A 144179-nucleotide genomic window follows, 5' to 3' on the forward strand; every position below is an offset into this window, starting at 1 on the left:
TACACACATCGTACAAAAAAATTTACGATAATAAAAGATGTACTAAATTTTAATGCATAATTTTTGTTCGACTAATATTACCTAAATATTTACTAAATATAAAGATATATGTATATATATATTTATCTGATACAAGAACCATCAATTTGATTTAATTATAATTTTTTTATGAAATAAAAATTCCTAGATGGAGCAACATGTCTGCCTTGTTGATGACATATTGCTCGCAAACAAATATGTGTTGCTATTCGAATTAGTAATAAGTCCGCAAGTTGATGCCTTTATGATACAAGAACTTTAGGTAACTTACCATTGCAGCAACTTACCGACAACTTAAAAATCTTGGTCATTAAAATTCATGCTGTGCAGTCATGTTGCCATATAATACAGGGTTGCCACAAAACTGGAAAGTCATGGAAGTATCGGGGAAATTGATAATGGTCAGAGAGAGAAATTAGAGAAAGGTCAGGAAATTTTTTGCAAAATTTTCTGGAAAATGAAAATTCTTTGCTTTTAAAAAAGTAAATATGCGTACATCGCACATACGTAGTTTTGGAATACTATCAACTTAACAATTAAATGCAAGTAGTGTCAGCAATTTACATTGTTAAACTGCTCTCTCAACAAAATATTTCACGATTTCCAAATCAGGACGAAACTACAAAAAATTTTTTAATATTATTGAAGCATCAGGGAAAATCACGAAATTTTATCTGAAAATCAACCAAAAATTATAGAATTGTAGGATGAGGAATTTATAGCAACCTTGTAATAATCTGTAGGATTACACAATTTTATCATATTGCTGACAAAGCGAGGTAACTTTGATGCTGCGTTATCTTGACATTAAACTGCTGGCAATACATATTTACATTATTGCCTGCACGTTGCTGATATATGTTGATATATTCGAAATCGTTCAAAACAAAGACAAATATACGGCAAGGTGCTAGCATAATAAGCAATTACAGATTTGTACGATTTTGCTGAAACACGCTTGATTATCTGAGTTTATTAACTGTGAGTAAATGTGTAGAGGGTACTATTTAAATAAATATCGAAATTTAGTACATTTTTCTCAGCGTACACTGAAGAAAAGTTTGATAAACCTTAATACATATTTCTTTGAATAGTACTAAGTAAACATTTACTCAGACGAAACAAATATCTATTGAGTAAAAAAAATTGGGAATGAAATGAAAGTACACATTTTTGCGATACTTTTTTCGCGCTTGCCGCAAATAAATCAGATGATACAATATATGTGTCACGATGCACACGCAAGATTGGATGACTAAAGGAAAGGGATGTAATCATTCCGCGCGCCTGTGCACGCACATCCGCGTTATCGTCGATTTCCACGAAATAAAAAGGGAAGAAAAAAGGGGGAAACAAAGTCGTCGTGAAGTCGCTCGACGACTCGCTGGAGGCGTTTTCATAAAAGACAGCTGTCGGCTGAATACACGAATATCGAACAGGAAGCCGATATCGCGGCTTCAAGGCAAGGGGAAGCAATAATGCGACGGGCGTATTACAATCGGACGCACGTATTCGCACAACTATCACTTTCCTTCTACACAGCCGCCTTTCGCATAGCGGCCAAGGGGTCAGTGCACTTGGAATCTTACCGTCGGCGTCGTCGGCGTCGTCGGCGTCGCGCGATTCGCGAACAGCTAGCGCATGTGCGCAATGTGCGCAACATGCGCATGCGTGCATCCGGCGCAATATTTTTCGCGACCCGCTTCGCGTAGCCGTCTTACGCGAAAATAGACGTAATCGTTCTCTTCTCGAGCTGGCACTCTGTGACTCTCTCGTAACGTATCCCCAGGTCTGGCGGTTAGTCATAGGGAATTCTACTCTTTTCCCTTTTGCGCTCTTTCAAAAAGACACGCACTCGCTATGCTTTTACCGAGAACACTGTCAGGATTCTGCTAACTCTCTATAATTCATAAATTGATTCGTAATTTTCTTCTTCTCCTCTTCTTTTGTCGCGTGACTGCTGCCTGTAGGTACTTTCCGATATACGTGCGCGTAACAACTGTTTAAAAGAGATCCCAGCCTAAAGCATATTTGATTAAGTATCTGTCTATAATTATATATTTTACGTACGTTTTGATAAAGGCGCAGAAATGAGGACTTTTAGATTTAATTAGTTTTTTCTCTTCTCTCTCTTTCTTCTTGCGCTTGTGCCCCTAACATGTATTATTATTATTTTATATTTTTTATACGAGTATATTATTTCAGTTTTCCATTACTTGTAAATGTGTCTTATTATTTTTTTTGTTATGCTGTCCTTTGCAGTTACTACTATCATTATTATTTTCTTTTCTTTCTGTGAATTTCCGTTCTTATATTTTTTGTAATTATTGTTATTTTATCAACTGTTTTTTTTTTGTTTAGCGCTTTTTTTCAACCATCTTTTTTTTTCAATTCTTAGAACTAGAAAATTCTTTGAGTACGAGCGCTAGAGATCCCGGGTTCGATCCCGGACAGAACCAAAAAATATTTTCGAACGCTCGTAGCTCCTCTCGGAAGGCAAACCACCGAGAGTACCCTTGCCAAGAACACTTCTCTAATAAATCGTCGTTCGGAATCGACGTTAAACCGTAGGTCCCATAATGACTGTGTACAACCAGAGTGCGCACCACAGACATATGAGAGAAGTCACCACGCTCGGCCACGAGCAATAGGAGAGAAACACGGAGAAAATGTTCTAGAGCGTTCGATAAATGACGATATCTGTCTATTGTCTTTTTGATTTATTTGGAGATGATTAATCGAATGATTTCCTTGAAGAGAGGCAAAAGGTCGAAACTCTGCTCGACTGATTCACTTGGAGTTGCCGCGGTCCCTTATTTCGCGGTCGTGACGATAACCCCCGGGAAATCGCGAAGGAAGGGCAACTCTAACGAGTCTAACTGCAAAAGTGGAGCTTAAGACTCGGAGACTCGGTTATGAAGCCGTGACTCATCCGTGCCTGCTCGCGATAATGGGGCCGCTTATTCCGCGTTTCGCAAATCCGCGCATCTCGAACGCGCGCGCCTTCACCAAGTCTTTGTTCACCGCGTGCATCGTTCCCCTGCTCATAAAACCGTCTCCCTTCTCCTCTCTCGCCCCGCACTACATCTCGGATTTACGAGAGTAGCTGCGGCATTCGGACCGGAAAAATTCGACTCCCCCCCCGGCGAGATTTTCCTTCAATCACCCCCGCTCTTCAATACAGACCCTGTCTGTATTTTCATTTCTCTCCTCTCGTCGGAGCAGTCTCCTCGAAAGCTGCTGAGCCCTACAACCACCTGTCTCGTTCACAAAGGGAAGGAGGAAGGTGAGCCAACAGGTTTTAGCAGACACACCTGATCGGAACCGAGGAGTATGCGTATATACCTGGCTTGGCTCCATCGGATGGATCGACGGAGTTTCTTCTTATACTTCTTTTCCACGTAATATCTCCTGTTACTTCCAGACTCGTAATCGGTCCAGATCCATTGCGATGCTCGGAATTGGTGAATGTTACATCGATGCGGATGCGATAATATTTTGCCAGTTGTGCTATAAAAAAAACCTATAATATACTTTAGTCAAGATTCTTAAATTTAAATAAAATCGATTTACTTATAATATATATACATATATAAAGTCGTTTCTTCGATCAGTTTTATAATATTCTTCAAAATAAAATTAATTAATTTAGGTACATAGTAATGAGGTTTTCTGAAACTTTTAATAAATACATATTAAGATTATTATCAAGAAAATTATCTTAAAGATAACTGTTACTTAAAAGAAAGAAAGTAAATTGAGTAATCATTTTTCTCTTAACAATAGATTGGTATTTTTCTGTGTGTAGGTATAGTAATACTTGGGAATCAACCCACAGTCTGTATAATATATAATTAATAATATAGACGAGAACAGGAGCTATGAAAATTTGATAAAGGCAATTTAGATCTAGAGTGTATAGATAAGGGAAAACTAGCAAAAAAACCCCGTAAACTACCCCATAAACTCTATTCTAAATAGTTGCAATTGTAAGAGAGAGAGAATTGATCAATCTTGGTTAAATATTCTCTTTAAATTTGACGGTGATGGGTCAATTCTTACAACTATATATAACCACTTACAACTACGCTTACGCAATTACAGAATAGGCTTAAAATACTCAAAGAGAGAGAGAAAGAGATTCAGTCTCTTCGATAAACATATAGATGCACCATTGGATTCGAAATCTCGTGTGAAATCGAGCATAATTTGTTTGATTGAGAACTCTGTTTTCTAGAAACAAGAGAAAAGCGGAGAAAGTGTAGTTATTATGCGTGGTGTCTGCGTAGATTACGCATTGTCTACGTAGATTACGCATCGACGGTAGTTGGATATAGTCTACACGCGAACGTGGATTTCTATTCGTAGATTCGACGCAATTCGCGAGCTATCGATCGTGAGCACCACTGCTGCATCGCTGGCTGGCTGGCTGGCTGGCTGGCTGGCTGGCGCTTTAAAGGGATATGTCCATATCGCGCTCGTGTCGCCTTAAAGCCCACAAGAGAGAAGAGAGAGGTCTGGAGGGCTCTGGAGGAGCGTTATTTGGATGGTTTACAGCTTGGTGAGAGACCTGGCAACTACGCGTTCTCTCTCCCTCTCTCGTTCTCACAAATGCGAGAGACCACACTATCATAAAATTGCCGATTGGCTTCGAGGTCATCGGCGGGAGGAATCAGCCTCCATCATGTTGCTTTTTTCACTCATCACGGATTTGTCGAAAACTACTCGTCCAAGAGTTGCGTTATTATCGAGATTCCTACGTCTTTTTCACGTCAGAAGGGAATACTTTCGACGTGCGTGGTCCATATCAAAAAAAATTGAAAGGATCACAGACTCGATCAGATTTGACGATTCGTAATAATCAGTCTGGATTTATCTGTAATATCCGTCCGCTCTAATCTTCTTTTTATTCAGCTATCCTTTTACGAATTATAATAATATTTAATTGAAAGACTTTACTTTGAACATAAAATTTTGCGATATCGTATATTTTAAGAATGTATAAACAAATCTGCACGAGAGAAATCCTTGACGAAAATTCAAGATGTGAAACGTAAATCCAGCTCGCGTAACTGTAATTGTAATTGTGAGCTGTGTTAGCGGTTTTGCAGCCTATCTCTGCTTGCTAGACGATAGCGTTCCAGTTTCGTGCGTTCATTTTGTTAAACGTCTTGTATCGCTAGTCTTGCGGCATGCAATTTTGTACAAGATGATCTAATCTCCAAAGGAAATTTCAGACCACGGCGCGTGAGAGATAGGACGACACGACGGTATGAGATTCACCGTGTTCGCGCCTTCTTTCTTTTTTCTTTCTTACAATTGCCAGAAATTTGATTATTCTTTGCGACGAGCGCGTATAACAGAAATATATGGAAACTGTTGTTTTTGCGTCGCAACAATCATTAATCTTTATATTCACTATTGCTCTTTTCTACTAATGTTATAGTTTAATTTTCATCTTATTGTTAGTTCGACTAACTCTTAATTTTTTTCTAGTTCTAAGAATTGAAAAAATCGAGATTAAAATTAATCTACATTGGTAGAAACGGGTAATAATGGCGCTGTGAAAGGGTGTTATTTTGAAATAAGGAATATAATGAAATAATGAATTATAATAAATCTTACTCAATAGGTTTACGACTTTAAAAATAGATCCTCACACGTTTTAAAGATTAATGCTTTCGTATGCGTTATTCCGCACACATAATCCTTTTAAATTATTAAAAAAAAAGATTTTAAGGCATTACTTAAGACTGTTTTAAATTAAGAATAGACTACCGATCTAAATAATTATATAGTAATCCGAAGCATGAGCAATGCTGCAGCAAGTTTTAACATTCTAGCAACCAGTTTTAGCGTCTTGCGTAATTATTTTGATGGTCCAACAAAATTATTTTCAGATCTGTAACAGGCTAAATTTTTAGACATTTCAGCAAAACCGTCCTTTTCTTACACAATTCCATTTTTCCATGTGATATTTCCATGTTGATATTGATCGATATATCACATTATTCCACATCTTTCAGTCATTCAGAAAGCCGTTGTTTCGATGATACAAAAGACGTATCGATCGATGATCTAACTCAATAAAATTACACCGACGCTAATTATCCATGCGACGCGCATCTGCCGGAAAAAGTCGAGTCTCCATTGTCTCCGGGAACGTCATTTTTGCGAAACTTCCTGCCATATTGTCCGCAAGGGAGAAACAGAGAGAACGTTTGTTTACGTGTTTAACTCACGCAATCGAATCGTAACGGGAGGGTGGAAGGAACTTTCTGATTGGTTAGTCTACGACGCAGTCACAAATTTATGTGGATGAAAGCAACCGACTGAGAAACACACCTGGATATGTGTCGGTATGTTTCCGTGTTACTATTCGTGGGTTGGGCACTATATCTATCCAATACTGAACGCCTACGACTTTGCGAAGCTCGCAGTTTTATTGTCGGAATTTATGAAAACGCGTGGTGCTAATTTCGCTAATTTTTTCATAAACCTCGACATAAAATGACGAGAAGCGACGCTATTATACGCTATTAACTGTCGCGTGTCGCTTCGCGGATAAATCAGAAAGAATGGCTGGGTGTAATTTCGGTTTCTATTCCACCGGCATGGCACCGGTGAGTTTTGCGCAATTTCGTATTGTTTTCCGCGCGCTCGTCGTTGTTTTATGTTATTTCACTGCGTTGCGCATCATATCCCGATTCCCGCTGCGCGCGTTGTTCCTCTGTTATTTCACTCCGTGTCCGGCCCGGCCCGGCCAATGCCTACCTCGGTGCTTTCCGAAACTTTTTCCACCGAGACTCTCTTTTTCTGGCGAAATCCTCATGTCAAATTACGTGTCTCGTAATACGCAAAAAGAAGTAAAATTACGATTATATAAAATAAACGGAGCATGAGAGGTCGCGAGGGAAATCGCTGGGAAACGCGAGAGATTCGCGAAAGATAAATTTGAGAATCCATTTCTGTTGTGTGTCAATGTATCCTATATATCGTTCTTGACTGTTCTACTTTATTCTGTATTATTATTAATATAGCGAGACCGATGCTGTTGCACGTGTATAACAAGTACGTGTAACGGTTACATGACATCGCAAACATTTATTAAAATTGCGTCTTGTGCTTTTTCTCTTTCAACTTTTATCTTCATATTATGTTGTATATTTATTATTGTAGCGGGATTTGAACGTTTTTATACATTTTTCTTACAATTAGAATAGCAGTTGTTTTGTATTTAAATTTAATCACACATCTGCTTTGTACAACTTTTCTATAGTTTGCCACTCTTTTCGACGCAGCTACCGGAAAAATACACGCGGTTTTGATATATTTTTCGCAACGTATTCAATATCGGAGAAATAATTCATTATGAATCCGCACGGTACCTATAGCGTGTCCTTTGTAATATATGACCTCGTTCGCCCGTGTAGAAAACGGGTGTACGAGGAAGTCTGGTAATGGTTTTACGCAGCTGAAATTCTAATCACTTCCTACAAAATTCTACGTGTTTCGCGTGCGTTAGTTCCAACGTAGGCAACACGGAAATGTGCAAGCGGGATTGTTCACTGAAACAATCGTTAAACCTAATTCGATCGCACGTAATATTCGTCCTTCTTTATTATACGAGTATATTGGGCGCTTTCGAACTCTCTGAAAACGCCCTGAGAGACAAAAGTTGTTGCAATTTCCATAATTTAACTTTAGAATTTATAGTCATATATTTATAGTTGCTTCAATCAATTTTCTATTTGTTACAAATATAATCAATTATAATATTAGTAATAGTCCCTGTTCTTGAAAATCATTGGTTTTTATTACATTTACTGAATAAACTTTTTTCTCATTACGATATACGTATATTGCAATAGGTCCAATGAGTCGTTTTTTTTTAATGCAGTCCATTCAACCGATTCGTTTCTATATATCTATGATCGGTTAAATGTATACATTTATTATTCAGCTGTTGACGAAACGGTCGGTTTAATTTTAGCGCGCGACATAATTGTTTTAACTAATTCGAATGCCATATGCGCTCGTGCATTTGCCACGTGATCGAAATTTCCTTTGTTACGCAGTAATATGAACTGCAGTTTACAATTTTCTATTTAATACGAGAGATGAGATGTAAGCGTTTAAAAGAGCTCTGACGTAGGTACTTGGAATGAAGCAAATACTTGGAAATAGCAGTTGAAAATGAAAAGTGACTTGTTATAATATTAAATTGTAGTGACGGGTGTAATTGGGAATTTTGTAAATCTGTTTGTGACACATTGAGATTAAAAAGGTTGCGTTCATTGTATATATGTACAGGATTAAGAGTATAGGATTAACAAGTGGATAGAGGCAATGTATAATTATCATTATTATCGCTTATCGTTTGTCCTGATAACGAAATTACGCATATAAATATAAGCGTACTTTTTTCATCTGTTATTTATCTGTAAGATATTAATTCACCGGGCTATTAATTCAGGCGTCGCGTAAACGGACGATTGATACATTGCCGAAGGCGTGCGCCGATAACGTTTTCGAGAAATAATGAAAACAACGAAAAAGCTTCTCTCGCAAATTCTGTATTTTGTTTGAGATTATGCAGTCTTATTTGCGTGTCTGGCTCGTTGCTCTTCGCAGCAGCGGGGCGGTCTTATTGCGCCTCGGCCGATAGTCCGTTGCAGGTCCGTCTCATTATTCATATCTTCTGGCCGATTGTATTTCGATCCTTGGTTGGCGTTGGCACCCCGAGCTGCACGAGCTGCACGAGCTGCACGAGGTAACACGGTAGGCGAGCGGAACGCGTTGTCTGTCCATGTCTTCGTGGAAGAAGAAAATGCCGTCGGTTTGTGGTTTCCGCTTGGCAACAGCGCAGCCGACTCACGACTGTCCGTCCTGCCTCGCTGGGTCGACTCATTGGCGTAATCGCAAGGGGAGGCTCTCGAGACTCGAGATCCGTCGAGATCGCCCGGTGCCTTTGCCTTTTGTGAATGTATTCGCAAAAAGCGAGAACGACGCGATGTGACGCCCGGGGTTCTTCACCACTTGAGACCCGCCGCGATATTATCGCGCATCTGCCGGCGAAAGTCGCTTACGTCGAATTTTAATGACAGATCGCTCGTTCGGGTTGGAGTAACACGTGCACGGTGCACGATAATACATTGATACCGAAATCTTGCTTTATTACTTACACGATACTCTATATCTGTGAGATACGATCGATTTTTCATTACAGCTTCATTCGTTTTGCTCGATAGATACAATTTCCCTTGATATCGACGTGAGTTGCCGACATTCTTCGGATATAAATGTTTCCACAAAGCTGTGGTAAAGGTTCGTACACTGAACAAAATTTACTAAATTTTTATACATATTTCTCTCAATAAAAAAAGTAATAGTTAAATGAAATTGATGGTTTGCGTCAAATAGATATATGTTTACATTTACTGGGAGCTTATATTTAAACAAATATTTATTAAAATTTTTTCAGTATAGTTAGATACTTTCTCTGAATGTTGAATCGAAGGTATCTCGCCGCGTTAAGTTCGTGAAACTTGTCTGATTATGATATCCGAGTCTTACGCTATTGGCGATCTCCCCTGTCTCTCCCGTCCCTACCCTGTTCCAGTGGCTTTCATGCGCGGTCCCACTCTTCCTCTCCCCATGTCCCCCTCGTTCTCTCATTCTATCTCTCCCCTTCTCTGTAACAGCATACACACTTTCATGCGGACCACACGTACACACACGTATGTGCGCGAGAAGCAGCCATTTTTTTCTTGTCAGGACAGAAAATTCGGCAACACCGGCGCCGGGGCCGCCGGGGCCGCCGGGAGGAGAGTCACGAAACCGCGCGAGCGAATTCTCCGATTCTGCAGCTCGCGCGGAGCCGCGCATCGCATCTCTCTTCTTTATCTCTGCTTGAGGAGAGATCGAGAGGCGAGAGCGGAAGATATCTCTCTCTCGGGGTTTCGATCCCCGGTCGACGAAAGTTGGTCACCGCCGCCGCCGCCGCCGCCGCTGCACCGTCGTCGCTGCTGCCACCGAGAGAATTTCTCCGGTTAATGGAACGGGGCAGGACGATCTAGTAACGCCAGTAAGAGCCACCCGCGTATTCAAATGTGCTCCGCTTTGACTCGTGCGAGTCAATTCCGTAATTTCCTTCCAGCCGTTGCTCATGGCGTGTATGAGAGAAACGGGAGGTCCTGAATTTCATTGAAAATCCCTCATTCCCTTCCGAGGGAAGATAGGAGGTAGGAGGTCTTTCATGAAAGAAAGATCTCTGAATAATCGATTGTTGCATTACTTTTTTCCGTGCTGAAAAGCACGGAAAAAAGACTCGTTAAAGCAACTTAAAACTTTACTGATTCAGCAAATTTACAGCCATAGTAACGAACAGCCAGTTTTCTATGTTAAAGCAACAAAGTTGTATAGCTGAATAAAAATTAGCGATTATAGGTAATTATATTTGTTGTAATAGCACAGAAAAGATAACTTTCTATGAAACATCAGTTCCATAACTAGATGAAAATTTTTAACGAGACATGTTGACTAAAATGACGTCTACTTTTACTATGATAATGAAGAAAACTTGTTACGTTAGCAATTTTCATCGTAGCAAAGAATTAGCCAAATTAGCATACTGATAATTGCTCACAGACATAATTTCTTTGTCGAACCATATTTTCTTAGTTGTAAATATTGAACTCGTCCAGCGAGCTATGTTATAGCTTTGCTGAATCAGTAAACTATCAAATTTATTTTTTTCTGTGTAATAAAAAAACAGGGTATATCGTTAATTTTACTAAAACAATGGAGTTGAACAATTAAACTAAAAAGTGTTAAATTTGACTCAAAAATTTTTAGTTTATTATTTACTGATTGTAAATGCATACGTCAATAAAAATTCAATTTACTTTGAAACTAACCACAGAAATGGATTAATATTTTGACACACTTTGGAAGTTACAAATAACATAACGCTATTTAATTCAAAGAATTGGGGTACAAAAATTGCTCTCTTTTGATATTTAACAACGCAAATAAATAATAGGAAAAAAATGATTCCCTGTGTCATCGTATCTCTTGCTAAAAAACACCCTACGTGTTGTATTAAGGGTCGCTGATACCTACGTCGATACCTACGCAAATCGGCCGTTTTAAACCGTGACGTCAAAAAAGTATTTATGTTAAACATAAAGGTCCCGGCTTACGTATACGATCCTTATCGAGATGAAACGCTTACGCGATTGAAAACTGAAATGATCCTCCGAGCTATACATATCCCGTATTTTATTTAATATTTTCTGTAATTATATCCGCGGAGCGTTGATGCGAAGCATACGTATAATACATAATCCGACGTGCGGGCAAGCGTGCTGAATGCGCACGTTCGCGGGCGCGTGAATTGCACAGTAAATTTAAGTCGCACGTAGATAAAAGCCCGCCTTCTCACCGCGCGCTCCCGATGCCTTCACCGTAGAACGCGATTTGGTTGACTCCGTTCTCTTTTCCCGCGTCCGTCGATTGTTTTACACGCGCGACGCTTGTCGTTGTCGGAGCAACGCTCTGAAGGAGGTCGACGTCGCGTCGCGTCGCGGCGAGAAGAGCATTTGTAGACGAGTAATGTTTCGCGCTGCTTTTACCGGAGAAACCTGCATGCATTTCCGTCGTGACACAAGTTGCGCAAAAATTCGTTCTCTCTCTCTCTCTCTCTCTCTCTCTGTGTTATCTTTCCGTTTTTATATAATTTATTTTCGTATTTTATTTTACAGAACTACTTGTTTTAACCTAAAATTATAAAACTGTTGAAAATACACTCAAAATTCCTAATAATTAATGTTTTCACGAAATGATAGGTACACCAGCTTTACACGTACTATTTTATTCGTATTAGCTTCATTTATTTTTGTTGTATTACTTTTCCGAGTAGAAAAATTTCAGGGAAAGGTCATATCACTAGCCAGGAACTGAATAATAAAACTATATAAAATATAAGAACAGAAATATGCAATTAAAGAATTCTTTAATTGCATAGTTCTTATATATTTTTCTCTTATTTTTATGTTCTTAGAGAGCTTGCATTAGAACAACAAAAAACGCCTTTATTTCTCCCTCTCTCTCTCTCTCTTTCTCTGCAGTGCTACAATTCGTGTTTGCTTATCCCGGAATATATCTCATTTACTTCACATTCCCTGACTCGCGCAATTTTTTAACCGTCCCGACCTCACAAATGTTTTTCCGAAATGAGATTTCGCGAGGCTATTACATCGCGTAACGGGCCTCAACTCAACTCAACCCCTCGGGCACTCCTCCCCCGCTCCCTTTGCCGGTCATAACGACCGCGGTGCGTTCTCTCTCATCGTGAAAGATCCTCGATTCCAGACTTGGCTTCCAGTGTAGGCGGGCAGGCGGGCTCTCTCTACTCCGCGCTTCAACGGAGCGTCCAACAACTAGTCGCGTTCCCTTCTGTTTCTAGCTGCCTCCCTTTCCCTTTCCCCATGCCTGCCTAGCTTCCCTTCCTCTATCGCAGCACGCAATTTTCCCGGGCCTTCCCACGCCACGCACAGGGCCATCTTAATCCGTGAATAGGAAATTCTCCAATTTCACCATCTCGACGCTGCGTGCTTATTCAGTGTACAAGTATCAAGTATTGAGGAACGTTTCTTCCGTTTGTCACGTAATTATATACTAAAAGACCACAGTACGTTTAGGACAATGATGAAGGCAACCCTGAATGATTAAAGCGTACTGTGCGTGTGTTGATGCGGCTCGTTCGACGGGATCGAGCTTATAATCCGAAGGGCCCCTAACAATGTTCTCTTTCGGAAGGGGGATTACAGCGACCATGAGAGGCAATCACCATGGACACGAACTCCCCGAATGTTATAAGCGCAATGCTGCTATGGGGTGGACGACTAGCTATGGATCTGCACCATGTGTTTGCTCGTCCGTTCTTTTTATATATAGCGTTAAATCTTTTGCGCTTCGACGAATCGACGAATATTATACGAGTGTTAATCGATAATCGTTGATGGAGAGCCGATAGAAGGATAGGAAGCGGATATAGAGGAGGGATAGGAGGAGAACCGGTTTGCTCGCGATCGCGTAGGCGTGCGATCTGTCGGCTACGCGAAGCACCGAGTCTCCTTACCTGCGCTTCTGCTCCGCTTTTCCTCGCTAAAAAGCCAGCCTTCGCGGAAATAACACTACGCCGCGATGCCGTAAAGATGCGTGAAGATCGTCGAAAGAAATTATTCTTCTTTATCAATTATTCCCTTCATACGCATTGGAGATCCTCGAGAGATTGGACACCATTTAAACAACTTCCGATTGGTCCGCCATATTTTTCAGGACCTGCTTAAGAGATGCATGGATATCATTTTATCTTATGAATAATAAAAATATTAAAAATATAGCAAACCAAGTATAGGTGTCCAATCTCTTGAGAATCTCTATGTAGTACACACGTCTTTCGTATTTCTTTTTCTTTTAAAAAAACTAGGAGCATCAAGTAATCAGTTAATACATTTATACAATTAAAAAAAATGCTCTTAACCTTATAATGTTTTCTAAAGATGTTGAAGTATATATATATATATATATGTATATATAAGAATCGCTTAATAATTTTTCTCTATTAAATAATGAAAATTAACCCGGGACATGAATGACTCATCGTGTGTAGCGAAGGATCGGAAAATTATCGTGTGTAATATTACTAAGAATTAACTTCAATCACTTTACAATCTTGCTTCGCGACTATTTGCGCAGATTTATTTCGCGATTTTGTACGTCGCTTAAGATTAACCGAGAATCAATTTATCCAACAGCTGCGAACGAACGGAAACTCATTTCCGTTGTTAAGTACTACAAGTACTTGTCATCACTTTCCTTTGCGATTTTTCTTTTAGTAATCTGATCATTAGTCTATAATGAGCGCGAAAGGAGTGAACAGAACAAATCGACGTACGTATTTTGCTTCGAATAACTATTTATATATCGCTGAAAAAGACCTTCGTGTAACATTTCACGATTGCTACGTCGAATATCCGTGTCGTCCATAAAAATCGACAAAGGTGTAGCTCATTGTTAATGATTATCTATTCTGGCATCATGTTTAGACACCATTTATGGCATTTATGTTACATACAACGTTGCTCGCTCGCGTGTATCTGCGTTACGTAAGAGCGAGTTACTTATCGATCACAGAATGCCCCATTTGGGCCTAATAACACCGCGTTTCTATTTAATCATGAGCTACCGTTGATATCGGTACGATTTCGTGCTTACAACAGTTTAATGGTGCATACAGCCGTATCCTTAAAAATGTGTTCGATTAGCGATACCCTGTATCTGCTCTAATAAAGGAATAGATTACCTTTGCATACGACGACGAATAACTTTTGTCTGTACATGGAGATTATTGATCGATTGTCCGTATAAAAGGGTATCACGAGCCATATGGCTGATCGATGTTGATGCAATTTATTGACGGCGTGCTGTTTGTAAAGCTGGTACATTCTGCGATGCGTTTGAAAGTGATTGCGAATTTATAATTATGTAGCCTGCTTGTATATCTCCTATTATGTGAAAATAGCAGGTTCTTTCAATCCGCGATAATTCGCGATACAAACTGATTATGCAATGTCAAAGTTCATCGACGAATAAATTGAACTAACAAAATTGCAGAATTAACGCGGATAAAGCTTTTCTATCGTCGGCAGTAAATACGTTATGATCGTACGCGAATCAGTGCGTATAATTCTTTTATTATATATTTCATTCATCCTCTATCACTGCCCATTCACTATAATGACGCAACACTTGCGAAAATTTGCACGTTCGGCTCTTTATTCAATCCACGTAATTCGCGTCGATTTTCTATTCATGCGTTTCGTTTCTTCGCGAGCAAGGAACGTTGACGCTAAATTCGATTGCATATCGCGATGACGACTGCATTCAGATGCTATTACTACCCGAAGTTTAATGGCGTCGCGCTATTCATGCCCGCCGATTCAGAGCTTAGAGGTGCAGTTAGACAAAGTTACGACCGATATTATAGGCTTTCGCGATGTAATCCGAAAGATAAGTCACAACTATGGTCGTCAATGAAAATGTCAGTGTATTTACGTTGCAAAAATAATCGCTGCTAACTTTCTTCGATACAATCATTCGAAATTTCACCGAGCATAATATTTCTTAGATATGCAGTTGATGAAATGGTCAGCGATGAAACTTTGCGATAATGATCGCGTGATGATTTAATTCCAATTGTTAATTTAGAAGTTGAAAGATTCATGGCAATCAACAATTAAATAAATGTCACATTACTGTTCGTGTTACTTGAATTTCTCTCGATTTGCGCGATGATGAATTTCCAGATAGCACAGAAAAGAATTCTTTTTTTATTTCCGACTTATAAAATGAATTCTTAATTGTTTCATCCCATTTTTCTGTTCTAACAGTATTTCTGAGAGTCTAAAAATTTTTATGTTACTATTTTTTTAGATTCAATGGTATTTTTTTCTAGTTTTTATTTCTTAATTTTGTATAAGAATAAATTATTCTTTAATAAACAATTATAATAAAAAAGGAGCACCCTGAAAAAAAAATTTACTAAATCTTAATACATATTTCTTTGAATAGTAGAATAAAAATGATGGTTAAATCAAATTAGCAGTTTTTGTATCAAATAAATAAATATATATATATATATATATATATAATATTAAATATAGAGTTCATCTCGAAATTACATTAATTCATAAAGAACTTGAGAGGGTAAATACTTTTCAAGTTTAAATTGGATTAGTTGTGCTATATATATATCAGTTTGAATGAACTCAAGTGATATATTAGAGCTCGATCTATAACGTCGTTCACGATGTAAACTGTAACACCGTATCGTAAGATACTTTACGTATCGAGATGTATTGACGAATGTGCTAAACGGGGATCGACCGAGCGTGACGAAAAAGCGTGAGAAAGCGTCGCGATGCCTGATAAGTGACTGCGGAGAGGAAAAAAAGTTGGGATCGGAGGAAGGAAGGGAAGGGAAGGGTCGGGGTCGGGCGGATGATAGACATACACGCACGCACTCACAACTTGCGTTCCTTATACATACCTACGAGAGCCGCAGGGTTACGAAACCCCGTACCGCGCTCGCGACGTGATTTGAATTTGAAATAAATATACGTTTGACTCGGTGGTAAGAAAGGAAGCATTAGATTATTTATGCGATGCTGTCTACCTCTAAAGAGTTCATTCGGCCACGAGTTCGCACTTTGCAGGTCCGCGCTGTGAATCGATCACGTCAGAAATTGGAAGTTGTATCGGTACGAGGGAAAGCCGGGTAGCGGCTGTAGAGAATTCTCTATACGTCGAAATTGCGCTTCCCGAAACAAATTGCCACGTATTCGTTCGACGGTCGCGATCGTTTCTGCCCTTGGCAGACGCTTCAGTTGAGCATCTGTTGAATTACCGAGCGCAATAACGTGGCAACGCTGCGACTGATATGAAGCTGTACGTACCAGACGCTATTAATCGAGACCGTGATGATGCCGATCAAGTCGTGGCATGGAAGTCCCGCGAGAATGCATTCTCGCGTTGCAGTTTAGACCGCATTGCGATATTTGACCTTACAGATAGACTACCAAAACCAAAATTAACAATCTCGCCTGCAATATACCATATACGTCGCGCGCCAATCAAATTCCTTTTTTTAAATAACTGCGACTTTCGCGATGGACTTTGAGTCGTTGACTCAATCGTTAATGACGAGCACTTGTCGCATGTGTGTTCTTTTGTATGTAAACTTACTCGATTTGTCATCGAGTGGATATTGTTTCGAGCACCAATGTTTATAATATTTTATGTTTGATAAGCGGTGTAGTATCACCTCAATTATCTGTAATTAATGTCGCTAAAGATATCGTGAAACCGCTGATCAAATCTTAAAAGAAAAATTTTCTTTATCTTTTGTCTTGTATCAAGTGATTGTTGAAATTTTAGTTGATTTTTGTCTGTCTCTTAGCATCTGTTTCATCAATATAAGTTTAATTCTAATCTTGGTTTGATTCATTCTTTATCTTTTTCTAATTCTTAGAACCAAAATAAAGATGAAGAGCTAGCAATCTAAAATTAAACTACGTTGGTAAAAACGGACATTAGGCCCAATTCAATTCATTTTTTATCTTCTTCCAATTCTAAGAATTAGAAAAAGATAAACAATCGTTAAACCGAGATTAAAGTTAATCCTATACATTCGTGAAACCGAGCCTTTTTAAGGACTTTTTCCATACTAAGTTACATTTACAATACTTCATTTTGAGAATTTCAATGTAATTATAATAATAGAGTAGTAGCTGTTCTAGAAAAAATTCTAGACTTCCCGATACGTTTAAAAAGAATTCTTGCGAGTTAAGACTGTCAGGACAATCCTTGTCAATAAGAGTTTATGACGAATTGACCATGATGTTCCATGCGGGCGGAACTCTGGTACCCATCTTTAATTCAATGCATCATTTTATGTTATCATTTGCTATAAACCTGCCGGAAATATGTAATATAAAATAATGACACACTCTGCTGTCAAAATGAATTAAGAATTAAAAAGAAAACGGAACCTCTCCATGAGAAAACATGAAGCAAAAGATTTGTCATTGTTATTCTAGCGAAGATATGGAATTGGTAGTTTTATCTTTTTTATCTGCCCGGTAGAGTCGAATAACTTCCACGGGATTTTGGCGCAGGGTTGACGCGCAATTTAATAAAACAGACAAAGTGTTTTAACGACACAGCGCGCTGTGTTTTTAAAGGAAGAGCGATAAAGAAGTTCCTTCGGCCTCGTTGGTCTGGCCTCGTTCCACTAATAAGCATGCTTCATCCTGCGCCAACCGGCCTCGTTTTCGCGTGTTTTTCTCGCCTTGCAAACTAAAGCGACAAAAAGAAGAAGAAAATACAAAATGCCGTCAGACCATTTTCCCCTTTCAAAACGTTGATTTTAAGCTCTTAAAGCGAAATAGAAATCATCAAATGACTAGATTGGCATATTTGCTAACTATTTGCCGTGAAATTAAGCGCTTAACTCTAAAATTCTAACAGACGCAATTAAACGAGGAAAAGTGTATCTGTTATTCGGTTATCGCTATATTATCGCGGTAAGCCGTTCAAGGCATTAAAAGAGATAAATTATGTGCGTCTTACTGAGTGGTTTAAATAACGGATTTGATACGAATTAATTTTATACAATTAAAAATAGATGAACTTGTGTCGCGTGATTTTTTCATGAAACATACTCGTTCTCTCATTAAAGTTTTTTCTTGACTTTTTTACAAATTATGCCTCTTTTTCAGTATTATTTATTTTGCTTCTTGTTAACAAAGCATCTTGTTAATTGGATAATTATTTTGGGAATTTTTGAGTTTCATGAAAAAAAAACTAAATTAAATATCAGTTTGAATAGTTCTAAGTAATATTTAAATAAATGTAAACATATATATGTATATTTATTTGATACAAAAATTAATAACTATTAATTTGATTTATCTTGTTGTTTTTCATTGATGAAATATTTATTTACAATTAGTATAACTATTCAAAGAGGTATGTATTAAGATTTAGTAAAATCTTTTCAGTGTGTTGATGCACATTTTCTTCGTAATTGATTTTTTAATGTTCAACGACATTGCCGATCCTGTTGATAGCTCATTGACACTAACGGTTTTATACATTACCAACTCGTTTGTATCCTACGAATGACAAATTAACTTCGAAACGGGTTCTCTGGAGTGTATATACATCGCATGTGCTTTAATATTTTTTTATTTTCGGCGCTTCCACATCATATAATATACATGCATATTAAAAACACATTTGATAGGAGATAACATGGCGACCGATAAGAACAGCTTGAGTGGGAACGTAGGGCAAATCCATCTCCGTTCGCCAGCCCTTTTATTTCTTCATGTCCAACTCGTTACTAAATAATATATTTTGAAACGTAAACGGAAATATAATTTGATCAATGATTTTAAAGTAAGATGCACAACGTGGCAATTTGTCCTCCCATTTGTATCAATCAATTTGATGGCGCGCGTCCGTTTCATGTGCACCATGCGTGTACATTTTCGTTCAACAGACTGACGCTTGTCCGATACTCGTCCTCGTCCGAATGCCTCGCGAGACTTGTGGCGACGTTAATATATCTGTTATCGATACCTTTCGACCTGCACGGTCTGCACCGTGGCATCGTGTTCCGCGCGCTCGGAAAATCGCGCGAGCCGGTATCCGGCCATCAGTATGCGTGCCTACTGCCAGCAGTATATGCGTGAAACGTGCGTTCCCGCGCGTGTGTGCGCATTTGCGTCATGTGGGTTCGTTGTTTGTCCCGAGGGCAGAACGACCAGCTGTCTCCGCGGGTCTCGTTTTATTTGTGTCCCTTCACCCCGACCCCTCGCCTACCCGGCGTGACCTCACCACCACCACCATCGTCACCCCTCTCCCCTCCCCTCTCCCCTCTCCCCTCTCCCCGGGCTCCACGCATCGATCGCCAGCGTGCGTGTAAGCATCGATGCACTTCGCGCACGTAGGGAGTAAATAGTGTAGTCGTGGGTACCAACCCAGTTGTAGGCACGGCACGAGGATATCGGAGCAGGAACCGCCCGCCTTCGGTCGACAAGCCTTCTTTCGCGATTAAGTCCAAAATTACGATCGATTTTTTTCGGCGCGGCTAGGTATATATATATTGCCTCTTATCTCAAAGTTACATAAGTTATATACATCCGCCGTTGCCTATCCGTAATTCCATATGTTCGAGGGTAACTACATGTATGACCGACTGCAACGAATTCTCACATAAATTAAAAATAAAACGTCGTTAGAGGAGGAATTCCTATCAAGTTACTTGCGAAACTGCTGCTAGTTCGTTGCTGTATTCTTGGCGAACGATCCTATACTATTTGCTAGAATTTTCGCAGGTGCCTCGTATATCTTTTCGTTATAAAAATTGCATCTACCTTGATGAAACTTGTCCTCTTTTCGCTTTGATCGCTTCGGAAAATTACGCTCGATTTGTCCTAAATTAACTAACGAGTTATAAACCACTAAGCTGGAAAATGGTGAACGCCCGTTGCTAAGCTGCTCGAAACTTGCAACAGCTCATGATCGTGTTACACGGTGCACCTCGCTCTTTTATTCCTAGAATGTATTATACATAATGATAATCTTCATTGAACACCTGGGGCACGAATCGCGCCCGTGAAATCTTTCATCGTGTCGATATCAGCTGCGCATTTCCCGGATCGCACTCGCTAAAAATGTAGGTATCTACCGGGGGTTTTCTAATCTTTTTGAGTAATGAAATTGCAGCGATAAAAATGTTACGGTTTTTGGATAAATATAGGAAAGTTTATTTAGCGAATGAGAATCATTACCGGTAGAATTTTATAAATTTCGTTTTTACCTTTCGATTACACCATAACGTGAAGGGATCAGATATTGGATAAAATATCGGATAAATTACGCGGTTGGTTCTTTCCGTAGGTAGATAAATATTTTGTGATTGATAATTAAGATTGGAATGAGCAAACTGTACGGAGATAACAGCGAATTGTGAATTACTGCGTCATGTATATGTCAAGTTAAAACAGTCATTCTTTATTCACATTCAGGCGCGTAACCGCTGGAAAGAAGAGCTTTACAACTATGTCTCTTGTACGAGAGGGCATTCACAAAAGAATGTCGTGGAAAGAGAGAGGCTGAGAAGAGATAATCGCTTTGTTTGTACCCACAAAGGGAATCGCCAATGTAAATATCTCGTTAAAAATCGGGAAACGCTCTACTGTACTCGTATGTATCGACGCTCCGTTAAATTTTTCCTCCTTTCCTCCAACAATGATTTTATCCGGAAGTTAACTAACATTTTGGCCAATGTAACCAACTCGCAAAACTATCGTCAACGATCATCTCGATGAGATAATTCGAAGACTGAGCGATTGTTGAATCACGAGTGTGAAGTCACTGCGCGTTTTTTCTTCCATCCGAACAATTTCTCGTTCTCTTATTTCCGGCGAGATCCGTCGGTCTTTTGTCTCGTAGACGAACTTTAGGCAGCCGAGAGGGGGATCGTGTCTGGTGCCACTTTGAGACCCGCACAGTCCATTAACGACCAACATCTGGCCCTTGCCAGCTGCCATCCGGTAAAAGGCAATCCACGACCATCGCGTAGCGCGATGTATTTCGTTCGAATATTTAGATTCCTTTCTCGTCGCATTTGTCATTCCTTCGATAACACTCGTGTCGACTCATTCAGCGTAAAACTCATTTATCAACAGTTATGAAATTCTATGTTTCTCGATATACGTTAACGTTACATTTTAAACGTGAGAAACCCTTGTGTGAACGATAAAATTCCCACACAATCCCGCAATCTCCGATTTCATCGTGTTTCGCTAAACGCTTCACACTTTAAGATCCACTCTCGTGTCATAACGCGAAAAGATTACCTTTGACTATCGTCAAGTTTATAGATCTTAAGTTTTATGATATTTTTTGATGGCCGCAAATTGCGCAGCGACTGCAAAATATTGCTCCAATAAAAATTTATTGCTTCGCGTGTAGCTGCGTGACGCAGATTTCACGTTGCGTTCGAAGAAGCAACAGAGTCGCGTCCGTCGCCTATAAGAAACGAGAGAGCAAAACAATATAGCGGGCATACGTTCTCTGTGAACGTATTTTCTGAAATAGAGAAATGTCTCCACTGTCTTCAGCACTCGCGCTCGTTAGAGACACAGATCGTGTGTGATGCGCAATCTCCTCTCGGAACCGGTTGCTGATGGGAAGAGAAGAATAGCGCTAGACGCGAGAAACACAATAATCTGCAGATAACCCCTGTGAAAAATTGTCGCGGATATTAAATGTTTCGCGAGACAATTTAAAGCCGATGCGAAATGACTGATAAAGCGGTAGGGCTGATACGTGTCAATTTCAGTGTCAATTTTATTGTTAAGGTATTTCGCAACTACATTTACAGCAAAACACTCTGATGGGAGATAAGTATTTGGTATTTGTAATTATAATTGCATGGTGAAATAATTATAAATTATAGTTCGTATTAGACTGATGATCGAAGCGGATCTTGATGCTCAAGTATATATTACAGGGTGAATTTATATATACATAACAAATAATAAAAGAACCGTGGATCGAAAGAAAACAAATATTTGGTTTGAAAGGCTTATTCCACGAACGCTAGATAACAGCAGCGAAATTTAAATTTAGATATATTTCTACTCTTTAACAATTATCTAATTGGATGCAGAATATATTAGATAATTGTTAAAGAGTAGAAATGGAACAGTCTCGAAATCTAGCCGTAGAATATGTGTGTAATGAATGAGTCGCTTAATTATGGTAAATTTATTAATTTGAATACTGAAGATGATCTGATGACAGATCGAAACGTTTATATATCTCGATGTATTAAATACAAATAAATTTAAATTTCGCTGCTGTTACCTAGCGTTCGTGAAATAAGCCTTTCAAACCAAATATTTTTGTTTTATATATACATATCCAATTCTGCAAACCGCGCGTCGAAATTTTTTCAGTCCTGAATCATGACTAGAACTAGAGTAGTAATACCATATATTAAATTAACAAACAATTTAATAATTTTTGATTTTCATAAACATCTTGGAAAAATATTAATAATATTATATACTATTATAAGCATCTAAAAAAAATTGCAAATAATTTATTGCGGAAAATATTTTTCGCCTTAGTCGGGATCAAACCCGATAAAATAATTATAGTTATGGGTGTTTTATTTTTATGGTTATTATGTTAGAATGATAATCATATATATATTTAGTTCTCTCAAACATGAAAAAAATTATACTATAAATTATGAAAAATTCGAACAAATATCAAATACAAATAGTAAATAAAATAAATATAATTACAATTAATAAATTATGGTAATTGCAATCATTTTTTCTCTCAATGTATCATGTTGAAAAATGTAGGACCAACTGCAGTTTTTCAATCACTATAGGAAATCAAATGTTCACGCATTTCGTACACGTTATGTCCATTTGATTTTCTATAGTGATTCAATATCAATTATGCATCGCAACGTAACGAATAATTAGTTTGCCCTCCATGATTAATCGCGTTGGCTTTAATATTGTAACCTGGAATATATTAGTAATTACACTGCAACGCGTTAATAATCATGCTTGGCCTCACGCAAATTGGAATAATGAGACGATGTAGGAATAATGAGACGTAATTTAGTCTCCCGAGGCAATTAATACCAACCATTTTGGTTTTTGGTATGTTTAACGTTATTAATTATATCGTTAAATTGTTGGGGAATTTGCAGCATCTCGGTTGTAAACCGCTTCTTTCTTCAAGAATCACGACGCTCGGCGAGAGAGAAACGCGAGAGAAACGCGTAAACCGGAGAGACAATAGAAATTGTGTTTGAATATCCAATGGCTCCGGTTTCCTCATTGTTCAACGGGATAATCGCGTTTTATTCGTATTATCTTGTCGCGCGCAGGCCCTTTGGGGGTGGCTAGCCGCCTGGCTAGCTGTCGACTCAGGGTCTTCATACAACGGGACGGATTAACTTCCCTCGTACGCCACAAAAACAGGTTCTCCCCTCAAAGTTCTCTTTCATGACCGAAGCAAACTCGTCAGCGGCAGCGGCGGACATTTTATCGTCGCGTTCGTACAACTCCCGTTGAAAATCTTCTTCTCCCGTTGCGCTTTTACGTATATACTCGTATTACGTCATATTACCTACACGGCTAGAAAGTGCGTTACACGATATATCCGCTACATGGATTAGGCACGTAATGGGAAATTTGGTGTGGCGCTGACGCTCCATCTCTGGTAACAATCGCCCTGTCCGTCGGCTAACCGAAACTACTTCTCTCCAGTACATTAAGCTAGATTACTGCAATTAGCTGTGCCGCGCGTACAAACTTGCTGGTGCGAAGCGTTTGGCATCTGGCAGCGGATACCGCGGTAACAGATTACGTTCATATTCGCAAGCTACGCACGCGGCCCTATCGCTCCGATAGCCGCGGAAAAACTCGCTTCCTACCGAGATTACTACTATTTCCACACGCACTCTGCGGTCTCACCATCAAATCGCGCCGGACTCTAAACTATATATTCAATTAATCGTTATTGTTTCCTTTGTTAAAAATATCCAATATTATCGCGTTACGTCTATCTTATATTTATCTGAGAGGGAATACCGGTGAATCGCGCGGCTGTATTTGCAAAACCGGAATTTCATCAGAAAAAAACATTTACGTCAAAATATATTTTTATATTTTTAGAAGTGGCTAAATTCTCAAAAGAATAACAAGATTCACACTTGTTTTCGACATGAAAAAAAAAATGAATAATCTTAAGTACGTAAATATATTCTAGCTATTTTTTTGAACTTATGACAAAATATTTACTTGTCTGAAAATAAAAAATAACGGAGGTATAAGGTAAAAAGTTACAATTATTAATACTTTATATATGCTTGTATTTTTTACCGCGCATTGAAGTAAATTTTGTTTAAATTTCAGCGCGAAAAATACTCGGCAAAATAAATTCTATCGAGATGTTAACTTACATAGATTAAGAAATAATAATAAATTACAATAGTGTATAAAATTTACTTTACAGAATGGCTATACGACGATTGCTCATTTACTAAAAAAGTAAAAGTAAATTTCTATATGGACCTGTCAATTCCATAACATTTATTAGAATTCTAGCGCATATTACTTAAAATTTGTTTCATGTGTAATTATGATTTAGATGATTGTTATGATGTGAAATTTGACCGAGAAGGTAGCGTCTTCACAAATTCATTTTGATGTAAGCAACGATTTGTATTCAATAGCTCCATTTGAGCATGGTGCTGCACTTTTATGCCATTCGATTCAAATCGACTTCGTTAAAGGCGTCCTTAAGCAAAGCTTGTGTGTTAACGGATCATCATTATCATCATCATCGTCTTCCGCTTTTTGTTTGCGTGAGAACTTAGCTGACTATTTATTTAAATGACTAAGAATATAGAATAACTGGGCTGCTGATTACTGTTCGAAAAACACAACTATTTCTTGTACACTCATTATAATGACGTTTTTATCGCGCATACGGTAGTTGCACACGTGTAAGCATAATTGTAATTTCTGCTAACGGGTTCGATCTCGACGGTAAATTCGGACCGTGGTACGTGTGGTTTGGCTGGTACGAAGCGAAGCACGATTTTCACTTCGGGATTGCCACCTTGAGACGTCACTGTCTTTAAGCGGTGAAGGCAGAAGTCCGTCCACGTACATATTATACGGCACTTTAATATTCAGCATGAATTCGGTGGATTTTCTCGGAGACACCTAACGCCGAGGTACGTACGCCTTCGACATTTTGCTGGCTGTTGAATATAAATCGGTATTATCTATATACGATTAGTTGGTATCGATCGTTAACATTTGTCAAACGATCGATGCGATCGGTGCGCATTGTGCAGAAAAATTACTACATGAAGCGAAGAAACGAGACAACTGCAGTGTGCTGGGTGAAAGCAGAAACGGGCAAGAGGTCCGCTCCAGTTCCTCTGCCCACGCTCTCCGGACTCCCGCAAAATCGAATCGCATTTAGGCGCGATATCCAGTCGCGTCACGTTTAATCGGAGAGAATATTCCTATCTCCGCGACTTCATAAGCCACATCAAGTTTATGGAAACTTTCCTTAGTAGCGCTATCTCTAGAAACCACTTTCTTTTCGCGAATTTTTCTTTCTATCGCGATCAAAAATAATCGTGACGTTCGCTTTATTTTTCGTCTGTTCCAATCTGTATCGCTGATTCTTTTCGATAAACTATTTATTGATAAACGTAGGCGCGTTATCCATTTTTACGTTGGCCACGTTCCGACGTGATCGCGTTTACCGGCTAACAAAGCTGTTTTTAGCGCTAACGTAAGCGTAAAAATTATCGCCTGAGCGCACAGTTACTGACCTAGCTCAATATTTCTGGCACAGAGAGAGAGAGAAAGAGAGAGAGAGAGAGAAGAATTTATTAAGTATTTACGTCGTCGCCCGCACATTATTTTCTTCTGTAATTTCTCCCGGGTCATGTTTTCTTCCACCTCTTCTTTGTCCAAATTATATCCGACGCGACGTCTCGATGACGAAGCGAAGCAAAATACGTATTTGCGATGCTAATCTAAACGTAAAATTTCACGCGCAGGTATGCAATCGACGGCCTAATTTAGTTTCTTCACTCTGTCGAAATAATTTATCATACGATTGGCTTCGCTCTTTGCTCTTGTAATCATTTTTACTCAATTATCTGCAGGAGGTTGTGTTTAACAAAGGACTAATGATTTATTGTCCGATTCCGTGTAAAACTTATCCGAAAAAATATTAAGACATTTTAACATTTGTCGCAACAATTGGAGAATAGTGTTTTGATTTATTTGTAGTCTTACTCAAGTTTTTTCCAAATACAGTGAAAGCAAGAAAATATTCGCACAGACGAGATTTTTATAAGGCCTTATTTTTTTGTATAGAAAATAAACATTAATTAACAATTTATTAATGATTTCTGTTCTAATTGTAAGCAACAAGACGCTCTTGGTGCGGGTGCGATTTGAACCGAGAATTTCTCGGGTTTTACTAGTAAGTCATACTGTTGTGCTTAATGTATATATTTCTTACATAATATAAACAAGTTTTTCGCGATAATAACTATGTTTATGATTTTAGAAACTAAGCTTCTCGATTACACGAATACTTTTCGTTTGTCCAAATAATATAATTTTTCATTTTCGCTTACGCTTATTATTAAGATAATTTATTTTTTATTATTATCTTTTCAGGTAAAATAGTTTTGAAAAATATATTATTTTATTCTTTTTTTGTTGGTAAATTAAACACCAATATGATGTGGATTTATTAACATTATGGGTTTTAAATCCATATCGTGATGATGTTGATATAAACACCAAAGGTTTAAAATCCACATCATGTTAATATTAATACTAATACAGTGAAAATTATATAGCATGTTAGATTTACACCAGAAATATTAAATTCACACCGATATTTTTTATAGAGTGTGGTTTGCCTTACTAGAAACGTTGTATTCTAGACATTAAAATTGCAATACAATTTCTTGATTATTAGATCATTGCGGAAAAATCAAACGTGATTAAGGTGTAAACTTATTTATTCCTGTTTATTTATTTTCTAATTCGTCGAGAACGTGAGTGAGTTAAAAATAACAGTGATCGATTGAGAGCGATATTTTAAAACTCAGGTATTTTGTGACTTTCGGCAACAAATAAGATTCGAGACTCGCTCCAAAAATGAAGGGAAAGGTGACGTAATCGGGGAGCTATTCATTCGTCCAACTTTTAATGAACTCAACGTATAAAGAGATAGTTTTAAAAAACACGTGTATAATTCAGTATATATTGAAAGATGAAGATAATTATAAATTATATTCGCCATTATAAAAAAAACTTACATGATGAAACGAAACGGGGGAAAAAAAAAATACGCACTGTAATGAAAAGACGTAATTTTTTGGAGCTAACACGGTATTCTTCACATGCATATCTTCTTTATTCTTCGTCTTTTGTTCCATCTCCCCTGCCGTTGTAAAATTCATGTTGCTCGAAGAAAAAAATGTCTATCTCCGGCCTTTGCGAATGCGTCAGCTGAATTCAGCCGAAACACGTTGGAACCAGCTCAGCTTCCTCTATACTTTATACCGTTTACTCAAGTATACGTGAGTTCTCGGGTCACGGTCTTGCACGCAGATCCGCACCGTCTGTACCAGTCTCTTTCCCACTGTGAAGCACGTTTCGTCGTAATCTTTCGTCGTGAAAGGTTATCACACGATCGCATTGTGTTCGCATTTTGCGCCCGGAACAATCGAGCGCTTCGCTTCGTGAGAGGAAAGCGTGCGGCGAAATGGCTAGGTATTGCGAATACGTTCATCTATTCTCTCGCTTTTTAATTAAGTTAAACGTTGCCACGAAATTGAGGCTTTGTTCACCGTGCATATCCGAGAAGCATTGCTAAAACGTGAAAGAAAGATCGCGAAAAATAATTGAAAATGAAGCAACAATTACGCTTGAAATTCCTAACACTGTACTGATTTCTCGGAAGTCATCTCAGCTGCCTACACATCTCTCATACAAAGCACAATAGGATTCCTTTATTCTGCAATCGCGGAAGTCGAGATATATTCTATTTTAAATTCTCCCTTCAATCCATGCCCTCATTTTAGTACACAATAAAAATATTATGTGAGAAAAATCAATGAAAGGGACAAGACATTATATGTGTTTGTCTCATATGGAGAGAAGCAGTACAAGAAGAAAATCTTAATTTACAAAGGTATACATTGAGAGAAAAATTTACTAAATCTTGACTTTCCGTCTGCAACCTGGGTCCTCGAATTTCACTGTAGATTTCTATATTGTTCCATATAAAAATCTGAACAAAATTCTTATATCTTTGTGAAAGTAAATATCAATAACGAGTTTTTACTGTCGTACAAGTTGAATTGTATTTTACTTATTTTTTACAAATTTAAATTTATCTATCAGAATGGACAATCAAGAATCAATTGTGCCTTAAAGTTCAACATTGCCGGCGGAGGATTAACATATATTATTTTCATTAACTAGTAACTAAACATTTACTTACAGTAAACGAATATTTATTCAGTAAAAAATGATAGTTGAATCAAATTAATCGTTGTATCAAATAAATATAAGTTTACATTTAGTAAATATTTAGTTGGTACTGTTTAAACAAATGTTTATTAAAATGTACATTTTTTCTGTACAACTATTACTAGCATTAACTATTATTAGTGAATAGATTAGATTCAGAATAGAAAAATTTGATAGCAATTTTCTTGGTTTAACACCGAGTGCACGATATGGACGTTGGATCAGCAAAGAAAGCACTGTCTATCACGCAAGTTCGCCACCCCCGACAGATGTTTCTCAAGGGTGCAACAAGGGAGTATCACGTGATCTTATATAGAAGTTTCCTGCTGTTCGGCCTTCACACGTCCTTCTCTTTGTTCGCCTTCGGAATGTATATCATCTACGCAGATTGTACGATTTCCAGTGACAGAGAATCGAAAAATTTTCAATTCCTCAATGATAAACTTTTTATACTTTTTCCTTCTCCTCTTTGCGCGTTTGATCGAAAATGTTAAACAAAATTTGTGATTCTTTTCTCGTAATGGTAATTTAGTATTTACTAAATTGCCTCATCTAATTATGTTTTCTCGCGTTGTATGCGTGGTTCTATTTGTCCCGATCGAGCGCCATTCCCTAATTCAATAAATCTTCCTTGTTCTCTCTCTCTTTCCGCTCGCTCGCTCGCTCTTGTACCTGTGACCAGAACGACGTGCAAAGGCCGGAAATTGGAAATGCAAACGTTGCAAGGAGCCGACGACACGAGCCGGGAAATTGATGTTTCTCGAATCCTCCTCGTGCCATCGCCGTCCTAACTTTACCTGCCAGGATACGAAACGCCATCGATCCATCGCGTCGGCTAGTCGGAAGTGAAATCCTCTCTAAGTACTCTTCCTCTCTCTCCTCCCGATTCCTACCGCATCCCAGAATGACTTCGTTATTGGAACGGTGAATTTGATTAAGGACGTCAACACTCCATCGCAGCCAGAGGATCCATCCTATCTTTTTCGCGGATCAATCCTCTCGTGCATCGAAATCATACATTCCTTCATTCCTGTTACCTTCTATCGCCCACCTCTCCTATCAGTCAGACGTTTTCACATCTGATAATAATGGGAGTTATCATCGTAAATATTCAATTTAATTGAAATATGTTTTTAATCATTTAAAATTAATTTATTTATAGGTTTTAAGACGCTTATTAGCACATTATGAAGACCTTTTCAAGATACCTATATATGAACATTAGTATTATTAAATTGTTTGTCAATTTAATATGTGATATTATTACCTAATCTAATTTTTTAGGATTGCATTTTAAGACTGAGAATTAAATTAGGCGCGCAGTTTGCAGGATTAGATATGTAGATATATAAATTCACATCGAATTACTTAAGTACTAAAAATTCATCTTTATACCGTTTAAGATCTTTATTTTCTATTTATTCTGTATTTACATTACGATCTTAAAAGATACTTTGTTTTATTAATATTGATTTAAAATGTTATAAAATGCATGTCTTTACACGGTAATTTTAAACGCATTATGGTAGCTTGTAGTGAGCAAAATCCCTACTTAGCGTTTCTATTAAATTTCCCTTGAATTAATTTTTTCATTTTTTATTTACATAAGACCACGCGTTATAGCAAAGTGCATGTACATATGTGACTTTAAAATGAGATAATAATTAGCACAGAAAGGTGGTTTAATTCACGTTACGTCTATTAATATGGGACTTTAATTCACGTTGCGTTGAATTAAGTGGAATTTTCACGGTACGAAGGGGTTAATTGCCGGCTTTCCGTTATGAATTTCCCGTCGAGTCGAAAGCGATCGTTCTTTTTCACATTTCTCTCGAGAGAGAGAGAGAGAGAGAGAGAGATGTATATACCGTCGCTTTAACTGCGAGTTACAGCGAGCTTTGATGCTAATGACCGTCTAAGTAGATTTAAACGTATCCCGCCGTTATACGTTCCACCGCGCCGCACATCGCAAACGTATTTTTTGCAAGCATCGCGCTGCGCTGCGGTAAATGCCTCTCTTCCACATATAGCACGTATCAAAAGACAAATGGTCGGCGGCGACCAGAGATTGCAACAAATTCCGTGGCTGAACGATCGTTTCTCGCGGATATATGCCACGTTACTTTCGCAACTCGCTTTTTACCAGAGGTTCGCTCGCCGATATACGGAGTAAAACGACATTGTCGTGAGCATCGGTGCACCAGAAGGTGCGGCGGCGGCGGCGGCGGCGTCCAAGACACTTATCTCGCAAAGTGAAACGTTACAAAGGCCATGCGAGATATCGATGCAAGCTTGCTCGATTTAAACCTATTCATTTCTTGAAGAAAGATTTTATTTTCTCTCTAAATCCGAATCACTGAAATTTAACCCAAAAAATTAAAAAATTTCAGTATTATATAATTAAAATGCCGATATTTACACGTCACTTCCAACAGCATATACCATACGAATTTAAATACTAAAACAAGATTAACTAGGTTAGGGATTTCTCTCTCTCACGTTTCATTGATTAAATTCACTATAATAATTACCGGTTTCATACTTGGGACTGATGTGATTATCCACAGATTTAGATTTAGAGAGTTCTGAAAAATACCTATATTTTTCCAGCCGTAGTTTTTTATTCGTTTCACAGCGTTTCGGTTGTTTGATTCGCTGCACCGTACCTTTAATTTGACGATCAAATATTATTACTATCAACATGGTTGCCAAAACATGCGCTTGTGTCAAACAAACACAGTAACAAAGTCTCGGCATTTACGTGTGTTTTCTGTGATAATAAATTTGTGTCCGCGCGCGCGTGCGCTTTATATCCAAAAACGCTGAGAGATTCGTTTTTTTTTTCTTTCACAGCGCCTATAGTATCTCGAAAAGAAAGATTTTTTTATACGCTCTCGTATATAAAAAATGAAGATAACGCACGATAAGAGCTTCCGTTTACGATGAACGCAATTCGATGGAGTTTGAGACGAGACGCGAGGTGAAGAGGAGGAGAGTCTCGGCGAAAGCTGCTGAGATCGTCGTTAACGGTAGCCTCGCTAAAGAGCAAGGATACACGCATCTGGACAAAGTTTGTAAATTATGAAATGGTGGACCGTCAACCTCTCTCCAGTATGTATACGCAAAAGGATATGAAACGACACGTCGCGTCGCGTCGCAGCACGTGTCACATAAATTAATTTGCGACGCGCCACGACGCGATAACCGCTTCCATCGATACTCGTTATCTTCATTATCGTCGCGTGTTTGCAGATTTCCGAATCGATTATTAGCCATTGCCGTTTCTTCCTGCCGTGTGCAAACGCGTTTTTGCAATCACGCAATACAGGCGCACGCTATCGCATGCGTTTGCACTTGCATCGCAAACACGTATATATATATTGTACGTACACGTATATACGCACATTAATGGAACGTAGTATATAGTGGCTATAGGCTCCTATACGCGTTCTTCGTATCTCGTCTCGTCTCGTCTTGCCATGTTGTTTTCGTCGAGGGGGCAGACCTCGTGGATCTCGACTACGTCATAAGCGTCTATTTATACTCCGACGCAGCATGTAAAGGTATACAGGGTGTTCCGTGCGATTCGCATTTACAGCTTGCAAGTTATACGATGTACGTGTTAATGTGGGAAGCGGAAGATTACTAAAAAGCCGATGATTGAAGCGAGAAGACTGCAGGAAACGTGTATTATCCTGAAATCTTTTCTGTATTTTTAACACCGTGAGACGAGGAGAAGGGAAACAAAGTTTGTACTGCGGATGAATTTAATGGTTAATGATAACGAGCAGATAAAGTAAAGAAATCCATGAAGAAAGCGAAATGACGATGACAACATTTTATTTGGAAATCAATTCTGGCAACTCCACGGAGGGGGCCATCTCGTCGCCTCTTGAAGTCTTCTCTTTTAAAAATATTTATAGCAAGATGTTATATATATTTTTAATACTTCTGAAATATTTAATCAGTTTTGACATTCGAAAAATATAAATTTTTTTATTTAGAAAATATTCCTAGATATAAAAGCATATAGATATTGTTCTTTTTTTTTAGTTGATATAATTGTAAATAAAATTTTTTTATTAATCATATATTTAAATGATACTTTTCCAATGTAATAATTAAAATATAATAATTTCATATTTTTTCCATCTTTTCGTAGAAAAATTAAAAAAAAATGTTTGCTTGTGACGAGACATTCCTTGAAATTTCTGGATACCCCAATAAATGAATTAATGGGAAAGATTCGCGTGCGAGAGACGTACGACGACACTCCGTATACACGGTTCTTCGTGAATGAACTCGACACGGAGTATCCGGATCTTGCCGTACCGCTTCGCGCGAAGTGTACTCGTATATATCTACTCACACACTGTCATCGATTCGACTGCTACGCAGACAGAATTTCTGTTGCCACGTTCGTGCCTCAGAGATCCACTACGAATCTCTGATGCGTTTATCACGAAATGGTCTGAAATACTCAGTGGGAAAATTCGCGACATCCGTTAGGAAATGCGACGACGCGCCAATATTGATTCGGGCGGTCTGCGTTTAAGGCAGTTCGGGACAAAGGATTTGCCGCAAGTAACAACCGAGTATACGCGTGCACCAAGTGTATGGTAGATTATTGCCTGACCATTTCCCGGTCAGGACAATTTCTGACGAGGAATGGAAATAAGTACGATCCGGTAAGTGCATTAACGCGAACCATATTCGGTTCTCAACATCGTCAAGCTCTGTCATCACTCCAGGTCTGCAATCTGCGTGAATTACGTGCCACGCAGATTATATACAGGCGTGCGGAGAGACGGACGGCATATATGGCAGTCAGGATCGAGCGAAAGCTTATTTCACCGATCATTTGTAATAATTTAGAAAGCTGCGCTTAATTCTATTCTTGCGTCGCGACTCCAGTGTTTTCTGCTTTTCTTTTTTTTTTGGTTTTTTTGTTTTTATTGTGGAACGCGTTCTACCTTGCCTAGCGCTTCCTTACTCGGAAATGGTGCAAAACCTCTACCGATGCACGGCACGATCTGACATTCTCCAACATCTTTCACGTTAACAACCGCGAAAGAAAGAAGTCTCTGCTGCAATATGTCTATCCATTAATGGATAAAGCCAGTGCCGTTTATCGCCTCCTCTCCGCGGAAAGATCTTTTGTTCTACTTACGCCATTAACTGTAAAGAACGGTCGCAAGTCATAATTAAACAAAACTAACGGTGCATCATCATATAAAAGTACAGAGTAAATGTACAATGTATATTGCGAAGGCGTGTGTGATACAGCTTGAATTTACTGCTAATTATGGGAGTTCTTAATTATGAGAAAAATAAAATGGTCGTCACAAAAAAGGGTCGTTGATGTGAGAATTCCTTTTTCATCGTTTAAAGTCGTTTAAGTTGATGCCATTAGTGAATATATATATGTATATACGATTATTTAAACACGTAGATATCGAAAGAGCTAAAAAGAAATAGCGATATTTTCAGATGCTTTTCAGTTAGGACAGCTATCCACTGAAAGAAAAGTGTTTGATATTTGTGACTGGAATTGTATGATGAAATAATTATGGCTAGGAGCTCCATTTTTATCTTTATTATTGCTATAATGTTAGTAATAATTTCAAATATTAAAATACCAAATGTAAATGATAAATAAAATCAACATTTTTATTCGATAAATGCAATCACAATTATAGTGAATGTAACTTTTTTCATCAACTATTTTGTTACTATTTTTAAATTCTCTTACTATTCATGTGGTAACAATAATTAAAAGATATATATCAAGAAATGACTATTATTAATAACACAATTGATATATTTGAATGGTTAAAACAAATATAAATACATATTTGTTCCAAAAAATGATTATAAATTATAGTTAAATGATGGTAATTGTAACCATTTTTTCTCTCAGTGTTAAAAGAAATTTACCCATCGCATTAATTGCACAACTTTGTTGTAGGGCGATTATTGCATGCCGGCTCGCTGGGACGACAATCCGCGATACATTGTACCGACAATAAAATCGCTAATCCGCCGATAAATGCATTTGAATCGGGGCCAACTATTTATAATTCCGTCGGGATGCTTCTAGCTGAGTTATAGCCGCGTACGACATTGTATACTCGTACGATCGATCAACATACACATATATGTATACACGTATGTATATGTAACGCCACACAAAACTTGAAATATAATCTTTTTTTTTTTCGATTCGCTTAAATGACCAATTTCGTACATTTGCGATACATCGTAATATTTTATTCAAGTACTCGAGTAATTAAATTTGTTTTGCACGGTAATTGGTAATTACAGCACGTGTTGTGACGTAATATTTACGCAACGCAAATATCGAGGGTCTCGCAAATGAGCTTGTAACGACAATAACAACAATAATAAGGATAATAACAGGATATTTAATTGTTGCTCGTTAATTATGCAATTTCCATCGAATCGAAATCGTTCATTATCTCTCTGTTGGTTTTTCTCACCATTTGCTTCATTTCTGTCCTCGATTCTTTTGCGAATTCAAATTGCATAAAAGTATTACACGCACTGCTTCTAACAGAATTATACCGAGACACATACTGATTTATTATGCAGCAAGATTGCAACTACGATATCGAAAAGTATCTACTTTTATAGTCAATACTTGAAACAAACGAAAAAAAGCCAATAGATGAAAGGAGCGAAACAGTTGGTATAAAAGGCATCTACCTTTAGAAATTTTATTTTCGAGCTTCTCCTTTGCACTCATATAATGACGATCGGTCGTGAAAACAGCACGACCGACACAGTTTCCTCGCGTGCGTCTCGGGAGAAAAAGCGCGCATACACGCGCGCGAACCAATGAAATTATGCGAACCAGTGAAATCGATCGATTTTTCAGACAATCGAACGGATGTGAATTACAATTTCAAAATCGTCGTTAAAATGTATGAGCTTTCGCGATAACGACAGTATGAGAGCACTGATCTAAGAATAGAGCAAAGGATGAAATATTTGCATTCAAAAATTCACAAAATCTATAAAATGTTTTTGACAAAATGTCGTGGAAAGAAATAATTAAAAACAGAATAAAAATAATGTTTGTTACATTGCATAGCGATGTTATACAGAAATTAAAACAATTCATATTTGAGCAAATAAGGTGTTGGAAAATTGTATATTTATTTCGCATATCTTAATAAGATATAAATATCATTTTAATGTCATAAATGTTATTTGGTTGTTTTAAATTTTGTAAAAAATTATTATGTTTATGGTACATATCGCATATATATTCTCATGGAGATGCGATTGTTTATGTTTTTAGAGTTAACGTAATATATATATCTCACTTGTTTGTGTTGTTACACGAAGCATCGATAATATCGTGACCATATAGTTTAATAAAATTGCGACGCAATTGTTTTCAATTAGTTTTCATTATTCGAAACGGACACAGACAATCAAAGTCGAAAGATCGTACCAAAGATTTACGCGCAGGTCGAAATTTAAATAGTAGCCGTCCTTCGTTCGCTCCTTAGCACTTTGTAGCCATAAACGGCGCGAATTCTTGCCGATCGATCTTTTCTATGTCACCTACAGAGTTGCGACTACGGGTTTTTTCCATCACTAAAAATATAATGCGCGTCAATACATTCTTTTATGAGATTGGACGATAGGCTACCAATCGTAAGATTGTATTTACATATTCGTCCATTCCTGATAACAAATAAATACCTGAAATTACAGATTTACGTCATAGTTTCGATGCATTGATATGCAAATCAACCTGTTGTAGATTTGCGTCAAAGTTTTGATGCATTGATGTGCAAATTATCGCTATGGTTCAATTCGCCTTTATTAAATTACTTGTTACGAAATTAGCGAAATAGTCAAGGTTGATTTATTGTTTGCAGGAGAGCCCGACTACACAGAGTATCACTCGTTCTTGGCTAAGACGCAGTATTGCTATGGGTGAGTTTTTTTTTTTGTGTGTTGATTCTTCACATTGGCGATTCGTCTGTTTTGTGACGTAACAGAGATCGTATTTCTGTACATACGTAGTCACACTCAGTGTTTTTACTTTCTTTGTGCTTTTAAAATTTACTTGAAAGCCGGTTCGAAATTTAGAGACCTGTTTGTTCAGAAATGTTGCATAAAGTCACTGTAAATTACGATGAAATTTTTCATCCAGTTTCTCAGTGAGAATTTTTGAAAAATACATAATGTTTATCGATGCTCTCTGATTAAACAACGCATGAATTTCGTTTTGTTATTTAAAGATTAATATTTTATATTTAAATGCGTAAATGCGTATAATGAAAGAAAGAAGGATTTCATTAATGTTACATAAATACATTGTCAAATTAAATAGGAAGCTATATAAATAACATGTACAGAAACTCTTGCGCAATACTTGTTACGTTACAATTCGTGCGATATAGGTTTATACAAGAATTTCGATATAAATAATACTACGGCGCGGAATGATCACGAGAGCTCGCCACGTGCGAGTGATACGCGCGTTTGCCACGTGCGGCCGTTACACGAGGTACGTGATCACGTTGCGTCGCAGCATCCTGCATCCAATATCCTTCTCGACCGATGCGAGCGATGCGATGGGGTAAACGCGGAGGAGAAATTTTCCGATGGAATCGAATCGACGTGAGACTAGCTCAACGGCGGCGGCGGCGGCCGACTGCCAGCTTCCGTAAAATCATTAAATTTATCAAGTACCGCAATCGACATATCCATTTTTTCTTAATTCCGAGCAAAATTGCCGATACCTAGTGCACATAACGCAATATTTCATTTACATACATTAGATAAAACTATCTTAACCTCTGCTAAATTTTCTATCCGGGAAAATGAAAACGATCAGGAAACTCGAGGAAGGGTCAGAAAATTTTGCAAAATTTTGCAAAATTTTCTGGAAAATAACAATTTTTAGCTTTATGAAATTTTGTCTAGAAATCAAGGAAAAGTTATGGAACTTTAGGATGAGGAATAATTAGCAACCGCTCTTATAAAATTTATTTTCCTTTTCGGTGATTACATATGCATTTTTATACATTGAAACTTTTAACAAAAAATAAATCCGTGTTGGACTAAAGAATATACAAATTAAACATCCGTACCTATTTTTTGTTTATACATAAATTAATTGTGATTACATAGATTAAAAAAATGATTTACATAATTTATGGCTTTATTTTCATAAATACGTTTATACAAATACATAAATTTGAAATGGCCATGTTTTCGAGCGAAAATGATAAAGAATTTACTTAACAAGTCTAGTGATTTTGAGCGATATTTATAGTTTATTCTTATTTTAAGATCGTCTTAATACCTTAAGATGCTAATGCTCTGTGATTGATTTACGACATCTTAAGATTGTATAAGAATCAACTGAATTTCGGGACTTTTTAGAGTGGCGTTTCGACCTTAAATAATCTCGTAGGCTAACGCCTGGATAAGCGTGATAACATCACGCAAGTAAACGGGGCGAGATAGCGTTGAGATATCTCCCGATCCCCATTCGAAGACTGCGAGCGATTTGCTTTTTTGATCGCGAATAAATCTTGATGTGTAATCGCACAAGGAAATGCGAAGTGCGCCCGTTTCTCGCTCTAGGGGAGATTTTGGTTATCGATACTACAATCTTTCGTGCGTTGAACGACAAAGTATATATCGTCGAGCGTATCATAGGCATCCCTATTTACGCTCCGGGCTTGCGCATTGAAATTTTTCCCCGGGTAAAATTGCGTGAAAGAAGGATACGTGTGTGTGCCTGCCAGCTAGGCCCTAAGGCTTCACCGCGCCGTGTGACGACTGACGACTGACGACGAAATCCAACGAAATTGCGGGGAACCTGACGAATCGGACGAATCCTGATCCTGCCTGATCCTGCCTGATCCCGATGCGAAGCGGAACGGGGAACGAGAATGCTCGTTTCGAGCGAGAGGAGCGCTCGGAGTACTCGGAGCACTCGGGCCGACCGGGGTCTGCGTCTGATTCCCACCCTCTCTCTCTCTCTCTCTCTCTCTCTCTCTCTCTCTCTCTCATCTTTCCCCATCCCGCCTCCCGTCCGCTCGCCATCGCTCGCTGCGGGCTGCCTCGAGGAATCGGCCGGAGAAAAACGTTTCTACGAACGAATCTTTGGCCCTCGAGGCGCAACGCATTTTTCGAGATTGATGTTCCACCCATTTCGTCTTTCTCATTTAGTTCGCGATCAACAAAAGCAATCTAGAGGAAAGTTGTCGAATACCACTTTTTATTATATTTTCCATTTGATACTGATTTGTATGTAAATGAACATTGAAAATTGTAATTCGATATTTCGGACATTTATATCTTTTCATGTATTATATGTTTAACTTTTTATCAATAACAAATTAATTTGTTACGTCTTTTCGTAATACGCCGTAAAAGGTATGATTTACATATCTAAGTGGTCGCATAAATCATACCTACAGGTCTTGTAAATATTTCTCCTTTCTAAGTATTGAAGTTATGAATGAAACCAATTAAAAATATAAAATTAATAAAAGAAATTATGAATACGTAATATAATTAAAATTACCTAACAATTTTTAACAATTTATTAATCGAAAAAAGATCAAGTATTTAATAATTATTTAATAACAGTAATGTGTACAAAACAGAAATTTGTATTTATACATAAATTATTAGTTTTATTATTGTCAATTATCAGACTCGTTTTGTGGTGGTAAATTTAGGAAACTTGATAGATTTTATAGAAATATTAATTTATAATTGCGCATATATTTGTGTACACGCACACATACAATGAATATAAGATATTTTACAATAACGTAACCTATTGAATTTTAATCTGTATTATCAATTTCTATTTATTTTATATTTTTATTACTAAATATTGCTTATATGAAGTAATCAAGTAATAATCCTCCTCTAGATTTTTCTTTTATTCAAAAGTTTCCTAAAAGAAATTTCAAATTATCCGCCATCGTACAAGATGGATTAAAAGCAGTTGGTGAAAATCTAATACCGTCGTCTTAATAAATCATTAATCCTAATTATATTCCTGTCCATCGGCAAGCGATCGATGCCGCGCTGAATAATTCTGCGCTCGACCCGCTTAGTCGTTCCTGTCTACCAACGATCGACCGTATACCGTCGTCGTCCTCGCGAGTTTTTCTTTCGCGAAACGACTTCGGCCTCCTTCCGCCATCACGATGCGATTGAAACGACAAGCGGCGAAGGAATAGGGGCCGTGGGAAAAGCGGTAAAACGCGTCGCGTCTCCTCTCGTCGGCGGTCGGTAGCGAACTCGCGGATCGCGGAACCTTTTGCTCCATCCAAGTTCGTCGACCGCTGCGATGCACTCAGCGATCGCGCTCTTTTTCTCGCTTCTTCGTTCCCTCATTATTGCTTCAGTTACTTCAGGCAAATCGCTGAGAAGGTTTCCGCACGCACCACGCGATATACATATAAAGCCCACGAAAGACGCGTTGAAATGCAAACAACTTCTAACGCTTTATTTCTTACATTCTAAATGCTACAGCTGCGTCATCGAGATCATTATACAATGTAACAATTTAATTTAACCATGAAGAACACTTTGCTGATAATTAAACTGTCACAACGTAGAGCACTCCAAGCCGTAATCCGTATCGCATCGCGGCCTTCTTATTGACCATGCAACATCGCGCCGATCGCCGACACTTTGTTTACCATAGTAAGCTGCGAATAACAAATTGACGATAGTCTTTTTTTCTCGCGCGTCAGTAGGCAGTCTGTCGCGTTGTTGTTGTTGTTGTTGTTTTTTTTTTGAGCATTTTGTATAAAAATAAATTCTCTCGGCGGGATATTGAATCCGCTAGCAGCGACAGGCCTGTCCGCCATAAAATAAACACGTGACGCAAATGAGGCGCGGGAAGGGTTCGCAATAGGTCACGGGCTCACGTGGGGTGTGAATGGCGAATTATTAATAATAAAAATTGATTGCTCCGAACAAGAGCTTATTCCAGCCAATCTCCGCGGATGACATAATCGAATCCTCGAAACGCTAATCGAACGATCTCGCAATGCGGGATTTCATCCATCGATGCCGCATAGTTAAACGGAAATGTTCTCTTCTCGTCAGAGAGCAATGCGACACCTGCAAATTTTATCTTTTTTATTATTCAACGATATCAAATTAGATTTTTGAAAAGCATTTCAAATGCGGTATGCACACACAAAAAAATATCATTCTATTGCTAAGAAAAGTGATTGCTTTCAATTTACTTTCTTCCTTTTAAGTAACGGTTATTTTTAACAAAGATTATTTTCTCGATAATAATCTTGTAATATATGTCTATTACAAATTTTAGAAAAACTCATTATTATGTATTCAGAAAAAGAATTGATTTTCTTTTGAAGAATATTAGAAAATTAATCAAAGGACCGACTTTATAAGGAAATATATTTTGAATAAATTTCATGCTTGTGTTTGAACTTGTGATAAATCTGCGGATATATGAACTTTTGAAATATTTGAAGCAAGTAATTATTATTACTTGCATACAGTATATATTTTTCTGGGTGTACGCATGAAAATGAATTTCGAGTTTTTAAGCGTTATACGCGATGTGCGCGTCGTTCAATTTTTAGCTTATCTCTAAACTTTCTACCATTTAAAATAAACATTTATATTCCGTACGTGTGTTATAATGAAAGTGTTTTTTTATTATAAAAGTTCCATTCTTTCCCAAACATTCCTGCGCCACACGTTGTGCCACAAAGTTCTGTTTACATAAATCATTGTGCGACCGACAGCAACTCGCAACTGATCAATAAAAAAATGTTTTCTTATACAAAGTTCTTGACATGTCCTGACGAGTAAGAAGTAGGTTAATTATTTTTTATCTTAAGCATTATAGTTTCTTATTGATCGCGTGCGAGCAGTGGGAATTTTTATACGATATCGTTCAAGCGACAGCAATGGAACTCTTCATTCATCGTTTCTATATTCGAGATATAGAAGGAATTAATTCTTACATCTGGCGATGTTTTGCATCGATGTGGGCATAAATGGAATCGCGTCGCTTTCATTATTCGATGCAATGTGTCTCCATCGGGTAATGAAAACTCCTACGCGATTGAGCTACCGCTCTATAGTAACTATATTTATATCGTGAATTTATATTCCATTGATTGCGTTGTGTCATTACGTCCTTTTCTATATTTATTATAAAAAGGCCGTTGTATTTTCAATTTGTTCCACGTCCGCGTTCTTTTACACCTGCACTAAAAAAAATACTAAATTTTAATAAATATTTGTTTTAATAGTTCCAACAAGTAAATAAGGTGAACGTTAAATCTTCATATCGTTACCTTCGCAAAGTTCGCCTCGAACGAATAAGAGCCAAGGCTGAAGCAATATAACGGCAACTGGTGCGTCCCGAGAACGATGATTTGTCTCCTCCTGGTAGCCTTAAGAGCTTTACCAGTTGAAAATCATCGCGTTGCCCTACCTGCTTATTACTTTAAATATCGCCGGCGTATCGCTGTACTTTTGTGGATTATATTATTATGTACCGTTTGTATCCGTCGAATAAAGAATAATTCACGTCTGCATTTGGCTCGTGCGTATATAAGCTTATTTTATCTGTAATTTATTAGTTAGTCCTCTCTTACAATTGGATGAAACGACCATTGTTCAATCATGGAAAAAAGGGAAAAGAAGAAGGATAAGATTTATTATTCCCTCCCCCCCCCGCCCCCCTCTCTTGAAAGGATACCTAAATTAAAAGTAAAAATATACATAATTTCGCTTTACAAGGAAAGGTAATTGGAAAATTGTTCTTGCGACATTGCCGAGTACCGAGACTCGCTCTCATGCTCGTCGCGTTATTGCAACACTTTTAATACTCGCTGAGAACGGATTATTATCACCGTTATCCATTCTGATAACGGGGCCTCGTCCTCTCGAACGGACAGTGAGGCGGTGATTTTTTTTATCCACTCCTTCAGAGAACGAGCGTTCTCTTATGCTCTTTGGCCTCTTCTAATTGATCACGTTCTTAAAAATTCTGCAGACGGAAATTAATTTTCTTTTCCGTACACGAGAGGTATTCGACGGTATACAAGAAGCGAGCGAGCATTCCTTCTCACTCCATTTTCGTTATGCTTATAGTTTAATTTCAGTAGTTTCTTGAAAAAATATCCACGTACCGAAAGAGACGCGTGTCTTATATAATTGAAGAAATAATTGGAGAAAAAAAACGGTATCTCTTAAGATTATTGAAGATTGTAGGCTTGAATCTCAATTCGAATAAAATATATTTTTTCGTTTGCATGCGCAACAGAAAGGTATCGATAATTTTAGAAACTTTGCAAATCGACGAAATGTCACTTTCGAGGAAATCACCTTGATGACATTTTCCAGTTCGATGAAAGGATTGACGCGTATCGTCGTTACTTTCGGACTGTCATGTGTAAACGTAACGAGACAAATGAGCGACTTTCCAAGAGCCCACGCTCGCTTCTATTTCGACCTAAGTACGGACGAGGAGAGAAAGTCTCGTATCGAAGTGTACGTCTACGATTCCACGGGACATTCGATCAGCCTTCATGTTTTCAGTCGATTGTATCGAGCAATGCTTTGATACTCCGTTCGCGCGTCGAATAGAAACGTGCGATTAATTTCGTCGTGTAATTACTCAACATCTATAGCGAATTCGCTCACTTGCATTACACTAAATTAGTGCATTCTAAAAGTTGTTACATACGTGAAATTAGCAAAGTTAGATGTAAAAGCGTATAAATATTTTTAATGCTCAATAACGACATTGTCACATTATTTCAATTATTTGTCAAAGATGATTATATAATATTATGCCACTGCATTTAAATATTTTATATAGAGCAGCTTTAATATGTATATTGATCCACTGTAGTGTGAATGATCGAATTTATCAATACAAATACGTTGGTCGAACTGCTACACCTTCGCTAAAGTATATGTTTTTTTTGTTATAATTGCGATACACGTAGGTATTTTTCTTACGGCCATCGTTACGCGTGCAGCAGTTCTCTCATTCCCGGCGTCTGCGTTTATAATCAATGTACTTTATGGGAAATATTATGCAATTTTATAACGTATACGAGCGTTGTAAATTAATTATACATAAGTTCATTAGGCCGTTTTGCACTTAATTTAAAAATCTGGAACGCATCCGTACGCTTGTTAATGAAAATAAGTGCTTTGCGTAAAAAAAAGGAGCACTTTATATGACGCCAAGTCGCTATTTTTTCAGCCTTTAAAACGACGGAGATTATATTGTTAAACCGGCCGTGAACCGGCGCCGGCATTTATGATATGTCGCGAATGCAGTCACTCGCGATAAACGTCGCTCTTAAACACATGGGGATGAGAATATACCTTGTCGGATATTTTTTATTCTCGTCAAAATTTTCCTATGGCACGGTATATGACATACCGATATTTTTCATTTCATAATAATGATGTTTACTAACCGAGAGGTCGAATTCACGCTGAGCCGTGGCCATGATCAAGAATGATTTATGACTCAAGCGGGCAAGTATCATTTTTCCGAGCGTGGTTTTGCAGATCGAAGGCCACTCTATTCGCAAAAAGGCGCGTCATTATTTTAGCGATCGGCGGGCAGGCGTCGCGGAGGAGAGGGAGAGGGAGGCAAGGGATTTACGATCGCGAGCAGGCGTCCGATTCATTATTGCAAAGTTTGCGATATCAGCGGTCGCAGATTTTACGCTGCGAATACGTGACGGCGACTGAACATCGTTTGCGATTGGAGTATAAAGAGGAGGGGAAGGAAAAAAAAGTAGAACGACGAGTTTCCTTCAGGCAATGATAGTTGGAGATTGAAGAGAAAGAGAGGGCCAGAGATAGAAGGAAGGAAAGAGAAGTGGGGAATCTTCGTCGAACACAGTTATCCGGCGGCCCTGATGCTGCTGCTCTTTCGATCAGCGGCTGTGGTGACGGCGCGCGGTGGTCTCGCGAGAGATCCATTTTCGATCGCTCGCGAGAGACTGGTCGAGAGATCGAGATCTCATTTTCTCTTCTGGGGACCCCCAATGCTCTTTGGCTCTTGACTCCGTGAATCTGTATTTTTTTCTAGCTCGAACGTCACGAACGATTGCGAAGAACGGGAAAGGAAGAGGAAGAGGGAGAGGGAGAGGGAGGGAGAGATTTTATGAGCGAGCTGTAACAATATGTCAAAAAGTTTGCAAACTTCGCCTCGATTGCGAGTATCAAGCGATAGTAGCGAAAGGCGAACGAAATTGTTTATACAAGACGATGTTTCATAATATCCCATATCTCTACGTGAGAGAAAAATAAATTTTTTATCTGAACGCAGCGCTTAACAGTCATTCGGTTGAAATTAAGAAATCGTCCTAATGACGAGTATCATACGCGAAGAAATGCGTAAGAAGCGCAGAGAGGCTGTATACCATCTATCCCCGATATATCACCGGCAATCGACTCCATTTCGATTCTCGTTATAGATAGAGGTTGAGCACCTCGCGATCCACTGTTCAGAGAAAAGTAGGATGGTTCTACAAAACAGTTAGATGGCCCTGATGTTAGCAAATCACCGAGCAGCCGTGCCTACATTCGCATTCGCCGCGATATTGTATATGACTTTTTAGAAGATTTCAACCGTTTTGTAATTCCGTCCGTGTCATTCTTCATGCATACAGATTAGAGAAGTCTAAAGAAACCTCACTAGTACTTTGATCACTCTTTTTATGTACATACAACAAATAATAAACCAATGGACTTAATTTAACTCAAAGAAATTTAATACATTTCTTTGAGTTGTAGATTAAGTTCACTGTTTTAGTTAAATTAATGACACATCTATTAACTAGGAGTAGTGGCGACCCCCCCCCCCCCCCTATAAAAGTAATTAAAAATAATTCAAATTGGATTTAATTTGACATTATGTATTTAACGCAATCTTATAAATACGATCTTAGAGAAGAAATTAATTATAACATTTATCTATACAATTTTTTTATTACACAATCTTACAAATGCTTTCTAAATATGTTAAGTACATGTATGAGAATCACCTATAAATGTTAATAGTTTTTTTAAGTATTCTTGTAAAAGTGACCCGGGATATACAAACGACCCATTGTATTTAGTAAAAGATCTGAACGTTACCACGTGTACTAACCTTTAATAACTGCGTTATTGAATTAGCATTGAGCCAATAATTTTTAAACGTTCCCGCGACGTGCAGTTTCGGAGAAAATTTATTGCAGTTTTTAGATGCACGCTTATCCTCTCGCTTTTCCACTTTTACAGTTAGAACGTTACACGAACATGTCCAAGGAATCGGGATTCTCGTTTCCTCCTGGCTCGTCGATCTTTGGCCTCCGTCCGCGCTCCGCCTTTGCTTCGCGAGAAGCAGTTCTGATGCATGGCATCAGATAGAATTTCTAGGATATTCGAGAAACTACAGACAGTGCACTCTTCCAGGAGGCGTCTTCGATTTTCAAATTCTCCATTAAACGATACGTAAGATCCTTTCTCGTTTATTCCTCGCACACATTTCGTAAAATAATTTCGAAAATGTTCTCGATCAAAAAGAGTTTTTTTGTAGGTATGTAAAAATCGACAGACATCCTGTGAGAGTAGCTTAAGTGTAATTTTTTTTTTTTTTTACCATTGACATTTCCTACACATGTGTTGTTGCACATGTTTCGAGCCGACATTTTCTTAGGACCACTAAAGCTGGCGAGGGCTGGCGTCTTTTCTACGTTTCTTCTATTTCTCCGAGGGAAGCTTAACGGGGGCTTAGCTTTCGGGGAAGAAAGTTCCAAATTAGACGCTCAGGCCGGTCGATTATATCGCGCGCGGTATGTGAAATGGCTGCCACGATCGTATACCGTTTTTACGAGAGTAATTCTCGTAAAGTGGTAAGGATCCAGGCACGGGAAGAAGAAGGAGTTGTTCATCTCGAGCACGGTCGCAATTGTGCGAATCCTTTCGCGTCGAGGCAATTACCTTCGTCTTCTTCGTTTCGAGCTGCACATACCTGTCGCTGCGTGCGTCATCAACGTCTCTTATGTCATCGCTTCTGTAAGTCTTTTAGTCCTCTGTATGAATACATACACAAAAATACCATTTTATTGCTAAGAAAAGCGATTACTCAATTCACTTTCTTTTAAGTGACAGGGGTAATAGTTATCTTTATATAAGAATATTTTTCTCTGAATAATAATCTTAAAATATTTATACTTTTACGAATTTTAGGAAAATTCATTATTATGTACTCAAAACAAGAATTTATTTTTTTTTTAAGAATATTGGAAAATTGATAAGGAACAACTTTATATAATGAACAAATCGAATTTTAATTTAATAATCTTGATTGAAATATAAAACTTTGTTAGTAAAGTACTAAACTTATGATTGATTTATGGATATATGAACTTTTGAAATATTTGAAACAAGTATAATGATCACTTGTATAGAGTATGTATTTTTTATGTGCAGTCTAAAAGCCAGGTCGAAGTAATAATACCTGGACGGTAATGGATACGAAATGAAAATAAATGAATCCTCTATGAAATTACGATTCGCTCAAAGGTACATAAATATTTTCCTTTCACACAAATCGTATCTTTATTCCTATATTCCTAGGAATATATAATTGGCACGTCCTTATATCGAATTACTTGTTTCTCATACGATTCTTTCGTCGGATTCTTCAACGGAAAGTCACGTCTTCCGGACGTGTGCGATTAACGCGTGTGGCATCTCTGATTTCTTAAGAGTTTCTCACGTCCTGGCGAGAGGTGTCCTGTGGAGTGAATCGCTACCTTAAAGGCAGGGGTTGGCTGGCGAACTGGCGAACTGGCGAACTGGCGAATGGGTTCCGCAGGGATCACGGCTGACGGATTTTCAAGCGGAACTCCTCGCGGGCAGAATGCAGAACGCGCGAGGTCCCCGAACCGGCCGGCCCTATTGATTTTAGAGAACCTTCTGGCACAAGAGAGAGAGAGAGAGAGAGACCGTCGGTAATTCCGAGCTGCCCTCCGTTCCCCTCGTCGAGTTTTCGAGAAGGGTCACCCCGTAATTTGAATATACGGCACCCTTCTGCGCGTTCGCAGCCCCTCCCGGCCAATTGCACGTTCGGCATATTTCGTTTACCGTGCATAGCGCGTTCGTTCTCCTCGCGTTTCGAATACGCGGACGAGATATTTCGTCGTGGTATCATTATCGCGGTTTTCACGTGCCAAATCATTTTTCCGGCAAGAGCGGAAAGCGTTCAAATTCAAGAATTTATCTTATCGAGAGAGAAACATATATACATATTCTATTATCTTATTTCTCATTAAACTCGACTGTTTGTTTACAACGAGTATTATGTACATTCGTGTAGGCTTTTATTATACTGTCGATATCGTCGTAGCAATAATCTCAAATAATCTCACAAGCCATAACCGTAAAGTTTAGACGAAGGCGCAATTGTTGATTCACGGACTCTACGTTTCTACGTTTTTATGCGTAGCAATTACTCGCGAGCTCGGAAACGGAAACGGTCGATCGCGTTTGAGGTATATCGGGACGTGAGTGTGAAACCCCGCTCTCTGTAGACTCCTGTAGACGTCGATTGCAAAATTAACCAGTTCCGCGACCGGCGACGCTTAGCCGCCTTTGATCGTCGAACGTAATATTTTCGCTGTACCGCGCGCGCGTCAGCGACTTCCTTTGTGCACGGAAACGGAGTTTCTCGATAGTTGGCCGGTTTAACTCGCTTAGAACTTAATTCGTCCAACTTTCGGTGAACGCGTTCGCCTCGCCGTGACTACAGACTCTACAATTGAATCTGGCCACGAGCGATTTTGTCAAAATTCTACGAGAGAGAAAGGTATATTAATAGACTTTCTCTCTGGGTATATCTTATTTATTATTTTATTCCAACTCGTTTCTACCAAGTATTATATTTCAAAAGTTCAATGACCTAACCGCAAATCTATCAAAAGTTTCAAATTTAGTCAAAATATATATTCCGAATCTCTCTCTCTTTCGTAGGAAGTTTAATATTATACTTCAGTCAACATTATTAAATTGAAATAAATTCGATTTGCTTATTATATATAATCGCATCTTCGATCAGTTATATCATATTTCTTCTAAAAGAAAATAAATTCTTGTTTTGACTACATATTAATGAGTCTTTCTAAAATTTTTAATAAGTATGATTGTTATCAAGAAAATATTCTTTGGTAAAGATAAACCGTTACTTAAAAGAAAGAAAGTAAATTCAGCGATCAATTTACTTTTCTTATCGATAGAATATTTTTCTATGTGTATTTTGTTTTTGTCTCACTTAATAATCTTAATTAAAATTATTAAGTGAGACGATAAAAGTTATAAAGTGAAATTGTATATTTACATACAAGAAAGAAGTATATACGTGCACCTTTCTCTTACGTTACAGGATTTTGACAAAATCACTCGTAGTCAGACTGGTACAGCAGCAAATCGAATTTATTTTTTATTTAATAGTCTTGATAAAAGTATTAAACTTACTATTGGATTCAGAATATATTTTGAATAAATTTGAAACTTTCGATGAATTATAACAGAATTTAGTTCCCCACGAGATGAAAAATTTTTTAGTAAGTGTGTTGGAATGAGTAAAAGCCAGAGCAGATACAAACCTTACATTCTCTACTGTGATTGGCTGATTCTTTTACTGCCTTACATTCTTGTATGTATCATGGGCTTAAGATAGTACAAGTTGAAATAGGGGATAACATGTAATAATTCTGTCTCATTTTTGTTTTGGCAACTATTTTGACCACTCGTAGCCAGACTTTGTGATAGAATCTTTAGCGACGACGAAGCACGAAAGTAACTACTTGTCTATGCCAACGCATAACGGGAGGATTTTCGTGGCGAAACGATTTTTGTAGAGCGCGCGCCGCGCCGGCGTGAATTCTCGACGCAGGGAAATTCGCGTGCGGTTCGTGAATTTTCGCGGGGTCGGCCCACGATAATCTGGGCTTATCGATCGGCGCTCAGTTGCCAACTTGGCAGTGGCGAACTCCCGGAATTACGAGTGAAATGCTCTACATAGCGACGCGGTTGGCAAATCAGATCCGCTTTCATACCTTTGCAAGGGAGGATACATTGAATTCCGACTCACCTTCCGGTGGGCCAGACTTTCGCAATTCGACGACGAGAATGTCCATGTCAAACGCGGTTAGTTTAACGCAGCGGGAATCGCATCCTTCGGCATATTCTGGATCTCTGATCGAGGGATAATGATTTTTAAAAAAACTAATATATCCATGCACACTATGTAGTGAACGAAATAATGTCCGCACGTCGGCCTTCCCTTCCATTTCGTTGATTGAAGCGTTTCGAAAGGGTACAAAACTTGCACGTCAAAGGGTTAAGGGAAAGGGGTACCGCGGGAAAGGGGCTGGACTTTTTTTTCCCCATGCCGAGCACGTTGTTCGAGTTTCGGGTTAAATCCCGGACAGAGAGTGGTTTTCATGCCACTACCCTGACGGTCGTCAAGCTCGTCGCGTGTATAGTTGTATTGTAACCTACGCGCTTTCTAGCAGTCGGCGTTAGTTCCCTTCTCGCTCGCTCGCTCGCTCGTTCCCTCCTTCAGATTTGTACTTAAAAACTCGTGGGGTCAGTGGTGCTCACCCTGCTAGACTTGTTAGATTGACGCAACCAATTAGGAACGTGGTAGTAGAATGGAACCGGTAATCTGCTGTAACTTTGACTCTGCGGTCGTACTGTAGAATCGTACAAGCAAATAAAGTGCTACTGCCTAGGATTTAGAGACTGCACGACTGACCGAACGATTTGACGAGTATCGATTCTTTGAATAAGTTACGCTTGCAAATTTGAATTATTGGAAGAAACATTTTTATCCATCAGAGAGATAGCAATGAATTCGCAAACTTGTTTATAATTCACAGCTTAAGACTATATTATATTCAATAGCGTCGATCGATATATAATACTCATCGAGTATTTTGATTCAGACAAGTTATAGCATTAGACTATCTATATATAACACGGCAGACTTAGAAAGACACGCGATATATTTCCGAGACATCTTTTGCAATTTCTCTCGATTAAATGATGCATTTTGTAGAAAAGAGAGAGAGAAAAATGACAGGGGTCAATTATTAAAAACAATTAGAAATGCCAGTCTGCCTTTGTTTACGCGAGCAAAGATAATAAAGTTTAATACAGATTGTTTTGCATACGGTGCGACACAATTGAATTATACATATATATATCTAAATATAAATGGTTATCGTTCGGTTCTCATACACACAGAAAAATACATACAGCACGCAAGTAATAATTACTTGTATCAAATATTTCAAAAGTTTATATATTTGCACATTTATCATACGTTTATTACAAGCATCAAATTTATTTAAAATATATTCTGAATCCTCGCTAATTTATTACAAGTTAAAGATTATCAAGTTAAAATAAATTCAATTTCTTATTAAAAAGTTGTTTCATCGACCAATTTTATGATATTTTTCAAAAGGAAATAATTTCTTGTTTCGAATACATGTAATAATTTTGTTAAAACTTGAAATAAATACATTTTAAGATAATTATCGAGAAAATATTTTTTATCAGAGATAACCGTTATTTAAAAAAAAAAAGGGAAATTAAATGGAGTAATGACATTTATCAGTAAGAGAAAAAAATTTGTATGTGTGTAGCGAGGCGATACGTTTCGACGTCGGCGTTGTTAAGCTCCAGGTCCGGTGGTTCGGTGAGCGCGATTTGAGAATCGCTGCGTTGGTCTGCGTATTCGGGACGCGGGCGAGTGGCGACGCGGCTGCAGCAACGCCAGCAACTACGATGCGCAGCAGCGCCGACGGCCGAGCGCGGAGGATCACGTGACGGTGCGTCGCGGTGGGCGCCGTCGACGCAGGATTGGCCGATTTCGCGATACGTAACCCCCATTCGGCGTCACTCGAACAAAGAGACGAGGCTACCCCGTTCGTGCTCGTGAGCGCTGCCATTAGAAAGTCGTCGGCAGTCGATGAACGCGGAACCTCCGCGAGTTTGGACAGAGAGAGCGAGAGGGAGAAAGATAAAGAGAGCTGGTCCATCGGTTCGGACGTCGCGATCAAGTTTTATCAGCCTGAGCCAATCTGCCGGGACTCGACGACGGAAAGAGAAAGAGAGAGAGAGAGAGGGAGTGAGAGTGGCAGTGGAAGGTTCGGAGGAGAGACAACCCCCCGGCTTTAGACATCAGCTCCAGCAGCTCCGACCCACCGACGGACGCGACGGTCCCGGATCGGCCGAATCGTCGGAATCGATCCGGTGAAACGAAGCGTGAAAAGGAAAACGCGCCTTTCATTCGTACGAGACTCGCTGCTAAGGAACTCGGCGCGAGGACGAGTCGACGACGAGGCGAATTGGCAGGCAACGAGGCGAGCGTTAAGAAACGACGCGTGGACGCTCGCCCGACTAATCGATCCCCCACGTACATCTGTTACATCCGTTACCGTGCGCCGGATTGCATCCTCATCGGTGAGGATCTTCGAGGGACGCTCCGGCGGTTAGCCCATCGCGCTGGAGGGTCGAGGACGTACGACGAGCGCTGTAGAGTGCTACGCAGCGACGTGGCGACGACGCCATTTTGTGGTGACTGGTACTGTGTGCTTCTTTCGGCATCAACGCCGTCGAGCTTACTCATCGCCACGCCGTGACCCGTGACCCGTGACACGCGCGTATCTCTGATACTCGTCGTCTTCGACACCGGTGTAAAACGGCGTGCTGCGCTTTTATCCTCCGGAACTGTGGATCGCGAGAGACAGCGAGAGAGAGAGAGAGAGAGAGAGAGAGAGGTAAACAGTGCCCGTGTATTTGAGCAAGATTGACGACGAGTGCGTCATCGACGTGACTTTCATCCGCGCGCACCGCGTCAATCCCACCGCGATACAAAAGAGATTGAGAGAGAGAGAGAGAGAGAGAGAGAGAGAGAATTTTCTGTTGGATTATCGTCATCGACGCCTTCGCCCTGGGTCACCACCGACCATGAGACTGGAAATCGTGTCGGCGGCGGATTTTCTGGTGCACCTGCTGCGCCTGCAGGCGGGTCAGCTGTCGGAACGGCAACTGGAGATGTTCAAATCATCGTTGACGGAGGTGTTGCGCCACCGTTATCGGGATCACTGGTTCCCAGATCGGCCAAATCGCGGCTCCGGCTATCGTTGCATACGCATCAACGGTAAAATGGATCCGGTAATCGCGCAGGCTGGGGCGAACGTCGGCCTCTTGCCGACGGTACTGCACAGCCTGTTCCCCAGCGAGCTTACAATGTGGATCGACCCGTCGGAAGTGTCGTATAGAATCGGCGAAAATGGTTCCATCTGCGTGCTGTACGAGCGTACCGAGGCCGAGAACGTGGAAGAGATCTCCCAGCAGCAGCAGCATCAGCAACAGCATCAGCAACATCATCAGCAGCAGCAGCAACAACAACATCAGCACCATCATTCGCAGCAACACCCACAAGCGCCAACTATTATGCCGTCGCCATCTCAGCAACAACAACAGCAACAATTCGAAACCTGCAAAGACTCTCTGTTGCTGGAGCACACGCAATTCAGCGAGCAGATCGCCGCGTACGTCTCCAGCTGAATCGCCGGGCTCGCCGTCGCGCTCGTGTCTACGCTTCTGAAATGATCTACTATATAAGCGCACGTGCATCTCGTGATATGTGATATCCCGCGTGATGATTGTGTCGCGTCGGACCGGGTACGTCCGCGCGCTCCTCAACCTTTTGTGAACTCCAAACGTGCGTGCGTCCCTTCCTTTGCGTTTTATCTTTTCTCTCTCTCTCTCTCTCTCTCTTTCTCGTCCTTTTCCTTTCTCGGTGCACCGAGAAATATCCAGCCAAGATTCGAGTCGGTCCTCGTTGTCTTCTTTCTTCCTTCTCTTTCTCTCTCTCTCTCTCTTTCTCCTTTCTGTCTCTCGCTCTCTCTCTCTCAAAAGAAGAGAAAAAAAAGTGAAAATGGAGCACCGTCGTCGATAATCTGCATATCGTCGGGCCTCGTCTCAGCAGCTTGGAGCGACTTCCTGCTACACACGGCACAAGGGGGAGAGTCCATCCTTCGGGAGACGCGAGCTCGTCCACGCGCGTCGGTCGGCTCGACTCTAGTCTAGTCTCGCGTTTCCCGATCCTCTTCTCGCGCGTACGAAGAATCTCGAGAGTGAATGAAAACAAGGCATCTTTGAGAAGAGAAACGTGTCCCCCAAGCACCTAGTCTGTGCGCTATTTAAACTAACGCGCTCTCTCTCTCTCTCTCGATCGGATATCGGAAAGACAAGACGAGAAGAAAACAACATGCGTGTCGAGCAATGGAAGAGTGAAAAAGCGAATCGACCAGTCGATTCAACGGCTGCTCCCTTGAACCATCATCTCTCATCTTCATCGATCGCCCTTCCTATCGGCGAGTCTTTTTCGCTGGAGAAGGATTTCGCGGCCGTCGCAGCGAGAAAGAAGTGAGCGGAGGGTGAGCTCTCTCAGCAGCCGACTAATTGATCTCAGCACCTCCTCTACCCGCGTAACCTCCGAGTGTTCTCTCATCACGACAGCAGCCACGCAGCAGAGGGAGGAACAACGAAGACCAGCCAGTCTCATCGCCCTTCCTACATTTTTTCGAGGGAGTAAAGAACCCGTACTCATACATTTGTACACAAAACATATATATGTATATGTATATTCTCTGTCTCTCGCATCCTCCCGAATGACCAGCGTCTTTCTTCCACGCACTTTTTCTCACCGTCGCGGATCTCGAATTAAGGTTCGTACACACCGACGAGTATGCAGATCGCCGCGGCTGTTTATAAACAGTTTACCTTTCGATGTGTAAAAAGCCAATTTTTTTAAATTAAATCCTTTGTGATAAAGTCCCATTGATTGTTTAAAAGAAAGTTAAGTGATTTACGTTGAAAGTTATTTACGATTGGATACAATAATTCTTGTAACCTATATGTACGAACTTATTTCTATATTTTCCATTCTCGCATCGGTTTGTACAATCATAAAGTTGAGAACCACAAAGTAATGTGATGAGAGTCAATCGTTCTCCATTCTCGTCGTTGAGAATTTTGTCGAACCTCGCACTGTCAATGCAGATTACCACCGAGCCACATACACACAAAATCTCGAATACATTCATACAAAACTAAATACGCACCGATGAATCTTGAGCAAACGCAATCGCGATGGATCTCAACGTAAATCATCGCTATCGTGAGCTGTTAAGATCGTCGGTGCCCAAATTCATCGAATTTGCTCTTCATTAACGTAATTTTTTCCACGAGCATCTGTAAGAATACGTTAAACTAACAAGGCGCGATACTTTCTCACGTATATTGTATGAGTTTGTCGAATAATTTCGATTTTCTGGAAAAATAGAACATGGAAATGTCGCAAAACGCAGCATCACGATAACGAGGTTTCAAATTCGATGTAAAGTTGTGATTTCTATTTTTCGAGAACGATTCTCAATAGTGTGAATCTTGAGTGTTTCAACTATTCGACAGCGATTCTCAATAGAAATCTTAAGCGATAGTCTGAATGTGCATACACACGTATAAAATACTCGCAAATACACACGTACAAATTTTACGAAAGGGCGTGAGTTATATGTACATATATATATATATATATATTATATATATATATAAGAACCAAGTCACCTCCGGGCGTGTACATAACCGACGAATTGTATATTATATCCTTCGCGTGAGAGGAGATGGAAGAAAGCAGGAGAAAACATGACGGTGTATAAAATTGCTGTGATTTTATCCACGGGAAGGCAGGCACCCGGGCGTGTTTTTACTATGGAGAATCGGTCTCGGATAGTGAGTCGTATACGTGCACGGTGTGTGCGATTGCGAATGTTTCTTCGCCCATGTTTCGGCATCGCAGCAGGAATGAGTCTGTATATATGTGTGAGAAAGAGAGAGAGAGAGAGAGAGAGAGAATGATTGAACGCGTATATACGGCGCTCACCCGATACGTAACGCTCGCCCGCTCTGGCAATAATAATCGAGTTCGCTCGATTAATCACGCGTCTGCTTCGTGCTCGCGGCATCGAGATCTGTTCAATTACCGTTACTTGACGAACCGATACGCTCGCGTTAATAATGAGAACGAGATCCGCGCGTTGTCGACAGATTATTACGAGTGCGCGATTTCAATTTTTCCCCATGAAATTCAAATTGGACTTAACACGAATATTTTTATCGGTTTTTGCCGGGTGTGTAGGAATGAGAAGAGTTTGTGCGTGAAAGAGTGTATGCGTATGCATGAGTGTGGTGTGCGATGTAACGCATGAAAGATAGAATGGCTAATGAAGAACGGGGGAGGGATGAGAGAGAATACCTATCGTATGTGTTCGGCGTCGAATGAGAAAAGGCTCTGTTGTACGTAGCAATTATAGAAACCATGTCTGTGATTATACTAAGAATAGAGCGACAATATAAACAATTTCCGTATGTAACGACCTAAACACGAGCGGCGTGTGCGCTTACTATACATATATACCGGTATGTAAATGATACATATATATGTATTACATATACACGTGCGAGAATTTTATCCGTAAATATTGCGCGCTTTCCGCGTTTTTAATTGGGTCGTCACGTTTTTGTTATTCCGACTTTTTTTTTTTTTTTTTTTTATTTTGAAAGTAAGTAGCATCCCATCGTAAGAAATCGATTAATTTCGCGAGAACATTATCACATCGGAAGCAAATTGTGCAAATTCGCTTTAAGCGGCGGAGCTTAAGACGACTCGTTTAAAATCGCTGAATGCGCTCGCAAACAGTGGAAGGACGAAATCAACCTCACCTCGCTCGTAATAAACTCTTCGGTTCTCTTCGACTTTGACGTCATACACCCAAATAATCGGATCATAATATGTACGCGCCAATACTATGTGCATTCATTAACACCACCGTAGCAAATAGATAAAAAAAAAAAAATTCTTTTGTTCACAAACTGTTACGTATGACGTCAGAACAAGGGACTCTGTAGAGGACAAAAGTGAAATAGAGATAATCATTTTCTTCATTTTTGTTGACATATCGGGGAAATACCCTGCGATCGTCCATATCGGCGGCTGTAAAACACTAGCGATCTCGAATATATAATCTGTCGAAAGTAGTGCGGGACGAGGCTGGAGAGAAAGTGTGAGAGCCAAGCGGTGAGATCTCCGCTGTGTCGTCCTTGGACGATTATTTTACTGCTGACTGCTAACAAGACACGACGTTCCTTTCCCTTTGTTTTTGGTTTCCACTGAGAAACGTGGGTTCGAGAAGGGCACGCTCGTCTGCGAGAATTATCCTGTACATCTCTTCGTTATTCATCCGTTCCCACAAACACACATAAAAAACTATAAATACCGACAAATGCTAAGGGAGAGCGACAGACAACAAAAGAGAGAATAAAAAATGCGTTAGAATGAGAAGCGATGAGGAGGTAGGAGAGAAAGGAGGATGGGCGAAAGAGGAGAAAATGCGAGCATATATACACATTTATTTCGCGAATAAATTGTAATTATATATATATGCGCATATATTATATATACATAATTATATACATATATATATATATACACACATCTTGTAATTATACATTAATATAGAGAGAGCGAGAGGGAGGGAGAGAGAGAGAGAGAAAGAGAAAGAGAGAAAGAAAGACCTTCAGGAGGAATTTGTACAAATCCGCTGGGATAAATCACCAGCAAGTCTGTGATTTTAGCTTGGTTACTAATTCAGTATTTTTTTAAATAAAACGAGACAAAATCAAGATAAATCATAAAAAAAGAAACATGATTCGGCCCGCGAGAGAGGGAGGGTTCGCGAGAGAAGGGAGGAGAAAGTTTATGAAAGAGAGAGCGTATGTGGTCAGACTGAATGAGTGAGGTAGAATGTGTTGAAGTAAAAGAGTGAGAGATAGGCAGGGGAAGAGGAATCTTAGAATTAGAAGTTTACAATGAAATTATTTGAAATGCCCTGGAAATAATTTCTCCAAGCAATTTCGCGATTTTTTTGACTTGTTTTACGTAAAAACATGATGAATAGCTCTTACTTACTTTACGATCGTTTTGCTTTTGTTTAAGAAAACGTGCAATCATTGAAATTATAATTACTGAAATCGCAATGATGTCATATTAATGTTGCGACGTGCTCGAACGAATGAAAAAAGTGTGATGTACTTTACGTTTAAAACATCGCGAGAAAGAAGACAGGAATCACTTCTTTATCTCTTAGGGAGTCAATCGTCACGTCAATACGAGTCTTACTAGCGTCAGTTAGTATTAATCGTAATTAAACATTTTTTTCATCTTTATTATTATACCCAGTGATGCAGTATATAAGAGAAGACAATGGAGGATCGGTTAAATCACGATCTGAGCCGAGATTACCGTTGGTAAAACCAGCTCATTTTCATCATTATAAAATTATCCTGATTATATCGTGTCAGCTCTGAATTTGCTTTGTGGGAATCTATTTAAATTGCAATGAATCATTAATAATGTATTTCTGGGTAATTCAAAGTCCGTCTCGAAGAGCAAATGTGCGAAATACCATTCTTCTAGAATCGTCGGCACGCTGTTACATTATTGAATTTTGAGCTTCGACTCTTTAGATTTTTCTTCCTCTTTGGCCACGCGTAGGAAAGAATCGCGAATGACGAAAGAAACGGAACTTTAGGGCCGGCTCTTTGTCGAGTGCTTTCCTTTTCTTTGGAGAAGTCATTTTTTTTTCATTTACGCGGACACTAGATATGAGAGAAAGAGGGATGGAGCAAAAAGAGGAAAACGGATTCTCGGTGAAGTAAAATTGTGACAGGGATTGGTATCGAAAGAAGCAAGAAAATGATAAGTATGAAGAACAGAGGGGAAGAGAGAATGAATGCATGAGTGAACGAGTGAGTGAGTGGAAGAGAAAAAGGGGGAGAGAGAGAGAGAGAGAGAGAGCATGAGGGGCTTAGCAGGGATGCTGAATTCGATGGTAGGGCCACGATAACACGATTGTGATGAAAGATTACTTACCGATTACACACTGATTAGTAGCGAACTCTTAGCAGTTTCGTATAGCATATTCATTTAGCGTTGTAGGGAGAGAGTAAAGTAACAACTACTTTTTTTGTGGCCCTGCGAGATCCGAATTCGACGGCCCCGTTCAGCTAATGCATCGTTTGGAGAAAACGAAAGGGGAGCGCGAATAAAAAGATCCATTCGTTTCTGCGCGTTGACTGCGAGCGAGACGCCACTCAATGAATTCTGTATAAAATTCGCTTTACAAGTCTACATGCATGTCCATGAGTATACACACACTCACACAACACACATACATACTCGATACGAACACAGATCGCGAATACTCGAGATGAATACATGATACTTACATACGCGATACATTACACACATACTCGAATCTGTAGACTCGTAGGTTTACTATTAATTATAATGAATTATAATTATATCTATTATATCAATGTATAATTATATTTAGTTTTTAGGTTTATGATTATATTGGCTAATTATTTCCCGCTTGTACATACGCCGTGAAGCTCCAGAGAAAAAATTAAATCTTTAACAAAGAAAATCTATAATTTTTTCGACTGTTTTTGTACAGAGATAATAAAAACAAAAGGCCTCGTGCTTATGAAATTTCATGAATATAAAAAAAAAACACGTGTATCGTTTAATCTCGTCGTCCATTATCCCAATCACCTTAACAAGCGTATACTGTTTCATGCTATTTGCAATATAAGGTAGAAATATAAGATTTCTCATGAAGCATCAGCATAATCGGCCGTAAACATCGTTAAGATTCAACATTTTCGAGACGACTTGGAATATAAATCAATTTTTACGTTTCAAAATTTACTTCACATTATTGACAGACTGTGCAATAAGCTCTACAAATATGCGAATATTTAACCTCTCGAGAGGTACTAGTACATATACTAGTATACGTTTAGTTTGACTGTTTAGCAAAGTATAGGATGGTACTATTTGGGATTGAAATATTCCATAGGGGAAAGAGTAAAAATAAAAAATATTAAATAGCAAATATTTCCTAATGTCAAATAAATACATTTGAAACATCAAATAAAATAATTTTTTCTGACCTTCAAAAATTCGTCCCTCAAGAGGTTAAATGTAATGAAGTAACGTCAGCAACGAGAGATTACGGCCTTGAATTATTATTTAAGACATTAGCGCGTCGTTGCCTGGTGTTTTGTCAAACCAATTTCGTAAAAACGCCAATTCGGCGAGTGAAATTGTTTACTTGGCAGATGAGAGGTTGAATATCGATGATTTATTAACAATTCCGACTTGCAAAGTGATAAATAGAATACGAACGGGAAATCGAAGATCACTTTTCAACCGCGCTCACGCGTTCCCGAGATTCTCGATATGATTATTCTCGGAAATTCTCGATCGAGATTATTCGAGAGGACACTTGTAGAGTCAAAATTGCACGTGTCATTCGCCAGAAACGTTTATCCGTCTTATAAAGATACTATTATTAAACTTTCCGAGACTGAGTAATAAGAGCTCTCTCGTGAAAGCGTCATATATATTATTTGTCCTATATACATATACAGCGAGTGAGGAGGGGGTAGTTACAAAATCTAAAAGAATAAACTTTGAAAGATTTCTAATAATTGTCGATTAATAAGCGAGATAATATAATTAACGACATCCGTTTGGAGTTTATTTAATTCGTCAGATGCATGGATTTCCTCGTGGAAAAATCTGTGAGATTATCCAAGTTAATGGAAAAGTATAAGTGTGTTGAAACGGTGAAGATTATGAACAGAAGAAATTATATCATAATTTTGAATTTATTATCTTGATTACAAATGTAAAATAAAATAGGAAATGCAGGGAGAGACTTTTTCTCTGCAGAATCTCTCGTATTTTTATTAAAAAAATTTTTTTACTCTTATATTATGACATTGTTGTTTTTACGTTCTTCCAAGTCTTTCAGCGGAATGTTTCATTATAGAGCTGACGCGCATATTGCGATAAGTATGTTAAGCCAACGTTTATCGTGCACGTCTCGCGATGAAACTACAAAAAAAAAAAATAAAAATAAACCATGCGATAAATTAGTGCTACTTCCAACAGTTAATCGTCGATAGTTTAATCGATTCTGTGACGCAAAAGATAGATATTGAAATGTGCGAAATCGTGTGATGTAAGACTAAAAAAAAAAAAGAAATCGAAGAATGATGAATAAATTCGATATGCGAGATTGATAGACCGCGCATTTTCAAATTATAAGCATCGTCAGGGAAAAACGAGGATAAAGTGTACGAGCCGATAAAATGAAACGAGATAATGCCACAATGATGCCAAGATTGCAAGATTTACGCTTCCTGCTGCGTATCCTCTACGAGTTATTTGCAACTATCAACTACTGATGCGAATTCTGTTACAGCGTAACGACTGACGATTTTGCTGTTCTGATCTGAACACCGATCTTGTTGAAGCTACCGTTCTGCGCTCGTTACGAACTTCCCGTATATTCGATAGGATGAGAAAAGGTTAATGGATCGTCTAAAGGGCGCGCGTTACATCGTCGCCGTGTTCTCCACGTTCGAGCGACTTGGTTCAACAACCTGATCGAGCATTCTTAAAGTTCCTCAAAGTCTTCCTTCTCGTCACACGGTGTGAAACACAAGGCCCCTATACGAAAAGCTAGAGAAATACTATAGTATGCGTTACATATACTGTAGCATTTCTCTAGTTTTTCGTACGCGATACTTTTCAAGAGAGACACAATCTCGCGCGAATATTGATAAAGTTGAGGCGTGCTTAATGACAGCGAATTATTGCTTTTGAAAAAGAGGGAATCATTGGAATAAGAAACCGTCGCCACGTCGTTGACGTTATCATCGTCGTTGCTATCGTCGCTGTCGTCATCGTCGTCATCATCGTCGCCTCGTCGTCACTGTCATTGCCAGTCTCCGCAGTCACCGATGATGGTTGTCGTCGTGGAGGTCAACGTCGGTTGTTGCCCCAGCTCTCCTAACGTTGCTTGGCCCTCTTGTAAGTTAGAATTGCTGATTCTGTTCAGCGTGAAGTTCCCTTCCTTCTCTCGACTTTACTCCTCCCGCTTTCTTGCTCTCTTTCTTCCTCTCCCTCTCTCTCTCTCTCTCTCTCTCTCTCTCTACTGCCCTAGGCATCCTACTCTACCAATCTCTTCCGCGCGACTTCCTCACCGACTTTGTTTCGCGCCGAGGCTATCACACTTTGTTGCCTGCCAACTACACGCTATTCGATAAATGTTACGTAATGCCTCCAAGAGACCGTCGAGTTTCTCGACCGAGCTGGCCTGATCAGTCGATTCACGGCGATCAACATATCGCGATCCTTTGAATAATCATCGGAGGAACCGTACGATTGAGGAGAAAAGGTAATGGAGAATTTTTGTAATACCAGATACGGTAAAGTCACGTTATTTAGTGGATAGTCGAACTGCGCATGCGCAATTTCCACTGTATCTGGATACCCTGTATTGCAAAAATTCCCTAATGTCACGCAATCTTGGCCACACCATCTGGAACCATGTCAACCAAGTGTCTACCAAGTGTTCTAAAGTCGTTTGTTTTACCAATTGTTTGTCAAATATAAGAGTGCATTTTTCTCTATATAAATGCTTTAACTTTTATTTAAAAATCTTCCCCTCTCCACAATTTAAGTATAAACGATGATAGTCCAAACGATAATAGTTTAATTTTCTTGACACTTGCTTAATTTCTCCGATTTCTAGTTTTGTGGCAACCCTGTAAAAAATGGATAAGCAACTTTTGCCTTTTATAGTTTCCTCAATATTTGGAGTCATTCCATCATTATTTCGTAAACGAAAGCCATTGAAATGGTTAATCTGGTCACGAGTCACGAGCGCGGAGTGAACGGGGAGTGAACGGGGCGTGAACGAAAAGCTATAGTGATATATTCGACGGTAAAAGGACCCTTTCCTCCTTGGCTGGCGTTTTTTCTCCCCTCCTCCCTCTGTCATTAGCGGGGACTCTCGTTCTCGCAGTTTCGTTGATTTCAAAGGCGAGTTTTAATTGCGCTTATCGATTGCCGCGGCGCGGCGAAGGGAACAAGGTTCTCCTTTCTTGTTCATTCCATCTTGTTCACCTCCCTCTCCCTACCGTCCCTCCTTTCTCTTACGCTCCGCCTCTTATCACTGAACAACGGCGAGCCTCTTCCAACTTCCATCGCCGCCGCCGCCGCCGCCGCAGCCGCTTTTTTCTCTTTCCTCGCTGCACATCCTTCTGCCTTGGGACGCGGTGCATTGTCCCACGTTGAAGTGCACTCCGCTCACAGCTGCAACGTCGTTCTTGCACGACTTGTCGGTCGGAGAGAACGACGGACTTTGCCGCGCCGTTCGGCAAATTGGCGAGTCCGGCGTATTTCAGCCGACTCTTCACTCCAGACGATTCTCAACGGGGTCCCGTTAAAGCGAGTGCGCGAGATAATCTAACGGGTCAACGTTTATTTATGCGTAATTGCATACATAATTTATTTACACTTTTCTTTCGGCATTGTGTCCCTATATACAACGGTTGGATCGTTTTAAGGAAATTTTAATATCGAATTTCTCTTAACGGTTTTAAGCTCCTCTCTTAGGAGCGATGCTGCGGCGCGAAATTGGCAAGTTTTAATTACCCCCGCGACCGTACTTAGGGGTTAATCGGCCCTGGGAACACCAGCCAGCGGCTTTATAGTCTTTGGGAAGTTTGGTCCGCCCGCGGACATGAAACGTGGCGCGGCGTTTCCAATTACGCGTCTCGGCGTCGGCGTGTACGATGGTCGACGCCGACAGTGCACGCGCGTACAAACCTCCTCTCCCGTTGATCCGTTCAGAGTTTCGCACAAGCCCGCCGGTCGTTAACCTTACGCGAAAATGGATAAGACGCTTCGGTTCTGGCAACGTTGCACCGTACCCATAGATATTCGTCGTCGTACCCATATATACCAGAGCATATACATATAAATGCCATTAAAAGCTGCTGCGGGACGTTCTAGATGTATTTTCTGCCAAGTACAGAAACTGGAGGAAACTGGCGGTCCTTTATGATGCATGTTCCGAATACAATAGTAACAATAGTAACTCGTGCGAGTTCAAAAGGGATATTTGCTATCGAGCTGGGTAAACGATATAATAACACGTTAATAACCAATAAACATGGTACGGCGTCGTTTAAACTTTAGCGATGATATACGCGAGAGATGCGTTACACCAACCGCACCTATCACCTTCTAAGCTTCGACATATGACGAAGCGTGTATAATAAGATAACCGGCCTTGTAACGAGATTATCACTGTGTGTGCGACGCGCTACTGGCTCTTCTAAGGTATAGCTCGATAGCGACAAGAAACAATTATCTTTTAAACGCGCACGATCATCGCGACGGTTAGGCTAACGGTAAAAGATGCATTCTATTACTAGCCAACCAGTGGAAAATAACGCCGCTATATCGGTTACAAGTTACAACTTGCTCCAGTTTAAAATGGTTATTAAAGATCTCCTTGTTGCTCACGAGATGTGATAGATAAGGTTATAGGTACATGATAAAACGCGACAATTGTCAATTATTACGTTCGTTCTAGATTAATTTTTGATATACAGTCATATAATCTATGATCGCGCTAAGGTTAATATTACTTGGTTTTTGTGTTGTAATTTATTTTGCAATTATAGTTATTAAGTGATTTGCGATAATTCTTGAGCTAGCACGCGGTATCAATAGTTTCAAATGAGAAACGGTAATTTACAAAAAATTACTTAAATGTCGACAGTATAACCCGCGTATCTTGAATTACGATGAATTATATTAAAAGTGAGGTAATAAACGAACAATCTCATATGCCGGTATTCATAGTCAGTTTTTATATTTGATATTACGTGTGTCCTGAGTAGGACAGTTTTAAGAGATATCACAGGTCAGTATTCGTAGCCCGTTCTTATTTCAAGATCGTCTTACGTTAAAATGTTGATACAGTTTACTGATTGGTTCATGACACTTCTTAAGACTGCACTTAGGACAGTCTTAAATATCAAGATCGACTATAAATATCAGCCACAGCCCACATCGTCTTGAAACATTACGGTCTTATAATAAGAACAGACTATGAATATTGGTCATGACGTCACATACTGTTGATCAAATAAATATAAAACTGTTCGGAAAAGATTTATTCCGTGAAACACCACGTCAAAATCGCGCGCAATCAAAGTCGTATATACGGTACAAAATTTTTCACTCACATTGCGACACGTCGCATGACGTCGCATCGTGCGATAAAACTTCCCACCACGTTCTTCTTCCATGTCAAATCATTTTCGTTTAAATATTTTAAGTAAAAAAGATCTGGTTTTAAAATGCTCTTACGCACTTCTGACGTGAGAATTTTTCGAAATCGACGTTCGAAACGCGCCTCTTAGGCTTTCAACTGATTTTTGTTCTTAATGCCAACGTGCTCGCGTTAAAGCCGACGCTTTCGAAAGTTCGCGGTCGCAGTTCTCTTTTTACTACCGGCATAAATGACTTCATTCGCGTGACTCATCGTCTCGTGTCTAGTGTACGGAGTATACCATATGTACACTATATAGCTGCACGCTGCACGACGATCATTGGTAAACCACACGACGTGGTGGACTAGGCGATTTCGCGAGTTCTTCAAGCACGACCAATCGACGGTGTCGCTTTCCAAGCATTCGGATGCTCGACTTGAATGAACCCTGCAGACCTTACTCCGACTTACTAGTTCAGATTTGACAATTTTAATTTGCGTCGATTGCACAAGAACCACTTTACGAGCGTATATTTTTACATTACCATTCGAGGGACAGAGCGACAGGCTCGACAAGTTTCTAAAATTCAACAGGTTATTTGTCAATAACCAGCATAAATAAATGTAGCCGCCTGGCGTCACATGTCTAATAAAAAATAATATTTCTACCTGTGCTATCTAATATTTGCATGTTTTTATTCGTTTTAAAACGTCTGATGAAATTCGACTGAATTGATACGTCATCGAGAGAGAACGTATCAATTTTTTTTTCCTCTCAAACAGATGATATTTCGCAACTGATCGAATCATTCACCATATCACGAGAGACATTTATTCGTCAGAGTGTAATAGCGCGCGCGCGTCACTTTACGATGAGTAATAGCGTAACGCAATTCTATAACTTGACTTCACTGCGAGCAAGGTTTGCGATAACTGCGTATACGACTACATACACGAGTAATATTTTTTTTTCTCTTTATGAATATCAAGTGATTCGTTGAATTGCAGTTTCATTTCTTCTTCGAGAGACAACGTTCTCCGATTGTTCTATCTTAACGTCTATCACGCAGTCGACGTTGCTTGCAATTACGTGGTCATTGACAGCGCGTATAATTACGTCACTAGAGACAGAAAGGCTTCGAACGTATATCTAAAAGGTGAGGCGGTTTCTAGTGTGAGAAATTCGTATTCCTGAATAAGGAGTTTACGTAACTCGAAGCGGTAAGGCGGTAAAACAAACGGCGGCGCGCCAGTGTTTTACACAAATTCGTTTCGTGAATCTAGCACGGGAGAAAGTGTTGCCTCTGCTGACCGTTTCATTAGCATTGTACATGTGAGACGACACGTCAGACTGTAATGACTGTGTGTTCCCAGCTTGCGCCAAGAAACGAATACTCGCGGCTGCACGATCTACCTTTGTGGTTCGATATTAAGAAGGGATACATACTTTTGATCGATGTCGGTAATACTTTTTTCATTTCAAATTTTTCATACAAATGTCAATAATAGAGCAATATCTCCGTCTTAAACGCATACATTTATCCTTATCTAACATATTGCAGCGCCATCTCTTGCAAAATCCTATTACTATATTATACTTTTTCATGTTTGTTTCCACCAATGTAGTTTAAGTTTAATTTCAGTTCAACTAACTTTTCTCCTTTATCTTTCTCGAAGAATTAGAAAAGGATGAAGAGTAAGTTGAACCGAGATTAAAGTTAATCTATACATTGATAGAAACAGGCATTGGTCTTCGCTAAGCGTACTTTACACGTAATTTGCAGTTGTAAATCTTTTTTTCAAGCTTTCAATCTTAATTTGGTATATACCGCGTCATTAATTTGTCTATACCAGCTAGAACTTTTGTATTAAGGAAATGTCTACGTGTGAAAAGGTGTGATAGCTCTACGAATTAAAAAATGTAAGTTTTTAACGTTTTTTTCGATTTTCATTTAAAGTCCACCTTTTAATTTTGCGTCCATTTCAATCCTGTAAAAGGATTTTTGATTCCGTTCAGTCAATTCGGAGATTTCAATCAGTTTGTAATATGCCAATAATTTCGTCATTCAAGCATCCCCTCAGAAAGAAAAGAATATGTATTTCTAATGTCGATGGAGAGACTCGACATGTCACTGATAAGTGATCCTGCTATAGGGTTAAGGCCAAATCCGCGATGAAGGCTAATATCGTAGATATCTACGACGACCGATCTCGATCTCCAAAGCATTGCGAAATATCGTCGTGCAATCTTGATAACGGATCGAAATCGATCGGTCGACATTTGAATTTCCACGGTTGCACGATAATATAAAATGCTGCATCGGCCTTTGCTCGACTTTCACCAGCTCTCGGAGGCGAACGATTTTTCTTCAACGACTGCTGCTACTGGTTGACAAAGTCGAGTTTAAGGAAATGTCATGGCTGCGCAAATCTTGACCGACTTGATATCTCACACGGTCGCGTGTTACGTCAGCGTAGACATACATTTAACAAAGATATCAAATCACGACGCAAAAGCTTTTACGAGTCGCAGTTTTTGCCCTCATCGAGGTAATGAATTTTGTTGCGTGCCACAATTTCTTATTCTAGAAATTTAAGTATTTCTAGATTTTTCTTAGATAGACAAATTTTGCTACTATTTCCGTATACGATATCATAAATTTTAGAAATCCAATGGACATTTCAAATTTCTTCTATTTATCGTTATTGTTCCTTATATTCTCTTTCAAAACATTCAATCAGTCATATTATTTATTACAATCGATGATGAATATTCCAAAAGAATATTGTTGCCAAAAAGAATTTGCCAAAATTTTCATAAAATTTGAAATTTACATAAAATTGAGTAAACATTTCTTTGTCTGCTTACAGATATGACGATACTTTGATGAGAAACGTCGAGGCATTACATTTGACATCTACCATGTTTTTCTTGGAAACGACATCTGCTTCCGCCGGAGATGCGAGAGAAGAATCATCGTTCGATTCCGAGACGAGTTTATCCCTTACGGCTCTCACCGTAGAAGATGCGATTTATAAAGGAGAAGGAAACGCCAATATCGTTGTCGCCCTACCACACGTAAGTTAATTATATATTTTTCTTATTTTATGTATTGCGTCTCGGATATACTATTAATTAGATATTAAGCAATGAAACTCAATCCCTTGAGTTAAATAACATTATATTACTTTAACTTTATGTATATAAAAAAATGTAAATCAATTCATCTCTGTGCTTATCTTTAGTACATAATATTCATATTAACATGTGCACTTTATTATACGTTATAAAATTTTTTTAATTGGAAATTAATTGGAAATTGTATAAATTTACATGCAAGAAATGTTATTATAGATATGAAGAACCACCTTTACCGAATATTTTTCACTCGTGTGTATTATATATGTGTGCCCAATCCTTTTTTGACTCCATTTTTTAACTACCGTCGTCCGCAATTTTGATTCTCTTTTCAAAGTCATCATTGATTCGCGATTCAGCTTCTTTCGTTCATTTCGTGCGAGGCGTTCAATTTTGCAACTATCGCGAATGTGTCTTTCAACAACACAAGTAAAATGTTGTAGATTACGTTTGATGCACGATTGAGAGCGCGATATTTTACTTTCACACACAATATGTATATGTATATGTATAAAGATGTGTTACGTACTTCTAATGGATTAATTTTCTTAGGAAGCTTTACAAGTGCGTAAGTATAGTATCGAAGAGAAAAATGGAGAAGCCCGTTTTACAACGTTTAATATCTGCAACTGCTAGAAGTGCTGTTTATAGCGAATAACGAATTGCATATAAATGCAATACAATTAAGATGCAAATGCGCAAAAAACATGCGAATAACTATCTATTCGTCGGCAACGCAATAAATGCCACTGGCAGATGAAAATATAATAGGTAGGAAGGCGTTTTGAGTCACTCCCACGATAATCGATTGTACGAGTTGTCTCGTCAACAGATAAGAACACGCGTAATTTCTTTTTGCGTAGTTTTCGTACAAAAGTCTCAACGAGTTATCATCGCGCGATGATAATTTCGCATGAACAGTCTCGAATACAGAAAAACACGATAGTTGTTAACACGTTTGTTGTTAATAATGTAAAAATGTGTTAATATCGTAAAAAAAAAGATGAGATTCTCGTGTTCACATTGTTATGTCATTCCGCATCACATACATTTCTGACGAGAAAAATCTATTTAATACTGCAAAAAGTCTATCATAGGCAATGGAAAAACACACGGAAAGATTTTGCTGAAATATTGAAAAATTCGATGGGATCTGAAAATAACTTTGTTAGACCGCATTATATTAATAATTATGAGGAAATCTCAAGCATGCTGAACAATGCTGCAAAAACAGTTTGAGTATTCACACAATCAATTTTAGCGTTCAACACATAATTATTTTAATGTTCCAACAAAATTATTTTCAAATATGCATCTAGCTAAATTTTTATAAATATTTCTAGTATTTCAATAAAACTGCCCTTTCTGCCCACATGGAACATTCTGTATGTAAAACACTACCTTAAATTCTATACATGATACACTTCTCTGACTCACTCTATAATTAACAAATAATTAATAACTGCGCGACCAATCGAGAATTGTGTTTTAATAATGCAGATGCGACAATTGTATCTCTCTTCGTGGTAGGAAGGGGACGCCCGTTGGGCCGATCGCACACACGTGGATGTAGTCATATATTTTTTTAGGAAGCGGACAAACAATCATAAGCATCAATAATTTCGTTGAATTGCCCAGGGCTGTTCATTAATGCAGAGCGCGTTATCGTCGTTATCGTCGTAGGAAAAATGATGAATTTTTTTACTTTGCGCGTCTTCTCAGGTGCGCAATTTCGAGAGATACGGTCGGATACGGTCGGATCGCGATACGCCGGCGCGCCCGTCGTTCCTATCCGATGCGTCGTGGACTTTATCTCGAATCGATAATAATCACAAGCGTGTATGTGTGCAGCTTGTATGACCTGGATTGAATTATCATAATTGTTATAATTATGTCGCGACGAATTGGGTACGGTATCTCAAAAAATTGTAATTACTATATCAAAAAGGTCGCGAGACTGTATCGGGGATGTTTTGTGTAATCACGGATAGATTACAATATAATCCGTTCAAGTTGAATATTATATATATTTTATTATTTTTAGTTTCCATATATGTCAACATGTAAATTAATCCATTTCTGTAATTAGTTTCAAAGTAAACAACGTCCATATTAACTAAGTGAATAATAAATTAGGTTTGAGTCAAATTCTTTTAAAATCTGTACGGAATGAAAGAATGATTTTACTCAAGCATCTAAAAATTTAGCTAGATACGGATCTGAAAATAATTGTGTTGGCCTATCCAAAAAAATAATTATGTAGAACACTCTTAACTAGTTGGTAAAATATCAAATTACTAAAATATCTGTTTGCAGCGTAATTAGTTTGATCGTCCAAAATTATTTTTAGATGCTTTAGCAAAATGATCCTTTCCGTGTGAATATTTATTGTATATCGTGAATCTTCGCTACCAGAAATCAATCCAAATATTGCAAAGCAGGAAATGGAACGCTTTATTACCACTTGGATGGACGGATTCAATGGATGCTTATACAATATCGATAGTGTGTGTTCCGATGAAGTTTCTAATACGTGATTTCTCCTGTCGCACGCGAACGATATTCCAGCTGGTGTCACGCGGTCGACGCGTACATCGATGACAGCGATGCATGCACACGTACTACACATTTAAACATTTAAACAATGTAACTCCGGATCTCCGTTTCACATCGTTGGCGAGTTTGTCGAACTTGCAAACGGTCAGATGCGTCGTGGCTGCTGACAGTGCGGATAAAAGAGAGTGGATCAGAGCTGTCCTTTCGGATATTTGTCAATACCTAACCTTTCTAAAGTATCGACAATTTACAATATTCGCAATATCGAGAATTACGCTGTGTTAAAAATTTCACAGTCTGAAATTCAGTTGTTCACTGAATAAACATTAAATAAGCGTAAGCATCGCTAATCGCAAATTTGTCTGGTTTGTGGTGGTAAGATGTATCTCGACTTGTTCTTCTCCTTCCTCTTCCCTTCCTCTTCTTTCTCTTCTCTCGTTCGTTTTCTTTCCTCTCTTTCGTCACGTATTTCCTCTTCACGTAGCGACCTTAACCCGTGCGTTGAGTCATCCCCGCCGTGGTGGCTTTATAATTTTATTACGTGACTCGGCTGCATTGACTCGAAGAAGGGACTATATCGGTTGCGAAGGGAGGACGAGCGTCGAATGGAAAAACTTTGAACGTCGCTGCGGAGCTTCGAGACTCCGATACATATTCCGATACCGTTTATAAAAGTGCAACGCACGTTTTTTCATTTCCCTTCAATTCCCGAAGACTCGAAGACTATATATGTCGATATGTCTATGTCAATGGTCTCTGTCCATATAGCTACACTTAATCACCGAGAGATATCCTTAGGATGTTTAGAGGACATAGGAATTACGAGTCGTTTTAGGTCGTCTCTTGGAAGTGACGGGTCTATGGGTCGGTTCTCGCGATTCTCAGAGAGCAAGAAGAGCTCTTAAGACTGATATGTATTATGTTCCGTCATCCTGAGGGTCGCTCGAGCGTAGGTATTGGTAGTTGGTACCGGGCAGAGAGTAAATGAAATCGTTAACCACGACAGCAACTGCGCAAGAGCGCGAAACGTCGTTATACTGTTGATATATCCAGGAACGTTTCGTTATCTTTCCGCGTGCGCCGTGTTTATCGACACCGACAGCTTTACGACGGCTTTAACGAGTCCGCGCCGCGTTTGAATTGTTCTCTCCCGACTCGTTCTTCTTCCAACCCAACCTAGCACAATGTTAGTAACCTGGTGATTTCCTGGCGATAGCGTTCTGCTCGATAACACGTCCTATACGTGCCACACGTACAACCAGTTTTCTCGCAGTAATGGCGAAGGATCCCTCCCTTAGCGTATCTCTCTCGTTGAACTACATGTGCGAAAATACTTGACGCGCAAAGCGCGAATGTGTATAATTGAAATTTAGACGAGAGAGAGAGAGAGCCTAGGCTTTATCTCTCGATGCAGTACCCTCGACAAGGGTATTACGTACGAAGGCTCATTCATCAGCGCGACTCTTCGTTCTGTATATCGCGAGTTTCGAAAACTTTACGATCACGCGATGTATACGCGACTTCGATCCAACGTGATCGTCCTCTCGCACGATACCATCGTCGTTCGTTGAATCGCAATCTCGATTATCTTAGATTCTTCGTGATCACAGAGATTACGCTATTTTCCAAGTACATGCCGATAGCGATGTATCATTGGCGGTTATATGCACGGCACAATCATACATACATATATATATATTCCTGGTTTGCTAGCGTGGACCTTGACGTTGCTATAATCGGTATTTGTTTCGCGAAACGCTCTTTTCTGTTCACACAATCGCGTACGCAATCGTCGTGCCTTCGTAACGTAGTCTCTAATCAGCCAGAAATTGCAGTCCGGCTGCGTGCATACGGCTGTTATCGTCGCACCATTAGCAACATAGAATCAAACTAATGGAAGGATTATTCCATTCGAGTTTTATTCCGTTATTAGACAACTTCTGATTGATCCGTCATATTTTTCAGGACCTGTTTAAGGCAGAAGATGAGATTTTACTCGAGGATCTCTAAGGGCCCAGTTTCCCCACAACTCACGGTTAACTCTTAACCGAGGTTCTACTTGAATTCTCTTTCCACACAATTCTAGAATTGGACAAATTGACCTTTGATTAAGAGTTATGGAACTGGGCCTAAATAACGACAGCGAAGGTTCAGTTATTTGATATTCAAGTGTTGCGATGCGATCGATATGCGTATCGATCGAATGTAAAATTCCACTGGCGAATCTTATTCTTCCCGTTCGTTCGTAATAACGTTCAACTCATCGTTCAACCCATTTCCCGCGCCTCACTCTTCAAGGTGCGGATAATTGCGCGCGGCCTATCTCTGCCTAATCAGTCATAGATCGCGGCCTGATGCGCGTGCACACGGCTCCGCACCAGCGATCGTCACGCCATTGGACGTGTTACAGCTCACCCGGAGGGAAGAGGACCCGGGGGTGGGAGTGAGCGCAGAGGATAGGTAGGTAGGAAGGGAAGAAGAGAGAGAGAGAGGCTTATGGGAGACAAGGTTAAAGAGAGAGAGAAAGAGGGACCATTAACCGTTGGCCGTTGACCCCTCGGTTGACGCTCGGCGGGGATGTTCGGGCGGGTGGTGGAAGAAAGGAGGGCACTGAAGTGGGGACCAGCCGACCGATCGATTCTCTGCTCTGCGCGCCTCAGAACTCAGAACTGTGCTGGCGATCGCCAGGTGATGAATGGTCCGGTGTCGATCGATGGATGGCTTCGGAGCAATTTGTAATTAATACGCTTCCGCGGTTCTTTCCAGAGTTCCAGGGGGGGGGGGGGGGGAAAAAAAAAGGGTCATCGACCTTTACTCACGTACGTCCACTGGACGCTCACGGTATGAAATTCTCGGAGAAGAGATTAATCATTAATTTTTGTCCTCTTCGTTACAACGGTATCCTCCTTCTTTCGATAATAAACATTGTCGTTCTATCTTTATTATTACTTCTATGTTCCTTCACACGAGAACGGTGTGAGGCACGCCATCGGCATCGTTTAGAAAAATTAGAAACGGTCGGGATGCGGTCGCTGAATAATAATTTTGATTTATTCACGAGGAGATCGCCAATAATACCCGCGTTTAATGGAACTCGTCGCGGCGCGACATTTTCGGCGTGGACGTGGAATTAACGCGCTCTCGCGCGCATTATGCGGTGTAGCTGCAGGCGCGACGTCGCGTCGTTCCGCCGTTGTTGAGGTCTCCGTGTGATGCCGTATCCGATCTGTCGCGAGCGGACGGGAACGGGTCATGTTGAATTTAATGAGATCGTACGCGCGCTGCTGGTGGACACGGTTCGTCGAAGCGGGCATCCGGTCCCTCTCTCTTTCTCTCACGTTCAATCAAAACGGATCGCGGCGTCGATATCGATTTCCTGCTCTGTTCCTGTGTTTGAACGCGCTTTCCATCTGTGCGCTCCAGCGATGCGCGTGTTCCGATCTAATCCGGACTCTCGCGCGCGCGACAGCAGTTACGTCATTTTTACGATGTGTTTGTCCGACGCCGCGTTTGCACAACGGGAGATAGTTGACAAGGGTATCCTCAGAAAGCGCTGAAAGCCGCGTATTGAGAGCGTATCGAATACGATACACTGTTTACTGGCTTGACCCGATAGTACGGCGTGTTATCCTTATCGGACTTACACGCAGCTATTCGACTTGGACACATTGCGTTGTGTGAAAGAATGAATGTTATTCTTGGGGTCACTCGTACTATCGGATTAGCTATTAAAAACTACTCGCGTAGAAATATTATAGGCGGTTTAATGTAAACGATAGATCACGTCGAGCGTTTCAACGAGGTCGAAACGCGCCTCCTGCGATCTCCTGTTTAATTTCGCTTACGCAACTGTAGATTAGCATTTTGTGCTTCGTCCCGGTCGAGATGTTGTTCTGTAGGTAATTAATTTAATTCGCGTTACGGATCGTTTGCCAATCAATCTTTTTATAGCGCGTGCGTCGTGGATTCATCATCGGTAAAGATAAATTGTCAATTATTGTCAAAAGTCTGAAACTGCACGAGTCTCAATATTGCACATTGATTATCGCTTCTTGATGTTTTATTTTCACGCGGTCAACATTAACATGATTTAATAACGACATTATAAAACGAATTGAATTCTAACTATTAATCTCATAATTTTATTTTATATAATTTTATTGAATGAGAATTTTAATTCAAATTAACTGTATCGATTTATCCAATATTTTTATAGGCATGTCGTAATCGTGTATATTTAAATCCTTCGCGTGGAGATATACTTTTGTCGGCAAAAAAAGCGACGCACGCAGGCAGGTATATACAGCCGCATTAATAGACGTGACGCATGAAAAACTTGCAGCCACGTCAGCCGGCTTAGCCTATATATCGATTAGTGGTTCACGCCGGGTCGCATACTCTTGAAAGATTTGAAGCGCGAGAAATTGAACGTTCCAAATTTTATTGTGTATTTGACTATTTTCACACCGACGCACGAATCACGATTATCACGAATCCGGAACACGTTGAACGCGTGTGAATCATCACGGCGAATGTCGTTGTAGAACAATGCCGCATGTAATATGCAGTATTATGCGCGCATGTTAAAAAGCTTAGGCGTTGCTCTGTTTAACACGCTTTCCTGATAGTTAATGGCGTTGCCTATAAGGTTAATAAGCTCCTTCATCAACTGAACTTCATTAAATATGTATATTATTTATGATTTTTATGGGCGTAAAGCGTTCGCGTTTCCCTCATGTTTCCTCGCTTCGACGACTGTTACCTGCTAAATATTATTAAACGACAAATTGAAATTCGATAAAAGATAGCCCGATAATTCTGAATTCTTCATTTTCCGATACTCCGTTATTTCCTCTAAAAATTTATATTTTCTATAAAAAATGTATAAAAGAGATACAATCATTTTTACAGCTTATATTTATCTTTACATTGCATCACGTCGTTCTATAAAATAACATAGTATCTTCTATCATGCTGTTATAATAATTGAAATTCAAATACATGTGTATATGAATATGTTTATGTAAACCTCGAGATATCAATCTGACGGGAGCAACGGATGATTTTTATTTTCTCAAGAGCTTGTACACCCACACACGCAATTTCTAAAAAATTAAGTAAAGAAGTTATTTATAAATTTTTACTTAAATAAATTACGACGTCATGTTATATACATACATATATATCTTTTTCTTTTTGTAATAATTGACGTTGCTCATCTCTGGCAATCGCGACTCTGGTAATCGAATCGTCAATAGTTTGCGCGAATATTGCGGCGAACGGTCAGCAAAGTGGAACGCGTAGCAACTGCCTCGAGCATTCACCGTACATCATTATTGGGCCGACGATCGGACGTTCATCTCCTGTCTTTTTGCATGACAAAACGTCGGCCAGTTAATAGCATGGTCAGTTTCCCACATAGAAGATGACTGGCGCACCCACCCAGGTAATTAATGTCGTCGCCATTTATTGCGATACTTTGAATTGATGATTACAGCCTGCTGCGAAAATCGCAGCGAGCCACCAAACGAAATATTGATCTGACTTCAGCCGATGGACAATCATTTTCAACGTTGAATCTTGAATCGTTCAAAGTGATGCGATCAATTTGTTCAAGAAAGCGACTAAATTGGATTTTCACGGGTTCGATACTCATCTAAAATCGCAATCAAGACGCGATCGTAGATCAAAATCATAAAAACGAGCGCAAGGTGCCGAATCGATGCTTATAGTTATCACTCGTTTTTCCATATAAGACTATCAAATTCGATATGGTTTGTGATATTTGCCGTAATCAAACGTGTCGACCGCCTTGCCGAAAATCACAGCACATAATGCGCTACGCTTATTAAGTAACGGTTACATTCACTTATTTGTCCAAACCATGCGAAATTGTTGCTAGTAATGACTGCCTTTCGAAATCTCGAATGAGATTCGACGCCACTTTCTCGTAAAAAAGTTTTTTTTGCAGTGTTTCAAGATGCTTATTAGCATCATTATTAACTTGACGATCAATGTAATTTGTGATTTGTTATTTTTGGCTTCAGTTTATTGCCTTTCAAATCTGACAAATTCGAATCGGTGCGCAATTTATACAATTGAATAATGTATTTGTAAATCTACATATGTGAATTATTAAACAACAAGATTCGTTTCGACCGAAAATAGAAATCTTTTTTATTTGATTTATTCTCATCTCTATCTCATTTCTATTTAATTGAAATAAAAGATTGATGCGTTCAGACAAACGTCTTGTAACGTCTTGTAACGTAATATATAAAATATCAGTGATATATTTATTACATTATTAATCCTTCCATCTGTAATCTGGAAATTTTTTGCCCAAAATTTTGCAATAATTTGTTTATAACAATTTGTTGGAAAATTAATTTTTGTAATATGCTTCTTATGTCAGAAATGATTTTTCTAGACTCCAATTTCCAATTATTAATTTTTTGCTAATTGATTTAGTCATAAGCTTTAATAATTCAAAAATAAAGTTAAACTTTATTTTATCTTGATGCTCTCATCCAAGGTCAATTTTTTAAAATTAAAATATATTTTCTTTGAAATCAACTTGAATAATATATCTTCCTCGATTACAACTTGAAAAAAAAAAAAAAAAAAAAAAAATTCTTAATATCTTGTCTAGTTCTTGAGAAATTTAAATGCGTTTATTAAAATGGAAATGTATACAAATCAGTCTTGAAGTGGATATCCTATAATAAAATGCAATAGTATCATTCTTTTTAAAAAAAAATGTGGAATCTTTTGGAGCCTGGGATAGCAAAAATCAATATATATTACGAGACTAAGGTCTGTTTTCACAATATGTGGTTACCTAAAGGTTACCAAGAGATTCATCAATGAAGTTTATTCATGAATTTAATGGTAATCATTAATCTTTAGGTTACTACGTATATTGTGAAAGCGGGTCTAATAGCGTTTTTCATTGGCAGAACTAGTGCGCACTCAGTGCACTTTAAAGCCATTGTACAAAAATCGACGTAAAGATATACGTTTAATAAAAATATATAAACGAATTAAACCGTGAAATATTCGATACATTTTATTATGCTATTTGATAAAATAAATTTTGGGCATTTTATCAATTGAGATATCTCGCTTTTATATTTAGATTAGAATAGTGTACAACAGCTTTAATGTGCACTGAGTGCGCCAATGAAAAACGCTATAATTGTTTAAACTTTATGATTATATTGCAACCTTCAATGCTCATAATTTTGTTTTTCTCATCCATAAGGTTCAGATAAAAGAGATCATAAATTTTGAAATTTCATAAATTTTCAGATAAAAACATATTTTACGAGAATAAGTTAAAGATATCATTCTCTATGTTTGACTTTCTATTGTTATTAAAGAAAAACTAATTATTTTATCCACGTATAATTCTACAGATAAGTGATTTCAAATATCTATTTTATAAAACTTCTGATTTTGCTACGATATTTCAACATTGATTTTTTATTACTTTTTAGGGTATCTTTGCCCACTAAGAAACGATAAAAAAAAACTTGGCTGAGGGAGTAAAAATATTATTGCAGACGGAAGGTTAATTGCTTTGCGCGTTCTATCTAAGAGGTTTCGGATCGTTTAAAGAATGGTGTCCTAGAATTGTCGGTATTCCTCTCAACTTTAGGGTGTGAGAAAATATATAATGGAAGACAGAATGAGTAAAGCTTAAAAAAGAAATGATTATTCATAATCGAAATATCGAACTATCATCGTCTTAACCCTCCATGGTTCTCAACCGAGGTTTTAAAGATCCAGACGAATTTTCAATTTTTAATTATTCTACCTCGGATTCGGATACGGACAAAAAAAAGTGGAAAACGTTTCACGTCATATCATTGTAAAATCGTATTCTTGAGTGTTGAAGGAGTGATGACCAAAATATTTTCGAATTTTTTTAGAGCGTAAAAACTCTTTGAAAAACACAATCAGCTATACCAGTGACCCAGTTGGACGGGGCATATAAGCAGTGAAAAAAACGTTGGATTACGGAGAGTTAATACTTGTTATGAAGGGAAAATTAGGAAATCCGAGCGAATGAATTTTTGGAGTGTCCTAGAACCTCGATTTTCGATTGAGTGTTCGTAAAGGCTGCAATGACGAAGTTGAGTGTGCTTGGAAACAACGGCCGAGAGTGGCTCGGCCGTTATCTTTAACCCGAGAATTTTTCATAAAGTCGACCTACATACTCGCCGGCTGCGCTGTCGCCAGGTTGGAAGGCATTGATCTGTTCGTGATAAGGCAAGCCACCTTTTATATATCGTACTTACAGGCGCATAGAAAATGCGGGATCGTTTGTCCGGAGGTTCAGACCATCAGGCAGAAGGAAAATAGCTGCAATTGTGCGTCCACCTTGAATTTTTTTTATATATTCACGCGATTTTCCCTCCACGTGTGATTCTATATACATAAATGAAATTGTAATTTTGCACCTATTTCGTTAGCTGTGTTCACAGCGTAAGAATGTCGGAATTAAATATAAAAATGTAATATTATACGCGCGTATATTTAGAATTGACATTACCATTCGACGCGTTTGTCAAAATCGAGTTTGTATAAAGCGCTCGAAATATGCGATTGTTTGGCTTTATTGAGTTTATTTTTTGGTCTTTCAGGAGCGCACGGTAATACGATTCCGGAAGTCATTACCAGGCGAGGTTTCACCGGATGGCGGCAGAACACGCGTGCAGCGAGAGGTGGGGTACGCCAGGAACGTGGTTTCCTGTTTTTTGGGCTCTTACGTGCAGATCCCCGAAATTGTTCGTTACGATGCGGCCGATATAGCCAAATTGTCGGATGCCGTCCGCCCTCTCCGACCAGGTAAATTGTTTTCCCACACGTCAGATATATATCGCATCGCTCCTCGTTTTTGCATAGAATATACAGGGATTCCCATGAAATATATTGGCTGCGAAAATTAAACCGTTCCGTGATTCTTTGTTGTAATTAGTCGCTACCTTCGATTTTACGCGTCTTGTTTTATTATTATTCTGCACGCATCCAATTATCGGACATCCTGTACATTACTTTCTCCGGCAAAATGTAAGTTTTCAATATTTATACGCAATCGTGCTTGTTCTTTCTCGGGAAATAAACACAAGCAGGTGCTGCCAGATCGTAACTTATAGTTTCGTGCCATCTCCTCGTTTTTATTAAGCCGCGGCCGCTGAGTATTCTTTGTCGACGTACACCTGCCACTTTATTTTTCGATCGCTCCGGCCGAATAACGATCTTTCCGCAACTAAAGCCTCCCAGGACACACCCGCGAGTTTCTTGTGCACGCGAGGAGTTTGAAGCTGAAATTTCATCGATTTCCCTGCAATATTGTGAACAAGAGGTCATCCGATTGCACCTTACTCTTCGTTCTTTTTTTTTTTTTTTCATGCCATGCAATTGATCGTATCCAGTTTACGGATATTACAGACATTACAGATGTACAGAGTGTCTATAAAAAGAGCTAAAAATGAGTATTCACCTCGACTATTCAAATCATTTGATCGATCTTGAATACTAATGAATAAATCATCATGATAAGCTTGGCGATTTTAATCAACTTTTTAACTTACACATTCAGTTACTTTTGCAAATAAGCGTATTTAATACGGTTATTCTCGTTGTTGCAGAATCCACGTCAGTCATTCGGAGCACAGCAAAAATATTATTCGCGATGTTACGATGATCGTGTTACAGCGATTGTCGAGGATTTCTTTTTTTCGATACATATTTTTATGTTATGGTAAGATAATACACTGTTTGATTGACATACGTCTCTCTATTTGCATTTAAAATCCCGAGATTTTTAATAACGTTTTACAGGCGATGTAAAAGTACTATCGCGCGCTCTGTTATACATTTAAATCGCGGAGAATTAGACATCGCTCTCGACATTAATAGTCACAACGACGATAATTATATTGACATTTTATCCGGACGGTAACAGCTTTCTATCCGATAGAACGTGCTCCTCTTCAAGTCTCGCTACGTTGCGAAGCGACCGAGCAGACTCACATCGAAAAAAAATGTACTAAATTTTAGTACATATTTCTTTGCATAGTATCAAGTAAATATTTATTTAAAAAATAGTTGAATCAATTTAATGGTCAAAGGTATATCAAATAAATAAATATATACAATATATGTATTATATTATATATATATACATTTATTAAATATTTACTTGGAACTATTCACACAGATAAATATTTATTAAAATTTAGTATTTTTTCAATGTAGTGTACGGAAAACGGTTTCTTCTCCTTTAAAAGCGATCTACGGCAAGATATGCCATCGTTTCTGCGTCTATACTCGCGACCGTATATTTGCCCAGGAATTTTTGTGATTTAATAACTTTGACCGTCGTATCGGAACGAAGCGATCAGCGCGATTCATTCCATTTCTGGAGAATTAATTAAGCGAACTCTCGAGAAGCAACGGACGCAGCTTTCTCGCACCGAGCCGAGCGCCGCGATACCGGCCACCGTCGATCGATAGTAAACTCTCTTACAATTCAGGCAAATGTCGCGGGCATGGCGCTTTTCGTTCGTGCTGGGAAATAAAGTGCACCGCCTTGGCGGACTAAATTTACGACACGCGGCTCCTGCGGGCTGTCTGCGACCCACACTCTCCGTCTGCAGCTGTGCGCTCTCGAAAAGATGAGAGCGCACGTCGTCCTCGAGAAGCGAGCGATCTCGCCGAAGGCATCTCGTGGTCGTTGCTTTATCGTTTTTCGCCGTTATCCGTTTTTAAGTCCCTCTTTATGTCCCTGAGACACACGTGTCTCGCATAATCCCTTGCTGCTATTTGAATCACGTTTCTTAATTTAACGCGGAATTTCACGTGTGTGTATATATAGGTATATATGTAGCTCTAAGTTTACGAAAAAGATCTCGGCGTTGCCAACACTACAGATCTCTCGCTCGTCGTGCCGCGACGTTCGCACGTTTCTCGCAAGCGAGAAGTACCATCAGTCACTCCTACGAAAAGGCCACGACCCCGAGGTGTCTGCCGAGATATCGCAGACACCTTCGGAAAAGTCAAGATACACGTGAGGATGTTTAAATATCGGTCTCAATAACGCATCGCGAATTCGACCGAGAGAGATCACTGATCTCGACGAAGGATCCAAAATGAATATGTGCGTGCATACGCGTACGTGTATAAACGCGATAAATAAAACTTCTAACGAGAGACGTGAATGACTCCTTTCTCAGCGTGTATAGTCGTTGCACCGCGTCGCGAGTCTGTAGAACGTCTGTAAAAATATATCTCCATCCTTGCTCGAGGAGACTTTTGCGTTTTCGACTGCAGTGGGTTTCAAGTTTGAACCGATCTGGGTTGGATTTTGTAATTTTTAAAACTATAGAAAAGACTGAAGAGTTTTTTGGTTGAACCAAGATTGAAATTAAACTACATTAAACAGAAACGGGCATTAAAGAAGAAACTACGAGGAAGATGTAGTAACGAGATCTGCACGAGTCTCATCTCAACTTTGATAATGTTGTCTTCGATAATGTTCTCAATCTTCGGAAAATCCGCGATAATTATTTAACAAGATGTAAAAGTTTGTTGATGAGTTAAAGCCAACGCGTATATACGACAGATAACGTCAGAAGAATGCTGATTATGTTGTAGAGAAGCAGTTATTATAGTAATTAAATGGAAGAAGCACCGTTAAAATAAATATGTGTAAGTAGAGAGATCGTCTTGCAATCGTGACAGATTAAGCCGTATGATAGCAACTGTTAATCCCTTCGTACGCCTCTTTTAATTAAAAAAATTTTTTTACATTTGCTTATTTTACGGAAACTAAATACGGAAATTTTATTTTCATACAGCTAAACGGTAATATCACTCGTATTTCTTTGAATTATGATAAATAGATTCCTCACTACAATGTTTATTACGTATCGCGACAATAATATGATTCTTCGAATGAATTGTAGTATATGAATATGCACGTGCGACTCCTCTTTGATTTACAAGCACTTAAATGATATTTTTAGAGCAGAATAAAATGTCACGCTTAATTTTTCTTTGATATTTAGCGCGTCGGAGGTCCCGTCAGAAGAAGATAAAACGAGATGATATATTTTCTGTTTACGACTGTACAGTTGAGGACTGGTAATATTTGCATACATCCCGCGTCACGCGTTACAGCTTTCTTTCTCGCGTGAAAGGTCAAAAACAGACCATCGAACCACGTGTACAACATTTCGCGTTTGTTTTGACAGCGCGGTGCTTAAAAAACGTACTTAAAAAACAGTGAGAGATTCCAGGGATTCGCGTTCCGGCGCCAATAATAAAATAACTACAAGTTAATGAATTCGAAGACACGGTAGAAGTAACGCCTACGTACTCGCTCGATGAGGGGGAAATTACCATCTCTATCTTGCAAAGATTTTCCAACGCCCTCAGCCGCAACCCCAATCTTCACTACCCTAGAAGGATGCGTTTTGTTCGAGAACATTTATTACACCCGCACACACAATGCAAGATCGCGCGCGCGCGGGGATTTATTTTTGAATAATGCAGCCACGTTTATCATCCGCTATCGGCGAGAAGAAGATCCGCCCATTGTATGCAACGTGCGGTAATTTCGTTCGGTACAACTACTTCCCTTTTGTCTTTCAGGGCGAGATCGCTTCGAGCATGCAGTCGTCACTCTGCGCCTTATCGGGATTTGTCGATCACCCGAGCTATCTTTATGAGACTAACTTTAAAATATCAACCTTTCTCCTTAAAATGTTAAAATGTTGATTTTAACGTAGTGTAAGTCTCGAAATACGATATAGATATAGTATAATTAAACCGTAAAATATCGATTAATTACAGTCGGATGTGAAGAGAAAAATTGATTATGATTGGTTAATTTCTTACTTGAGGCTTAAAGCTAAAATTTGACATTGCTAAAATCTCATTGTGGACGACGTCACTTTTCGGGACTAACAGAATAACGCGGGAATATTGAGAAACAGAATGGCTAGATACAACGGAGGAGGATAAAAATAGAGAATAAAGTGTTCGGTTCATTCATGTTTTGTATTTTTCGAGTGAAACGATAGCACGCCGCGCGCGCGTTTGTACATAAAACGAATATGGAATTGTTGCATAGGCGTTCGATACTCGTTTGCATGTGTCTACACGTGGGCGTGGACTGTCGTTGTTTACGCATAGACGCCGGGTGTTTTCCACCGGAAATCTGTCGGACAGACTTACTTTATGAAGTAAGGTCCCGCAAGAAAACCCCTCGATAAGGTGGGCAGGATTTACGCGCGGCTGCATCCGCAGGGGAGGCTGCTGGGAAAAGAGATACTAATCTCGGAATGCCCCGTGTCGCGAATTAATTCTCTACGTCTATGTACCCGTCGTTATATGTATATATGTGATTAACGATATGAAAATTAACATCCTGGTCGTGGCGTTTTCAGACGACTTGGCGTTATTACGAGAAAAGTCGAGAAAATTTCGCACTCTCTACTTTGCAGTTGCGTGCAGCGTGATCATGTCACCCTTTTAATCTCATAAATATAACGGTTCTCGCGCTCATTGGCGTGCGGTCGGCGTATGCGTGACAGAACGGTTTACCATAAGTTTACCATAACTTTATTATACTTACTAAATACTGAGCGGCGAGAGCTTATATACTCGGTCACCGTGTCTTTTATGTATTTTCTTTTATGTAATTTCCGTTTCTGTACTACGCATTTTTATTTCATTAATAATGCCATATATTTCTTTTCCTCCTCATACACTTTTATGATTACTTTTAGTTTTATGTATTTTTACTTTTTATTCTTTTTTTCTTTGATTTACGTTTGTAGCTTATTCCTTCTGTATTCTATGTTTTTTGCGTTCTCGCATTTATATTTAGTTTTTAAAAAATTGTTTTACATAACAGGATCTTCCACATGGTTTTCTACATAATTTACACTGTTGGATATAAAAAACGCAACTGAAAAAAAAAACTAAATTTTAATAAATATTTGAATAGTAGTTTTCTAAGTAAATACAATATTTACTAAATGTAAACATATTTGTTTGATATGAAAAATATTTATTTGAGTTAACCACCATTTTTTTATTGAGTAAATATTTATTTACTATAAATAAATATTTACTCAATACTATATTCAAAGAAAATGTATCAAGTAACTTTTTCAGTGTATGTGTGTCGAAATATACATTAATCCATTTCAGTAATTATTTTTAAAGTAAACAATGTCCATATTAACGTATACCCTTAATAAATAATAACTAAATTTGAGTTAAATTTAATATATTTTCTTTTTTGAGTTAAACTATAATTTAATTTTATTGTTCAAGTTAAATTAACGACTTATTGAATAGGAGCAGTGACGACTTATATAGAAATGATTAAAATTAATTCAAATTGGGTCTAATTTGACATAAATTTAACAGTGTATGCTGTTGTTAAGAATACACGTTCTCATGAGGACAAAATAAATTGTTACTACTAAATTCTGTAATTGAGTTTACAAAACGCACGTTCCTTTTGTGTTTCCACTACCGCGCTTGCACTTATACGAATAAACTTGTATTTATCCAGTTTACCGGGGCGAAAAGTCTATTCGGTTTGGTCTCCCGCGGCTACAGATGCAACAAGTGGTCGGCCGTGCTCTTCCGCTTTTCTTTCCGCGGTTCGTCGATATTCTGACACGTTGGCACTTTCTCCGCCGGCGATTAGAAATAGAAACAAGCAGCCTAGCCACCGTTACCTTCCTCCGCCTGCCGCCATCGTTCGTTGCTTCGTCGGTTGGTGATTGCAAAAGGAATCATGCGAGGGCAAACGACGACACGTGATATCACAGCGTCACGTGATATGCCCGATCACTAGAAAATACATGTATATTTCGCGAGAAACCACCGCATGCAGGAATCATTATTCCGCTGCAGCGTTCTGTGCTATTTCGAGAAATATCGTTAAGGAAATGCGGCTAATTACCGCGCTTGCTGGCGCATAACGTGTAATTCGTATGAGGGGAAAAGGTGTCTTTAAAAGGCAAATGATGTTTAGTGATATAACAATTTCAAACAACAACTCGTATCTAATTTTGTTCTTATCGCTCCGAATGTAAATTCAATATTCCTCGCAATTTCCATTTCGTATCGTATTCACATGTACGACGCGAAATGTAAATATTCCGAGTATAAATAATTCAGCTGTAAATATCTGTAACACGCAGATGTTTACGATTATCGCGTCAAAGAATCGATTGTAAACGTATTGTTGCTCCCCTGACAAAAATACAACGGAAACCTCATCGGCATATTGTACAAGGCGGACATTCTTCTGATAACCCCAAGTTAGTTTACCCCAAAAAATTATTTCACCCGGACTAGGTGGACTTCTTGTAGATTTATAATTTCAGTATCTTACTTTTTAATCGTGCTACGAAGGATTAAATACAAAGATAACAAATTTTCCGCCTATGACGATAAAGTCATATGCAATTTCTACTTTGGGCTATCAATTTATGTACACAGACCGCACAACTTTTTTCCAACATTTCTTTTTGAAAATACTTTTTTCATACTTAAAATGAGACTTTGTGTGTATACATGTATAGATACGTATATACATTTAATGGAATCTTTAACGATAAATTATACTCCGTATTGATAATCGCAAACTAGAAATTATAAGTAAGGCATGATTTTATCATTATATATGGAAAATTTGCTATCTTAGAAAAACTGTATTTAAATTTCTTCATAACATGGCAAAGAGTAAAATATTTTAAAATAAAAAATGCATTTTATAGGGAATTAATAATACACTCATTTTTTTATCAGAATTTCACAAGATAATATATTAACCTTTGTTTTAAAAAGTCAAAAAAGTCTCGAATATCGTAAAAAAGCCTCTCTCTTTGTGCGTATTGAAATTATTTAAGAAACCCAACATTGCATGCTAATAAACTTGTGGCATCCAAAAATGTATAACAAGTACCTTATCCGATTGAAAGTAATAAAAAGACATTTTTTAAATAAACTAGTGTAACGTAAAAGCTCTCGGAATCTGTTATTCGCCGGGCGGGGGTTATCGTGAACGCCTTAGCGCACATTGTGAAATTCGTACGACCGTTGATACTTTAATCCGCAAATGCCGCGTTATGCCGGTGTTATCTCCGACGATGTTGCGCACTCGCACGATATCGATTTCCCGTTGTAAACGTGTGTCGCATCGAAAGACTCTCTCGTGCGTGCCATTATCGAACGCAGAAACGGCAAAAATATCGATGGTAATCAGTTGCGCGGCAATAATACCGGCAATTTCACCGTCAATTTCATCGTCGGCGCAGTCATCCGCGCGTTTCTCTAATGACACGCGCGGGTCGACGCACCTACATCGTCCGTGCGAAAACCGAATCATGCGTGCGCGAATCACTCGTCATCGTGACACTCCCCGCGACCGCTTTCATTAAAGTCTTTCTAATTAACGACTTGTTCGAAGAAAGCCGCTTTCTTATCTTGCCATTTGCAATATACATATACGAACGGTGTAAATTACATTTTTGAATTTTGCTTACACTGTTTTGAAAGAGATACCGTCACAAAAATCGCATTTGTTATTTTAACTTGTAAGGACACATTGCTAGACTAAACTAGAGACTCTCCAGTAAGAGATTAGATAATTTCTGATATCCAAGCATCTCTTGTTCCATCTTATGCATACATCTCATTCTATCTTAAGTAGATCCTGAAAAATATGACGGACTAAACGTATAATATTTATCAATCCTTTACTCGAGGATCTCTAGGTCTCTATTTGCAAACGTATCCTTTTCTCTTCCCGCAACACAATTAACTCTTAATGCACACGATGAGTCGTTTATGGATTTATTTTCATCACTTTTACATGTATACATAAATTATTAAGTGATTCTCACATATATTTTAACATTTTTAGAAAGTATTTATAAAGTTGTGTGTATTAAAGAAAGGAAAGTATAAAGAGTTATTTAGCCAAGTGCTCCGTGTAATTCAAAGAAAAGAAACGCGCCGCAGAACATAAACCCAATCATATGTATTAAGGATTAATATAAAAAAGTTACGAGTGTGACAACTGCATATATTTTTTGAAATATAATATTGCCTCACGGAACTTGAAAGTCTTGCGATTCGATATTTTAACGCAACGCTCTGTTTTTATGGTTCGTGTTAATGCAAGCTGCATTTGCTGCTCTCGTGAGAGTCTCCTTTTTTTTTCTTCAATCTCACCCGCTTTCTGAAGTAATCCTCGGTATCATCTATTTTCGGAGATCGACCCACGTCACGCGGAATATTTTTGCAACTGGACCGCCGTGTCGGACGTTTATTTTCAAAGATTGAAGCGAGGAATGTGTAAACGGAGACTGTGTAAACCTACGCGCGATATACCGCTACTCTCATCGCCGTCACTGTCATGATGGAAATCTCCTTATGCACTGGTGATAGATCTAGCATATCTCATTTAAAAAAGTCACATGTAAATAAAGAATTAATAAGAGTTTTTTGCGCGGTGAATATTCTTGTATACGGAAAGAGCAATTTTGCAAGTTTGACTTACATAATTAATATCTTGTGTATATTTTCTTAAAAAAATAGTAAAAAAAATATACTCCAACGTTTTAATCATTAAGAATTTTATACATATAGTCAATTCGTTTCCAAACTCTTAATTTATTTTCTATTATAATTTGGTTGAACAAGTCTTACAATTAGTATAGTCGAAATGTTCCATGCATTAGTGAATAACTAGTTTTAATCTTTGACCTAATTAATTGCTCATTTGTTTAAACTTTCTACTAATTTTATTGTATTTACATTGCAATTTTGAGCTAGAAAATCAATATTATTAAAAAAAATAGTTGAAACAAAATTACATTTTTTTAAAATACACATCTTCCCATTGCTTTGCTTTTTTCTTTTCCTTGTCTATCTTTCTTCTCCCTCTCTTTCTCTTTTCTCATTTCAAGTTCCATAACAAAGCACTGTGTATTAAGATACGTAATTGTTTCATTTCTGAGTGTACTACTGACTAGTTTGCCTTCTACAATGGAAAAAAAAAAAAACGTATTTAATGACGCTGCATAGAAATATATAACGTTATCTTTGGCGTGAGAATATCTCTGATATATTTCCGTGTCGAGCGTTGGTATAGTATGTTGTAATCCGTCCTCACCCGATATGGTCAACAATACTAATGTAGACTGTGAAACAGACGCGGTACGAAGTCGAACGAAAATGACTGGTCGGAGTAATTGACCTCTTTAACACGCGCGTAAATTGCACATCTTAAAAAGATACAATTCACATAATAGACGTAATTTACATACAAGACAATGCGTCATGCACAAATTCGTTGCGAAGACGAGCGATTTTGATTATCTCTAAGTAGATAACGAAAAGGCCATGAAATTACTCGACACAAATTCGGGGCAGGAGAGATAGTTCCGAAGAAATTATACTCGCTCGTATTAGTTGTATATGGCAACTTTCCCTCCATTGAGACGAGAAAAAGGAAAGAAACATACGATCGATCTGCAGGTTTGTGCACGCTGCACGAAATTTGAAGTCACGCGTGCTCGGTATTTAGCGAAATTACCATACATCATTATATATCCTTTGACACGGACCTCTCGTTTCGCTGACGTTCATCACGCAAAGAGAAATTTGTGCCATCGAGTTAACTTGACGGCAAAATAGCTTTGTTATAACTCTCGATAGGCAAAAAGTAAGCAAATAAGCACTGACGAGTAAAAAGTGTCTGGTGATCAAGAACGTAGAATGCTTAATAGTATACTTAATATTGACTTTAACCGCTGCGTTGGTATAGAAAAAAAAGTTTAATTTTCTAATGTGATTTTTCTCAACTTATTCCTTTCTCTTCGTCTTTTATACTTTGCACCGGGCGACCAACGTCGAGTGTGTTGCAAATCAGCATTAATTATCATTAAAGGCAGCTGAAATGCAAGTTGTGCCGTGATCGCGCAATGTACTTTTCTTACGGGTATGACGCTTTCTCATATAACTGCACAATTTGTATCCGGCCGTTAACGATTCTGAGAGACACGAGTGACTAATGGAGTACATCCAATTTGGGATACCCGTTCGAGTATTCCAACGACGGATAGCGAGATAACGAGGCAACTTCTGTTTGACGCGTTTAATTGTAGCGATATCTTACAGCCGCGTGTGTTCGACGGAGGCAAATGCGCTGAAATGCGCTGAAATGCGCTGAAATACGCGGAAATGCGCGGCGGGAAAGTTCAACCGCCCGCTCGTTAATTTATGCTACCCCCCGATAAACGATCGTCTCGCAATCGTCGGTGAGCGATTACGGCGTTGTTTAGACCCACGTCGCGTCGTAGCGCCGTCGAAGCTCTTATCTCGAGTCTCAACATCTATCGAGTATTTTCTTTCTCTGATATTAAGTACCAACGACAGTTTCTCCGTAGTTTCTTGGAACGCGTTGCATGGAACATTTATAACGTGATTCATGGTCGGCATTATTCTTTCAGGGTTGCCACAAATTCTTCGTCTTAAAATTCCTTAACTTTTTTAACCTGATTTACAGACCAAATTTCGTAATTTTCCCTGGCTTTCAATCATATTAAAAAAATTTTTTGTATTTTCGTTCTGATTTGGAAACATATTTTGTCGAGAGATTTTACATATAGCAATGTAAATTACTATTGATATATTACTTGCATTTAGATAATTGTTAAGTTGGTAATATTTTAAAACTTTATAGGTGTGATATGTATACGTATATCAAACTTTTTTTAAACCAAGAATTTTAATTTTTCAAAAAATTTTACAAAATTCTCTGATTTTTCCTTCATTTTATCACCATTTTTAATCTTTCCGATATTTCCCTGGTTTTAACGGAGTTACTACAAAACTGAAAATTTACACCTACGTAGTTTTAAAATACTACCAACTTGACAATTTTTTTCATTGCTATTATTGTAATGCTATATATGAAAGTTATTTAAAGCGATAACGGTATGTGGAAGAGAAGCTGGTCGAATTCCTCACTTTTTACGACATTTGGATATCTTTTAATTGGCGAGAAAGTCGTATCTCCGTGCTAGTCGCCGTCAATCACCAATTCGCAAAGCACTTGTTGCAATTTTAAGATCTTTAAATTCATTCTCACAAACAAGTAGTATGACGTTTTATTAACGTGTTTTATCCATGTTCGCTATATTACTATATTTATGATTTGGTCTACTATTCGCTACTCTCGACATTCGCGGTGGCTCGCGTGACTTTCTTCTATCTTGGAATCACGTGAATCGCAAATGTTTCGCGCCTACGCGTTGTCGTTCGTACCACCACCCTTCGGCGCAATTCCGGTGACGAAATTCTATTTTAGAACAGTCGTTATTTTATGATCACATTTATATGCGCACATTTTATCTCGAATGTGTATCTCGTCGTTATTATTAAAACGTTGAATTTAGCAGTCGGCAAAATTAAATGCGTTGAAAATAAGCGAAGAAAATAGCACACATATATTTATCGTGTTCAATCTTACATTTGTTGCAGAGGTACGCCGGTATAAGGAAATCACGGACACGTACGCCACGAAGTTTCCTGATTATACGCTTTTGGACTTGCAAATGGAACTTGATCAAACCGTCTTCCGAAGCCGCTCAACATTTTGCGTGGAGATAAAGCCGAAGCAGGGATATTTACGAGAGGCGGAGCAAAAGTTTCCTGGATGTCCGTATTGTCTCAACCAGTACGCCAAGGTATTCTCAACTACAGCTACGAAAACTACACCTAAGTTCTAAAGCGTCCTATTTCAAGTACAGAACCTCTGCCTTACGACGATTGGTAGAAGAAGATTTAACATTTTTTTAGCTACAATTTAGAACCACATAGTTCAATATCATACAGATTATACAGTCGCCTAAAAATGTTTATTTCGGATCCAAATTATCCATTGTTGTAGTTGAGGGTTAATAAATAATGACATTCACTTTCCAACAGGATTGGCAAATGTTGTTTAAAATAAATAAAATAAAATAAAATATTGTGGTTTTTTAAAAACATATTTTGAACATGTTTAAAACATGTTTACAATATGGTTTTTATCAACTCTGTTTTCCAATTTTCTTTTTGCAAATAACAATAAATAATAGAAATATTATAGTAATATAAGTAATATTAGTACAATATACTGCAGATCATATACTAAAACAAAACAATTTTTTAGTTGAGGAGGAAAGACATTGCTTCTCCCAGCAATTATTGCCCGTTTGATCTGTTCTCTGGAAAGAAGTCGCGCATGAAAGCCGCCATGAAGGAGCTTCTGAAATCGCCACAAAACAATTTGAAAATCTTCAAAGACGGCTTCGTCCTCTACAATCAAACGTCCTCGCCGAACGATCTCGAGAACGTGCTGGACGAGTGGTTTCGGAATGCAGAGAGCGGCGGACGAGCTCGCCACGTCGACGAGTTCTGCAATTTGGTTTGCACCGCCCTTATGCGGCCTATCGCCCAAGAGCAGCTGAAACTGCCTACCACCTCTCTTTCACGTAATTTTCTTGTACTCGCGAATCAAGTTCCAACGACATTTTGTATCGCGCCAGACGCAATTGCGAGAGTCGAACGGTGCCTTCGCCTCGTGGGAAAGGTAGATACTTACTCAGATTGAAAATTATCATTTATTGAGAGTGTAATGTGTCATTGCATTTTAACTAATTTCTATCTTTTTTTTTCTTACAGAAGTGCAATTTTGATCACAGTGAGTTGCCGAAGAACTCCGTGTTAGAACGAATATGGAATATGCAGCGATTGTCCTACGTCAATACCAATTATATTTACAGCGTTTACTCCAATTTCACATCCGTATTAAATGATGATATGATATATTCTGACTTGATAAAATTAAACAAAACTTGTAATGTTTTTCACGCTTTACTCGGAAATCCTATGGTATGTATTCTTAGATATACAAACATACAAAAGAATTTTTGTTGAATACATTAAAGAAAGCTTATCTTTTTCTGTTCCAGAATGCAGTTCAGAAAACGGAAATCATGAAGGAAACAGACTTTCAAACGTTTCTTAAGAGTACTATTGTACAAAAACATGATGACGATTTTAATAGAAATTGTAATGCTAGTTCAGAATGTGTTTTATCTACTAATACTGGCAGAGTACTTATGAATGGTGATCCTGTATCGCAAACAGAAATTAGTTCCAACCTAGATTCGCACCAATCATTTTATGGAAACAAGAGTCTGCATAATCAAAGAACTAGTAATGATGACGAACGAAAGGCAAATGTGCAGATTACCGCCGAACATTTGTCAGCGTTGCAAAATTACCTTTTATTTGTCGCCGCCAGAGATTGTTCGATATTAATAACCTTCCGCGAATTGCATCCGTAAGTGTATTGTTCGAAACAATGACTCGTATTTTCACTGCTGTAATGTTTAAAGCGTCGAGACTAGTATAAATCTTATAACAAAGGCAAAATTGGCGATAAAATTGATTCAATGCATTAGTTCTGAGAGGAAATGCGCTTTCTAATTATTCTCTATAGTCATTGTCCAAACCGTATAATAGTCAATACAGCACTCCAGCAAATAAGTAGCTACTTTATTTATCTGATTATTTGATTTGAACTTAATATAATTATAATCAATTCAGAAAACATATAATTCATAATTCACGCGTTCAACGTGAATCATTATTTACAGCGGCAAATGTGCAACATGTGGGTGATTATTACTTTCACCATATTAAACGCATTTCAGATAATTAGATGTGTTATGTTCCAGTAATTATAATTTTTTTCTTTTTACAGGAAATATGCATCAAGAATGCCTGTGGAAAATATTATAAAACTTTCAGATCAACATTATTTTTTAAGCAACGTCAGAGTTTCCGATTTCGACCCAAAAAGCGTTCATTCCATCAAAAAACATCGACAACGAGATGTGGATATTTTTGATTCTGTGATTTCTTTGCTAAAAGAAAATATTCTTTTTACGAATAGATAATTATCTGAGAAAAGTGATACTAGTAACTATATAGTATTTAATATTAACGATAATGAATCTATTTAGCACAGAGGCAACGTTAACTTAATTAACGATATGTTTACCGATTATGAAGAATGTGATTCTTATGCGAATATATCTCTGTGCGGCGTTCCGTAGATTGCAAGAAAGATATTGCTGTTATCATTCGTCAATTAGTGTGTTAAATTGAATATCACTTCCACATGTATAATATATAAAATTATATAGATAAGCGATCTCCAACGAATATATTTTTTAGAATTCTATTAAACTTTTATAGCTTTAAAGTTTACAGACTACAAAAGAAGATAGGAATTTTTATATCATAAAATGGAAATTTGTTTCTAAACTATAAAATAATATCATTGTTGGAATTATATTTGTTAGTCTTTTATATTGCGAATATATTTTTCAATGGAGTGATATGAGAAACTTTTGTGGACAGAGAAATGAAAAAATATCATATGTAGCATTATGAATATATGATATTCGAGTTAATATAATTGTTTAGCTATAAGTAAGGATCTCTTATCCAAGAACTGATTTAAAAAAAATACAATTAGCACGCTATTTGTATATTGTTAAACTGAAATTAGTTTTAATGTTCCTTCTTTACATTAAATAAGAATTACGAAACGAAATATCCAATAAGAGCATAGCACGTAGCATAAATTTGTAATTATTTGTATCTTATGAAAGATTGTAAACAATTTGCTGTTTGTCATGAAGATAAATTTTAATATTGTTTGAAAATATCGAAAACATTTATTTTAAATTATTAATTATTGAAAATATAATATATTTAAAATATAAAAAAAATTACATAATCTTTCGCTAAAGAGAATTTAAATTAATATTTAAAAAATCTTAATTATAAGAGTAAAAAATTTTTCACCTAATTTTTGTAAGTAATTTTGCTTATTAACAGTAATTCTCGATGTAAAAGAGAGTCTCATTTGTTAAAAGAATGACCGGAGTTAGTCAGAGAGAGAGAGAGAGGGGGGGGGGGGGATTGTGATATTAAATAGTAAGATGAATGTTTTGTTTTATTTATCTTATATATAATTATTGTATTTAAGTTTTTCAAATTTTATTATATACATAACATGTTGTATTATTTCTTAATAAATATCTATAAAAACGAACAATAATTGTATGATACGTTAATTTTTAGAAGTAATTACGCATATAAATTTGGCGAAGATTGAATAGAGATTATGACTTTTTAATGTACCTACTGACCAATAAAGTGGAGCATATGAAAGGACATCCACATTGCAATATCGCACTTAACGTGATCGAATTTTCGTACGGGCAATTGTCCCGGGTACAAGGCCGTGTTGCACAGTTATGAATGACGTGGTTGCAAGGAGGGGTGATCGTGCACCAGAGTTGACCGAATCAGGGATGTACGAAGCTATCATCCCCTGTAGTTTCTCAATAGATTAGTTGTGTATCATTAATTGTAACATTCTTTGTAATGAATAACAAAATTTTATCGTTTGAAACAGCACAATTAATATAACGTGATAAAATTGTACAAAATCATAAGATAAAAAGGGTGAATGTTTTAACGTTAAACAAGCAAATAGTCCTAAAGAAAAGATGTAATATAGAAAAAAATTATTGATGTTTGAAAATTGTATCTTAATAAAAAATGTTCAATTGCTCCTCTTTCTTTTATATTTTCGAAATAAAAGTTGTTTTCTAAAGAATAGAATCTAAAGAATATGTTTCTTATCCTTAAGGATCCTTCGGTTCGTTGCTACATTCCTGAGCACATAGCGCACAATTGGTGCGTCGGTGAGACGGTCGTATACCTCCGACTGTACTCGATCATCTTCGTTGCCCTACCACCATAAGTGCCCCTCCCATCGGGGGCGATTCGGAGATCTGCGGTGATGGTCGTTCAGTCAACGTTCATAAATGATGACGTAAGGTCGCAGCTCGTAGCGAGCTGGCGATTCGTGGTACGTGGTAACGGCCTGTCAGTGAACCTCGGACGGAGATGGGGACGCAAAAGCCCGGGGAATGGGCGAATTTAGTGATCACGCGTTTCGAGGATCAGGTGGGCGATTGGCAATGCTCCGATACGAGAAGCGTCGATCTCCTTGTCTTTGTTTCCTGATCGTTTCGTTTCGTGCTCGCCCTCTCCTTCTCCTTCTTCTCTTTTCCTCTCGCTCTCGCCACCCTCTTCCGGTGTACGGCCACCACCTCCTCCACCTCCTCCTCCTCCTCCCTCTAATGTCACATCCACGATGCATTTACGGTACTTGCCCGAGCTGCTCGTCGATTCCTCGTCAACGCCTTTCATGGGCGCGCCTTGGGACTACACCGGTACCGTCGGCCTCGTTCCCGCCGTACTCGCGCCCCCCGTTCTCCGGCTATCGAATTTCGAGCTCTCTCGCCACTCGTTGTGGTACGCGGGGTGGTGGATGATTTTTCTCGAACAAATGTTTCAACTTATTGAACAACGACTGCAAGGACGGAAATGCGACTGATAGCCGGATTTATATACCTTTGAGTTGGTCAACGTTGTCTCCTAATACGTGCTGAACTTGAGAATTAGGTATTAGGAATGTGTACGATATTTGAAGCGAGCACACACGGCATAAGAAACAATTCATGGACGTAGACGTTTAGAGATCGTTCTCATCAACTGCTAAATATTTAGAATATAACGGCAACGGCTGAATGTTTACAATATTCTCAAGAATCTCAAGGCATCGTTATGTTAGATTGATGAGGAAGATTATAATTATCTGTACGATTTTGTATCAATACTTCAGACATAGGTTTTCTGAAAGATTCCTATTGTTTTATGTTTATTTACAAGACATCTCTACACATGCATAAATTGTATCGCGTACGACTTTCGGATATGATGTAAATTTAATTTTACAAGGAAATCGATCATTGAATACAATTTTTGAACAATAAAGACAAAGATGAAATAATAAAATTTAATAATCGAAAATTTTGGAATACTGTTGTAACGAAGAGTGATACACGTCAGAATCTTATATTTAAAAACAAGTATAAAAGATTTATTTACATAAATCAAATATTAAATAATACCTACAGAAATTGACGGAATATATACAGAACAACCTATTATAATCGAAGCATTATTCAATTCTCCAAGTCTGATACAATTTCGAGATACCACATGTTAGATTTTCCATTATTAAACCATCATGTGATTAATCGTTGATCTAATCTAATGTTTGCCAGTAGACGTGGCTGAAAGAATCGAACTGAACAGGTTTTTCGAATACCTACGATGATCTATCTTTTCCAAGAAAAAAAAAAAAAAAGAAACAATCGTCTATAATCGTGCTAGACGGTGATACGTTTTGAGCGCGTATCGATAAAGTGGGGGGGTATATCATCGTGCCCGAGAATACGATGTCGTTCCTTCCCTCCTTGATTCGTTCATTCATGAAAAGATGCATTCTTGCAAAGATGGCCCCTCCTCCCCTGGCTCCCCTCGTGCGGTTTGACCTTCGCCCCCTCCGCCTCCAGTCAACCTCGCCGTAAGAGCAGCTCAATCAAGGTGTATATACAGTAACGTATCTATTAAGGGGTGCGAGGTGTAAACTCGTGTGACTTTTGTCCATTTCTACCAACGTAGATTAACTTTAATCTCGTTTTAATTTGCTCTTTATCCTTTTCTATTTCTTAGAACTAGAGAGATAAAGATGAAAAATAAGTTAAACCAAGGTTAAAGATAATCTACAGTGATAGAAGTGGTAGCAACGAGCATTTATGATTCACGAACGCTATTTCGCTGATTAACGTGAGAATAATATAATTGAGGAAATGCTTTTATGTGTGTGTGTGTGTGTGTGTGTGTGCGTGCGTGCGTGCGTGCGTGCATGCTCCAATTACGAAATCCGTTATTTACAAGCGATACATAAATTCGCGTGGAGCACTGTATAATATAGAGCGCGATATATAAAAATAACAATCAACGAATTCGACAGTCAACGAATCTCCGGCTATATCAAATGAGTTACAGGACGAGATTCTGCGCTCGTGTCTGCCTATCCCCGCAAAAATGACGGTAAAAAAAGAAAGAATTCTCTTACTGTTCGTACGTTTGATACGAGTCGATGAATGGGATGGGTATATCCATGAATGAAAGTTGCATTCCCTATACGCACAGCTCAACCGCGCTGCCCGTTGCCCGATACGCCGAACAAAAGGGAATACCGGAATCGATAGAGTCGAACGAGTATATAAATTGATGTTTTCCTCCAATGTCCAGGCAATTTGTTGCTACCATTATTTCAAAGATTGTTCCGTTTCACTCTTAATGCCTCTTTCAGGCGTGCCTCCTCCATCCTGATAATCACCCACGGGAGACGAAAATGGATTCATCCAACAATACTACTCGTACTCTCGACACACATACTTAATTTATTTTTGTTACATAGTACATTTATTGTTAGTTTATCTTTGTCTAAGAGATCACTCCTTTGAATACAGCTGCCATGTCGTTCCGGTCCCGAAAGTCCCCATTCTCGGGTGAACGAAAAGAGGAGCAAGAAATGTCTAATAGAGATCTCTCGGTACCGTTTCTCTCTCGTTATATCTGGTCTTACGAAGATGCTGCAACGAGTCAGTGAGCTCACACCGAGCACGAGCAGTCAGCGGCCGTTCCAATCCAAAGAGCAAGATCGGCAGGAGTCCATCATTATCGTTCTGGACACGCTGGAGAAGTGCCTGGCAAATACACCAAAAGACACAACGAAATTCGAGGAGGCGATGAATGTGAAACTGTTGCTTCGGGAGATATGCCAGTTCATAGGTGAGCGAAACAAGGAAAATTGTTGAGATAAGTTGACCTTGTAACGTTTACAGAATCGATTTGTACATACAGAAAAATACATATTGTACACAAGTAACAATTCCTTGTTTTAACTTTAAAAGTTTATATATTCGTAAATGTACTCTCTAAAATTTTTGGAGCGGAATCTAACTCTAAAGTGTGAAATTTCATTCTTAAAAATTATCAATTGAGCCACTCTTTTTCAACACTGACTCAATTGTCACTCTTTGTCACTCTTTAGAATTAAATTTTACTCTAAAGATTTTAGGGAGTATCATAAGTTCATCACAAGCACTAAATTTATTTAAAATATATTCTGAATTCTATAATAATTTAATATTTTAGTTAAGATTATTGAATTAAAAATATTTTTATTGTATAATATATGAAGTCACTTCTTCGATTAATTTTATAATATTTTTCAAAAGAAAATAAATTCTTATTTCAAGTATATAATGAGTGTTTCTAAAATTTCTACTAAGTATATTTTAAAATTATTATCAAAAAATATTCTTTATGTTAAAGATAAGCATTACTTGAAAAATGAAGAATGTAAATTGAGTAATCATTTCTTTTTTACAATAGAATAATATTTTTCTATGTGTATACCATACCTGATCATATGAGAATTAAAGCGCATGTTTAGTAGTTGATTCATTAGAGATAATTGTAACTTTTTGCAGGTATGCCCTACGACAGTCCACAGACGAAAATGATCAGGGATTTAGCGAGCAAAGTACTGTTCGCTTTAAGCTTGAATTTCTTCAACGCGGTCTTTAACCGGATATCTGCCAGGCTTCAGGAACTGCCCAATAGCGGGGATGAGAATTCAGATTGTAGTGACATTGAGTTGATGCAGTATATCAATTTCGATGTCCATAGATTGACCAGATTACTGAACGGTAGGCGATGATTATTAACGTTACACGATCGCATAATAGGAAAATTTAATACATTGTACACTTACGCGCGCGTTTACGCGCTATCGTTGCAGAAATTATACAGAAAGTCCGGCAACTAATTGGCAAGAAGTCAGCGTATCTCGTGATTATGAATCCCTTGGAGAAAGCTATCTGGAATTGGATGGACACGTATCCGCAGGAGTTTGCCGATGTGCAGAAGCAGCCTAACGAGGATCTTAGTAAGGCGTGTGAGGAGTTATTCGACATTCTCGACACGTTCGTCGCCGAGAAGAAGAGTCGCGCGGCCTCTGTTTGGCCGTTGCAGGTGATGTTGTTAATACTCTCGCCCAAGGTGTTGGAGATCGTGAACGCCGACACTGGGCCACCCGATTCTCCACGGTATTCGAAGAAGAAGCAGTTCATCGACAACGTGAAGCGTAGTCTAAGAATGCACGGTAGCTCTTCTAGTCGCCAATTGTCTGAGGCTGCGGCTGTCACATGCGTCAATCTTATCAAAGCAGCCACGTATGTCAGCAACGATTCTATCACCAACGTTGTCCTAATTCTGGCGCAGCAACTGATGGACGATTTAATGAGCCTTCTCTTCAACCCATCGAAACCATTTTCACGCGGACAGAATTATAGCGCGCAGGACATCGATTTGATGATCGATTGCTACGTTAGCTCCTTTCGTATCGATCCAGTCAACAACGAAGCTTTTTTTAAGTTTTGTTTGAATGTCAACTACCCGTCAACATACCAGTTCATCCTAGTCAGCTCATTATACAAGCAAGTGCCGAAAATATTTTCTTTTCGTAGTGATCGCGAACGAGGATCTTGTAAATTGTTAACAAGTCTGACCAAGTTTGATGTCATATTTCAGGATCTTCACACAGCCGAGATTACCGTGGTGGCCAGAGACCAGTCTTGTATATTCATACGGCACAGACCTCAGGAATATGTTTACTGATACCCTGAACAAAATGACGCAGAACTGTAGTAATACGCCGTTGCGCATGATTCACAATTTTTCTCTCAAGTCTAAAGAGGAGATGGCCAATTCCAAAAACTTGTTATTGGTGTTGGTGCAACTCATTCACGTGGACCCTATGTTAATGTTGCATGTACGTTCTTTATTAATAAATTAATATAAGACGATCGTGAATATAAGCGTCTACAATAGGATATCGATGAAAAATATAACATTTGTTACTTAATAGTTAAAAAAACATATGCATTCTATATCTCAAAAACACTTTACAGAATTACGGTACAGCTGGTCACGAAATACAAAAGTCCACTTTAGAGCTGATTAACGGACTTGTCTCATTAGTTCATCAGCCCACGATGCCAGATATCGCCCATGAAGCGATGGAGGCTTTGTTAGTGCTACACCATCCAGATAAGATCAAAGCGTGGAATCCAGAAGCGCCGCTTGATACTTTCTGGGACGCCAGTTCGCAAGTCGTCTTCTCAATCTCTCAGAAATTGATTCAACATCAAATTTTCAATTACACAACTATACTTAAATGGCTTCGCGAGATACTGAGTTGCAGGAATGCTTTCCTTTCTCAATGCGAAGATTACGCGAATGCGGAGAGCCACTTTGTGATTAGTAAACAAGCACATATTAAACTTGAGGTACAGACTTTTAACTATCGCAAAATATGCCCAATTAGAATTAATTTGTGAAATTTGTAACGTGTCTAGGTCATGTGTTTGATGTATTTATGGAGCATAGACATGGAGGCTGTTTTGGTATCCATGTCCTGTTTTGCACTATTATGCGAAGAAGCTGAAATTCTTTGTGGCAGCGATGGAGTAGTAGTGACCTGTTTGCTTCCCAATTATCAGCTGTATTTAGAATTGGCGCAAGCTTCGACCGTATTGATCTCTGGTGAGTTTTATTTCTCTAACGAGATTTTATGAGAATACTCAGAACAGATGGAGAGAAATGTTCTCCCAGATTCACTTGTAAATCTTTGAATCAATTTTTCTACTTTAATTAATAAAATAGTTTTATTCATCTGTAGTAGAATATTAAAGATCTTGTTATGATAATAGCCCACGGGGAGACTAAACTATATTATCAGGAATATAATTACGGTGAGTCTTTGTCTCCAATTTTGTTCATTATTTTTATATTTTTATTGTTGTTTCTCTAATAAATTGATTGTTAAATGAAGAAATTGTATTGATGCAGCATTTTAACGTTTCTTTTTATTTCAGGGCGTGTCACGTTACAAAAAAAAATATTATCTTTATTGAGAAAGATAGAACATTGCGTAAATGGTATACAACCAGTACGTACATTAATATATATTTATTTTTCGTATTTACGTGTAATATGAAATCTATCTCTACATATACATGTAAAACAACATAATATAAATTGTATATTTAACACAAACATCAAACATAGTTTTTTTCTTAATTGACAGATTTTACGTTCATATTTTTAGGCTTGGGAAGAAACATTTAGAAATTGGGAAGCAACTTCACGGCAGTTGTCCAATTATCCTAAAAGCAAAACTGAGGATGTACAGGTAGAGCCGTTTTGTCGCGGCAATGTAAAACGGAGAGCAGCGCACCAAAATTCAGAACACGAAATGGAAGAACAAATTAACGAGTGGGCTAACATGACAGGGTTCCTTTGCGCTTTGGGCGGAGTATGTCTACAACGTTGTTCACCTAATAAACCACCATATGGTGTATTCCCTTTTAATCCGGAGCATAAAAAGGGTTTGATAAAACAACAGGATTCTGTCTCAGGTTTATCAAATTCTAATCAAGAAGCACAATGTTGTCCAGTGACACAATTCGTATTTAACTTGCTACGATTATTAATTTGCAACAATGAGAAACTTGGCAATCAAATACAGAAACATGTAAAGGAGTTGGTCGCACACGAGATGAGTCCTGCTCTATATCCAATATTATTCGATCAGATAAAAAATTTTGTTGAGAAATTCTTCGACCCACATGGTCATGTGGTGGTTTCGGATTTAAACACACAATTTATTGAGCACACTATATTTATAATGAAAAATATTCTGGATTCAACGACGGATCAACCATCGGAGTATCTTGGAGTGACTAGCATCGAAGGCATGATGTTGGCAATCGTTAGATACGTCAGGCACTTGGACAAGACGGTGCATTCGATTTTAATTAAAACCAAATTATGCCAGCTAGTTGAAGCTATGATGAAGAGACGGGACGATCTTGCATTTAGACAGGAGTTAAAATTTCGTAACAAACTAGTTGAATATTTAACTGAGTGGGTAATGTGTACACATCCTCATTCTTCAACAACTGCCAACGATATCCTAACTTATGCCACGTAAATATTTTGTTTTTACTTCATATACGTTTAACTTCTATGTTAAAAATGCAAAAAAATTATGACCATCAAATCTGTCTTTAACTTTCTATAGAGATTTGGATCAAGCTAGCATGGAAGCAGTAGGAGCGTTATTACGTGGACTGCCTCTACAGCCTGAAGATTCTGATCGTGTTGAATTGATGGAAGCAAAATCTGAACTTTTTTCGAAATATTTTACGCTGTTTATGAAATTAATGAACTACTGTAACGGTCCATCATCAACATCAGAAGACAAAGATGTTGTGCCTCGGCCTACTTTAACGACTAACAAAGTAGCCATTTTGCGCAACACTGCTATTCAAGCTATGAGTAATCTTCTTAGTGCGAATATAGACAGTGGTTTGAGGCACTCCATACGTACGTAATAAATCAGTTTACATGGTTTTAATTCAAAAGTTTTCTAGAAGAATGGATTATATAAGTCCTAAAGACAAGTCTGCTGCTTTTAATTTTATTTGTTACTTTACTTTTTTAGACAATTCTTCAGTTACTATCAAATTAATTATTTTATCATTAAACTTTAACTTTTTTCTTACTTAGATTTGGGCTACAACACAGATCTACAGACGCGAGCCGCATTTATGGAAGTGTTGACTAAAATTCTTCAGCAGGGCACGGAATTTGATACTCTTGCCGAAACTGTGCTAGCGGACAGATACGAACAGTTAGTTCAACTTGTTACAATGATCAGTGACAAAGGCGAATTACCTATCGCCATGGCACTGGCTAATGTAGTGACGACGAATCAAATGGATGAGTTGGCGCGTGTCTTCGTGACACTGTTTGACGCAAAACATTTGTTATCACCATTATTATGGAATATGCTCTACCGAGAAGTCGAGCTAACTGATTGTATACAGACTCTTTTTCGCGGTAATACTCTGGGAAGTAAGATCATGTCCTTCTGCTTTAAAATTTATGGCACAAGCTACTTGCAAGGCTTACTCGAGCCTCTCATTACACCTTTACTGGACAACTCAACAATTCATTTTGAAGTAGATAGCGCAAGGATTGACCCTAACGAAAATATTGAACAAAACGGTGAAAACTTAATCATGTTGACACAAAAAGTGTTCAATGCTATCGTATCATCTGCAGATACGTAAGTATAATCGTTATTACAACTTACAATAAAGTCACGTAATGCTCAAATCTAAAATCTCTTTTTAGGTTTCCTCCGCAGTTACGCTCTATGTGTCACTGCCTGTATCAAGTATTATGCAAGAGATTTCCGCAATCTCCGCAAAGTAACATTGTAGCCGTAGGAACGGTGATATTTCTTCGTTTCATTAATCCTGCAATCGTCTCACCTCAAGAGTCTGGTATCATAAATAAACCAGTACCACATGAAATTAAACGAGGCCTAATGCTTATGTCAAAGATATTGCAGAACATTGCAAATCATGTAGAGTTTAGCAAGGAGCAGCATATGTTGCCTTTCAACAATTTCTTAAGAACGCACTTTGAGATTGGTCGACGATTTATCATACAGATAGCATCGGATTGCGAAACAATTGATCAAACCAATCATCCTATGTCATTCGTTTCGGATGCCAATGTATTGGCGTTGCATAGGTTGTTGTGGAATCATCAAGAAAGAATTGGAGACTATCTTAGTAGTAGTAGAGATCATAAAGCTGTCGGAAGAAGACCATTTGACAAAATGGCTACGTTATTAGCGTATCTTGGGCCACCCGAGCATAAACCGGTGGATTCGCAGTGAGTTCTGAACCTATTCTCGCTTTGATTACGTTATCATCGCGGTGGCGTAATATAAATCGCGAATTGATTCCATGTTTGAATTTCAGCTCGCTTTTTTCTGCTACTTACGTTCGCATGTCACGATGGGCGAATAAAGACATGTCGTCCACTAATTTTGAAGAGATCATGATGAAATATAATATGCACGAGAGAGAAGAATTTAAAAGTATCCAAAGCATGAATATTTTTTATCAAGCAGGCACCAGCAAACAAGGCTATCCAGTATTTTACTACATTTCACGACGATTCAAGTAAGCGCAAATCGTTATAAGATATAAAATAACGGTCAGGGTATAGCGAAAAATTTATCATTTAAACTTTGATTTTTAGACTTGGCGAAACGAATGGCGATCTACTGATATATCACGTCATTCTAACTTTAAAACCTTTTTATCATTCTCCATATGATGTAGTCGTCGATCTTACTCACACGTGTTCAGATAATCGGTTTAGGACAGAATTTTTGCAAAAATGGTTTTACGTTCTACCTGTGGCAGCTTATGAAAATCTTCACGCGGTATACATTTATAATTGTAATAACTGGGTACGTGAATACACAAAGTATCATGATAGTATCCTGGCACCATTGAAAGGTAATCGAAAAATTATTTTTATCGATGGACAAGGAAAATTAAATGACGTGATCGATGTCGAACAACAAAAGTTACCTGGAGCAACATTATCTCTGGATGAAGACTTGAAAGTCTTCGCCGGCGTCTTGAAACTATCTCATAAAGAAATGAAGGTGTCCGTGAAGATCGGACCAACGACACTACAGATAACGCATACAGATAGATCTAAAGTGTTATCGCAATCCATTCTTTTAAATGATGTTTATTATGCGTCCGAGATAGAAGAAGTTTGCTTAGTGGATGACAATTCATTTGTGCTAAGCATTTCCAACGAAGCAGGACCTCTGACTTTCGCTCACAGTGATTGCAACAGCATCGTGCAGAATATAGCTCACATTAGAAGTCGCTGGACTCTATCGCATCCGAACTCTTTGTCCGTTCACTCGAAAATCAGGCCTAAAGATGTGCCTGGTACTCTACTGAACATGGCTTTACTGAATCTCGGTAGTCCTGATCCTAATCTTCGGACTGCCGCGTACAATCACCTATGCGCGCTCACAGCAACGTTTGGCTTAAAAATAGAAGGTCAGTTGTTGGAGACGTCCGGTATCTGCATACCATCGAATAACACCATATTTATCAAGCACTTGAGTGAGACTTTGGCAACGAACGATCCGCATCTCACGCTCGAGTTTCTCAAAGAATGCATACAAGGCTTCAGGGAATCGACCATTGAACTGAAACATTTATGCCTGGAATATATGACGCCGTGGCTCAGCAACCTCGTGCGATTTTACAAACCTCACGACGAAGGTAAGCGGCAAAAACAGGTTACAGAGATCCTGGACGATTTGATTACGTTAACCGTTCAGGAGATTGAAATGTATCCGAGTATACAGGCTAAGATCTGGAGCACAATCGGTATGTTGCCGGAACTGATAGACGTTGTTCTTGATATTTTTCTTCAACGTAGCGCACGATACGGCTTAGGTTCGCCGATGGCCGAGATTATGGCTGACACTGCTGTTGCTCTGGCGTCCGGTAACGTGGAACTGGTCGCCAAGAAACTGATTAACAAGGTATGTCGAATAGTGGACAAAACGTGCATGTCGCCGACGACACAGTTAGAGCAGCATATAATGTGGAGCGACATAGCGATCCTAGCGAGATATCTTTTGATGTTATCCTTTAATAACTGTCTGGATGTAGGGAAACATTTGCCATATATCTTTCATACGGTGACGTTGCTCTTATGTTCTGGTAGTTTGACTATGCGAGCTTCCACTCACGGTTTAGTGATCAACAGTATTCATTCATTGTGCACATGCAGTTCGCCTGCGTTTACCGAAGATACAAATAGGATACTACGGATGAGCCTAGACGAGTTCTCATTGCCCAAGTTTTACCTATTGTTCGGCATCAGCAAGGTGAAATCTGCTGCTGGCACAGCCTTCTACAAACATCCAAACTACAGCAATAAACCCGTGAATGAAAAGTGGCTCAGTAGCGATCAAAGAAGCGCGTATGGAACGCAGGACAAGGAGAGACTTTATTTAACCAGTTTGGAAGTCATAACCGACGCTCTTTTGGAGATTATAGAGGCTTGCATGCGGGATATTCCGAAATGCGATTGGTTAAAAACGTGGACTTCGTTAGCGAAGAACTTTGCTTTCTGCTTAAATCCAGCTTTGCAGCCGAGGGCTCTCATCGTCTTTGGTTGTATCAGCAAAAGTATAACGGATCAAGATATGAAACAATTACTGAAGATATTGATGAAGGCGCTTGAAAGTTTTAACGACATTAATCTTATAGAGGCTATTGTTATGTGCTTAACACGATTGCAACCTCTTCTGAGACCTGTAAGTTTCTTCCCCGTTTAGCGTCTTGGAGCTCGTTCTATTTTGACATTCCGTATTAAATCTGTTTTATCGTTTTCTGTTAAGGAATCCCCAATACATAGGTATTTATTTTGGGTTGCCACATCCGTTCTAGAGTTAGACGAAACGTCGTTATACGCATCCGGTCTAGCCCTTCTAGAGCAAAATTTGCATACACTTGATTCGCAAGGCACTTTCGACGAGAAGGTTTGCAGAAATTTCTTCTCGAATTTTGATTAATTTTTCAATATCTCTCGATATGCAGAACAATAGAGAATAAACTATCACTATTTTTTCTAGACACTAGAACATGTAATGATGTCAACGCGTGAACCTTTGGAATGTCAATTTAAACTATTAGATCACACCGTAGGCTTATCCTTTAAGTCTAACTTTCATTTCGCGCTGGTTGGTCATCTTCTGAAAGGCTATAGGCATCCTACACCAACTACAGTCACCAGGACGGTCAGAGTATTGACCATGTTACTGGCAATCATAGCTAAACCCTCCAAAAGGGATAAATTTGAAGTAACGCCTGAAAGTGTCCCTTACTTAACTGGTACGTTTGATTTGAGAGATCGAAAGCTCAATATTTTTATATCAAGATTAAAAAAAAAATCTATTCAAATTTTATTCCGCAGCGCTAGTGGCCGTATCAGAAGAGGTTCGTAGTAGGTGTCACATCCGACATTCACTTGACAAAAGTTTACACGATTCATCAGGCAGTTCAGACGTTCTTGACACTTTACCGTCGCGCAATACGGTGACTATCTTTTTTCTATTTGTTGTAATATAGCATATATAAAATATAATATATAAGATGATTGTATGCCTATCAGGAAATGCCTGGAGCTTCTAATCCTACAAGTAGAAGGCAGAAAACTTGGGATTTACTGGATCAATCAGCACTTACTCAAGCAAAACAACAAAAACAATCTGCACAGGTATAAATTATGTAATTATACGATCGCGCGCGTATGTTGTTCAAGAATTTCTCTTTTGTAAGCTACAGCGATAATTATAGCAACGCGCGTAGTTATAACTTGTTCGTTGGAAATATTGTAGGAATACAAACTTTTGCGTCCCGAAAATTTTACTTTTTTAAATTGTTTATGTAAAATATATCAAAATGTAGCACCATTCTCGCACACACAATTTCTTACTTAGCAAGTTAAAGAGAAATCACTCTCGAGCATACAGAGAGCATGAGGTTACTTTGAAACAATGCACTGCATGATCCTAAGAAAATCGATGCTCGCACGAAGTAAAATTATTCAAAGCTTATTCGTACAAAATATGAACTATCTTTCTCATAAAATATTCATATGCGTAATTTGCGCGATAAATTATATTGCTTCTATTACTATTAGTAGCTTCGCTTATCGTATTTTTATGAATTGTTTGATAAAAATCTTTCACTTTTGCCAAGAAATATCTGTTCGTCAAAAAACCCACTGCCTAAAAATTTGTGTGTGTGTATGTGTGTTATCTATAAAATTATAGTAAAACGTATCTATATCCATCTATTTATCTATCTGAAAATTTATATACCTTGAGTATGTATCCTACTTTATTTATCTTCTTGATATAGAACTTTTCAATTATGTTTTATTTTTGAGTTTCTTGACGCACATGAAAATAAATCAAAACCTCAGCTTTTAAGCACGAAATTGAACGAAAATTAATTTCGCGTGATGGTTTTTCTATCGTTTTGCTATACTTCTTTATCCGACTCCCAGTTAATACTAGTAGACTTGTTGCGCATATAACATCATTTTATTCCTCCGTGCATCTCTGTTTACTCTCTTGGTGTGTGCCCGCGCCTGCCTGTGCCTGCCTGGATTATATAAAACACCATGCAACTTGTCACTAACAAGACTGGCCGGCTTTTATTTAAATCGCAGCGATCCTTGAGCGTGCCAAGCGCAAAGGACGACAAGTCGACCGACAACACAGAACAACAGGTACTTTTGGTTTCTGTCATTTTAGTAACAATTTTTATATTTTTTTTTTCCTTTTTTTCAAATGCAGTTTGAGATGCAGTTGTGTTTAACTATTCATATTGGGGGAAACATGAAAATGTCTTGTTACTATAATATTTTCTTAATCTTATCGTGAGTCGACATAATGAGAAAACTAACATCGCATATTTATATTTTTTTCGCTACAGAGAGATCGGAGTACGAGAGTGAGTTTAAGCAACGAAAATAACGTTTTGCTCGATCCGGAAGTGTTAACAGATTTTTCAACGCAGACTTTGGTGCTGACTATGCTGGCCACGCTAGTAAAATATTCCACTAGCGAAAACGAAACGCGGATTCTTTATGAGTATTTAGCGGAAGCAACTATAGTTTTTCCGAAAGTTTTCCCAGTCGTGTAAGTTTTCTTAGAGATAGATAGGAAAGAAATTAGTCTATTTTCAAATATTTACAACTTGCCGAATATCTCTTTGCAGACATAACTTGCTTGATGCGAAGATCAACAGTGTATTGTCTTCTTGTCAAGATCAAGTAATATTAAATGCAGTACAAACGATTATTCAAAACATGATTGCCTGTGAAGACTCAAATCAACATCATTTGCAACATTATTTGCAAAGTTGCGGATTTCGGGGTCTTTGGAGATTCGCAGGCCTTTATACGAATGTAAGTTCTGAATTCTAGTGTTTAATTTATTTTTTTGGTTATTTAGTTTTAATACTAAGGATCATTATCGGATTTGAGGAGCTAGTCTTAATTTTCCTTAACGTAATTAATAATACGTTTACAGTCTAATTGTACGCCTGAGAATGCTGAGTTGTTTGTTAATTGCCTGAAAGCAATGGTGGAAATATTGGAAATGTATTTGATACAAGAATCGAATAGTAAAGAGGAAGTTATTATCAGGAAGAGTAAACGAGCCAATAATTGTCAAACAGATTTTACATCAAAAACAAAATCATCTCCTGTCCAAGAACAAATTCGTGTCCAAGAACAAACCGAAATTAACGTTCATGCAGAGTGAGTCTTATTTTAGAGTATTATCGCTTTTGTGACTTTGTGTAAATTATGTTGTGCATATGTAACAATGTATATCGGACAAATTGAATGTTTCAGTCGTAATACGAATAACAAGCGAGACGATTCAGTTGATATACGTCGAGCTGAGGATACGGGTGGCGATGATGGTGGCGGCCATTCACATTCTTAGCAATTAATTTATGATACTGACAGACAGTGTGATAAAAGTGTGCATAAAAGGCAAAATAATCGAAAGTTGCAACGACAGATGAGGTGTGCGAACTCTAAATAATCGCATTGTAAATATAGGTAAGGTATCAATGATTCCATTAGAAGGCATTATTATATCTACTTATTCAGTATTTATTAATTGAGAAAGAAATTTACCTGCTAATATCTTATTTTGCAGAACCTCGCACACATTTATCCCCTATTTCTGCTGCAACATGTCAGTTTAGTACAATACCGTCAGTTTAGTACAATGCCGTCCACGATATAATGAGCCTACAGAAATGGAAGTCGATGAAAGCTACATTTCTGAAGAATCTTACTTTATTTTTATTGAATATATATTATTCATGACTTTTTGTTGTTTAAGCTTGTGACTATTTTGTCAATGAATCGTACAATACTTGCTGTTTTAATGTAATAGTGTTGCTACGAGATTTAAATGAGTATTATAGCATATATGTTGCCAACACTTTTACAACGAAGTTGGAAAATTGTGAGCATAAATTTTCTCGCTATATAGCGTAAAATCAGACTTCAGCGAATTAGTATATAATATTTTGTCATAATTTCATCAACATTTACAAATAGAAAATGATTTATGGTATTTACGATATTTTTTGTCAAAAAATTTATTAAATCAGTAACGAGTATGTGTTCGATATTTTTCTCATAATTAATACGTATAATTTATTGACTGGTTCTGCCATGATCGCAATACACTACATATATACAGAATCTCAATGATCCACAGTGAACCAATCGCGGAAAAAGGTATATAAATAAAAATTTAATAACCATTGCTCGCAATTTTTTGTTACATAGAAATATATATTTAACGTAAAGCTTCTACCGCAAGAAAAAAATATGTATATTGTTTACGATTTATTTTTAAATAATTGATTGTAAAATACCGTAAACAATTATTATTTTACTTACGAAAGAGTCTTTGTTGATCTAAGGGCGGTTATGTTAGACGTAACTTTTTACGCAAGGATCGTATCGCTCCTTCTCGTATGTCATTGCATATAGATCTCATCAATGCAAAGATGATTTGGACCAGTGGCGCCTGTCGTCTCAAGGCGTTCGAAGCTCCGGGACGAATAATTTCTAGAATCCTATCAAGAGAAACACCAATATAAGTGTATATTGTCTACCACTTATTAAAGTACAAAGCGAGACCAAGCGATATTTTCTCTGTATTGTAACGTAAGCCGAGATATTTTAGTAATAAGGAAAATAAGGAAAAGGGAGAGAATAGTCGAATGTGTAAATCGATACATCTCGCACATCTTGTATTAGCAACGTGAATACCAAGTGCCAGGGATCGTGTTGAAATAGTATTTTGATGTACGTATCGCAAAGAGAATACTCGCCCCGTTTTTATTTAAACTTCATTTATTTATTTAGATAATTTTCTTTCTTTCGCCATAGCAAGTGTGACATATATAAATAATGAATGTCTCAGATTGAGAAACGTGGAAATGATATTTTTGTGCGGTTCTGCAGAATGAATAGCAGCTTCTCAACGGCACTAGAGTGATTGTTAGGAGTTTGAGAGATGTATTTGTACATAGTGCGCGAATCGTATAATGTTTGTACAATCGTGGCGACTTTGTAAGTTGATTTTGTGTTCATCTGTATTTTTAGACAAGTTTTTAGAGACGCGCAAAAAAAAAATACGTCGTAGAAAATCAATAAATTTACTAATTAATGTATTGATTTCTACATACCGAGCTTTTTCCGAACTTGTACTTAACATGAATGAATTTACGTTCAAGTCATTAATTACTATTACATGAGCTTTGATCTTACTAAACGTGCACTAGTCATATTATAAATATTTTAATATCGAAAAGAGCTCGAGGTAAGTTTTTTACAGCGTTTTTTGTACACATAGTCTTTATTCCTACTGATTATTTGTTATAAAATTGTCAATCTAGTAATCATCGTGGCATGTATAAGCTGATTTTAAATATTCATAACTCACTAATTTATAATAATTCGCGCAGTTCGGATTTGTTAAACACAACCGTAACTGCCGTGTGATCACAAGTCTTGTTGTCTTTTACCAAAGGTGTAAATCGGCCTAGGCTGCGTTAGATAAGGCGATTAATTTACTACAATTAATAATAAGAACGATAAACCATAATCGTAATGGCTTAACATGTACGCGTTGCATTCGGATTTGTCATCAGTTCGGCATTTTCCTTTCGGACTTCGTGTTTTTCCTTTTTGCGATATTCCTAGAGCACGTATCATTATGACGAATCTGTAAATATAAAATTTTAGCGTGTAAAGATTGATGAACAACGAGGCGTATGTCGGACTAGCGAACATTGATTTATACTAAAAAAATTCAGAGAAATTTATGCGCACATCTTTCTGATTTTCACGCAGCAGGCTTGTTCACGTCGCATGCTCCAACGTACTTCTACCAATAGGTCTACTCACTCCAACGCGCTCGTTAGAGTAACCAAGACCTATAGTAAGAACATGTTAGAGCATCTTGGAGGAAGTTACGCAAACAAATGTAGCTTTATTTACATTTAATTTACAATTAAATAAAACAAAGGAGAACTATCGATTTTTTAATCGTGCGCATATTTTTTATCGAATGTATCTTTTTTGTAATTTGTACTAACAATTTAATTTCAAAGTAATATTTTCTCGGTATTTTTTGATTGTATAGTTTCGCATGTACATAATTAAATATAATCGACGAAAAAGTGGTTAATAATCAAAATTATGAAGTAAAAGAGCATAAAACCACAGCACAGGTTGTTAAATGTGATATTTAATCTATTCAAATTTAAAAAATTAAACGTTTTGGCCAATATCTGGCCATCTTCAGTAATTACAAATTAAATCAACGCATAGGATACATAAAATATAATATTCGCAGTCATATATCTATTTTGTCAACTTTACAAACTATTATCATTATCATGCGTGCGCATATGTTCCGTAGTAGATGAGGATTATTTAAATTGTTTCGAATTGTGCATAAAGAGAATTTCCAGATTTTAATATAAAAAATGTGATAAAATTAATATCTTGTGAGTTGATTACTAAGAAATTAACTACATTACCTGTTTTTATATCGCAATTCGTTAACATTTATACTTCATCGTAGGCACTTTAACAAACAAATTGGAATATCATCTTGAAAGCGTATAGATACTGTGTATCGTGTTCTGTTGTGTGTCGAATATATATATGCGCGGTGATTTCGCGAAATTTCTAAAACATAACTTAAGAGAGAGCGAGAAAGATCACAACTTAAGCAGAGGCAGATAAACATCGGGCAATCTTTCGGTATCGCTTTGCTTATTTATGCTTTTCGTTTGACTTTTTATGCATATCATCTCCGATATTCTTCGTTTATATAAAGATTGTCCTTTATCTAAAATGCTAATATTCTTCCAATCTAATTCGTGATTGTTACTTATCTATCCTATGCGTTGATTTAATTTGTAATTACTGAAGATGTGGCCAGATATTGGCCGAAACGTTTAATTTTTTAAATTGAATAAATTAAATATCACATTTAACAACCTGTGCTGTGGTTTTATGCTCTTTTTCTTCATAATTTACGTAATTAAATATGTTCAACTTGCCAGTTATAAACTTTTGTATATATAAGAGTTAAGATGCCTCCAAACGATATGACCACTTATGTATACGTCAACTTTGTACACATTCGCTAAATATTGGCCTACATTCAATATAGATAATTACAAATATGTCATGTGTGTATGATATTTGCTAATGTGGTGAACATTGTCCATATTGTTTGGAGGCTCCTTCATATTAGTGCTATCAAATAGAGTCCGGCAATACGGTATGAACATGTGCGAGCAAAGAGTACGTGAATACGTAAGAATATAAGATGTAATATTTATTTAGCGGATCGTGATACGCACACAGGATAGTTAAATATATAATAGCTCTGCGAACTCTCGATTCGCGCAGTCGACATTAAACAATATATATTTTTCTCTTGATCGAATCTATTCACGACGTGATTATCTGGCCTTTCTATACGGATGCAATGAGACAATTTTTTGTGTAAATATCCACGAGATTAAAATGCTATTTGTTAAACTATATAAATGTGTATGTTTTTTTTATTGATTTAAACTCTTGAATGTTTTATGACTCTTGTTTGTGCTACTTTTTTCATACCAACGTATTCTTCATAAAAACATTTTGTATCATACTTTTGTAACCCTCTCTAGTTAAAGAGAGCATGTCGTTACATATAGGTAAAATTAATCTTAGAAATATTTTAACAAAGTTAGTATACTGTATTATTACCATTTCTTTAGTTTTCAACATCGGAACGATCAAACAATCAGCTAATGAATACCGTGATTTTTTTTTAGTTCCAATTCCTGTAGCACGAAATATTAACGTCAACATTGTGCAGCAATACAGTGCGCAATAATACTATTATAATGCATGCTGCAATATTGCTGTAATATTAGAATTTTAATGATTTATTGGAAATATTACAACAATATTGTAAAATATTGCAATCTTTCAAAGTAATATTATTGTAATGATGCTGTAATGTTTCGGGCTGCATGCTGAATGTCTTGATACATTGCAGTTTCCAGAGATCAGTACTGTCTTATCTGCATAACACATAGATTAGTAGTATCGGAAATCAGAAACAACAGAAATTAAACAAATTTTAATATCTAGAATGAAGCAGAGGGAAAGAACTTGCAAAAAACTCGAATCGTAGTAGACATGAGTACCGTGAGGAATGATGAGCGCGTTTAAATATCCCTCTCGAATAATGAGTAATACGCGCGAGCCAATCAATGTGCAGATTAGAGATTGACAAGAACAGTTCCAGAAACATGCTCTCTATTGGCTCAAATCGACAAATCCCAATGCGCATGTCAAACATGTGTTCTTCCGTTTCGCGCCTAAAATTGTTGGCATATGAAGAGATTAACATTATAGAATACAGATTACAGAGTACAGTGAATTATTCGTAAAACACATCAGTCTGTCAGTTTTCAGCTAATATGGATTTGGGTACGACATTTCGGAAGCTTTCTGTGGAAAATGATAATCGTTCTCCCTTGAAGATGCCAATCAAAGAATCCCCGCGAGGAAAGATGCACGTTATTAAACGTAGTAAGTTATGGGTTAACCATTCCTTCGAATTCGATTGTGGATATGCATCCGTTTTCCACAAATGAGTTATTTTTTTGTATAATATTAATATATTATTATGACACCAAGAAACTTCATAAAATTGCAAAGTAATTCGCAATAAAATTAGTATATTATATTAATATTATGAATGTTATGTATTTATATAATTACAAAAAAATCATTAGAGATAAAATGAGAGATTAAAATTTAACACTATTCTTGTCTTTAGATGGGCGTAAAGAGGATGTTCATTTTGATAAAATTACTTCCAGAATTGTCAAACAGTGTTATAACTTGGATATGAATTATGTAGATCCAGTAAGTATTTTTGTTTTTTATATGATTTTGCAAGAAATATAATGTCGAAAATAATAACAGAATATACATATATATGTATAGTTTCTTCAAAAAAAGCTGTAATTGTTTGTACATACATAAATATTTTTTTTCCTTATATAATTTTATAATAATGTGATATCGGAAAGAATGGAATCTATATATTAAATTGATTTTTTGTAGTCTGCTGTAGCGATTCAAGTGATACGTGGTTTATATTCTGGAGTAACTACAGTTATACTTGATAATCTGGCAGCTGAAACTGCTGCTACAATGGCAACTAAACATCCTGATTATGCTATACTAGCTGCAAGAATTGACGTGTCTAACCTGCACAAGGAAAGCAAGAAAAGTTTTAGTGGTATAGTACATCTTGCGTTTACTTAAATCAATTTCTATGTCATAAAATTCTTTATTATTCTTAACGCTAGATTTTAAATTAAAACTAATGTTTATTATTCCTATGCTTACAGAGGTCATGCATGATTTACATTATGCCAAGAATCCTCTCACAAATCAACATAATCCTATAATCAGCAAACACTATTACAATATTATTAAGAATAATGCAGAGAAACTGGATTCTGCTATAATATATGATCGTGACTTCAATTATAATTATATTGGTTTTAAAACGCTTGAGAGAAGTTACCTGCTGAAAATCAACGGTAAGATAGTCGAGAGGCCTCAACATATGTTGATGAGAGTAGCTGTTGGTATTCATGAAAATGACATTGATAAAGTCATAGAAACATATAATTATTTATCCGAACGATATTTTACACATGCTTCACCAACTCTATTTAATGCCTGTACTAATAACCAGCAGATGTCCAGGTAATTTCAAAAAAGTTCAATTAGTATAATAATATCAAATGTCATCGGATTACTAAGAATTATTTTCTCAGCTGCTTTCTCCTAACCCTCGAAGACGATAGTATAAAGAGTGTATTTGGTACCCTAAAAAACTGTGCGCTTATTAGCAAATATGCTGGAGGAATAGGACTTAATGTACATTGCATTCGTCCCAAAAACGTGGAAGATACTAGTACAAAACGAACCAATGGCTTGGTTTCCGTTTTAAAGTTGTATAACGATATGGCCATTTATGTTGATCAAGGCGGCAATAAAAGACCTGGAGCATTTGCTATTTATTTGGAGCCATGGCATGCCGATATTTTCGATTTTTTGGAACTTAAGAGAAATATCGGTATTTCATTTTTTAACAATCTTTATTTATATATACCAATTGACTCCATAGTTGAAAATGCTAATTGATTTATTTTATTGTGGTTTTAAATATATCATACGATTTTTAACAGGTGATGGAAACATGCGAGCTAGAGACTTATTTTACGGTCTATGGATACCAGATCTTTTTATGGAACGTGTATATAATGACGAGATGTGGAGTCTAATGTGTCCACATGAATCTCCTGGCTTATCTGATGTTTGGGGGGATAAATTTAAAGAATTGTATACTGGGTATATATTAGTAGTTTTTTTTTTTTTTTCATAAATTATTCAATTACAATTATTTGACATTATAATTTATATTTTTCATGCACTAACATGTAAAACACTTGTAGATATGAGAAGGAAGGTCGCTATAGAAAGCAAGTGGAGGCTAGATCTGTATGGCTTGCCATTCTCAGATCCCAAGTAGAAACTGGAACACCTTATATGCTTTACAAAGATCATTGTAACCGAAAATCGAATCATCAGCATATAGGCACTGTCAAATGCAGCAACTTGTGCACCGAAATTATTGAATACTCTGGTCCTGGAGAAGTCGCTGTATGCAATTTAGCATCTATCGCTGTCAACATGTTCGTTAATATAGACACCAAAACTTTCGATTTCGATAAACTTAAAACAGTCGCGAAAATCGTCACTCGTAATCTAGATAAAGTCATCGACGTTAACTTTTATCCTATCGAAGAAACGAAAACATCTAATCGTAGACACAGACCTATTGGTAAGATTATTTTTCCACAAGTTTCACATAATTAATACGAGATAGGACGATAAAACTGAAAAGTGTGTATTTTAGGTATAGGAATACAAGGTCTAGCCGATGCGTTCCTGTTAATGCGACATCCCTTCGAGAGCAAAGAAGCGAAAGAACTCAACATTAAAATCTTCGAAACGCTTTATTATGGTGCCTTAGAAGCTAGTTGCGAATTAGCTGCGGAAAAGGGCACTTACGAGACGTATCTAGGTAGCCCAGTCAGCAAAGGCGTAAGTATTTATATTCTAATCATAGAAAATACACAACACGTTGCAGTTGTTGAATAATAATAATTTTTTTTTCTCCCCAGATTCTCCAATATGATATGTGGAACGTTAAACCAACAAATTTATGGGATTGGGATGAATTGAAGGTGAAGATTGCGAAGCACGGAGTAAGAAATTCCCTTTTAATAGCACCTATGCCAACGGCCTCGACAGCACAGATTTTAGGGAATAATGAATCCATTGAACCGTATACAAGCAATATATATGTGAGGCGCGTATTGTCTGGAGAATTTATCATTGTCAATCCGCATTTACTGCGAGATTTAACTAGTAGAGGTCTATGGGATGAAGATATGAAGAACGAGATACTCGCGAATTTTGGATCTGTTCAAGTAAACACCTTCAAATATCTCTTACATATTCTTGTTATTCAAATTATTTGAGCATAATTCTAAGAAAGCGTATATGTGCATTTTACAGAACATCGAACGTATTCCCGATGATTTGAAAGAACTTTACAAAACGGTCTGGGAGATACCGCAAAAAGTAATTCTCGAAATGGCGGCTGATCGAGGAGCTTTTGTTGATCAGTCGCAATCTCTAAACGTTCATATAGGAGATCCGACAACGGAGAAGCTGACATCAATGCATTTTTTCGGCTGGAAAAGTGTAAGTTACCATTTAATTTACCTGTTTCGAAATTTTTTAAATTTTGTACGTTGCTCAGGTAGATGACCAATTCTTATAAATTATTTCGACATCTTTTCATCGTACACAGTAAATAACTTAATGAATAAATTCTGTATAAAAATAAATTGTCGCTTCAGGGCCTAAAGACTGGCATGTACTATCTGAGAACGAAACCAGCCGCAAATCCTATACAATTTACAGTGGACAAGTCAAAATTACAGAATCGCGATTCCATATCGAATGTTTCCGATGCCAGCACTTCTGTTGTCAACAGTACTCCTATTCAGTCACCCAATCAAGACAGCGATGACGATGCCGAAAAACGAAAACAATTAAACACGCAAGCACGTAAAAACTTGGACGCGATGCTTGCTTGTTCACGTAAGAATAAGGAGGACTGTATGGCATGCAGCTCCTGAGCATTTATTATTTTTAAGTTTGTATCGAAAATACATAAGCAGTGTTTTATTTTTGTAAATTATGCAGTTAGAAGCATGTTTTTGGAGTGTATATTCTAAATTTAATCCCATTTGTTGAACGAATAAATATTTAAAAAAAAAACATTAATAAAATTAAATTAAATTAAAATCGATTAGAAGAATTTGTAAGTCTAAATTAGAATTTCGTTTTTCTATGTATAAATGCTTCCATTTTTCTAAAATATTTAAAAAAATATTTAGCTTTATTCTTTAAAATGAACTTTGAAATATAAGTGTTAAGAAAAAATATATACATATATATTTTTATGCGAGGATGAAAAGTTACTTTTACCATTTCTTTGCCTCTTTTACCTAGTTTTAGTTTTCAGTTAGTTATCTTTATCGTCATAAAAAATTGCACCGTTCTTATCAAATCGTTGCTTTAAAAAGTAACGGTAAAAGTAACTTTCCATTCCTGTTCTTATGTATGCGAAATATATCTTTTTTATCGAATTATATATATAAGAAATCACAAGTGTACAATAAAATTAAATAATGATGAAGGGAACAGAATTAAGAATATATTTTTAAAATTTTTCCCTCAAATTTTAATCCACGTAAAGCATATTTCATATTTTTGGCGAACAGAATCAACTCGAAGGGATTCTCAAAGTGATTCGACCACAGACTTGTAAAAAGTCTGTGGGTGGATTCAACCTTGGCAATTGGCAATATTGGCATACCTCTCTGCTCCATTGTGCTCCATTCGAATGCGACACGTCGAATGTTACTAGATTGGAACACGTGGCATCACTGACAATCATTGCGGCAGCGGCGGGGTGGCCGACGGGGACGGGGGAAGAGGGGCTACGGAGACGACGCAGAACTATATTTATTTTGGTTTGGAAATTAGTCCGCAGGAGCCGTGTGCGGCTGTGCGCGCGTGTGTGTATGTGTGTGTGTGTGCGCGCGCGTTGAGCGCGTATCGTCGGGCCGTGCGTTTCGCACCGATTCGGGTGGTCAAATTTCAAAGTGCTTGCTTATCGGAGATCAAGAACTGAGAAAAAAAAAATGACCCGTAAGTCCAGCCGAACGTCACCGAGATCGGGTGTCGCATTACCAACAGCTCGACGAGAGAGAAAGAAAGAGGGGACGACGACGGTCGCGAGTTTTTGGCTCGTTTTGCTTCTTCCGCGGGGCTGCCATTGTCGTTAATGTTAAAAATAAGGTCGCTGCGTAACGATCAGTAACGATTGTGGGTGACCGCGCGCGCTCTCGGCTCTCGCCAGCTCTCGCAGAGATTTGTCGGTTGTCACACGTCACACGCGCGACAAACGTGAAACGTCGCGAACGTCGCGAACGTCGCGTCGGTGACTCGTCGAGGAAGAAAGGAGCACACCGCCGTGGCAGACGATGCGCTCCGAGTATCCTCGAGAATTCTCGTTCTACAGGCTGTTTACGAAGGAAAGGTCAATATTTTTGATGATGACGATAGCGCCGATTAAATGAAAGATAAATAAGGGTCTCTACGAATGTGTTTCGCGAGTCTCGACGATTTCGCGTGATTGAGAAAATCGAATGTCTTTAAAAGATGGTGGGAGAAAATCGAACGCAGTTCAACGTATAGCCTTACTTTTCGGAGTTACGCTGTTACGCGACGAATTTACGCGTCTCGCTTTCGACATTAAACCTCGCTTGTTAACCTCGACAACGCGTACAGAAACGTTATAGCGGCGCGCTTGAAACGCTGCGGGCGCACCAAGAGAAGTCGACACATTTTTTTTTTCTCTCTACGATGGATTCGTCAATTTTGACAGCGTTTGACTTTTCGTTCCGGAGAGTAAATATGGTGGAAAAAATACGCTTTATGACGAATAGCGTCACATTTTACTCGCCGCCATTTTGTATATGTGCAGGGCCGTCGTAAGCGGAGGTCGATTCTGTATCTTAAAAACGGATTAAAATTTTTAATCCATTCGAATGCGCATTTTAAATGGAAAAACTTTTCTGGATTTCATTCGATTCAATTGAATTGAAGAACTGCATTTCCTATCCAAAATTTTGAATTAAAGAAGCATAAAGGGCTTCATGCAATTCCTATAAATGAATAAAGAGACCCTGGGCATTGAAATGAATCTAGACTTTTAGAAATACGCATTCGCGAACGTTGAAATAAATCTTTTTCAATTCATTTTAATTGATTTTGCTTTAGTGGAATGTGAAAATTACAAAAATGAGCGAATTTACTAGAATATTTATAATTTTATTGGTCAACTTAGTAAATTTATTTACTGTTGTAATTCTTACTTTGTTTCAAGATACAGAATCAATCTTCAGGTATGTACTGTATAAAAGGATATTAAGGGGAGCACCAAATTAAGTTTTAATCCTCTGTTTGCAATCTGATTCTTTTTACGCAGCCTAATTTTTTTACTGTTCTAAATTTTTTTAAATGTGTAAAAATTTCAGTTATTTTTCAAGATATTTTTTAGAGAGGAGAAAAATCGACCTCTTTTATTTTGAAGAAAAAGTGAAATTTTACTTGTACCAAAAAAGACTCAGATTGCAAGAGAAGGACTAAAAATCAATTCCCCACTCCTAACACCAATTACGTATACACGCTTTTCTGTTAAATTTAATTTCTTCCGAAACTTGTATATTAATTTAGAGAAACCAAAATCCAATCATAAAATCAAAATCATCGATCTGAACAGATAATTATGTATTTGTCGAGGCTATTGATATTTTTCGGTACTTGTCATAGTTGCAAAACCATTTAGGATCATCAAGAATACCAATAATTTTTCCAGAGCGGAAATGTGAAAAGTGAAAAATTTCTCTGTTAATATCAATGATAGAAATGTTCACTTTTTACATTCCGTTCTCGAATAAAAATGACATGATCTAATTGCACGTTTTCTTAAGATATGAAAAAGCATTCAAAACCATTCAAAACCATCTTATTTAAAAAATTGGTAAATAAAAATTAAGAGGAGCAACAAATCTCCTTTGCACAAAAGCGCCTCATGTGCCAGCGGCGGCCCTGTGTATGCGTGATATCGTTCAAATTAGGAGTAGGATTTAGATTGTAAAGTTATCAGAGCAATTGTATGACATTGTCGTAAATCACCGCCTTTCGCAGTCACCCTTTAATAATTACGAGCGTGAGCGTTGCGTGCGCCATTGCATTTATATTATCGGTCGAAGGAACACGATTTTGACTTGCGTGCGCACGCACAAATAGCGCTCTTTTTAAAAGCACTTCGTTCGAGTTGAATAAATGGGAATGAAAATAGAGACCGAAATATTGCGGAGTAAAATTTTAAATAAAAGTTATAATTAAAGCTTCACTCGATTCCTAAAAAAAAATCTTAATTATGTTGCAGGTGGAAATCAACGTGAACTAGCACGAGCCAAGAATTTGAAAAAAACCGTAAAGAAGGCAGCGTCGGAACAAGACAGCAATAAAGGTCTTTCCTTAGAACAACGTAAAGCACGGTACGTCTTCTTAGTATAAGATCTATCTTCCTTTTTCTATTCGTGAAAATTGATAGGCTTACTTAGAAATAATAATGGGTTACAAGCTGGATGTTGATTGCTAAAATTTATATTATTGTAATAAATTGATATAATTTTTATACTGGACGTACATTTCTTTTTACAGCGACGCAGAACGAATGAGAGAGAAACAACTTAAGAAACAGCAAGGTGAACCAGCAGACAAGTCCAAGCAGGCAGCGAGATAATTCGACGAGAAAAGTGTATAAATTTTTATGATAAGAACGGCTATATCACGCAACCAATGGCTACGCTAAAAAGATTTACGACTGTAAGAGACATATACGTTGATGATTACCGAGACAGAAAAATGAATTACCATGTCTTTGATGTTAGAGAATTTTTCCATTGTCGGCCGTACGCGGGTATGTCAACCGTATGACATACCTCAGGACCTAGCCTCGATTATCTTGTTATTTACACGTTGCTCACGATAACAGTTATAATCAGTGTGTACAAACTTGACGTTACCTACACCTAAATTCAGTCAAAGAAAATACGCGTTTGACTGGTTTCTCTAGGTATAAGGATATTAAATAATACGATATATTTGTAGTACTAATTTCCAATCTGTAAAAATTCAGACTTTCACTTATTTAATATGTTATGTAATTAAATGTAACAAGCGAACGATCATTAGACACACATGTGTTATTATCGTTCCCTCACGCTTGTAATAAACTGTTCAAATTTTAACAATACTTGTATATTCTTAAATCTTCCGTCCTATCCGAATTAATGGTATATAGTGCGAACTGTAATATCGCTATAGTATGATAAAAGATCAGCAGTCGTTTAGTGATAGTTTAATAATTTTATATAATTAAATCTAAATTATTAAATGTGATGAGAGGAAATGAAGTTTCTACAATCTTATTTCCCATATTTTTATTGCACTTTCCCAAAAAGAGTACATTTTTCTTAACGTACTAATTTTAATCGCGTTTTCATAATTTCGCTTTAATCACAAATATTCGTGGATATTAACATTGAGTTGAATGAGAATGGTGTACAACGTGATTCGATAAATGTTATAACGGTGGAAGACCGAACCTTAATTGCTAATATGGAGAGAGAGGAAAAAAAGAATGTACACTATACTAAGTGACGAACGTATTGTCTAGCCTCTAAAGACCAAAACCTTCGTTAAAGTAGCATCTGGATCTTTGCAATCTGGGAAAATGTCGAAATTCAATTCTTTTATTTTCGAGTGACTATTGTATTTCAGATTTTAATATAGGCTGTACTTTTTCGCGTTCTATAACACATCTATAAGCAGGAACGTTCCACTCGTCTCTTCCCTTTTTTTCTTTGTTTGACTTCAAGTTTAGTAATATGCGAGGAACAGCGCACTATATTGAGCATTCACTTAATTATAATAGTATACTACTAATATGAGACAGTTCATTTGAAGAATTTACATGTGATACTTTAATATTACGTTACGTGACGTTGGGAATCCATATAACGTAAAAAATTGTCCTTCCAGATGTATTCGGCTATTTGAGTAAAACTAACACACGCGCGCACGCGAGAGTTGGTATAGATTATATATTTATATAAAATAGAGACATGTGCGATCTTTTACCGATTTCTTTTCACCCACAATTAACTTTACAATGTAGTTAATTTGTATTTCCAGTTTTGTTGTTTTCATTAATGACTTAATTTAAGATAATAAGAAGCTGTTCTCTCTTGTAAGTAAAAAAGTGATATTAAAATATATGGTTCTGTATATTAATTTATCTCTGTTAAATTCACAATTGACTTAAAAAAATGCTTGATGATTTTATTAAGGAATTTAATTATCTTCGATATAAAATTTAATTAACGTATTAAACTCGTCACTATTTAAATTGAGTTTCGACTCTGAGCCTTATAATAGTGTCTCAAGTTCCATAATATCTTAATAATAATACAATTATCTAAAAATGGGCGGCAAAATGTGCTTCTATTCCTCCGTCTTTCTGTCAAATGGTCAATGTCTTTACAAAATTCTCCGTATACACATGCAATTTTTATAGTAATATGATATTACAGTAAATATATTATCTTATATATCTATTTTCGATGATGCAATGTTTCTTCTTCCATATGAACAAATATAATCGGTAATGCGATAATTTTGGGACAATAATTTCGAAAATTCTAAAGGAAAATTACATTTAAAATTGCAGCATTACGGAAAAAATGCCGATCGAGCTTATTTAGTTAATGTATATGTGTATGTATGTGTGTATTGCGACTTATCATTACAATACTATATTTGTAACAATAGCACCATATTTGTATTGTTCATAGGTAAATTATATTTTAGAAGTTGAACAAATTCATGCACATGTAGCATGTTGTTTGTCCGTTATGTTTGGAAAAAAATTATATCACATCGATTCTCTTATGTTAAAATATTAAAAATTACAAGTAAGAATCTATTTTAAATAAATTTGATAAGTCTAATCAGATGAATTTCCATAGCATCTCTTTACCGCGCATTATATAATTAATTATCTAATTAAATAATAGGAAATGTTTTGTACTTTAAAATTATTTTCTGTTTAACACATAGTAGCAAAAAATGGTTCAAATCTCATTAATTTTTTAATTATATATATGAAGATCCCGAAAATCTATTAAAATTTGCATAAGTTACATAATTTAGAACAAAACTAAAAAAATTGCATTGAAAGAATTGAATATTAAACATATATTTTTCTTTCACAGTTTGTACACGTAATAAATTTCAGCAAGTAAAAACGCATTTAAGAGATTTTTTTTCCTCGAAAATATAATTAAGTATAGTGCCTTTAAACATTTTTAAAAAGTGTGTGTATATATATATATGAAGTCTTTCGCGAGAACATTTTTATTATAGCTCATATAACGCAAAATACGTCTCAAGTGCATTTTATGCTATTTACTAATTCCAAATGTACATCCTGCAGCAAGCAAACTAGATCGAATCCGTTTATCGAAACGAATGAGTACGTAATTACATCATAATACTTGGGAAAGTTTTATCGCGTAAATTTAACAAAATCGCTTACATATCTAATTCCAATCTACATCTATAAACAATATACTGTATGCTAATATCTAAACGTGGTGAGAATACGAAATTGGGACATATATTTCTTTCACTTTCCATTTTTATATGGAATGTATGCATACCTATTGTGACGAATCGAGTGAACTTTAATTCGTTTTGCAAGTTTTTTCTTTAAGACAATGTTCTTTAAAAGTCTAATAAAAGGATCCTATTCTCTTCCGCGTAATACTTATGCGAGTACCTCCCTGCAATTTTTTAAATATTTTTTATGAAAGAAAAATAAATATTGTGTAAACAAGATAACAATTTTATTTTCGGACAATGTAATTGACTTATTTATAAATCCTATGTTGGATTGTTATTTGGACGGCGAAAAACAAAGAGAGATAAATTGATCTATCCCTCACGTTCGCGATTGGCCGTTTTGGATTTAGTTTTTCGTGATTCCTCGTAAAGCACGGACGAAGCATAAAGATAAAGATAAGCAAAATGAAGGAAGACAGATTCTTCGACAAAATTAACTAAGTTACTTGTCTTTACTACACAGGTCATCGCTTTCTCGACGGACTCGATGAAAAAAAAAGATACAATCTGCACTATGCAGCGTTGGGGGTATCGAGTCTTTCGAGGAAACGATTGGTCAGGGGAGTGGAAAGCGAAGAGATTTCGGGGGCTCGCACAGTTTGCAGACTTCATCTCATATCTAAAGATTCCTAAAGATTCAGAGAACATATCGTGCAAGTCTGGGCAACGCAATGCGAGTGCAGATGCGACGATTGCGATGGATGCAATGGCGGGGGGGGCGGAGGTGGCGGCGGAGGTGGCGGGGGTGGCGGAGGTGGTGGCATGTAAAGCCACCCCGTTCCCGTTGGCCAAACCGCGGACGATGTCGCTGAGGACGTCGGAAGCAGTGAATTGGTACCGCCTCCAGCATTGACGTGTGACGTCGGTCCACTCTCTACTCACATCACCTATGAGAATAAGTCGATGAAAAACATAGTTCATTGATACATTTCTCGATCGTCACCCCATTGGTTATAAGATTTAACAGGATTATAGCATTCGATTATTCTATAGAATCTTCAGTTTTCAACAGTTTCAACTTCCGGACGTATATTTTAGAGCTGTAGCTTTTCATTTCAGTATTGAGTGCAGACCTGTATCTACGCAAACATGAGGAAAATTATAATTTGCAAAGATTTTTATCATAGTGATGAATAAATATTGTAACATTTGCAATTCGCTATTTCTATCTTATGCAGAATTAATATAGTGTTACGTCATATAAATCCTTTCATAGGAAACTTGCAACGATATAAATTTTAAAGTTACAAAATTATACAATATAAAGCATTTAATAATATTTAATTGATAACAATAACATTGATTTAATAACGTATTTTGATAGCTACTTTAATAATAAATAATTTCACAGAAAAAAACAAATTTTGTTCATTCTGTATAAGGTTTTTAATATGTGTCTTGCCAATTGAAATTATAATTGTAAAAAGCTAGAAATATTTAGTTTGAAAATAGCAGTCCATTGGAATGAAGTGCAAAAAATGATTAGCCTGATTGTCAATTATTCTCTATTCGCAATTACTCCGTATAGTAATGAGTGGTTTCACGAATGATCGTAATTACGGATAACAGTAAGATTTCAGATAAGAGTATATGACGACATGAGTATGCTTTTGTACGTAATTAATTATGAGTGTATGTTCTGACAATCGATCCTTTTGACTAGTGTTCTTAGTCCAAATAAATTCTCGGAAAATTTGGGAAAAAAATAGGTTTTTTTCGGTTTTTTTCTTTGCCATATTTTTCTAGTCTTTTTTTTTATTAAATAATTTTATTTATATTTAAATATTACTTTTTAGTAATAGAAAGTAAAAGTAAGAAGTAAAGTAAGAATTAAAAGTAAGAAGTAAAGAAGTAAAAGAAAAATATTTAAATTTCTTTTACTTTTAACTAACTCTGAAGAAATTTTTTTAGAATTTATGAATAAGTTTCTCTCCCCCCCTCTCTCTCTCTCTCTCTCTCTTATGGCAAAGACGTTGAATATTAAGAAAAGAAACCATACACGTAATGTGACATAAATTTATTTCTTTATTTTATGCACGCCGTATACGCGTGTACAATGTACAGTCGGGGCCTAAAAGGTTGCAATCTAAAAGGTACATCGCAAATCTGTGTTAATAAGCAAGTACTTCTTTTTTGAAAAAGTATTATAGATGTCAAATAATATAAGTATACTTTGTGTGTAACAAAAAATACTAGTATTTTGTACTTTGTTATCGGTCAATCGTATCATTGTATTTGAAATTTGAGACAAATCTTCTATTTTTTTAAAATAAAATAACTTTTTAAAATAATTTAAAGCAACATTCTGTCATTAAATTCAAATATAAACGAAAAAGTATTTTTTCGGAAAAAATGGAAAAAATTTAGGTTTTTCCTTGATTTTATTTTTCCGGAAAATTAAGAATACTATAAGAGAGTATTTTTTTAATTTTTCCGTATTTTTCAGAAAAAAACCGAAAAATACACATTTTTTTCCTTCGATTTTATTTTTCCGGAAAATTAAGAACACTTTAAGGGAGTGTTTTTAAAATTTTTCCGTATTTTTCAGAAAAAAACCAAAAGAAATCCAATATTTTATCCTCGATTTTATTTTTCTGGAAAATTAAGAACTCTAATTCTGTCAAATTAAATTATTACAAATGCAAGAACGTTATAAAACATCAAACTATCAATGTAAGATCATACGACTTTCGCACGTTTGATACCTTCACGAAGATTGAGATTCAATCGCGGTATTGGTATCGATAATTATGCGAATTTTCGTTCTGTAGGCAATTACGCACAAATATAGACTTGTTGATTTATAAACTTAATTACCACGATATTACGACACATCTATAATTTGATCTATATATTTGATTACCGTTAATCGCGCCGATTTCGGCAGACACGATTTCGCGTTTAGAATAGAAATATATATGTACCTGTAATATCTGGCTTGCCTCAAAGGCCGTTCCTGGCAATAGTACAACCGGACTACTGACATGTCCGCTCTCGACGCATATCATGTTAGGAAATTCGTCGTCGCCGAAGTCCGGGATGTCGCGCGCCTTCTCCTGCCAAGGATTCCAAACGACCGTGTCGGGAAAGTTGTACTTTTGCACGCGCATTTTCCTACCGGAAACGACATTCGTGATGATATGCTCCGGCTGCGTATTCTGATAAATCCGGTCGGTCCATTCGCACACCGTGACGACGTCACGGCCTTCTTGGTAGATTTGGTTGTCCCTAGTCTGTGCGCGTGAATGAAACACAACTTGTGAGACAGGCAGACAGGATTGCGTGCGGCCGCGATACGTAATCGCTTCGATCTTAACGGAGCATCGTACACACCGTTCTAAGCCGTTCATCTTTAATGACTAGTCTTTATATGTGTAATAACAGATCTTTTTGCGCAAGTTTTAAAATCGACTCTCCACTGCAGGTAACGCTGAGTCATTAATAACCAGCTAGTTAAGATTAATTGAAAATAAACGATTCTTTTCCGTGAGTCTTACGGTGAGTCTTACAGTAAAATTTCTAACGAAATCTTTCGATCAATTTATATTTTAATTAAATTAACGGATTATATATAATTTACCTAACCTAACACAGAAGAGGCTTACGTTACCTTGTCGAGGAACGTGCACCCGTGCAGTCCCGTAATTTGGCATCTCCTGACATCGGGTACTTTGAAATAAGTGTGTAGGAGCAGATTAAAGGAGAAGGGATCTTCTCTGCTCGGGTTATATACGCCAATATTAAAATGCAGCTCCTTCTCGCGCAGTATTAGCCTGTATGTTAGCCTGAATTGTGAATTCCACAGCGATCGCGTGAATTCATTGTCCATTATCGAGAATATCGCCTCGATGTCCCCGCTGGGCAATCGCTCCGGCGTCTTCTCCACGTTCCAACGAATGATCCTGGCGAAGCCGTGGGGTGGTCCATACGTCCATGTTCCGAATTGTGCTGTGGAGATAACGTGCATCGTATCGGATTAACTTCACTGTGTATGAAGGGTATACATATGTGCACACAAAAAAGACGTGCCACCAGTGTATAATGTATAAAGGATAAGTTCGAACAATTCTCGACCTGACACAGAAAATGACGCCACAAATATTAAACTGCTAAAATTTTAGACAAGTTTCATCTTTTACAGGGCTACTGTTAAAATTTCAAACAGATGCGTTCATTAGTTTCTTTGTTTCGGTCGTGTAAAAGACTGTAAAGCAACCAACTTCTGGTTTCATCATGGCGATGCAACCACCCACATTTCTTCAATTGCAGTCGTAAAATTCCATGAATTGGTCCCGCAAGCACCGTATTTCATCAGGTTTCACGTGATCTGGTTGCTGCTTTACACGACCGAAATAACGAAACTAATGAATGGATCTGTCTGAAATTTTAACAATATAGCCCTGTGAAGAATCAAACTTGTCTAAAATTTTAACCATTTTATATTTGTGGCGTTATTTCTGTCAGGCCGAAAACTTTTCGAATTACCTTCGTATGCACATCTAAAAAAACTTACTTACCCTCTTGCGATTCGTTTGAATCTTGATTTCCTATGATTTGTGAGGTCGCTGAATCCGAATGTAATATCAGAATTTCAAAATTCAAAATGGCAGATTCAATATAGCGGATCAAAATTTGAAAAGTAAATGACAGATCAAACTTTGCTTTACTTAACCCTTTCACTGTATATATGTATAGCATATGTGCACACAAAAAACACGTGCCATCAATGTGTAACGTACCATATATATGCATCTTTACTGACTTACCCCCTTATGATTTGTCTGAATCTTGATTTCCTATGGTTTCTGAGGTCGCTGAATTCGAATATATACATATAATATCAGAATTTCAAAATTAAAAATGGCGTATCCAATATGACAATTCAAATTTAGAAAAATAATTAAATTTTTATCAAAATGATGCTAAGATTTTCGAGATCGCTGAATCCAAAGATGGCATCTAAATTTGTAAATTCAAAATGGCGGTTCCGGTATAGTGGATCAAAATTTGAAAACTAAATGAATTGTTATAAAAGTGAGTACTCTTCTCTTTACAAAATTGTTAAAGTTACTGAATCAAAATACTAGAATTTTGTTTTTCTAAATGACAGATAAAACTTTGCTATACTTAAAAATAATAATTCATAAAAAATACTATATTAATTATATTAATATAGAGTAATTGTTGATAAATCCTCCTTTCCGCTAAACCTAAAGCCATGAAAAGAGAGGAAATGAGGTCGTAGCGAGTTTTAACTACATGTTCTTATTTTTAAATATTTTTTTTTAATTAAAAAAAATTGTTTTATTAATTTTAATGCGTTTTGTGTTTTTTGAATTTTGAAATTCTGATATTATATTTGAATTCAGTAACTTAAAAAACTTTAATACTGAAATTGTAAATATGGAAATCTAAGAAACTTTTTTTTACACCCTGATAGCACGGAAATCTCGTTTTTGCTACACTACGAAGGGGTTAACCGTGTAAATATATCGCTGCTGTTTTTACATGCTTTTTAAATTAGACTTTCAGTCAAATTTTCACGGTATTCGAGTTGGCTCTTTTTACCAGCAGTTCGGATTTGCGTATAAGATTGTCTTCGCTCTTTAAACTTTGGTCAAATTATTTTCTTTTCTTTCCTATACAGCCGTAAACATGATGTATCGCTTCATCTATTATACTTACGAAAGACGAACGGTATGCCGCCCCTAATCGCTTTCTTTCCGTCGAACACAGCTTGCTTACTGAAACACAAAGATCCAGTCGTTGGAGAATGAAAAAAAAAATTGACAATCGCGTACTCTCTAGAAAGAATACTCGTTTATAAGTTTTATTATGATCGTCTGGATATTTTGATTGTAATTCACTGTACACGTTGCACGTGTTACGTTTCCTTTATTTACTACGTGTCTATTTCCCATTATTTAACAGGACAAATATCCTATGAAAAATCGAAGAAAATATATTATTTAAAAACGATGCGAGAATTTATTTGTTCGCGCGTTTTGTTTTTACGCCCAGATGCGAAAAGCGCAGGTATTATTATTATTCCCTCCCTGTAACAAAAAAAAAAACAAAGAATCTTCGATTTGTCGATAACATCGAAAAATATGCGGACGAATATCTCTTCCTTCTGTTATTCGCAGCTATTGCATTGTTATTGTAAATTGCGCACGTATCAGATGTCAGATTAATGAAACTGTCTGTAGATATATATAGTGGGTGATGCATAGGTGTAAATATTTGTTGAACAAATTGACGATTTGTACTGACAATGAGAAACGGCAAAAACTCTAACAAGAAAGCGTGTAATAAAAAAAAAGTTTATTTAATGCAACTTTTATTGAACTTTTAAATTATTAAAATTTCAAATATATATTAAAAATGGAAAATAGTAACGATCGAAGAATGCTTCAAATAAATAATTCACTTTTGTTCCTCTTTTTGAGCTTTTTACATTCTTGCAGGCGCGGTTTAGACTCTCGTACGAGAGTTCCATCGGAGCTTCTCGTTTAACTAATTTACGAGGATCGCGCAGAATTTTACGATCGCGTATTCTGCTGAGGATAGAGACGAGTTGCGTATAAATCGATGTATAAATAATACTGCGAGGGTGGTTCATAAAATTTGACGACAAACAGGTCAATATTGGTTTCGCGATTAATCTTGTAGTGTGATTGCTATGTTGCGTCTTGCAAAACTATGAAGATCGACAAAATAGCGTTATTAATATAAGATATAAGTTATTGTGCCTCGTTGATTTAGACGCGGTTGCACCAACGTTACTTTGATTTTAAGCGAAACTTAAAACTCTCTCTATCTCGTTTTAAAACTGAAAAGAGACAGGGACAAAGAAAGTTCTAAGTTTCCTCGCTTAAAATTAAAGTAACGTTGGTGCAACCGGGCATTAGAGATGTATCGACGCTAATACCATGCAGGGCCATACTTTTATTACTCTTGCAGCCTGAAATTCTTGGAAAACGAGACAATATAGTCAGGTCGATAAACAATGCTCGGTTATATATGGCATACAGGAATTTTTCTACAGAGAAAGCAGTTTTACAACTAGCTGCATAGCTGCCATATTTGAAGTATAATAAAAAAGAAGTTGAACATGAAAAGGTCAATAGAGAGTAACCAAGTTACTGTCTCCGTAAAAAGAAAAAAAAAGGAAAGATTTTTTATTCTTGGCCGTTTTATTCTATAATTTTTTGTAAGGACGCATATGAATATAACGATTACGATATCTCATTGTATAACACAGCTAAATACTTTGCATCGTAGACCTGACGAGAAAGAATCCCTGAAAATTCGTTTCACTGTATATGAGGTTGGTTGGAAGAGCTATAGGGAATGAAAAAAAATTTTATTTATAGTATATATATATATATATATATACTGCAAAAAAAGTCTAATAACCAACAGTCAATTTCGTAACAATACCATTTGTTCTCAATATTCTAACAATTTAAGAATATTTAGACGTAAAATCCGTTGAAATAAACTATTTGATTATTCGAAATATTTATATAAATTTGTAAATTTTTTCTTAGAATGCGCGGCCGAAATATTTGTACGATTTGTCGAGTCTAAGATCATTTCGAGCAAGTTAGAAAACTCGTTGATCCCTTTCGTTAGCGAACTAGAACGCTCTCAAAGCGGTTGATATCCCCGATGATGCGAAAGAAGAGAGACGGAGATGTCGCGTTGCGTGAGACACCATGGAGAGAGAGAGAGAAAAGGAAAGAGATGGAGAACTATAAAGCCGGAGGGCGGATGCAGGATGACCATTAGTCAAGCCTGTCAGGGGCCGCGGAGATGTTCCCAAGAAGGAGCTTGAGGATACACTCGGGATCCAAGTCTCCTCTGCGAGGAGGATTCGCGAAATCGAAACGTATCGATAATACTTAGATCACGTTTCTCGAGCTGTACTTAATTTCCAATTCGATCGATAAAAATGCTTGCCCAATTGTTTGAGGAAATTCAAAATGGGCAAATATAATTAAAAGCAGATACAAAAATGTCTATTTTTATATATATGCAAAAAGTTCCAACATGCGCTGAATTGCCATCTGATAGCTGATCAAGACAATTAGAGCCATCAAGTGAAAATGAATTCCGTTTGTGCGAGTCAAAAGCGATACCCGATTGTGTTCCACTCTAATATCGCCTTTCGCGCACCGGTCAATCCTGACAGCCAATGATGAAGTTAATGACGAAATCTCGATTCCAGAAGCATGCGCTTTCATCACCGGCACCGAGCGAATGCCGCTATTCGTATTCCCTCGCAGCAATACGATGTAATCCATTTTCCTGGATGCGTAAACCGCGAAGAAGGAGGAGAAGGTAATCCCATCCGTTTGCACGATCCCGAGGCGAACGGAACATGGGAACAGAGATGGAGAGACGGACAGATAGATGGATCGCGACAACCCGAATGTCACAGCGAAAAGAGAAAGACACAGAGAGAGAGAGAGAGAGCGAGAGAGGACGAAGAGGGCAGAAGGGAGGATGAATGCAAGAGTGGAGAGGGAGCAAGGGGTGAGAGGAAGAGAGGGTAGAACGATGTACCACCACGAAGTACGACGACGCGGCGGTAGGAACGCGGCTGACGCCGAGCAAAAACGATCGGCGCTGTCTGCCATGCTTTTTGCGGGCATCACAGTTTCCAACCTCTCTCTCTCCTCCTGGTCGCGTTTCTAGCTGCTGGTATCTCCCGTTGCCGCTTGCTACGCCCGGCACCCAATTCTCGTCTCTCGACGCGGTTACGCCCGGCATTCGCGGGATATCGTCGCGCAACGCGAGTATACAGGGTGCTCGGTAATTGCCGGTGCGCGATTTGCCGGACACATGCTACGTGTCGATTTATGGAAATTACTTTTTCTCTAACGAGGGAGAAAGAGGCGAAGGATGGGAGAACCCCTATATGCTTCAACTCGACTGTAATCACAGAGAGATTGAATTAAGCCAGGTGTAATCTTGATGACGCCGATTTAATCGACGCGACGCTGCTGGCACTTTATAGCGCATCTCCATGATCTCTGCAATGATGATCACAAGCAACCAACACAACGTTTCATCGTTTTCGCTACGGTACAGCGGATGCTCGCATCTTTCACACCTTATAGATTTATGCACAAAGTCGTAAGTACGTGGTATATATTTCCACGGTATTTCTGATGAGGCAAGAGGATATAAGTTACAGCGAATTAACTCTCACGGCACGTACGTTATGCGCACTTTTTACAGGCAACAACAATTTTCAATCGACTTCTTTTTCTCGACTGCGCAGCCACACGAAATTACGCTGGTCTCTCGACGTCGAGAGCCGAGATATCCCGAATCCCAAAGGATCTTTCCGCATTATTATCTCGCGCGCTCATTATCTCTGACCATAAGGAGAGTGCGACGAGGATTCGACGACGATTCCACCGTTTCTCGCGCTACACAGTGAATGGCTCGAGAGAGAGAGAGAGTTCGCGGCATAGAAGGAATATTAATGAGCGGGCAAGTGAAAAATTACCCTTCGGCTTTAATGAGTCGTTAGCAAGTCAGAGATGCTAAACAGCTAGCGAATCATCGATACGCCTTGAAACAGAATAAAAAAAAAAAAAGAAAAAGAAAGAAAGAAACCGAAGGTAGACCGGTGAAAAATTCCCCCGCGGTTTTGATGAATGTCCCGTAGTGGAACTACTCTCAAGAAACCAGAAATATTACGTACGTGAAGAATATGAGCACAATCTATTCTCCGTCAGATTTTGTTATAACGAGCATTTTGATTTACATCGACCTGTCGTTCCGATCGGATTCGTTTACGCGATTGCACTACGATATTTAATTTCGCCCTACAAATAACGGAAACCGGATGTCGTCTCGGACAACACATGCATTAAATTATAATGAAAACAAGATTTAATACTGATTGACTCCTGAAAAAACCAACAATATATTTATTGTAAACATCTTCTCGCCGGTATCGTTAACAATTTTTCGTAAAAATTATCTGCATTTTATTCGCGATAGTTAGATCAATCGCTGTTCTTCCTCGTGTAAAACAGGCGACAATACGTTCGCACACGCGAAAACTAATTATCGATACGACAAAGCGATATATAGAGCGTCATGAATCGACAGGATTATAAATAAGGTGTGACTGCGCGCTTTTGCAGCCGAAGACAATTACACGGCGCGACGCGACGCGACGCAGCGCTTCTTACGATCAAGCTGCTGTATCTCTCTCTTTCTCTCTTATAGAACTGGAACGAATTCGTCGGAATTATATGGACTCGCGTCCTCCTCGTCGCACGGTATCTACAATATTGTGCAACCGCGTGACCAATACAGTCTTAATAAAATTACTCATAATCGCACATAGACGAGACGCATTGTTAAATTTATATCATATTCTATCCAATTTGAGTTATTTTTAATCATTTTTATAGGTCGCCACTGCTATTCGATAAGTTGTTAATTTAACAAAAACAATAGGATTAAACAATTTAAGAAATGTGTTAAATTTGACTCAAATTTAGTTCATTATTTACTAATGTCTATTTCTACCAATGTAGATTAACTTTAATCTTGGTTTAATTTACTCTTTATCCTTTTCTGGTTCTCGGAACTGAAAAAAGATGAAAAGTAAGTTAAAGGTAATTTAAGTTGGTAAAAACGGGCATTAGTCACACGTTAATATCGACATTGTCATGGATTAATTTACGTTTTAACATATATGGAAGTTAAAACTAACGAAATGTTTATTTATCTCAAGGAATTGGGTTATCATTGCTTCTTTGATATCTAACAGGGTGGCATTTTTATAAAAAAAAAATTAAAATAAAACAGGTGTAAAGTTTTTTTTATTGTTCTTCGTGCAGTTTGACAATTTTACATGGAATGACATGTGCGCAAAACATGTAAATTTGATAATCTCAAATATCATAATTATTGATGTAACTTTCTATGTTGGCACAGTCGAAGAATGGAGATGGATTTTCTTAAATGATCAAGTGTCAATTAACTTCTCTGAGACATCTGGTTTCTTCCGGATATAACGTAGAACTTCAGAATCAGCAAACTAATTCCGAATTAATATTATACCATCGTTAACAGTTGAAAGTTCTTTGACAAGTTTTGCGGGCGCTTGTGGCACTTCACCTCGTGAGTAACTCGACGCCCTCGAGAGAGAGAGAGAGAGAGAGAGAGAGAGAGAGAGAGAGAGAGAGAGAGAATCCCTGCCAGAGTCTTGTAGTCGCAAAGATACGGCAAAATGCGAGAAGCGGATGCCACGCATTATAAGTGCATTAAGTGTTGGAGAAGCAGCTACTCAGCCATCTGCTACGGTTGCGATTTACGATCGGTCAGTGAAATTCTGACGAGAATTCGTCTCAGGGGGGCTGCCGCGGCCAAGAATTATCGTGAAAAAGTGGACCTCTTTCGATGGCCAATACAAAGATAATTTCGGGGCCCCCACCGGGATAATTCCGATACCGTTGTATTGCACGATGCACGAAAAACACAGTGGGCGAATTACACTTGGAAAATTTGTATTTAAATTTAACACGTATCTTAAACCGTCCACTCGAATTTTTGTATTAATTTAACACAAGATAATATGTTAGAAAATAACATAAATATTATATAAAAAATTAATGCAAAAAAACACTGACATAATTTGTCAATAAACTATGAAAGCGTATATATTTTTTCAGTAAAATTAATATTTATGATACATTAAATTCACGCATTTTATTCATTCACATCTTAAAATTTACGTTTTAAAACATTATTTTTATATTATTTGTTCACTTACACATAAATTGTAGATATTATTTCGACACTACAAAATGTTGAACACCAATTTAACATAAAAAATTAATAATATAATATATTATAGGACCGTATATGCGATAATACAAACTATAGAAATCAAAGCCTCAAACGGTCTAGCTGGATCTTAATGCTTGTATGATTCTTATGTGAATACAACGTATGAGTATGTAGTCCCCAGAAACGCGCGCCGAAATGATTTTTCGGTCTTGAAACGCTAACTCTATTAAACTACCGCAGTAATATCACGAGTTAAATTGACTGGCAATTTAACAAATTTTTGATGCTTATTCGCATCTTCGAAACGATCTTAATAATGATGAATAACATATTAAAATCTGTAAATAATTAATTCTTATTGCGAAAAATATTACCTCGGCCGGGAATCGAACCCGGATCTCTTGCATACCGTGCGAGCGTCCTAAGCCTTTAGACTACCGAGGCAAATGAAATTTTAATAACAAATAAAGGCAATAAAAAATTAAAATAACATAATTATGTTTAATTAACATTCGAACATGTTAGAAATTTAACACAAAATTTTAATAAGGATTTGAGTATCTATGGAAATCGTTTCTAACACAAGTATAAAATATTTTTACTGTGTACGCATTATTTCGAGTCGTTTTACTACGGGGGGTAAGATTAGCGATGAATATAGAATTATGTAAAAAAAGGTAAGTTAAATGTTCACGAAAGAGTTAAAAATCTGGAAACGAGAATTTATCGATGTTATTCGGAATTACACTTCCTGTGTGTGTAAACTGAATATTTTATTTTAAATTTCTAATGACTCGTTCCATTGAAGCCTTCTTTTAGAAAGAAGAAGAAGCCAGGATTATGATCGGTTTTAAAAAGTCTCGAGTTTCACTGATAATAAATATTTACAATCAATAGAAAAATTGTTTATCCAATCCACTCATTAAACATTATTTGAGAGTCGATTATATAATTACGTTTTCAAATACTCCGAACGATAGAAACGTTTAGATATTACGCTTCAAAACGTAAATAAAATCGCACAAGTGCAAAGTCGAAGCGCCGAATGTTGATAGAAGTGAAAGTGCGTGACCAAGTCCTAGTCCATTTGAGAATGGTCTCGGCTGTTTCTATGAATGTACACTGAAAAAATGATGTTATATCAACAGTATTATTTCAATTGAAAATAATCTTGCTGATTCAACAGTATTGACAAAACAAATGAAATTTTATTAAAATAAGAGCATGACGTATTTATTTCATTAACGGTATTGTAAATCAACAAAATTATTTTCAATTAAAATAATGCTATTGATATAACATCATTTTTTTAAGTGTAATAACGAACGTATTTTTTATACGAGTCTACGAGTTTGAACGAAGAAGAAAAGAGGAGCCAAAAGAGAGCGTATAATTATAACATACTATTATCTTCTCGTGATCAAGAATATCCATGATGTCCCGGAGTCCCGACATCACAGTTTCACGATGATGATTATCAATGATGCACAGAACTTGAAACTGCGTTCTTCCATAACGCAAGGAGGGACAGGGAGAAGGAATCTGCTCTTCGAAGCAAGTAGATGAAAATGAAGCCACGACCCGCCGTAAATAAACCCGAGCCGCATCCGTTTTTCTCGACGGAGAATATATTACGTCTTTTCACTCGTTCTCCATATCAGAGACGCCGATATCTCGACTTTTCTTTATCTTTCAAATTACGTCGCCTCCCTGAGAATGTAATCCGGAAATTAATCTCGCGCGTTTTCGTCACTCCCTCACGGGGGTAAGTATAGCCGTACGGGTATTTACCCATGCACCGAACTCAAGTGAGGACACCCGGTACGTGTCGAAGTTATCCGCTTCGAGCTCCGCCGAAGCCAGTGGTTTTTGCGTTTTCCCCGGATCCCGGCAGGAGCAGGCAGCAGCAGCACCACCGGCAACAGCAGAAGCAGCAGCAGCAGCAGCAGCAGCTCAGCAGCAGCAGCAGCAGGGCGAGGCTCCGTAGGGTTCAGGAACTCCTCTCTACCCGCATCCAACCCCCGCGTCGCGTCGCACTGTACCCGTCTACCACCACCGTGAAACTTTGTTTAACTAAGGTCGGCAAGAAGCAAACCTATTTATACTAGGTCGGACGCGTTCGCGGTGCACGGCCACGGGCGTTGCTGCTCTTGTCGGGGCGAAGTTGCTTCTAGCCGGAGCGGTCATGGGAACCTAACGGACGCTGATAAACGAGGAAATATGCCCGGCAAAAAGGCCGTCGCGTAATTTTCTGTCGTATCGTGCGCACGTTAAATTACCAACCGACTCGCTGCGAGACGATCCAAACGGTTAGGTTCGGAAGCCCAAATCAGACGAAACAAATTCGCCTTCTCGATTGCCTCGACTAGCTTTCCCGAGAGAGCTTCATTACTCAACGCGAGCCTTTTAATCCTTTGATGCACGATCCTACCACAAACGCATCATTAAACGCACTCTTGGATATTGTTTGTTATTAATACGTAGAAATTAAGTATCTGCCTTTTTTGATACTATTTTTCATTCTTTTGAATCAAAAATACTAAACTACGAGGAATAAAAATGAAAATAAGATTCGTAAACAGTCAAACTGCCATCGTAATATTTCTCTCGATGTCGCGATCATAAATCCGAGATAAATTATGCCATAAATGGATACTTCGGTTGTTAGATGTAGCGAGTTGAAGAGAATCTTGATAGAGAGAATATCAACCAACATCTATTCATCTATATTCTATATGTATATAAACATCCGCTGGATGTATAAATGTTTCATTCTCTATTCAAATATGTAACAGTACAGTAATTAAATTTATATAATCAATTAAAATCAAATCTGGGTTCTTTGTATGTGACTAACTCATGTTTGATTTATTGGCGGATCCATGTCATAGGGAGGAGACCATAGCTCCTCCTCTCTCTAGCAGTCTTCTTTTTAAAAAATATTTATAGCAAAATGTTACGTACATTTTTAACATTTTTTTAATGCTTAATCACAATTTTAATATTAAAAAAAAGTATATATATTTTTTAATTTTATAAACTCCTAGATATAAAAAATATATGTAGATTCTATTATATTATTCTGCTGTATTAATATAATTTTAAATTAAATATTTTATGAATTATACATTTAAATAATACGTTTTCAATGTAATAATTTAATATATTATCTTTTCTAATGTGATTAAAAAAAAAAGTTTTGCTTGAAGAGCACATCAATGGTCCTCTCTTGACAAATTTCTGGATCTGCCATCATCGATTTGTTTCATGACGCTCGAATAGATTCCAAGTGCGAGTTTCATGAAACAAGGTACATAATGAAGATCAGAGAAGAGCGAAAAAGATAATTTCTTAACATATTGAAATATAATGTTATTTTTGATTCCACGCGACGCGACGGTAGTGATGTTATCCAAAGTTAAGCACGGTAGTCACGAATTATTACCGAGTTTATTGCCGAGTCGCGATAACAAGCTGATTTGGCGGTTCCTCACGAGCATCAGGTCGGTGCATATCGTAAATGAACGAGTGGGCTGTGGTTGAGCGAATTCTTCGGTGGTGATGCCGTCACCGTTGCCGCTGCAGACGGGATTTTAAATCTCATCACACGATCACCGACCGGACATCTGAGTTTCGCTCAATGACTGTAAATTGGGCGGCTTTTACATAAAGGAAACTGAACGACGTTTCGATCTTTCAAAATAATTGTTTCGACAGTGATAATGGCGAACTCTCGCTAATTCTGAAGGATTTCAGGTTACGAATAATAATAAGAAACATGTCACGCGATTTATCCTGATAAAAGATCAAATGCAGGTTACAAATTGTTATAGCTAATTTTATGTTTTATAAATTTTATGGAAATAAAAGCTCAGGTCCAACGTTCTGCATTTATTCGGTGATAAACACGGGACATGGATACGAACTTTGCAATCTTCCTCGCAAGCGGTAAATGTAACGTCGAATGAATTCCACGTCCGCGAGGAAGATTTGAGCATAGTACTTCACTTGACGTCTAGCAAAACACGCAATTATTTTACGGCTTAAGCCGCGCGTTCCGCCTTGAGCGAGTTCTTGCTCGCGTTTCCTCGCGCGGAGCTTTTTCGCCGTCGAGTTCGCTGGTTTGTGCACGCTCCGGTTCCGTTCGCATTCGCTCGGGATAACTTGCAATTAGCATAAAAAGCTTCGCTCTTTTCGCATTAGGCGCAACTGTGTCATTCGCGGCGCGGCGCGGCCGTTCGCGAAAGAGGAAAGGGCTTTTCCGCCAACTGGCTTCAGATCGTGACACGAGTGATGAAGACCTTGAATCGCTGTTCACTATTCATTAGATATGTACAAGTTTCAATTTTATAACGCAATTTCCTAGCTCCACTTACCGCTACTACACATCGCGCGATTACGTTCCAGTAAATCTGATCTAGATTCATAATTTATGACACCGATCGACTAAACATAATAACAACATACACGACATGATTAATGTAGCAGGAATGGGCAAGAAGGTTTTTAGTTTTTTCTAAGTATATGGAATTGTGAATGAAAAATGTCTTATACTTCGTATTTATATATATGATATTAGAATGGCTCGCGCGATTTATACTATTCGATTTACTATTCGATCGCGTGATACTACACAACAAACGAAAGATTAATGAAATCAACGATTTATAAAGAGATCTTTTCAATACAAAAAGTCCTGAAAGGAAATTGCGATGTCAAGAATTCATGTCACGTAAAATTTGTAGGAATTAGGAATAAGAGAAGATAAACATGCAAGCAAGTACCATAATACAATATAAAATGCAGTAAAATACAGAAATTATGAATTCGGTTATTTAGGATACGAATATCTATCAAAGACGGAATAAAATAGATGCTTCGTATTGACCATCCATTTGTAGAGTTAAGGATCCTTGGAACGAATAATTCGCAAAGCTGAGTCTACAAATTCGAGGTTAACTGTGGAAGAAAGATCTTATTTATAGAGTGAAGCACTACTCATGTTGTATACGAGGCAACAATTGAAAAGAAAAGGTCGAGGTAGATCTTTCACTCGTTTTCGTATGTTTGTCAAAGGGATGAACTCGATATCGAAGCGGGGCGATTTGTATTCGGATTACTTTCGCGAAGGGAATCCCCTTACGTCCCTCGTTAGATCAAGTTCTCTTAAGGTGTATTCTACAATCGAATTTTTACGCTTGTAATGGCGGATTGAAGACGATCGATTAAAGATTAAAAAAAACATCAGACGACAAAGTTTCATTAATAGGATTATCACAGATTTCTCATTTTAAAATAACTTTTTTCTGATCTATAGACCAAATTTCATGATTTTCCATAATTTTCGTAAATAATTTATTTATTTATTTATATAATTATATCGCATAAAATAAATAATAAAATAATTAATATTACTATTAATGTTGCTGACACTGCTTGCATTTTTAATTGTTAAGTTAGTAGTATTCCACAATCGCGTTGGTTTAACGTATACGTATACTAAACTTTTTTAAAGTAAAAAATTTTAATTTTTTTAAAAAATTGCAAAATTCCTTGACTTTTCCCTGACCGTTTTCAATTGTCGTAAAAATTCCCTAATTTTTCTAATTTCCAGTTTAATGACAACCTTGATTAAACTGCTCCTTTTTTCGCCTTGAAACCCTTTCGTCGGAGATACGTACTCGACAGCGACAATTTCTGACTTTTTTTCAAAGTTTACAACATCTCTCGTCGCATCGGAGGGCGAAATTTCAACGAGACTCTGCGGCGTGAGGAACGAAAAACAGCGGGCGCGTTTGCTCGCTTGAACTTCTTTCCACCCGGTATAAAGGCAGCGATGGGTTATAGGCTGGGCCGTAGACTAATGATCCCGCTGGCTGCGGTTTTTGCCGGCATTCTACAGCATTCCCATTCAACTGGATTCCGCTTCGGAGCCACCGTGCGCATTATTTCCCGCGGCGCGTTGCTCGCGGGTGCAAGATCGGGTGCAGTGTCGTCCCGTTGCATCGGCCGCGCCGCACCGCTTCTTCTTAATTTCTGCGAATTCACGGAGACGAATGATGCGCGTTTCACTCTTCCAATTTCGCGCTCAACGACACTGAATTTCGAATTTTCAATTTTTTTTGTAACATGCGCATATTTTATCGCAACCGCTTATATAGAAAAACTATAAGGAAGAAAAGGTTTTACTCAAGTATCTAAATATTTAGCTAGATACAGACCTAAAAATAATTTCGTTGAGCCATCAAGATAATTACATAGAACTTTCAAACTTGCTGGAATATTAAAACTTTTTGCAATATT

The 144179-nt window shown here is 37.7% G+C and overlaps 6 protein-coding genes across 10 annotated transcripts in view; 5 read left to right on the forward strand and 1 right to left on the reverse strand.

Moving 5' to 3' along the window:
• Positions 1-36740: 36740 nt before the first annotated feature.
• Positions 36741-94185, forward strand: Ipk1 (Inositol phosphate kinase 1). Of its 2 annotated transcripts, XM_018506939.1 has the most exons (8): positions 36741-36767; positions 68045-68252; positions 79517-79721; positions 91458-91663; positions 92131-92550; positions 92643-92852; positions 92933-93306; positions 93730-94185. In XM_018506939.1, exons 2-8 carry the CDS (start codon positions 68061-68063, stop codon positions 93923-93925), a joined length of 1803 nt encoding a protein of 600 aa, XP_018362441.1. In that variant the 5' UTR covers positions 36741-36767; positions 68045-68060; the 3' UTR covers positions 93926-94185. The 2 variants fall into 2 exon arrangements, with proteins under 2 accessions (XP_018362441.1, XP_018362442.1); XM_018506940.1 differs by lacking the exons at positions 36741-36767; positions 68045-68252; positions 79517-79721 and adding an exon at positions 80547-80637.
• On the forward strand, positions 51790-55165 carry LOC108760779 (protein BTG2). Its single transcript, XM_018506941.1, has one exon. The coding sequence runs from the start codon at positions 52866-52868 to the stop codon at positions 53466-53468; it is 603 nt and encodes a 200-aa protein (XP_018362443.1). The 5' UTR covers positions 51790-52865; the 3' UTR covers positions 53469-55165.
• A 1519-nt stretch (positions 94186-95704) lies between the features above and the next one.
• On the forward strand, positions 95705-110774 carry Nf1 (neurofibromin 1). Of its 2 annotated transcripts, XM_018506841.1 has the most exons (25): positions 95705-96014; positions 98438-98759; positions 99464-99682; positions 99775-100471; positions 100566-100806; positions 100946-101323; positions 101393-101579; positions 101747-101788; positions 101912-101985; positions 102145-103025; positions 103120-103424; positions 103608-104169; positions 104238-104786; positions 104876-105079; positions 105159-107259; positions 107344-107484; positions 107578-107836; positions 107919-108040; positions 108117-108221; positions 109155-109241; positions 109448-109653; positions 109733-109922; positions 110047-110276; positions 110373-110585; positions 110686-110774. In XM_018506841.1, exons 1-24 carry the CDS (start codon positions 95955-95957, stop codon positions 110464-110466), a joined length of 8256 nt encoding a protein of 2751 aa, XP_018362343.1. In that variant the 5' UTR covers positions 95705-95954; the 3' UTR covers positions 110467-110585; positions 110686-110774. The 2 variants fall into 2 exon arrangements, with proteins under 2 accessions (XP_018362343.1, XP_018362342.1); XM_018506840.1 differs by lacking the exons at positions 95705-96014; positions 98438-98759; positions 99464-99682; positions 99775-100471 and having other exon boundaries at positions 100574-100806; positions 109182-109241.
• Positions 110775-115283: 4509 nt separating this feature from the next.
• Positions 115284-119364, forward strand: LOC108760735 (Ribonucleoside diphosphate reductase large subunit). Its single transcript, XM_018506842.1, has 11 exons — positions 115284-115658; positions 115909-115997; positions 116199-116376; positions 116489-116852; positions 116924-117225; positions 117338-117500; positions 117605-117993; positions 118069-118256; positions 118337-118645; positions 118734-118922; positions 119081-119364. The coding sequence occupies exons 1-11, from the start codon at positions 115547-115549 to the stop codon at positions 119360-119362; spliced, it is 2565 nt and encodes an 854-aa protein (XP_018362344.1). The 5' UTR covers positions 115284-115546; the 3' UTR covers positions 119363-119364.
• Positions 119365-120302: 938 nt separating this feature from the next.
• On the forward strand, positions 120303-123616 carry LOC108760738 (putative SERF-like protein). 2 transcript variants are annotated; one of them, XM_018506850.1, is made up of 3 exons: positions 120303-120440; positions 122749-122860; positions 123027-123616. In XM_018506850.1, exons 1-3 carry the CDS (start codon positions 120434-120436, stop codon positions 123106-123108), a joined length of 201 nt encoding a protein of 66 aa, XP_018362352.1. In that variant the 5' UTR covers positions 120303-120433; the 3' UTR covers positions 123109-123616. The 2 variants fall into 2 exon arrangements, with proteins under 2 accessions (XP_018362352.1, XP_018362351.1); XM_018506849.1 differs by lacking the exon at positions 120303-120440 and adding an exon at positions 122617-122676.
• A 2108-nt stretch (positions 123617-125724) lies between these two features.
• LOC108760737 (glucose-6-phosphate 1-epimerase) overlaps positions 125725-144179 on the reverse strand; it is a 27641-nt gene continuing 9186 nt past the window's right edge. The window contains exons 3-7 of one of the 2 annotated variants that reach the window (XM_018506847.1): positions 131736-131794; positions 130568-130615; positions 129661-129998; positions 128975-129283; positions 125725-126937 (exon numbers count right to left, since the gene is read on the reverse strand). In XM_018506847.1, coding sequence (XP_018362349.1) covers positions 126929-126937; positions 128975-129283; positions 129661-129998; positions 130568-130615; positions 131736-131794 — 763 coding nt within the window. In that variant the 3' untranslated portion in view covers positions 125725-126928. The remainder of the gene's footprint in view (positions 126938-128974; positions 129284-129660; positions 129999-130567; positions 130616-131735; positions 131795-144179) is intronic. The other variant, XM_018506848.1, reaches the window with a different exon arrangement.

This window comes from Trachymyrmex cornetzi, unplaced genomic scaffold (assembly GCF_001594075.2).
Source record: "Trachymyrmex cornetzi isolate Tcor2-1 unplaced genomic scaffold, Tcor1.1 scaffold23, whole genome shotgun sequence".
Classification (NCBI taxonomy): Eukaryota; Metazoa; Arthropoda; class Insecta; order Hymenoptera; family Formicidae; genus Trachymyrmex; species Trachymyrmex cornetzi.

Coding starts and splice junctions, on each gene's coding strand:
- LOC108760779 (XM_018506941.1), top strand. CDS start 52,866: ATGAGACTGGAAATCGTGTCGGCGGCGGATTTTCTGGTGCACCTGCTG.
- Ipk1 (XM_018506939.1), top strand. CDS start 68,061: ATGAGAAACGTCGAGGCATTACATTTGACATCTACCATGTTTTTCTTG. Junction 91,664..92,130: donor GTCTCAACCAGTACGCCAAG/GTATTCTCAACT, acceptor ACAATTTTTTAG/TTGAGGAGGAAAGACATTGC. Junction 92,551..92,642: donor GCCTTCGCCTCGTGGGAAAG/GTAGATACTTAC, acceptor TTTTTCTTACAG/AAGTGCAATTTTGATCACAG.
- Nf1 (XM_018506841.1), top strand. CDS start 95,955: ATGGGGACGCAAAAGCCCGGGGAATGGGCGAATTTAGTGATCACGCGT. Junction 103,425..103,607: donor TGGTTTGAGGCACTCCATAC/GTACGTAATAAA, acceptor TTTCTTACTTAG/ATTTGGGCTACAACACAGAT. Junction 109,654..109,732: donor CCGAAAGTTTTCCCAGTCGT/GTAAGTTTTCTT, acceptor ATCTCTTTGCAG/ACATAACTTGCTTGATGCGA.
- LOC108760735 (XM_018506842.1), top strand. CDS start 115,547: ATGGATTTGGGTACGACATTTCGGAAGCTTTCTGTGGAAAATGATAAT. Junction 117,226..117,337: donor GGAACTTAAGAGAAATATCG/GTATTTCATTTT, acceptor GATTTTTAACAG/GTGATGGAAACATGCGAGCT. Junction 118,923..119,080: donor ATTTTTTCGGCTGGAAAAGT/GTAAGTTACCAT, acceptor TTGTCGCTTCAG/GGCCTAAAGACTGGCATGTA.
- LOC108760738 (XM_018506849.1), top strand. CDS start 122,643: ATGGGAATGAAAATAGAGACCGAAATATTGCGGA. Junction 122,677..122,748: donor AGAGACCGAAATATTGCGGA/GTAAAATTTTAA, acceptor ATTATGTTGCAG/GTGGAAATCAACGTGAACTA. Junction 122,861..123,026: donor TTAGAACAACGTAAAGCACG/GTACGTCTTCTT, acceptor TTCTTTTTACAG/CGACGCAGAACGAATGAGAG.